At 36.2% G+C, this 144089-nt stretch overlaps 3 protein-coding genes across 3 annotated transcripts; 2 read left to right on the top strand and 1 right to left on the bottom strand.

Moving 5' to 3' along the window:
• Nucleotides 1–292: 292 nt before the first annotated feature.
• On the bottom strand, nucleotides 293–111567 carry LOC112050168 (beta-1,4-glucuronyltransferase 1). Its single transcript, XM_052891427.1, has 7 exons — nucleotides 111323–111567; nucleotides 61086–61861; nucleotides 9624–9783; nucleotides 8381–8689; nucleotides 7646–7778; nucleotides 5885–6018; nucleotides 293–5148 (listed from the first exon to the last, which is right to left on the bottom strand). The coding sequence occupies exons 2-7, from the start codon at nucleotides 61679–61681 to the stop codon at nucleotides 4951–4953; spliced, it is 1530 nt and encodes a 509-aa protein (XP_052747387.1). The 5' UTR covers nucleotides 61682–61861; nucleotides 111323–111567; the 3' UTR covers nucleotides 293–4950.
• A 26149-nt stretch (nucleotides 111568–137716) lies between these two features.
• LOC112055310 (carbohydrate sulfotransferase 4-like) lies at nucleotides 137717–141238 on the top strand. Its single transcript, XM_024095368.2, has 4 exons — nucleotides 137717–138568; nucleotides 139061–139240; nucleotides 139960–140176; nucleotides 140763–141238. The coding sequence occupies exons 1-4, from the start codon at nucleotides 137850–137852 to the stop codon at nucleotides 140895–140897; spliced, it is 1251 nt and encodes a 416-aa protein (XP_023951136.2). The 5' UTR covers nucleotides 137717–137849; the 3' UTR covers nucleotides 140898–141238.
• Nucleotides 141239–141500: 262 nt separating this feature from the next.
• Nucleotides 141501–143673, top strand: LOC112055311 (translation initiation factor IF-2-like). The gene is made up of 2 exons (XM_024095369.2): nucleotides 141501–142274; nucleotides 143039–143673. Exons 1-2 carry the CDS (start codon nucleotides 142235–142237, stop codon nucleotides 143560–143562), a joined length of 564 nt encoding a protein of 187 aa, XP_023951137.2. The 5' UTR covers nucleotides 141501–142234; the 3' UTR covers nucleotides 143563–143673.
• Nucleotides 143674–144089: the final 416 nt, after the last annotated feature.

Below are 144089 nucleotides of genomic sequence, written 5' to 3' on the forward strand. Positions count from 1 at the left end.
TTCGAACTTTGTGCCCCGACTATTGCCACTTCAGCTTCGCGACTCGTTGAGCTATGTCGGTGAATTTGGTACTTCTGCGGATCTCCTCATTTCTGATTCGATCACGCAGAAATACTCCTAACATAGCTCGTTCCATCGCCCGCTGTGTAACTCTGAGCGTTCTTATGAGGCTCATAGTTAGCCACCAAGTCTTGGAACCATAGGTCATCAGTGGCAACACGCACGGTTCGAAGACTTTTGTCTTCAGGCACTGAGAAACAATTATTTGTCATAGAATAAAAAAAAAAGAAGAAAAATTTTAATTTTTTTTATTTCCAATTACATGTAGACTTTTATGAAAGTTTTCACATCAAGGTAAAATTCTTAATTTAGCAGACTACTTAAAAAACTAGTACATGTCGATAAATACATTTTTATAAATGATCACATTCAAAGACTGTTTACAGGTTTTAATTATATATTTATTGCACTTAAACCTATTAGGCACTTTTGCCTTTTAAGTGAAAACCCACCACATGCGTATACCAGAACCAATACCCCAAATATAATGTAACTTAACTAGATAGTAGACTACGCACTTAAAGATTTAGACAGAGAAATTCTTAAGGATTAAAGTAAAATAAATACATGTAACTACATTAAGTAAAGATACAAGAAGCCTAAGTTATTTTAATTTTTTTATATTATGAAAATAATAAGTTTGGTAGTTGTGCTATTCAAAGAACGATTTTATAAACTTTTGTTTTAATAAACTTTAACAACAGAGGCTTTCAAAAAAACAAGGTTTATGCCTGTCAATCGTCAATTAGGTACAAATTTTGCTAATAATATAAATTAGAACAAATAACTTAGGTCTTAGGAATATGAATAAAAAAATATGCTAAATTATAATAAAGCAGGAAACTAACACTATAGGTATAGAAGATACTGAGAATAACATTAAACTACAGCTAAAACTTAAATAATCCCGAACGTGGTGAGTTTTATCACTAAGCATTAAATAATCATCACCAGTAACCGTAAGGCTCATCGAATTAATACTAAAAACTATTTCAGGCAGGCAGGTATATAAACTTTGAACATCCATATCAAAGTTGGCTGCACATTACATTAGGTATATGTACTCGTATATAGGGGTAATTTACATGGTACTTATCTTACTGTATATTTATAAATTATTTTTAATTGGCACCTCAACACATAGGTACCGACATTGTGCTTGTGTATTGCAGCGTAGACAGAAAAGTATATAGAATAGACATGTGAAAAGATCAACCGTAAAAAAATTAAACCAGAAAAAATATAAAAATAATAGAACGAGACAAGAAGATCCAATTTGGTGACGGGGTCCATGCATAACAACCATTGACCACATAGCCAAAGGTATTTGAAACTACATTCTCACCATATTGCAAATTATAGGTACCTTATAATATTATTCTGGTTAAAAATGTTTTAGTTTAGTGTTTTGGAATGTCAAATCGTAGGTACCTATTGTGACATGTAACGGCACATCAAACAATTGTCTATTGACTTCTTTATCTACGCTTTTCAGTAACACATCCCATCATAGACATATGGACACATGCAGTGTGTGTTTTATGTGTTAGGTAAAAACAATTTACATATACACAAACGTTACGTTGACTTAGGTTGCGTCTAGACTGACACATATCGGAACTAATTACACTTTTTCGACTTGATTCATTTGCTTACACAAAAATCAGGTTTTCTGTATAGTTTTTATATTTATTCAGTCGTCTCGAATTTCGATATTTAGGGTTTTATATCCTATGCTTGCATTTTTTTAATTAATCCAAATATGAATTAAACGGACCTTATTTCAATAAGTGTTCTTTAAACTCCTTACGAATAGATTTTGTAGTTATCTATATTAAACCATAGAGAGACTCTACGAGCATTGTCTATAACTGTGTGTATTAGCTCTTGTCAGTCCGGACCAACACATTTTTACATTTCCATAGCCAACTTATCCGAATTATATGGTACGCTAAATATAGTTTTACGTTTATACATACTAATAACTAGTTCACACTGTTTAACATTAACTAAATTAAAATGCATATCAGGAATCGTTTATATTTTAAAAATATATAAAAATAGGCTACATTTATATCAATTTCATGCTTCATCTATATGTCAGAGTAACTTTGGGAAAACAGGCGACGTATGAAGTAACCAGTCAAATGATGCATTTGTTTTAATTTAATGAAAAATGGCCTGTTTTGGTTTTCGTTGGCTGACACGTAGAAAAAGCATAAGATACACTTACAAATTAAAAGCGAAGTTAAACTTATATAAAATTGGGTCAAAAATAAAATGATATGAACAATTTGCACCATATCAACCAGATTACTTTAAGTAGAACATAAAGAACAGCAAGAAATATTAATCAGGGATCCGTAGAACATTTTTTACTATCACTTTTAAGTTAAGTTGTATAACTATTAATTAAGCAAAAGTAAAAAAAACATCTAGTGAGTAACAAGTTTTGGTAAACTACCCTCCTCCCAGCTTGTATCAATAACGAGGTTTTTAAAAGTTGATACCAACCAGCTCAGCTGTTTTTTTCACTGTTGCTTAATTATTAGTTATACAACTTATCAGCCACAATGTCCTAGAATTTGCGTAGTACGTTATCTCGTTCCGATTGTCAGAATTTTTTATTCCCTGATACCAGAATCAAGAATTTTCGTAAACAAAAAAAGTTGATCGTCTCCTCGAGATGAAGGTACTCATGAAAAATTAATTTGATAGTAATCAGTTGTAAAAAATGTTTTACGGATCCCAGACTATAATATCATATTATTTACATTTTAGATAAGAACTTATGATTAAAAAGAAAATCGATTAATTGTTAAAGTTAGGCCCCGTGTAGGAAGAACAGTGTAGGAAATTCGGTTTTACTATTTATGTATTAATTTTAGTTGGTGTTATGTTATATTGTGTTGAAAAATACAATTATCAATATTATCAACTTACAGGCACTGCGTTTCTAGCTTTACAAGTCTACCCGTTGATCTCCGGAAAATCCGATTAAAAATATCTTTAAAAGATTAGGTATGCCTTGGCAAATTCGTGACACTCCCGATGGTCCACGCGAACCGGGAGGGTAGCGATGCTCCGCGCGCACGACTTCACACCCGCGCAGTCCTTCCCCCCCGTCGCTCGCATATCATGGGAGTGTCATTAACGAAGTTGTCAAGCTATAGTGGGTAGGTAAACTTGAATTGGACATTTTATCATTTATTATTAACCAATTTTCTATTTGCTTGTATCTTGAAATGCCTTTGACATTTAGATTCCGATTTGCTTTGGTATCGACCAAAATTTATTTCATTAAACTGTAAAAGTTGTACTTTTAAAAAGCCGACAGATACTGACACGGATTCGATTAATCACTGAGTAATATCGTCTACGATAATTTTAAATACGAGTAAAATAGTTTATATAATTTGATATGTATCGTTCCGAATCGTCTAATCACCGTCGTGTGGCCCAAAAATCTTACCTTAAATCATATTTTCTATGTTAGGAAATCATTTTATTTCCTATTTCTGTAGAGTGCAAGCGGAAAAGTAATTCTTGACCTTTAATGTTACAGTAAAAGCTCATTATTGGCGGGGGATATGTTCTCTAAATGTGTCACGAATACAGAAACCGTGAATATGGAATGGTATTTTATATGGGATTATGAATGATACGTTCTTGGGTGACAAAATATAAAACAAATATATAAAGAAAAAATAATTAATTGAAGTTATTGATTAACTATTATCTTCAGCCTTAGTCAATGGTTTGAAGAATTTTGAAATTATATCTTGCTTGACATTTCTTAAAAGTGATTTTAAGCAGTGGCATTTTTAAACCATTCGCAATTTCGGCAATAGGTATTTGCAAGTTAAAGTTCAAGTTTGCAGATTTAACGTCAGTTTCGTCAGTCACTTCCGCGAATATAGGAATTGGGACGCATTTTTTTAATCCGCGAATAAAGGAAGCGTGAATAAGGAGCTTTTACTGTAATTTAAAAAGAAGACGTAAAATTTTTAGGCCAAACGTCGACAAAATGTAAAGGTCTATAAAAATCAGGCGGATGTACACACCCTGTTGATATTGTTGGCAACACTGTGTCTTCAAGAATTTAGCAAGTGCCACGAACTTTTTTGACCCAGTGGCCATAACTGGAACAATTTTGGAAAACATTATACTAAAAGCGCATTAATAGCGACACCCTCACAGGGCGTGATAAGATTGTGGCACTATAAATTATTTCTTCTCTAATGAACTACGAGTTACGAGACCAATAATCTATGGGTCTATTCCTGTTCGTTTGCTCTCATTTTATTAATTACTAATTGCTTTGCAAGGCACAGTGATGCCAACAACTCGCATTTATAAATATTAAAGACAGTCTTAAAATAACTGTGCGCTGTTTAAATTGGTACGATTTCTCAAACGTAAGATACATGACCATGTGAAATCTTACCTGGCCATAGTTTTAGTCTGACCAGAAAATATGAAATACTAGCCTTGTTACGGAAAAAAGGAACTACATTCTTACATTAGTAGATAGGATTATAAAACACACGATCGCGCAGGGTTCTTGGATTTGACATTACTGGACAGGACCCATAGCCAAAGTAAGACGTTACACACGAAAGAGGGTACGTAGATCAAATGTCGGGATAACAAATTTTCTTGTGCCCTACCCAGGGCAAGAAGGTTTCCTTAAGGTCCATACCCCCATCCGGTCTAACCGGGAAAAGATTTCCCATGATAAGCCAGCACATATAGCTGAAAAATACTTATGGCACCCTTAATTCAGGTTTTTCTTATTTCTGGTCAGGCTAGTAAAATTTAGGCACATGTTAATAGTATGTCTTGTCTGGAGCTATAAAAAGTAGCTGGTAGTTGGTTCAATATTTGTGCTTAAAGTGCACAACCGTTCCTTTTACCAAATAAGGTTTTAAGCTGGGGCATTATAATGTTCTTTATATACAATGACTGCCGACTAGCCAGTGTGTCTCTCTTAGTGTTCTTGACGTAGTGCTTGATGCCGGGCTTGTGAATGAGGAACGCGTTGTTCAGTATCATGAAGTCGTAGTCTTTCACGCAGAGGATGTATCCCTGAAACACGAACAATATCTATAAATCATCATAAGAAAGAAAAAAACATTTAATTGAAAAATTGTGCCACACTTAACACCTTACCACTATTTTAGTGCCTGATACCCAGACTATTTAGGTAAGTCGAAAACCAAAAGTAGTGTCAGCATCAGAACACCACTATGACATATTTGGCACAACTTTAAAAAAGGATCCAGGTAAGCATTGTGCTGCATCCAAGCAAATATCAGACATACAGCGATGAAGTTCAGCTGATTAACTTGAACCAGGTGACACCACGGAAATGCGAAGTCATATAACAATGAAATATTTTGTCTTTGAAGATTGATGACTTTAAAAAACTGCTATGATTTAGAGTGCAATTGTACACTGTAATTTCTGATAATGATAAAACAGGTGAATTTCATTGAACAAGTAAAATACAATTAGGAATGATTGAGAATGAAACCGCTATTTTTCTAAAAACACATATTAGTGAACATAATAAATCTGGAACAGGTACTCTTGTGACCGCATTTTAAACAATTTAGATTGGACCTCTGTTTTTAAGGACAGTATAAAATGATTTATAGTTTTTACCAAAGGACGAACGAACTGACAAAAGACTGTCTTTCAGTATGAGCAAGGGTAATACATAAAAATCTTGACTTGGTGCAATGGAACAGCTTGTTTGGTGCTCTTGACAGACTGAACAGGACACTAGAAATAAACGAGTCAGTTATAAAGTTCTTGTTACCTGCGTCATCTTATCCTGTTTGCCCTCCCAACTGAGTCGCTCGTCGTAGTAGGGGTCTTGATGGGTTCCAATGAAGATGGGCTCCCAATGCACGAACTTCCCACGTCGCTTGCCGACGTGAAACACGTCCATTTCTAGAAAAAGATACAAACAATGCAATAAACATCGTTTTCTTTACGAGATTCTCGGAATTTATATTGCACTCTAAAATAAATGAATTGCATTCTAAAACCAGAACCAAAAGCATCAGAAAAGATAAAACAACATTCATGAACTGTCAAAAATAACATAAAGCTACATTAACTATAATGAATTTTTTTTTAGGTTTTTAGTTTCCTTTTTTATGGGAAAACTCACAAATAAAGTAGCTTTCTATTGGTAAAAGAATTTTCAAAATCAGTTCAGAAAAAACTGAGATTACCCCCTACAACTCACAAACAGTCAAATTTTACTTCTTTATTATATGAAATAGTAGGGAATTGGGCCAGTTATTGTCCCTTGTGGATAAGCATAGTTGAGGTAGATAAGTAGGTAGCCCATATTTCAGATAATTATATATTCTCTGACATTTTCAACTCAATACACGAGTCAGTTTAAAAGGTCATCAATCGATTGCATCGTGTATTAGCTTACGTAACACGAAGCAGACGCGGCAGAAAGTTTGCATTTTTGCAAAACAACTCAAACAGAATACGAGTACAAGCGTGGCGGGGTCAATGAACCATAATACACAATTAGTATGTCCCATACGTGATACGCCCCACGCAGCGCTTATACGGCATAAATATCTCACGACCGATGGCAGGATTAATTGCCAATGCATCGTAATTAGACACGTGAATTTTGTATCGCCCTCCATCGCCAAATTGTATTTTTGCATTTATTGGTATGCGATGAATGTCGTTTGTGAAAGGATTTATGTAGGAGGTGAGTATTTAATGTTGGCTTGATTAAGGACATGAAAAAAATCAAGCGCGAGTAAGAGTAGCGGCATTGTGGATTTCGTATTGTTAGCCCTGGATCTACTAAAGAAACATGATATCGTAGCACCTTTTTATCGTTAATCTATAACGATGATGGATTTAAGTAAAATAAAATGTAGTACCGATGAGAGCATTGAAGAGTATAAACAGAATATCACAGAATGAGAGTGCGAGAAATAAAATTAGAAAACTTTGTGGTATAAAAGAAGGTGTAGTTACTAAAATCTAGAAAGGTATGTTTAGATAGTTGTAGCACGTAGAAATTACTAATTCTCAAGACTAACAAAAAGTAAACGAGGGAATGTTAGAATAGACAAAACGAACATTGCAGGACCAAATCCAGATATTCTTATCAAAAGCGAGGTACACTTGATACTTTAAGGCGACGATTGTATAAAAGGATTGGTAAGAAAGAAAGGCAAGCAAGATATGCAAGGGTCATTTAATTACAAAGGCATACTTTGAGATTTTTTCTTGTGTTTGTGGTCTATAACGATGTTACTTGCCAAATATAGTTCTGTTAAGATTCCCTTAAGAGTGTCAATATATGCGTTTTTTTATGTAAACATAGACATTTGATTTTTTCAAAACTTGAGTATATGGTTTAAATATCAACTTGATAACTCCTGCATACGCATTCCGGTAATAACAACGGTAACGGTCTTGACAAGAAGACGGACATAAAAGTGATCTTATAAGGGTTCCATTTTTTCCTTTTTGAAACCCTAAAAAAATCCGTATTATTAAAAGTATACTAGTAGTAGTTAAAGTAACTCACGGCTAGTTTCCGAGGAGTTGATCCACTGCTGTCCCTGAGGTATGTTGTGGCAGTTGGGGCACACGAACTTGTGGAACGGTATCGCAGTTTTGTTCTTCAGCATCGCTTGCAGCTCCGTCTTCGTTGATGGCACCTGAAAATGAAGTCCACAAAATAAGTTTCAACAAAGAATCGTTATTTGATTAGATATGTAAGTGCATGATCAACTGAAAATTACTAAAAAAATTAGTCGAAGATAATTTATGTGTGAACAGAATGTCCAAAAACTTGAGATTGGTAAAAGCAATTTAAGAAGAGTAGCAGAACACAAAAACCTTATAAAATATAAGGTTTTTGTGTTCTGTTACTTGAATTGGTTTCTGCAATTTTGACAGGGAGATCAAACTAGCTTAGAGTAGACTATGGGCTTTTTGTCAATAAGTTTCAAATGAATTAAATGATTGTTGATGGTTGATGATGTATCCAAGGTGTTGGATTGGCGACCCAGCACTAGAAAGCGCAGTGTTGTTCGACCTTCCACCAGGTGGACTGACGCATCAAACGTGTCGCATAGATTCGCTGGATGTAATGCTCAGGGTCGTAATGTTTGGAAGTCCCTACAAAAGGCCTGCAGTGGACGTCCATCGTCTGATATGGTGATGAACTCCAATGAAGAAGTAGTGGACACCTAATATGTTATTACATAAAATAATCATAAAATTAAAAAAAAAGACTTTGCGATATCTAAATACTTACTTGTACTTTGGCACCGACTTCAAATATGCTTATTGGGAAGACTCTGGGCTTAGAAGAGGTGCTCAACGGTTTAGCGTTCCTGGCAATCATGTTTAGGAATCTGGGCACTAAATTAGGACTAGGATATAGCTCGATATCTGACGGCAGTATGAAGTGTGTGACGGCTGCTTCTCTGGCTACGTTCCTGGCAACATTCACTGGGTAGAGGAGGCTCTTCGCTTTCATGTATGTCGAGTTGGCGTTGACGTCGTATGGTGGTTTTACCGTGCAGTTGTATGGTGTTTGGAGGAATGTATCCGGATTTGGTATCTGAAAAGGTAAAATTATTTTAATTTATTAAGTAATTAATTTATTCATTCATTCATTCAGTCATTTACTTTAATGTGTCAAATACCATATGCCTACTCGTAGCTTTTTACACGATATTAAATCAAACATACTTTTTGTCTATCTGTTTGTTTTTATCTGTCTTTCTGTTCGTCCAGGCTGATCTTTGGCATGGCTGAACCTATTAGATAGGTTTCACTGAATCATAAGGGACATAGGCAAATTTGTGCCTGAAAAATCCAGGGTTTCCATAAGGTTTGCTGGCGTCCGCTAGTCAGATAATAAAATAAGAGATAATATAAAAACGCTTGTTTTGATGAATGATTAGTAATAAATACAATTATAACCTTTTAAAAGATAAAACCGAGTTTATACATTTATTTAAGATAAAAACATACAAAAGATGTAATCGCAACAAATTCAATCGTACTTATCTCATTAATCAACGTTTAATTATAACATTTAGTTATCTGTTGGAAATCTGAACACGAGTCGCAAATGGACAATTAGGTATTATTTAGCAATAGGGTAGTATTTAACATTTGTATAGAAAATTAGGTATATATCTTGAACATAGCCATTTTGTTTTTCGTTATGTTGTTTAATTTACTTGCAATTAGGCAAAAATGGTTTTGGCGCTCACGTCATAAAATTTGCGTCGCGCGTCAATCGTTCCGTGCTTTTCACTCACCTGAAAGTCATAATTCGGCGTCTCGTTTGCGCTTCGAATTTTATCCATATCGAACCGACGCGCTGCGCGCTCTTAATACAGAAGGTACCTTAATTATTTGACTGACTAAAGTAATCGCCTTGTTATTGCATGGATCTCACAACTATTTACGGTACAAGAACTGAGTTGCGAGAATTGGTATATTTTCACAAACTTTGTTTTTGATAGCACAATACATTTACTTACACTGCTGGGTACGTGTTTGTGTGAGAAGAACACGTGGAAAGTGACGAATTGCTTGATGAGGTCGTTCCCCAAGCAGTCGCGCAGGTATCTGATGCTGTTCACTGTGGGAGCCATGTCCGCTCCGGGCGCGTGAATAGCCAGACTCACTGGGGCCATCCATCTGTGGAAAAAGCAGACATTTAGTAAAACTATAAGCCTCAATAACTTCACCTTTAAAAACTTCGACAGCCTCCGAGGTATGCGCGGTGGATTTACAAGACGGAGACACAAGCCACAGGTCTGGCTGGTGGGAGGCTTGGGCCGTGGCTAGTTACCATCACCCTAAGCGATTTAGTGTTCCGGTATGATGTCGTGTAAAAAGGAGTATGGATTTTCATCCTACTCCTAACAAGTAAGCCCACTTCCATCTTATATTATCATCATCACTTACCGTCAGGTGAGATTTTAGTCAAGGGCTAAATTGTAAAGAATAAAAAAAAAACTCAAGTATATTATATAAAAATGAATCCATATAACCCTTGGTCACGCCATCACGCGTGATTTCACTATTTTTTTTTGTTTTTGTTTGTTATTTTCAGGAGAAGGTAGGGTAGGAGTACGGTAGGGTAGGGGTAGGGTACGGGTTGTGAGTTTCACGCGCGAGTCGCGGGCGTCCGCTAGTTTGAAATAATAATGACTAACATTATTCTCAAAAAAAAACGTTAACCTTCATAATCCATATAATATTACAAATGCGAAATTAACCCTGTCTGTCTGAATTCAAAAGAAATGCTTGTTGTACATAGTACACACGAAAATACGAACACGCGAGTGATATTACGACGGTTCCGTATAGTACGTACGTACGTACATTCATAACCCTAAACACATTTAACCAAGGAGTAAGCAATTAAATTAATTAAAATTTAATCAAATTAAAATTTAGGTCTAACCCACTGACCAAACATGCCACAGAAACGTGCCAGTAAAAGAATCAATTTTATTTTAATCAATAACGTTGTTCCGGCCGAACGCTTGCGTGTCTGACTGCATTTACGCCTGCTTGACGTCGCTCGGACGTCGCTAACTACAAATCTATCTCATTAGTTAGTCAAGCTTCGCCAACCTTGCTATAAACACAGAACAGAGAATGTTACAGAATGAGTCCTTACAAGTCGCGCCGTAAGGCCGGTGAAATCCATAAAAACGAACGTCACGCGTCTCCTTGACATCCGCATATATTAACTTTTTTCATGATTTGTGTTTCAAGATTTAACACTAACAACAATTACGTAAATTAATATCACAATATAATAATAATAAACAATTATTAATAAACTATTAATTATTATTATTATGAGCTGTGGTAGCCCAGTGGATATGACCTCTGCCTCCGATTCTGGAGGGTATGGGTTCGAATCCGGTCTGGAGCATGCACCTCCAACTTTTCAGTTGTGTGCATTTTAAGAAATTAAATATCACGTGTCTCAAACGGTGAAAGAAAACATCGTAAGGCATACGATTCTGCATACCAGAGAATTTTCCTAATTCTCTGCATGTGTGAAGTCTGCCAATCCGCATTGGACCAGCGTGGTGGTGGCCTAACCTGACATTCTGAGAGGAGACACGACCTCAGCAGTGAGCCGAATATGGGTTGACAACGAACGAACGAAACAATTACCTATAAAAATACTTCATCTTATTTCTTTAGTTTTTGTAAACAGTTTTTAAATTATTTAAAAACATAAGACGCCATTTTTCTTAAATAATATCGAAAATTACAGATGCGACGCTTCGTGTTGTAATGACTCGAGAATGTATTCGTTTTGTATTTGGAATAGCTTCATCACTTCCGTGTCATGTGCGCTCTATCTGCGTACTATTTTTTAATCTGTGGCTATAAATAAATAAAATGTTGCCTGTCACAATATATTTTACGCTTGCAACGTTCTATAAACACAAGGTCTTTTTACTGAAGAAATATTATTTTTCTTAGGTTATATTAGAAGAATGCTGATTTCAGACTCTGTGAGACGAATATGGGTATGATGATGATTTTCTGACGAATTCAAGTTGAACTTTTTTAAATTTGTCGTTATTTATCTATTTAAAATTTTGGTGTATATCTTCAAAATTTGTTGTACCTAATTAATATATTTTAGCATTATGAAAAAGCTCAGAAGACATTATATTAAATTCTATTAGAAATTATTTAATTAAAAATGATGTCACTATAAGAAAAAACCAAGGGCCCCGTGGGTTCGAAACTAGTCGGGCATACTCCGACGACGAAATCTAGCTGTAGAAAAGTTAATTGAACTTTCTTCTGTAGCTAGTAGCCTTTTCGGAAAAAGCAGCCAAGTGGCAACCCAAACATAAAAGGGAGCAGTTTTAGTGACACAGGTTCCCAACCTTTATTTTTGATGTCTATTCGAATATGTGTATTCGATTGTGTCATAGATAGTACAAGATCCGGAATAAGAAATAATATAAGTATATATCATCATCATCATCATCTTATCAACCCATATTCGGCTCACTGCTGAGCTCGAGTCTCCTCCCAGAATGAAAGGGGTTAGGCCAATAGTCCACCACGCTGGCCCAATGCGGATTGGCAGACTTCACACACGCAGAGAATTAAGAAAATTCTCTGGTATGCAGGTTTCCTCACGATGTTTTCCTTCACCGATTGAGACACGTGATATTTAATTTCTTAAAATGCACACAACTGAAAAGTTGGAGGTGCATGCCCGGACCGGATTTGAACCCACACCCTCCGGAACCGGAGTATATATTATAGTGTTTTATTTATTTGGAATAAGACATAAATGATGGAAAATATTCACATTGACACATTGTAACTATGTTGCCTAGTTAAATAAGATGCCAGATCTTAATTCGGCATTTGAAATGCCGTATATCTTCAATCTTAGGGCAAGAATTAATGCTCTTTCACCAAAAATACCACAAAAGTCCAATTTAATAAATAGTTCATGTGTTTATTAATTCTCCTGTAAGCAAATTATATCAAACGACATTATTTAAAATTTCAACAAAGTTTATTGATATTTTTGTTTACTGATTTGCACTATATTTTCACTATAATTTCAAAATGAAATGAATATCAAAAAGTGGAATTCAGTTTTTCACCAATTCCGCGAGAACCATTGATTTTTCCGGAATGAAAAATGTGTGTATATAGACACATTGCCTATGTGTTAATATAGACTAAAATATATTTCCATTCCAAATTTCAGCCATATCGCTTCAGTAGCCGCAGCGTAAAGGAGGAACGTGTGTGTATGTTTACACACACCCACTTACACACAAACTTTCGCCTTTATAATATTAGTGTGATGTGATGTGCCAGTGTGATGATAGTGTGATGTGATTATGAATGAAGTATGTAAATAGATGATTGGTTCTTTACGTGTCTTTTTCACGTCATTTATGTGAATTGGTACTGTATCTCGATCGGTTGAGAAACACTGAACAACAATAACATGTCTCGTTTTCAGGTCACGAACTTCACAAAAGGCACGAAACGCTGTCAAAGTTTCACTCCTAGACTTATTGTCGAGACAATTTCTTTCGCTTTTGTTTGTGTAACAATTGAGCTGTATTTTTTTTCTTTGAAAGTGAAACCTATTTATTAAACTTTTGAATTATTTTCAAGGTTTCTGAATTTGTCTATATCATAAAGCTTCCATTTCTGCAATGCAATTTATATTTCATTTAAAAATAATTTAATTGTGGTAATGATAGTCGAAAACTTAAAATTAAAGTTACGAGGGTTCCAAACGCGCCTTGGTTTGAGAAGAGCCCACAACAAACTCAGCCAAGGTTTATTTTTTTTGTTTACCACCATTTTACAAATTTATTTTAAACTAAGCACACAGTCGCATAATACAGTTTAATACCAAGCTTTTTATCATTTATATAACCATTAGCACTATAATAAGATTTTCCTAAAAGCTTGCGTTTAATAAACACTTTGAACTTCTTGAAAGACATTCCATGTACATAGTACTTTATAACGTATCTATACTAATACAAGCAGACGCCCGCGACTTCGTCCGCGTAAAACTCTATGTAAACTTTCAACTACCTTTACCCTACCCCTTTTTGCTTTTGCTATAAACCTCACGGAACCCGAGACCTTTCCAACGAATGCAAAACCGTGGAAATCGGTTCGTGCATTCTGGAATTATAGCGTCAGGAAGGAAAACCCGACTTATTTTTATATAGTAGATTATAAAGCTGAAGAGTTTGTTTGTTTGATTGAACCAGCTAATCTCAGGAACAACTGGTCCGATTTGAAAAATTCTTTCAGTGTTAAATAGCCCATTTATCGAAAAAGGCTATAGGTTATATTTTATCCCCGTATTCCTACGGGAACGGGAACCATGCGGGTGAAACCGCGCGACGTCAGCTAGTAGTCAGATAAATTTTACTTCTACCTATATTAACTGCAATTTGTTCTTCATATTAAAAGTGAGCAGTGATAGCCCAGTGGATATGACCTCTGCCTCCGATTCCGGAGGGTGTGGGTTCGAATCCAGTCCGGGGCATGCACCTCCAACTTTTCAGTTGTGTGCATTTTAAGAAATTAAATATCACGTGTCTCAATCGGTGAAGGAAAACATCGTGAGGAAACCTGCATACCAGAGAATTATCTTCATTGTCTGCGTGTGTGAAGTCTGCCAATCCGCATTGGGCCAGCGTGGTGGGCTATTGGCCTAACCCCTCTCATTCTAAGAGGAGACTCGAGCTCAGCAGTGAGCCGAATATGGGTTGATGACGATTAAAAGTCCGCACACAGTTCAAACGTTATCAACGTTTATAATGTATTGTATAGTATTACCTAGTATTTATACTATACATAAGATTTTCCTGTTTAGGTATACAGTTACAGTTAACTCATTGCATTTTATGTATGCGCTTTTAGAAATACAACGACCTACATTATTTTCCTTACTATGCTACTTACTGTATCTTTCAGTTTATTATGCTTCTTAGTGTATAATAACAGCCTTGTTGGCTCAGTGGTTAGCCTATGTGGATTCGGATCAGCAGGGTTATTATGTATCTCGGTATCTCGGTATTTTTTTTTTCTTTACAAGTTAGCCCTTGACTACAATCTCACCTGATGGTAAGTGATGATGCAGTCTAAGATGGAAGCGGGCTAACTTGTTAGGAGGAGGATGAAAATCCACACCCCTTTCGGTTTCTACACGGCATCGTACCGGAACGCTAAATCGCTTGCCGGTACGTCTTTCCCGGTATTATCAAATAATAACGATTTTCATCATATTTTTGTTTATGCAAACATTTATGCAAACTGAAAGGAGACTCGAGCTCAGCAGTGAGTCGAATATGGATTGATAATGATGACAATAAGACAATATTCTTTTGAAAAAAGTTTTCTTGAAAAAAATTAAATTTTGAAATCCATATTACTTAACAGTTTTTATTATAAGGTTTATTTCATCATCATTATTCAGCATAAAATCTACCAATTAGAAAAAAAAAATCTTACAAATCATAGAAATGGGAAATTCAGTAACGAGATACTTGTCTAGTCTTTTCATTTAACATTTCCCTTCCCCTAACTTAGCTATCTTTTAAAAGAAAACTCTGAATGAAACTGTACAGTTATTACATTCAATGAAAAATATCATGAACAGAATTGTGTATGTACTCGTAACTATGTATACCTAAATTATTTTTAATTGGCATCTCAACACGTACTTATTTACATACTAGCGGACGCTCGCGACTTCGTCCGCGTGGAATTCAGTTTTTCACATATCCCACGGGAAGCATGGTTTTTTCCGGGATAAAAAGGAGCCTATAATCCAGAATAAAATCTATCTCCATTCCAAATTACAGCCAAATCGCTTCAGCAGCCGCAGCGCAAAGGAGGAACACACATTCACACTGATACACACCCACACACACACACACACAAACTTTTTCATTTATAATATTAGTGTGATGTACTCTTATCTATGTGTATCTAAATTATTTTTAAGTGGCATCTCAACACATACTTATTTACTTATTAGATTTTATTTAGTAGGCAGTAGTGCGTTTTAACAAAGCTCTTTCGCGGAAGTACTACCGCTTGTACTTACTTAAATAGGGCTACTATCTAGTATATGTAGTTATCAAGTAGTGAGGTCCCTTTTTTATTTGGGCCAGGATCCTTGGTTACTTAGCTACGTCACTGATGTTAAACCTCTTAAATCATATCGTTATAACACCGGCAAACACGCCCTTCAGGCTGAAACAGCCATGCTGCTTGGGGAAAATAAGCATGATGGTATCTAGGGTTGCCTCTGAAGGTAGCATTCGGTTTCTAGCGACCGCGACCCGCGACCTAAACGATACAAATCCCAAGTCTGCGTCGCGCGACCGAGATTTGTTTAGTGCTCTATATAAATTCATACTAAGCAGTGAGTTGCGGTCGCGGTTCACGGTCGCCAAGAACCGAGTGCTACCTTAAGAGATTACTTCCAGCAATAAGGCCGCCTTTACATACATTATTGATCTATATCTTACTAGCAGATGCCCGCGATTTCGTCCGCGTGTTAATCCAGAGTAAAATCTATTTCCATTCCAAATTTTAGCCAAATAGGTTTTAAATTGACAAAGTTTCATACAAACTTTCATCCCCTATTTTATACTTTTGGGGGTAGAATTGATCAATATCCTTTCTTAGCGGATGTCTACGTCATAACATCTACCTGCATGCTAAATTTCAGCCCGATCCGTCCAGTGGTTTGGGCTGTGCGATGATAGATCACTATGTCAGTCAGTCACTTTTGAGTTTTATATATTTAAATTTGGTGTGTATTAATATATAAAGTATTTCTTCTACTTCTCCGAACAGCTCTGTTACGAAAAATTCTACTACGATGGGTATAATATATGAACGTTGTCTATATTGATCTACTAGCTGATGCCGCGCGGTTTTACCCGCGTGGTTCCCGTTCTCATGGGAATACCGGGATAATATATAGCCTATAGCCTTCCTCGATAAATGGGCTATCTAACACTGAAAGAATTTTTCAAATCGGACCAGTAGTTCCTGAGATTAGCGTGTTCAATCAAACAAACAAACAAACAAACAAACAAACTCTTCAGCTTTATTATATTAGTATAGATTAGTTTAATGTTGCATAATAACACAGTTCACAGAACAGGAATTTATGATAATTTCATCAAAGTTATTAGAGTATTTTAATATTCATGAAGATACTCTAGTGCGCAATATGACTATGTAAATAGTTGATACTTTACGTCAACATGAGAATAAATTTACAAAGCAATTATTTGGACGGCCTGTTAGGAAAAGTTATGACATCATCTGATGTCAACGGTTTTCACTTGAGCACATTTTCTAATGACATTCACAACTGGTTAGACGTCTGATGTTAGCCTATTTGCATAACTTTCGGCCTCGACTCACCCGATTTTTTCATTTTACTTTATTTATATTGCCAGAAATGTGCAATAAAATAGAAAAAATTAAAAATGAGTAAGAAAGCACTTTTATCCATTAGACATTTTTACTACTGTACTTTATAATAGCTGGCTGATTTACTAACTTTGACGTACAAATATGTTCGTTGATTTGATGTTTATTTTAATATCTTATATTATATTCTCTTATAGACCAAATTGTGAATAGGCCAACAGGAAGGACTACTTACTAGAACTTATACATTCCCAATGTGGGCGATATCTATCGATCTATATCGTCTACTAGGGGTCAATATAGAACTTTATGGGATCGGTTGAAGCCATAGAACGTGGAAAACGCTAAAGCTGATGGTTTACACAAATAAAAACAGGAGACGATGAAGTTCAAAATTTGACCTCTATACGCCATGGAGATTTCTCGTAGGTACCATACGAGTACCTACGAGATATATAAATATAAATATCCATCATCTTTCAAGGTCTGGAGTAAGCAATAGACGTATATGTCAATTGATTGTGACTCTTTCTGTTTATTCCTCTGGGAAACAGGCGTGAAAACAAAAAAACCAAACATACAATACAAATATTCCCGTTTATACTCGTAATATGCGCGACTTCGTCCACATGAAATTGAGTTAGTTTTCACAAATGCCGCATAGACTTTTTCGGAAAAGTTATGTAATTTCAGACGTTGAGTAGTTTTGTGAAAGAGTATTATCCTTATAATCTTTCGCGTTTATTGTGTTATTAGGATGCGGTTATTTAAAAGTAAGTCTACGAGAATTTAAAGGACAATTCCGAATCAAAATTGTTTAAAAGTAATGTGCTCACTAATTCTAAGTACTAAGTCACTAGTAATAGTCCAATTCATATAGGTAATTTACCATTATTTATATTTACCCAAGTCTACTTACAAAGTCATAGTCAAGTTGTAATAGTAAACAGCTATGAGGGAGGCGTTGTATACACCTATACCATAATGCGGGTACTTGTGTGGGGTCTGGCTGTTAGATCAATAATCCGCACCTTGTTAATTTCTTACCTACCATCGTTATATTTCCATTAGGGCTACCAGTTACCATAGGATACCAGTAACCTATATTACTGCAAGGGAGTAAATACTCCAGCAGGGTTATTATGTAACTCGGTGTACCATTCAAGTAATCAGTGACTACGTACGTTTTTCATCGTATTTTCGTTTTTGCAATTATTTATCATTGTATTTTCAACGAAATTACACAATAACCGTCAATAAACGTAAAATAACATTAGTATAGTAGTGGTAGTAGCAAGTATTAACGATATTTTATCAAAAAAGTGGTATATACGTAATTTTGTTGAAATATTCATGTTAGATGATTGTTAAAACAAAACATAATACACGATACTGAAACCAAAAGTATTTTTATTCGATTTTTTGTTTGTCTGTCTGCCTATGATTTTATTGACCGGGCATCACGCTGAAACTACTAAATGAATTCCAATGGAACTTATCACGGTTAAGACCATAATACGGAAAAGGTTATAGGATTCTTTTTATTGCGAAAATAAAATAAGTAGGGGGGTAGTTGAAATTTTGTATGGATAGTTCTTCATTTTTAGAGTTACAGTTTTAAAAATTAGTTCATAAATCATAAAAAAATACAATATATAATGTGATTCAAAAGTTATTAAACGTGGACGAAGTCGCGGGCGTCCGCTAGTTTTAAATAGAATAATACTTAGGTATAATACTGTATAAATAAATAATACTGTATAATAATTGATTATGCAAATGGACGTTGAAAATAGCAAAACTATTGTATGAAAAACAAAACAGGCAAATAAAAAATACCTTCACTGGCATTTAGAAGCCCCTGTTTTGTTGCCCTGACTTTTCTAATACGGGTATTGGTATAATTTTTCTGTCACGTTTACGTCAAAAGCCTTCGTTATAAGCTGCTTCGATTGGTTAATTGGCCGAACGGAAATAGTCTTCGATCTGTCTGCATAATTTATAAAATAAAAACAAGCTCAATAGGCTATAGGAGGCACCGTAATTATGACAGCCCTAGACGGGTATTGATTACCCACGGACTAATTGCTATAATGAAATTAGTCTGGGACCTCTTTGTATAGATCTAACAATAGGAGCTAGGTATAATGATAGTTTAATATAAGTACCTACTTACTTATTATCATTCATCATCATTATCAACCCATAATCAGCTCACTGCTGAGCTCGAGTCTCCTTTGAGAGGGGTTAGGCCACTAGTCCATCACGCTGGTCCAATGTGGATTGGCAGACTTCACACACGCAGATACTTCTCTGAAAATTTCTCAGAAAATTCTCTGGTATGCAGGTTTCCTCACGATGTTTTCCTTCACCGTTTAAGACACGTGAATTTCTTAAAATGCACATAATTGAAAAGTTGGAGGTACATGCCCCGGACCGGACTCGAGCACACACCCTCCGGAATCGGAGGCAGAGGTCATATCCACTGGGCTATCACGGCTCCTTACTTATTATAAATGTTTTATAAATAATATATAATGTCATTAAAATGACTGAACATAAATTCAAATTCAATTCAAAATTCATTTATTTCAATTAGGCTTATTCTACAAGCACTTTTGAAACGTCAAGTTACGTCATGATTTAATGGTGGTAAGTAAAGTCGAAAACTTAAAATTAAAGCACATTTTGCTGATTCATAACACTGACTAACTGGCATTTTATACTAATCCATTATAGTAACGCGGCAAAGTGCTATATTTGTATCACCATGTGAAGCAGCAATGTAAAACGTACTGACGTCGAGTGCTAGCAATGCACTAACAAGACCTATTACACTTACCTAACCATATTAGCGCGGCTTATGAGAATTACACTACAGACAAAAAGCCCGCCTAAGAATTCGATCGATGACATAAAACCGCAGTTTATTGTTAAAAGGCAGTGGACTGAGCGCCTGTTGGGCCAGACCTTCTTCGTTTTAAAAAAGGTTAAAAAAGTATACTGTGGTTAAAGTTTGTTAGCACATGCTACAACTTGCAGCACATGTTTTATTTAACACGTTCGCTGCGGTACGAGGTCAATTAACCTCGTTCCGCAGCAGCAGAAAAGGATTTTAGCGTTCAAGAGTTAAGAGGTCGATAAACCTCCTTCTGCACCACACAAAGTATTAGTACGAGGTCAAAAAACCTCGTACCGCACCAGGGGAAAGTACAGTGTTTGTTTGTTTGTTTGTTTGTTTGATTGAACGCGCTAATCTCTGGAACTACTAGTCCGATTTGAAAAATTCTTTCAGTGTTAGATAGCCCATTTATCGAGGAAGGCTATAGGCTACATATTATTCCTGTATTCCTACGGAAACGGGAACCACGCGGGTGAAACCACGCGGCACCAGCTAGTCAAATATAATGCTCAATTATAAAACGTAATTCCCTACAGGATATCCTGAGAAATTATGTCCTAAATCACATGACACATGGCTTCATGGCAAGAGACTTAAAGTTTGATATTTAAGCGTTTTTCGAGAGGCACAGATCTATTACAACTGACTAGCCGACGTCCCGTGATATCATCCGCATAGTTCCTGTTCCTGTTCCCGTGAGATTACGAGAATAAATTATAGCCACATATAACATGGTTTTCTGTCAGTAAAAGAATTTTCAAAATCGGTCCAGTAGATCCGGACATTTCCCCCTACAACCCCACAAACTTTACCTCTTTATAACATGACATTTACAAATAACGTGGCTTTCTGCTTGTAAAATAATTTTCAAAATACGTTCAGTAGATCCAGAGATTCCCTATACTACATCACAAAATTTACCTCTTTATAATATTAGATAATAATCTCTTTATAATATAGATTTGCAACTGGGGACATGATATCTCATATTTTGGCAAGAAAATGTAATATAATATTACGCTTTATACTAATACAGTAAACGGTTGAGAGTTTTCTTATGGTTGGCGCATAGGTTTCAGCTTTTATAAAAAAGAAGGTCTGGCTTCCACAGGACCTCGTTGTACTGTATAAATGTAACCAGTTCCATTATAAGTTCACACGGCCCGTGGTTAACACTTCGCCGTGAGACCGTGAAAAGTCAACAAGGCCATGTTTGTGAAGATATTCAAGTATTGTTTTGAAAATAGCTTTATGAGTATGACATCTTATTGTGTGGAAGATATCTTGTATCTGTTATGGAGTTACGTACTTAGATATTCGATGAACAACTTAGCAAAAATAATACAAACGTAGGTATATACATCACAAGTTTTGTAGTAGTTGTCGATTTTATAAAATAGGTCAATGATAATTTTATACTATAGATAGGTTTCTTATTCGTACACTCTTGGCAGAGTGGTCGTGGTTGCAGCGATGGGCGACGCCTTCTGTGCAATGCTCCTCCACTTTTGGCGATTGGTGGCATTTTGAGTACATTCCGCCAAAGATGATTGTGTAGCAGCCTTAACTAAATCCTTCCAGCGGGTTGGAGATCGGCCTCTGAATCTTTTGCCTTGAACTTGCCCTTGCACTCTATTGAATTATGATTTCTAGAGATGTGGCCAAAGAACTTTAAGACCCGTAAAAGCACAGTCGACGACAGTCTTTCTACTAGTTAAAACGTCCCTACAAAATCAACGCTAAACGCTGAGCGACCGCATGCACAATTTTGTCTTTAATTCCATGTAGTAGGCCGGTCGATTAACTACGTAAAAAACCAAACTTGTTGGTCCCTTGAGAGTAGTTAATACCCAAGTTTGCAACCCTGAAAACCATGTGCTATATATAGTTTTTACACTTTACACTAGTTAGGTATTATTTGTTTCAATAACGTTCGTTGTTTTATAAGCGACTAGGTACATGAAATTAAGTCAATTTCCTCATTTATCCGCCTCAGTTTTGATGCGCTAGTGCCTCATCTCAAGTATAAAATATCATTGAAATCAATTAATTAAATTAATTAGGTATTTATGATTAAAATGAAGACGGCTAATTGAAATTTTATTGTTCCAGAAACTTTAATTCTAAAGACCCATTTACGGTTGTTAAAAAATCTACTATTACATTTATGCTAATTATTGATATTAGGTAGGTTTCGTATACATAATTTTGTTTCACTTTTAATCAGATCGAATCGATTTATGCGAAAAATAAACACAATTAATTACATGGTGATATTTAATAGGCTATAAATAATTTAATTTCTTAGGAATAGCTAACTTATTTTCAATTTTACTAAGTATTCAGAGCGATGCGCATATAAATTTAATAACGCCAATAAAAGGCCATTGTACAGGGCATTGTCAATGCAATCACGTAACGCGGTAATGGTAATGCAGGCCCCTCTGCGGACGGCGCCTAACCTAAACGGTATGAACCTACTTTTACTCGAGACAAGGTGAGATTATTTTTACATCTCTTTTGTAACAGATCGTATTTTAAATGCTTTTATTTGACTTTTTACAATGTATGGGCCAAATCTTGGAAAGGAGAAAATCAGTCTCCATACAAACTCGGGCCCCAATTATAAGAATGATACAGAGCTGAAAATTGGCCATAAATTAGGACAATTAAGAAGAACTCATGACACCAACTTTCAAAGAAATCTATATTGGCCTAATCAGTTAAACTATTAAAGTAAAACTTTTGGCTCAATTTTTTTCCATCTATTCTCTAAATAAATCTCCTTTCATGTTTGTCTGTGGGTTTGATTATCCATGCTGGCGTGTAGCTTTTTGGTATTAAAATATATAAATAGTTCGTATTATTTTTTACCTCACCTTTACAAAAAGGGTTTTTTGCCAATCACCAGTTAACCAGGTAACTACGACATTCAAATTTTGATAATGTCAATGCCGTGATGTTTTCGAGATAACCAGTTTTAGTCCTTCGCAGTTAATTAAGTTGCTACCAAAATTTAATTCGTACATACAAGTTCTTGCTTACTACTTATTTTAGTCATCACTTCCGCATACGTGATTCAATAAATCTTCAAACTAAGTTTACGGATAAATAAACATTTTAATGGCCTGATGACAATTTACGAATGTAATATATGCAAATATTACTTACTTAATCAATGATAATTTTATACTATAGATAGGTTACGTCCCAACAAAATCACCGCAAAAAATGATCCGAATTTAGCTGCAACACTGAGCGCATACTTGCACAATTTTGTCCTTTAACTCCATTATATATTTATGTACCTAGTGTGTGTGTGTGTGTGTTCAGGAAGTGTAAAAACTATACAGTTTTTACACTTCCTAAACACACAACTCGACATTGTAGACAATATTTAGGTATTGTTTGTTTAAAGAAAGAAAGAAAGAAAAATGCCTTTATTTCAAAATTATGCCACACATCACAATATCTCCAGTACACCATGACATCCAGGACAATACCCTGCGATGTGTGGCATAACCCAGAAAATGGCCCCAGCTCAGCATAATGCTACGTGACCATTTGAGTTTGGACACATAACACATTTGTTTAAATAACGTTTGTTGTTTAATAAGCGACTAAATGAAATTAAGTAAATTTTCCACATTTGTCCGAATCAGTTTTGATGCCCCATCTCTAGTACGAAATATCATTGTACTTAATGACGTACAATGATTATTAAATGTATAGTACTTACTTATTTAAATGTATATGCTGCTAAATTTATTTATGTCTTACAAAATTTTGGACCAAATAATCTAGGAGATACTGCTAATATTTTTAAAGAGATAAAGTTTGTGGTATTGTAGGGGTAATCGCTGGATCTACTGTACCGATTTTGAAAATTCTTTTACCACTAGAAACCCATGTTATTTGCGAGTATCAGGGGCTATATTTTATCTCCGTATTATCACGGGAACGGGAACTACGCGGGTGAAACCGCAGGGCGTCGGCTAATCAATCAATGGCGTATAGTCGGTAAAGAAGCATAATAAAAACGCTAAAGATTCAGCTCTCCCTGATATTAATAAAGTAATAAGACGAAGTAATTTATACGGTACCTTTTGTTATGAAAAATCTTACTATAGTAACAGATGGGGACCATAAATCGATAGTAAAAACGAATTACTGAAGAGAGCAAGTGATGGATGGGGTCGCACCCTCCTGAATTGTTAGTAGCTACAGCATCTATACCATAAGTTAACATTTGTATTTACCAACATTTACTTTTTTTACCAATGTAGTAATACCTATATGATGAAGAGAAAGATTTAAAAAGGTGACACGTGATAGCATAATGGATATGAGCAAGCACCTCCAACCTTTCAGTTAGGTGCATTTTCAGAAATTAAATATCAAGTATTTAAAACAGTAAATTAAAATCATTGTGAGGAAACCTGCATACCTGAGTAGGTATTATCTTAATTCTCTGTGTGTGTTAAGTCCGCCAGCGTGGTGGACTATTCGCCTAACCCCTGTCAATCTCAGAGGGGTCTCGAGCTCAGTGAATATAGGTTGATAATGAATACCAAAATATGATTATTGTTTCATTTGCCGATGTTGATGGCTTAATGAACTTCAAAATTGCTTCATCATCAATATTATTATCAGCCTATTTTTTATGGTCCTCTACCGTACGGGGTTTCACATAACATTATAAACGCGAATGTGTATGAGTTACTTTTTATACCGAAAAATCCATGGTTTTTGGGAGATTTGCGGATTTACACGCGGACGAAGTCACGGGCGTCCGCTGGTATGTCATAAATAACAAGAAAATTCCGACAGTATGATTGATCCCTATACGAGTAAGTAGATATTTTATTAAAATCAAGAATACATAAGCACGCCTTCTCTCCAATTAATCCAAAAGCCTGCGCTAAGATCGGGTAGGATTATTCAATCGGGCGAGAATCGAACCAAGGACCTTTCAGATGAGCCCCTTAACCGCGGAGCTACTAATGTGTTTTATATGTGTTCAAGGTGGATTGCGGTAACTTGAACGACCTCGTTCATTTTACCGCAGTCTATTGATAACTTTTAAATTAGCATTGTTTCGGATACCATAAATTCTAGTGGGTAGAGGTGAATAATGTATTGAAATAAGGCTTAAATTAACTATATCTAAATCTAGTCTAATGTACACACAATTATAAAACAAAGGGGGTACTTCGCTGCATCTGTTTGTTCGTTCGCGATAAACTTGCGTTTTCACCAATAGAGTGAATCACAAGGAAGGTTCAGCTATAAATTATTTTTGTATTTACTCTATGGCTGCGTTCAAACTGAAAGCAGTGTGATGATTTTCAGCAAAACAACCGGATAAGTGTGAGTCGGACTCACTGGCCGCGGGTTCCGTCCGTAGGTTAAATAGTTCAGGAATTGAATTACGCAGTTTTTGCCGAGCTTTTCCTAAAATTCAGCTTCAAACACTTACTTACTTGTTTTTAAGATTACAATTGTATAGTTTTGAGATTTTTTCTTCTTACGTTACTTGCCTTTAGTTGTAGATCAACGAGAAATACTCTATGAATTTTTATTTCTTTGAGAGTGTCGAGTTTTTTTATTTAAACTTAGAAATTTGATTTTCACAACTCTATGGGACCGTATAGACCTCTAATACGGTTTAAATTTCCTCCTCGCATTCTCGAAAAATATAAAGAGTCTTGACATACAGACAGACGGACAAGAAAGTGATCTTTTAAAGGTTCCGTCTTTCCTTTTAAGTTACAGAACCCTAAAAAACGTAAAAACAAATCACATCGGTACCCAAATCCGAATTTATGAAATCGATAAAAATTATACGCAAAAGAAAACAAGAAAGCGCAATTACATATTCAGTAATTGAACTCTATCAAGTACTAACTACCGAACGCCGAATTATCTTTTAAGTGCCCTAATAACAAAGCATGCGATGTTACAAAACGCTGCAATTAAGCGTGGAATTCTCACAAACTATAAATTTAATTTCACGTCCAAGTGCCCGACCTACATGCGCGGCAGTCGCTATGCGGATAACTGTACAGACATACTGAGATGTTGATTCCGTAATGGAAGCCTGCACTTGGCGACTCATCTGGGTTGACCGCAAGGCCTTTTGCCCTCCTCACTAGTCGCTACACCTGTTCTTGTGCGTGTACCGCCGCTGAATATTTATTGGACGACGTTTGTACACGTGATTTTTTACTCGACTGGACTATGTTTTTCGCGCGTATCTTGTATGCAGTAGCGTGCATAAGGTTGTCGATGGGTATGCACTAGTAATAAAATTAAGCAAACTGCAAAACACTGTATTTACAACAAGAAGACAACTCTTAGGGTATGCAGTAGTTTAATGCATGTATGAAGTGCACGCCAATGCTTGTATGTATGTATGTATGTTTGTAAGTTCTTTATTACCTCATATCTTCCATAGTGTTCTTAATATATAGGTGATGTTAAAAAAAACCAACACGCCGACTGTGAGACGCTATAGACTCGAGGTGATTTTTTTCTTTTTGAAATATTACAATATGGGTATCAAAGCTCATCAAGAGAATTTCAAAATGGAAAATCTGACCATATTAAAAAAAACCTACAATTAGAAAACATGTTATTTACGAATCGCTACACAAAAAACGCGAGGCGGATGACTAGGTGCGAGCAGGTTAGGCAGTCGGGATTTTTTTTTAATTATTATTGCAGATATAGAATTACAAGCGGATACTCCACAGTTGTGTTAAATTATAGCCTATGTTACACGTTGATAATGTAGCTTTCGATTGGTGAAATCAACTTGAAAATCGGTGCAATAGTGTAGGCGTGAAAGCGCATATACTAGTAATATTAGTTAATGTAATTTGGAAAGGATTCAGGAGAATTGGTAGAAGTAATGGTAAAACAGGCTAGCACGAATGCATTTCTTTACGAGTATTTAAATTATTTTGATTATAATATCTGTTTGTGTTTCCAAGCCAGTGAAAGTGGAAATCGGATCATAACTCAATCGAAAGTGGGTCTGTTTTTTTCTTAAATATTTTATTATGATTTTATTTTATTTTAATAATTTAAGTTACAAGCTTGTGATATTCAACAATCAGATATTCAGTGCCATTGTTGTCTTATTTCGGTCGAGTTACCTAAGGAAAATAAACTCGATGGATGAAGTAATATAGTTTGAGTTATAACTTAATATATGTTTGAAATTCCGATTTTACTATGAAAAAATCATCCAATAGGAAACCTATTATTTACCGAACAAACACGAAATAACAAAATATTTAAACGTTTAAATTTAATAGTATTATTTAAGCCGGTTGCCATAATTAACCGTTTTACCGTACTCAAAAATTACGGTTATTACATCAAGGAAGTAATTCCATTTTACATCAAGGAGTTAATTTGCAATATATCTTTTATTATCCTAAACGTTTTAATGTTCTCGTAAAAACAAGTTAATCAGTCTTAAGTATTATGAATGTACATCATTACGTACGCACTACGTATGTTATGGCTCGTATTATTTACGGCCACAATCTATATAACAGTACACCGTACTTTCGCCTGATGCACAAATCTTATAGAGTAAGCCTTCATTCGCACGAGAGTTTTTTTAACGGACGTTAAAAAAGCGTTCAAAAATAGTATCAAGTTGAATTAAGGTCTATTTCCAACGCCCGAAATTGAAAATGCAACACTGCTCGAAAAAAATGTTGTGTTTTAAAAACGCTACGTGTGAATATACACTTGGAAATGCATTTGTTGTATTTAAAAGCTTTTTTAAGGGACGTAAAAAAAAGCGTTCAAATATAGTATGAAGTTAAATGAACGTTTATTTCCAACACCCAAAATTGATAATGCAGCACTGCTCGAAAAAAACTGTCGTGTTTGAAAAACGCTGTCTTGTGAACATATACTTAGGAATGCATTTGTTTTATTTTAACGTTTTTTTAACGTCCGTCAAAAAATCTCTCGTGCGAATGAGGGCTTAGGCGCTATCAGTGCATGGGCCTATAGTAATTGCTTCCTGTATTGTAAAATCAATCAAATGTGTTCTCAGCTTTGTGGCATTATAATCAGTTATAGTGCAGTGGCCAGTTCTCTACATTTATCATTATTAGCCTAATTGAATGGCTACTTCCTTAAACAAATTAATAAGGTAAAGGAGAAAGAGGAAAAGATGAGGAAGGAAATGTAAGGAATAGACGGAAGTGTTACGTAACGGCGGAGGCGGGCACACAGGCTTTTTAACAGGTTTTTTAACTGGTGAGAATTCAGCACGCCCACGAGAGGTGACCATGTGTGGATTTCACCTCCTAAAGGTTTAGTACATACATAATATGTTTTTATTACGCCAAACCTCCCTTTGTTGGTGCATCTACAAAGAACCCTAAGTACACTAACACTAGTAAGCGCAATGTTGGTCGACCGACCAGGTGGACTGACGACATCAAGCGAGTCGCAAGGATTCGCTGGATGCAGGTGGCTCAGTATCGTGATGTTTGGAAGTCCCTACAAAAGGCCTTTGTCCTTCAGTGGACGTCCATCGGCTGATATGATGAAGCCCTTTAGGAGATGGGACGAACATAAATTCAGAAAGGTGCTCCATTACAGGATGGCGGGTATAGGTTTATAATGACTGTTTAGGTGTTGCTGACAACGCTTCTTAGCCTGACCTAGAATTCGTATCCATAGCAACATGATCTGAAGCCGAAGAAGAAAGGACAATATAATAAATAATTAGATAAGTTGGGTAGGTTCTAGGATTTTTTAAATGACCATCGCTGCGTCTTGGACTAAACTGTTGGTCATTGTGATCATTAAATAAAACACACTTCAAAGCTTCGATTTCGTGCCATCTCGAGGCGTCTCATTACTCAAAGTCGTGGCACCGGCGCGGCGATCACGCGAACCGCTCCTTACACTTCGCATTGCGATTACTCGCCTATTCGTCTGCTTCTTTAGCGCTGCTCCAATTTCATTTTTCACGCTTGTTCTACTTTTATTGTATATTTTGCTTTGATATCGATTTCGTCCAAGTGATGTATGTCCACGTACGTTTAACTGCCGTTAGCAGTTTTTGTTTTTCTTTCTTTATAAGGCATCAAAAGTGCTTCAACTGTACTTGTAGAGGCTTTACATAAATTAAGCTACTGTTACACATGCTCATTTCAAGCATGAAATCATGCTACTATTGAGCAGTTGCTACTTATTAGTATGTGTATCGCAACATTATTAATAATGAGCATGCTTATCACCATCATCGATATATGCATCAGTCGAGAGTCTGTATTCTCTTCACCTTCATCTCTCCCTGTCTAACACGATACTATAGACACATAGCGATAGATACAAATTAGCATGTGTAATTGGAATGTTTGCTTTCAGCATGCTTATTCAGGAGCATGCTTAAAAATAGAATGCTTATTGCTAGCAAATATATATAATAGCACGTTTTTAGCATGCTATTTTAGAGCATGTGTAACAGTACCTTAAGTCAAGTTAAGTTCTTATTTGACGTGTTGCGATTACTCGGCTTTATTCGTTTGATTCTTTAGCATTGCCCCGATTTCATTTTTCACGCTTGTTCTACTTTTATTGTATATTTTGCTATGATATTGATTTCGCCATCTATTATGTACGTTTAGAAATTGTCGCTAGCAGTTTTAGCTTCCTAATATGGGTATGGCATCAAAAATTCTTAAACTGTTGTTGAGGTTTTACTCAGTCAAGTTTAAGACTCTTTAAATTTTTTCATTACAAAATTACGGTTACTCTATTCATCTTTAATATTATTGCGGCTCTATAAATCTGATTCTTTAGCGCGGCTCCAATTTCATTTTTCACGCTTGTTCCATTTATATTGTACACATTTTTCTTTGATATTGATTTCGTCCGAGTAATGTATGTTCACGCAGTTTTTGTTTTTCTTTCTTTATGAGGCATCAAAAGTGCTTCAACTGCAGCTGAGGCTTTACAGAAATTAGTCAAGTTAAGGCTCCTTATTTGACGTGTTGCGATTACTCGGCTCTATTCGTTTGATTCTTTAACGCTGCTCCAATTTCATTTTTCACGCTTGTTCTACTTTTATTGTATGTTTTGCTATAATATCGATTTCGTCCAAGTGATGTATGTCCACGTACGTTTAACTGCCGTTAGCAGTTTTTGTTTTTCTTTCTTTATAAGGCATCAAAAGAGCTTCAACTGTACTTGTAGAAGCTTTACATAAATTAAGCTACTGATACACATGCTCATTTCAAGCATGAAATCATGCTACTATTGAGCAGTTGCTGCTTATTAGTATGTTGATCAAGAATCAACAGTCGTGGGATTTATGAGCATGCTACTTGATGCGCGGGTGGATGGGGGCGTGCTTTTAGCGCGTCTGAACAGGTTTGCTTATTGAGTATGCTAGTCGATCAGCATTGTTATCTGTATTCTCTTCACCATCATCTCTCCCTGTCTAACACGATACTATAGACAGAGAGCGATAGATACAAATTCGCATGTGTAATTGGAATGTTTGCTTTGAGCATGCTTATTCATGCATACTTAAAAATAGAATGCTTGTTGCTAGCAAATGTTAACTGATGATAAGCATGCTCGTATGGAGCATACTTAATAGCACGTTTTTAGCATGCTATTTTAGAGCATGTCTAACAGTACCTTAAGTCAAGTTAAGTTCTTATTTGACGTGTTGCGATTACTCAGCTCTATTCGTTTAATTCTTTAGCGCTGCTCCAATTTCATTTTTCACGCTTGTTCCACTTTTATTGTATATTTTGCTTTGATATTAATTTCGCCTTCTATTATGTACGTTTTGAAATTGACGCTAGCAGTTTTAGCTGCCTAATATGGGTATGGCATCAAAAATTCTTAAACTGTAGTTGAGGTTTTACTCAGACAAGTTTAAGACTTTTTAAACTTCTTCAATACAAAATTGCGGTTACTCTATTCATCTTTAATATTATTGCGGCTCTATAAATCTGGTTCTTTAGCGAGGCTCCAATTTCATTTTTCACGCTTGTTCCATTTATCTTGTATATATTTTTCTTTGATATTGATTTCGTCCGAGTAATGTATGTTCACGCAGTTTTTGTTTTTCTTTCTTTATGAGGCATCAAGAGTGCTTCAACTGTAGCTGATGCTTTACTTATATTAGTCAAGTTAAGGCTATTAATTGACGTTTTACGATTACTCGGCTCTATTCGTTTGATTCTTTCGCGCTGCTCCGATTTAATTTTTCGCGCTTGTTCCACTTTTATTGTATGTTTTGCTTTGATATTGATTTTGCCTACTTTATAGAGATTTTCTTTACTTCTTAAGCGGTTAAAATTTTTGTTTGTCGCTGATAGTTTATTGTTTGCTTGCGTCACTTTACTAGTCAAAGGGGTGAAGTTGCCTCGCGTAGGGTTGCGAGGTGAAACTTGACCGGGTCCATTAGTTTTTATTATAAGGTTTCAAATTGTCAACTGTAGTTGAGGTTATACTTAGTTATTTAGTTAAGGCTCCTACATATCGCATTTTGATTCATTATCATTATATCGGCGGATGGACGTCCACTGCAGTACATAGGCCTTTTGTAGCGACTTCCAAACATAAGCCTGAGCCGCCTGCTTCTAGCGAATCCCAGCGACTCTCTTGATGTCGACACTCCACCTTGTCGGTTAGTTGACCACGTTACGTTTTCTAATGCGGGGTCGCCATTCCAGCACCTTGGAACCCCAACGTCCATCGGCTCTTCGAACTATGTGCCCCGCTTAATGCCACTTCAGCTTCGCGACTCGTTGACCTATGTCGGTGACTTTGGTTCTTCTGCGGATTTTCTGATTCACGCTAACGCAAATAACGCAATACTGCAGCTAGCCTATTCACAATTTTGGTTTTTATTATCAACCTATTAAAACATCAAATCAATTGAGAAATGTCATCTATCACCAGTAAGCACCGGATGACATTTGTTACATATAGAATCGCAATTTTGTCTATGTCAACTAGCATACGTCAAAGATAGTGAATTAGCCTGCAGTACGGATTGAAGTTATAATGTTTACTGTATAATTACCCTATCATTAAAATCATTTTTTTTTCGATTTCGTTACCACAAAATACGCAAGTACTAGAAGACCACATAATGTTCGATGTAAATAAAGCAAACATTTATTCTATCGTGCAAGCCGCTATCGAGTAGCCGAGAGTATTTCAATGGCAAACTAGTTTATTTTAGTTGGCGTAATGGTATAAAGTAACCGCGTCTAAAAAAGAACGTCATTTCTTTGCGCACTCGGATTCCCAGTGAAGATAACCAGTGTGAATTTTATCTGACGGCGCTGGGACCATTTGGGCGTGCTATTCAATCGTGATTGTAGGCTGGGGCTATGTTAGGCCGCGGTTTGACATGCGAGTCAGACATTTTTAAGTAACAATTGACGTATCAAGACTGTAGGTAAGTACCATACACTTGATGGTATGTGCATGGAAACCAATCTCACGAAATCTCGATAACCGCTTGACGTATAAAAGTGAAATTTGGCAGGGAGGTAGTCTTTATCGCTCCGATATAAGATTGTATCATCACTTACCATTAGGTGAGTCTGTAGTCAAGGGCTAACTTGTAATGAATAAAAAAGAATTAGCAATGGCGAAGGGTAGAATTTTGACGTAGGTAAGCCGTCCCAAATAAAAGGAAATTCATACTGCTTGTTACAAACTCCGGTTGCTCATACATATTGATTACAATAATGAATATGTATGTATAGATTTAAAAAGGTAGCCCAGCGAGAATCGGCCTATATTTACTCTTTGCCACTGATAGTTAGTATGTGTCTACTAAGAATGGATTTTGCGATAGGGCCGGATTAAAGAGGTGTAAAGGTCTAAGCAAGTTTGTATGAAAGTCCTTCATTTTTTAAACAACAAACTTAAAATTTGGCAAAGAAGTGGTTTAAGTGGTCCGCTAGTTTTATATATAAGGACGCCCGCGACTTCGTTCGCGTGAAACCCGATGTAAACTTTGAACTACCCCTACCCTACCCCACCCCTACCCTACCAATATCCCGTTTTTAATTATTATTAATATGAACTTTATACAATAACAATAAAGCTCAAATTGACTACGTTTTAGTTAGAAAACATTTGCATGGGAAATAAAGAAGGCCTATTTTTATGATTTTTCCGGCAATTATTCGAATTTTTAAAAACTATCCAAGAACTTCAACGAACATTTAAAAAAAATAATTAGCCAAATTAGTCCAGGCGTTGTTGAGTTATGCGCTTACCAACGTTAGTCGCAAGTCACATCGCAGCCTTACACTCGGTCTAAGAAAGCATAATAACACACTTCAGTGTTGCATTATTACATACATTTGCAATATCAGTTTACTCGCACACCGTTCTTTCTCAGGGACTGTGGAAATGCGTTTTGAACGCTCCGTCAATGAATAAGCCCTACTTATCATTCGCAGTAAGAGCCGATAAAGCAAAAGTACTCTGTAAATATCATATTTTCCTAAGTGGTTTAGTCATAAAGAGCGCATTGATTGTAGCGTTATTGATTGTTCATGTACCCACATAATTTAAATTTGTTACGCGCGAAACGGAGTTGTGTAAAAACCAAGCATGCGTATTATCTTTTTTATTTACATTACTAGCGGACGCATGCGACTTCGTCACAAAACACAATTATACATATATTCGATACTGAAACTAAAAAAAAACATTTTTAGTTTCAGTATCGAATATACAGGAAGAAAATTTTTTTAGTGCGGATATTTTTATATTTTGTACATAAACAAAATTTAATGATCACGTATTTTTTCTTTTTTTTTTTAACTCAAAAATAACAAAATTATCGTTAGCTAAAGTTATTTACTTTTGAACAGAATTTTAAGGTCACCCTATTGTGCGTTTATTTTATTTTCGTTTGATACCTAAAGGACGTCACCAGATCACTTTTAAGCTGAATATATCTTGTTTAGTAATAATATGTACATTATTTTGTTATTTAAGAGACATAAATTAAAAAAAAAAATTACATAAAATGTATCGAACTGTTTGTAGATTTATATTCTATTAATGATACAGAACCACGAAAAAAAATATCCGCACTAAAGACCGAATCACCCTGTATGTATAATGTCACCCAACAAAAATTTTCAAAATATCTTCAATGTATAGAATTTATTATAAGTTGTAGATGGCGCTAGTACTACGTTATGCCACGGTAACGTTTGGTGTTACAAATGGTATAAGTAAAATAAAAGTATAGATATATATATATATATATATATATATATATATATATATATATATATATAAAGTTTCTTCTTCGTTACAGTTATATACACATAAACAGCTTATAAGTAAAGATCAGGCTCACAGATTTAAAAAAATAGATTTAGCGTTTTCTATATTCTGTGGTTGTAATTGCGATGAGCTCGGAGCTTTAAATTTTGTTTGTTGCATCTGTTTCATTCATTTCATTAATATACATTTATAAGTCTATATATTTTCTTTATTATTATAAGTAGTTGAAACTGACGAACTTCTGTATTTTCATAAAAGATCTTTGAGCTAGTATTTTTTGCAACCTTCGACGTAGAATGAAGCCTTTATCTAGAAGTATATTCGTCATACTTCACGCTTCAGATACTAATACAATAAATAATACAAGAGCATGAATAATGTTAAAATCATACAAATTCATATTATAATCGCATAATTCTTCTATAATATGAGTACAAAATTCATTTATTATTTAATAGGCTGCGAAAATCGCGACATGAAAATGTTGATAAAGAATTGTTTAAAATTTAAATCACGAAAAACAAGTAGATTTACCGTATTTACCGGTTGTCGTTGTTTGAAAAAAGAACTTGGTTGTTATTATTTTTTTTTAATTGTGTATGAATTCCGCTTACTATGTGGTCCTATGAGTTAGCTCTCGTGGTTAGCTGATTCAGATACGGCTAATGAGGTCCAGGCCAACAAAAAAATTACGATACTGGGATTTTTGGAGTTTACTCCTTAATTAATAAGATAAGATAAGATAAATATACTTTATTTGCACACCACAAAGACAAAAACAAGTGAAATAAAAAACAAATTAGGAAGATATCAGCATACAAAAGGCGGCCTTATCGCTAAGTAGCGATTTCTTCCAGGCAACCTTCGGTTTAGGAAAACTTAAGGACATCAGCAGGTGGCGTAAAACAAAAATAACCATAGTATTAGTAATACACATACATACAAATAATTTACATCCTAATACATAAACAATATTACACAAATACCTACAGGAATGAATAAAATACAGATCAAAATATACTAATAAATACCTTATATTGAAAAGAAATAATATATACAGATCGTCTTTACTGCACCAGATAATGAGTCTTTACGGCATTTTTAAAAATGTCCAGTGTCTTTGATTGCCGTATGTTTAAAGGTAGAGCATTCCATAACTTAATGGCTTGCACAACGAAAGAATGTTTATAAAATTTCGTCTTATGCACGGGTAAACATAGAGTTAATAATCGACACTAATCGATTTTTCATAATATTATAGCCCCCGGTATGATAAAAATATGGGCAGTAATATTCGATTAACGAACGTTTTTAGTGCACAACCTATTCTGCGCACCTTTCACTTTTCAGGCATAAGTATTGAGACGTACATATAGTGTATGCTGCGGGGCAACTTAGCATACACTATGTACGTCTTAATACACCTATTTAGACAGTCGATCTGAAAGAGTAAAGCAAGTAAAGCAGCCTGGAGTTTGCGGTGTTAGTACACCCCCGTGCCTCGGAGAGTACGTAAAGCCATCGGTCCTGCGTCTACGGACTATGAGAGTGAGGGAATAGAGAGAGCACCTGGGCTTGCACACACTGATATCTCCTGCGTACATGGTTAATCTCAACATTGGATTGGTGGCCGTGAAAGAAAAAATAATTTGGTCGGAAACATATTATGAGGTTTTAGTCAATTCACTTCTCTGCCATTTGTTATCGCCGCGTTGCAACGACTTGTGGTACGGACTGCTTCAATGTGCTCGTGGCGTTCGAGCCGTCCACATCTCTTGTTGTGTAATTCTTTATGGGATACTTGGGATAGGCGGGGAGAGTGACTTGAGTGGAAAAGGGGAGTGTTAGATATCTGTCAAAGGATACTTTAACCGTACACACATCTTTCTCAAGTGCGTGACTCTACCCAAGGTCATTCTTTGCCATTCTAGGGTCTTATTTTGGTTACACTTTGATTTGTTAATTAAGTTGTCCTGACAAGTGTTGTGAATCATAACCTTTGTTCGACATTCGTTTTCTTATTTTTGTAAACAACTTTGAGTTCGCTAAAACATTATAAACGGATTCCACTGTATATCGGTCGTAAACAAAAAAAAAGTGTATGTCAGCTCCGACGCACGAATGGAGTTTACTCTTAGATCGACTGTCTAAATAGGTGTATGGTGCCCCGCAACATACCCTATGTACGTCTCAATACCCATGCCTGTAAAGTGAAAGGTGCGCAAGCGAGGAGCAGCAGGCCAGGCGTTCCCGCCAACAGTTTGCACATGCGTGCGGGCAGTCCAAAAAGATAGATACATACATAGGTACAGCCGAATACAGAACCTCCTTTTTGGAAGTCGGTTAAAAATTGCATCCACGCTATTGCGCGTCGAACCTTTCTGCACAATACCCGACATAGTTAGGGAAGCGTTTATAACTCACTCAAGCGCTATTACACTGATTGGACGTAACAATTGGAACGTGGACAAATAACCTGCGCACGTGGCCGCGCCATGATCCGAACAGGTTTGACTTGTCTATTGCTGCGAGAGCTGCGATGGCCGGACATACTTCATTTTGTAGAAGCTGTATGTTTATCAGCTCATGTTAGCATCATAGATAAGCGTGGCTTTGGTAGGTTTCAAAGTCCAGATGGCTTAATCACTAACTTCTGTTAACGACTTATAAAAATTAACATAAAAACATAAAACGTACATGACATCATCACAATGACAACTGGGTAATAATAATAATCAATAAGCTTTGTGATGACGTAGTTTTCAACGACAATGGGATTTAGGGAATACGCAAAATGCGGTTATTGACTTGATGTTAATATAGACAAAGTTAGTGAATACGCCAGCAGATCCTCAATAGTCCAAGCAACAAACGTAATTTTTAGATTTTTCTACGGGTTACCAAACTATCAGTTGCCAGATATGTAGCTTCATGGCAACCCTTGCACTTTAACGGCGTTTTTCGAAATGTTGCCGCTAATCTAAGTGACTGGTTATAGGAGAAATTATTTCTCTTATCATGACTAGGAAAATATTAAAAAAAATATGCTAAATACTTCGACGGTTGGTAGTCTGGGCGCTTAAAACCTGCTATCTTCTAAAACCACCACAGTGAAAACTTCATAATTGCCTACCATACGCATCAAAACTGAGGCGGACAATGTGCATAATAGTCTTAATTTCATTTAGTCGCTAATTAAACAACGATAGTTATTTAAACACATAATATTATTATGTAAATATTGTCTACAATGTCGAGCTGTGTGATTAGGAAGTGTAAAAACTACATACACATAAATATATAATGTAAGTAAACACAAAATTGCTGAGTTGAGTTGCTAAATTCGGATCACTTTTTGCGATGATTTTGTAGGCACGTAAAATATCTATTGTATAAAATCATTGACCTTACCTTACCTGTGGTAAGAGGATAAGCTGACAAACTTACAGCCTTCATAAAAGAAGCAAGTCTGGCTATCGCCGGCCATAACTTGTCTATTAAAACACATGTTAAACGCCACGAAATGAAAATCGGCCGGATCACGACTTTATTACACGGAAATACGAGTACATACCGATTCCGATAGCGGTAAATGAAGCCGATTCTTCGTTACACTGTATGTATGTACGATGTTTCACAATGTGAGAATCGATTTCACTTTAAGCCAAGCCTTATTATGAGCTTGTTTAAGTATTCTTGGAATTTAATTATTTATTTTCGACTTAATTATACCTACATGTCTTTTGGTATTGTAAAACTTGTATATGCTCGGATGTTACTAATTCTTTAAATTCAAATTGAAATTTTTAGTAGTTTATTATAAAAACGTATGCAATTGCCCTTAAAAGAACTACTATGTTTTTCTAATCTAGTGTGGTGTGCAACAATTTTATTTTTATTTTTGACAATAATATTATGACAATCACACCTTCTTTTAAAATTGCCAATGTTTTTATGTACATATACTAAATTCTCATATGTATATTGACTACGCACAGTCATTACTTTAATTTCTTTAAATTTTTCTCTTAACGTCTCTGCATACATATTATTTTTTTTATTATTCTTTACAAGTTAGCCCTTGACTACAGTCTCACCTGATGGTAAATGATGATGCAGTCTAAGATGGAAGCGGGCTAACTTGTTAGGAGGAGAATGAAAATCCACACTCCTTTCGGCATCGTACCGGAACGCTAAATCGCTTGGCGGTACGTCTTTGTCGGTAGGGTGGTAACTAACCACACCCATTATGATTCTAATAATTAGGTAGTAATAGTGAAAATTATAGTTGTAATATAAAAAAGTACAATTTTCTTTTTACTTTTGTATTGCAGTGTCTTGGATATTTTAACTAGCTATAATGTACATACAGAATTTTTTAAAATTCAAAAGAGCACGCCACTTTGGAATTACAAATACAAATAAGGTTTATGGTAGGTACATATACCTGAATTATGGTGGTGTTAAAATTCGTTAACTAAAACAAAATAAATGATAATAGATGTGAATAGGAAAATAAGTCCATTTAAATAAACTTAACCACTCTATAATATAAGTATTTAAATTTAAAAAGTTAAAAACAATTAACATATTATTTTCTTGATGCCCTAGTATAATTGTCTATAGTAAACTTTATTTAGAGCCGTGAGGTAGTGGGTTCGAATCCGGTCTGGGGCATGCATCTCCAACTTTTCAGTTGTTTGCATTTTAAGAAATTAAATATTACGTGTCTCAAACTGTGAAGGAAAACATCGTGAGGAAACCTGCATACCAGAGAATTTACTTAATTCTCTGCGTGTGTTAAGTCTGCCAAACCGCATTGGGCCAGCGTGGTGGACTATTGGAATAACCCCTCTCATTCTGAGAGGAGACTCGAGCTCAGCAGTGAGCTGAATATGGGTTGATATTGAATATATTGAAACTTTATTTAAAGATAAACTAGTTATTATAATACTATCGATCCCAACATGTTGCATACAATACAATTTAGCAAGGAAAAGTGAAAATGCCCGCATCGCTGTTTAGACTATCGACGCAAATAGAACAAATAACGGCCTGAACTCACTCTCCGTTTTATCTGGACGTTTCACTGCGGCTGTGACGAAGCGAAATTATGATAAGTACTTATTGCATTAAAAAAAACGTTTTATAGTTCGTTTCATGTAGGATGGTGCGGGTGACAGTTCGTTTCACACTTGAAAGTTTGACGCTATTCACGGTAATTAACGTATTATGAACGTCATACAGCCGACTGTCACCGTACCCATGCTGTCTGAAAAACACTTTACTTTTTTTTAAAATATTATTAGCCTATTTATACAGCTGCTGCTGGCAGGTGGACTGACGACATCAAGCGAGTCGCAGGGATTCGCTGGATGCAGGTGGCTCAGTATCGTGATGTTTGGAAGTCCCTACAAAAGGCCTATGTCCTGCAGTGGACGTCCATCGGCTGATATGATGATGATGATGATGATTTATACAACCCAATAAGTAAATTCAATATTTTTTAACCGACTTCCAAAAAGGAGGAGGTTCTACGTTCGGCTGTATGTATGTTTTTTTTTGAAATGTACGTTCCTAATAAAAGAAATGAATAAAAACCTGCTTTTTAACATTTAAGAATGTTTGGTTTATGTCTTTTAATTTATACAAAAAACACTCATAAAGTAATTGACCAATTTCCATGCTGTTTGGTCAAAGAGCATGGATATCTATCATTAATAGCTAGAGTTAGCTAGTAATTTGGTGCACGGATACTATAATTACTAGGGATTTGAGTTGACAAGCTAATCAAGCTATTATGACTTCCTGACGCAGTTGTTGTATTTTCAACAGAGATATTGTCTGAAGATGGATTCCCGTAATGATCAAGTCAACTTAGGATTTTATATTTTCTAAATTGGCCTAGGTCTGGCCGACTGTGGCTAGTGATCTAGCATTCGACAAAGACGTACAAGTACGTTTAAGCAATTTAATGTTCCGGTATGATGCAGCGAAGAAACCGTCAGTTCAGAGGTATGGGTGGCTGAATAAACTCCTAGGAAGTTCGCTTCCATCTCAACTGCATCTTTGCTTAACATCAGGTGAGATCGAACTTGTCACAGACTAAAATAACAATGGTTTAAAGGTTACAGACAGCTAGGCTAGGCTAGGGACAGATATTTAAATTCATTATTTGTTATTTGCATGTCACTAGCAAAGATTATAACACTAATATTATAAAGGCGAAAGTTTGTGTGTAAGTGTGTGTGTGTGTGTGTGTTTAAGTTTGTAACTTTATTCCTTTGCGCTGCAGCTACTGAAGCGATTTAGCTGAAATTTGGAATGGAAATAGATTTCACTCTGGATTAACACTACTTTTCCCGGAAAATCCATGGTTCCCGCGGTATTTGTGAAAAACTGAATTCCACGAGGACGAAGTCCGCTAGCAAAGCTATAATATTTTATGAACCAAGGCTTGAAATATATAATATAGGATTATTGAAGGTAACGTATTATCAGAAGTTGTATTGATCTATAGATGCAGCGAAAGTACTGGATGCAATGATGGTAGCTAGCATTTATATTGTTACATCACACGCATTTCAATGATGCCTCCGATTATGAAATACGGTAGGCTACGAAGTCACCAGTTCAAACCGACATATCTATTAGCTATTAGCAGTGCTTCCGTGCCATCATGATGATTTTGAAGAGATTAATGGATGACACAGTTAGTTTACATTATACAGTGCTAATCGGTTTTGCAATTTATTTAAGTGGTGAAATCAGTACCGCCGTATAAGCCGCATAAACGATGACGCCGCGTGGTTTCACCCGCGTGGTTCTCGTCCCTGTAGGAGTACGGGGATAATATACAGCCTATAGCCTTCCTCGTTAAATGGGCTATCTAACACTGAAAGAATTTTTCAAATCAGACTAGTAGTTCCTGATATTAGCGCTTTCAATCAATCAAACAAACAAACTTTTCAGATTTATATATTAGTATAGAATATAGATATAGATACGGGGCCCCCGGATTACAGGGGTTCCTTACGTATGAAAGCATATGGTAAAATGTAATCCACAATGTCACTGCTGATGCTTTCCGAAAAAAATATAAAAAACTGCTTAAAGAGTTTCACTTCAGTAATGACAATAGTGAAAAAAGCAATCCTTTTTTCCACGGGTTAAGCATGCAGCCAAAAAATGGAAACATCCTTACTTAACCTATAGTTGCGAGCAAGGTTTCTCAAAGTGGGGTACGCGAACCCCTAGGGATTCGCCATTCGACTTCCGGAGGTTCGCGACAAGATTCCAAGTCAAAATTACTCCTAACATTGAATCCATTTGCGACACGAAACAAGCACGCACATTAATATTACAAAGACATTTCTTTTGGTACTTTAGGTGCTATCTTTTAATCAAATAAGAACCTCATTTTCTCTCACATGGAAATTTTAACAGGGGTTCGTGGAACTGAAACTTTGAGAGACCCTGGTTGTGAGTATTCTTCACCCCGCCCCTCTCCCCAACTAATTTTGATACAGGGTCCAGGATACCTTTCGTTGTTTAAAGTGAAATTAAGATAATTTACCCGCTATTGTTCGCCTCAGTTTCAACGCGTTAGTGACATAATTAACCGACTTCAAAAAGGAGGAGGTTCTCAATTCGGTCGGTATTTTTTTTTTTTTTTTTATGTATGTACACCGATTACTCAAAGACGCCTGGACCGATTTCAAAAATTCTTTTTTTGTTTGAAACTGTATAGTCCCCATTTGGTCCCATTGCCATCATGACAAGATCTGATGATGGAATCCTGGAGAAATTGAGAGGAACTTTCGAAAATTATATGGGTGTCTAGTGTGTTCGTGAACTTTTCCATTTAGTGCCTTTAAGTAATACAAAATTATGAAGGTTTAAAATCGATCTGATGATGGAGTCATAAAACAGACGAGGGAACTCCTTGGCGATTTACAGCAGTTACCTTGTGTTTGGGCTTGATTAATTTGTCTTAATGAGAACTTTCCACATAGATAGGTTGTGACTGTCATTTAGGGGTTTGGTGATGAAGACCAAGGACAATTAAGGGAACTCCTTAACAGTTAACAGTAACTACCTTGTGTTTGGCCTTGATTAATTCGTATTGCTGAGAACTTTCTACCTAGATGAGTTGTGTCTGTTATTAGGGGTCTGATGATGAAGACCAAGTTCAATTGTCAATTAAGGGAACCCCTTAACGGTTTACGGTAGCTACCTTGTGCTTGGGCTTGATTAAATTGTATAGCTGAGAATTTTGTACCAAGATGGGTTGTGACTGTCATTAGGGGTCTGATGTATTCGTTTGAGATGAAATTTTACACTAAAAATTGAAAAATAATAAAAATTTTAATAAAAAAAATACAACCGACTTCAAAACCTAAAAACGTACCCACTAAACTAAAAAGCGAAAAATAACATCATAATATGTTCTACCTGCTGATCAGTATGAAGTCAGTGCTTAGCCGGTGTTGTCTTAATTTAAGCCATTTCTGACAGGACCACATGAAACAACATTGTCTGCAAAATCTAAATCTATAAGATATGCTCACATGGCTTGAATTAATACATCACCGGCTTAGCACCGCCTTCATACTGATCAGCAGGTAGAACATATTATGATGTTATTTTTCGCTTTTTAGTTTAGTGGGTACGTTTTTAGGTTTTGAAGTCGGTTGTATTTTTTTTATTAAAATTTTTATAGTATAAAATCGTTGAGTATATAATAATAATAATAATAATAATAATAAGCAAGCACAGGTGCACTCTCTTTTCCCTCACTCTCGAAATCCGATGGGATGGCAGACCAACACGACCGGTGAGAGATCAGACGCAGGACCGACGGCTTTACGTGCGACAACTTTCCAACTCCAGGCTGCTACTAAGCTTTTCCTTGTAAGAAATTTTTTTTTTTTCGTTGAGAACCAATTTTTTTTCGTTGGCCAGACCTGACCAATGAGACAGTTGTTGTTGCAATCGTTAAGCATGCCAGTATCAGAACAAAAACGTCGGTTAATTCGTTAAATATAGTGCAAGATATGAAGTTTCTTCAATATGCAGACGTTACAATATATAGTCCGATTCATATGGGAGCGTAGTCATGCGTGATTCCGCAGTACGGCGCCGCGGCGCGCTGTGCTCAATGCAGCATTGAAAGGGGAACGTTGCGTGCACACGCATTTCATATGTGCCCGTATGCTAGAACAGACGCCTTGAACAAATTTTTATACTGTTACTAGCGGACGCCCGCGACTTCGTCCGCATGGAATTTAGTTTTTCACAATGAAATGAAATTAAATTTATTGCTCTTTACATCGGTGCTGAGGAACCTTATTTAAGTTTGAAAAAACCTCAGGATCCTCGCTCTTCCTACTTATTAAAATTTTCTGGTATTTTATTTAGAAATCAATACAGGAGTAATAAAAATTAAAACTAACATGTATATAGAATAATTATGTGTGTGTATGTGTTCGTGTGTGCGTGCGTGCATGTGTGCGTGCATGTGTGTGTACATCAGCGTGATGTATGTATTGTAATAATTTTGTATTGTTTCACAAATTCCTCGGGAACCATGAATTTTTCCGGGATAAAAAGTAGCCTATGTGTTAATCCATGCTGTAATATATCTCATTACCAAATTTCAGCTAATTCGGTTCAGTAGTCGAGACGTGAAAGAGTGACAAACATTAATCTCATCAAAATTATCAGTTTCCGCAAATCTGGCACAATGCGAAATGGCAAACTTCACATACGCAGAGAATTAAGAAAAATCTCTGGTATGCAGTTTTCCTCACCAGGTTTTGTTTTTCCTTTACCGTTTGAGACACGTGATATTCAACTTCTTAAAATGCACACGTCTGAAAAGTTGGAGGTGCATACTCCGGACTGGATTCGAACCCACACTCTCCGGAATCGGAGGCAGAGGTCATATCCACTGGGCTATCACGGCAGGTACACAGATTGGAATGTTTGTTTCGATAGTGACTAACGCTGCACTATTTAATGTGGGACTAATTAAATTAATTATTCCATGAAGGCATGCGGTCACGATTATAATGGTTGGCAAATGGCTGATGATAAGTAGGTACCTACTTAAGTTGTTATGCCAATATATGGAGTGGCTAACCGCATTAGCCCTCATTCGCACGAGAGTTTTTTTAACGGACGTTAAAAAGGCGTTCAAATAAAGTATGAAGCTAAATGAAGGTCTATTTATTTAAAAACGCTGTCGTGTGAACATATACTTGGGAATGCATTTGTTGTATTTGAACGCTTTTTTGACGACCTCCGTGGCGCAATGGTATGCGCGGTGGATTTACAAAACGGAGGTCCTGGGTTCGATCCCCGGCTGGGCAGATTGAGATTTTCTTAATTGGTCCAGGTCTGGCTGGTGGAAGGTTTCGGCCGTGGCTAGTTACCACCCTACCGCCAAAAAGGTACAGCCAAGCGATTTAGCGTTCCGGTACGATGCCGTGTAGAAACTGAAAGGGGTGTGGATTTTTGTCCTCCTTCTTACAAGTTAGCCCGCTTCCATCTAAGATTACATCATCACTGGTGAGATTGTAGTCAAGGGCTAACTTGTAAACACTTGGCTGGGCTTATACTCGTATTGAGGTTTGAGGCTGGACTTGAAATTGTTTACATACCAACAATTTTCCAATGATGAATCTTTGAGAAAAAATCTAAAAAATAACAAAATAGTAAAATCATCATCATCATATCAGCTGATGGACGTCCACTGCATGACATGGGTCTTTTGTCGGGACTTCTAAACATCTTAAGCTGCCTGTATCCAGCGAATTTCTGCGAATCGCTTGATGTCGTCAGCCCACCTGGGTCGACCAACACTGCGCTTTCTAGTGCGGAATCGCCATTCCAGCAACTTTTTTTTTACTATTTTTTTTAAAAAAAAGGATATTTGCCGTATTTTTTTAAATTTGACCAATATTCCCATTTCCCTCCAACTAGTCGGGAAAGACTGTATTAGGAGTGGGTACGACAATAGACCAATGGTCCGGGGATCGAACCACCACCCCTCTGTGTTAAGTTCGACCGTTCTTACCGTTGAGCAGCTATATTTGCCTTTGGACTTTTTTATAAAATTATGCACTCTGTGTGCAGTTTGTTTCAATTAAAACCATTTTTTTTATTTAAAAAAAATGGTACTTTTGTACATAATATAATATGAATTTTGATTAAAATATTTTTGTATATATTTGACAAAACATGCAGTGAATACATATAAAGTTCCGCCCAAAATACCCAAATGTATAAAGTGTATAAAAAAAATGTGTAAAAAATGTATAAAGTGCCTAGTTATGAAAAATTCATCAAAATAAATCAGATTGTCACTTATACTGTTAATACAAACGATAGTGCGTGGGGCGATGTAATCAGTGCCGACGTTATTGCTGGCACAATGTAATTGGGCCCTTTACTTTATCTAATTAAACTGGACGACAATCATAACTGTCACCGTTTAGTAATTGTACAGTTAGGAAATACAAAATATTACGCCGTCTAAGTAAATATAAGTTCGATAAGGTAGATATATCCGTAAAATCAAACCTCTAACCTCGACGACAACGAGACCTCTAACGAAAACCACAACATTTCAAATTGCGATCTATTCACTATTTTGGTCTTTATTATCAACCTATTAAAATAAACATTAAATCAATTGACAAAATGCCATTTACCTACTGTGTATATACTGGTGATATCCACCATTTAGCACCGGGTGACATTTTTACATAGAATCACATTTTCGTATTTGTCAACTAGCATACGTCAAAGATAGCGAATTAGCCTGCAGGTCGTCAAATAGGTAGATAAGTAGATACGAGTATAATTATTATGTAAGAGTGTCAAAGTATCAAATTAAAATGTCTATCACAGTTTCAACTCCAATGTTTATTCATAAAATCTTACGAATGGTACCTACAGAGTAAAGTTTAATCACCAGATAATAAAGTTAACGGAGTTGACAACGTCTCGGCGGCCGACAACTTTTACATTTGCAAGTCAACTAAGTAACTACATTGCAGTTTCCGCTGTACTTAAATTCTGTCGGGTCATTTAAGTAATATTAAATCTAAAGATGTTTTGTAACTAACTAATGTTATAAACTAGCTGAAGCCGCGCGGTTTCATCCGCGTGGTTCCCGTTTCCGTACGAATACGGGGATAATATATAGCCCATAGCCTTCCTCGATAAATGGGCTATCTAACACTGAAAGAATTTTTCAAATTGGATCAGTAGTTCCTGAGATTAGCGCGTTCAATGAAACAAACAAACAAACTCTTCAGCTTTATAGTATTAATATAGATGCGAATGTTTGTTTGTTTGTTAACTTTTTCCTGCTTAACTTCTAAACAGATCTTGACGAAATTTGGCATATAGATAGATATATTGCATTCCGGATTGCATCCCTTATGCCTTTAACGCTTTTCGTAACGTGACGATTTCTACCACCGAAACGGAGCGAGGCAGCGAAGCCAAGAAACGGACAAATATTAACCAATAGGATTTCACAAAATCTAATGTCCTCTTAAGTGGACAGGGGACTTGCAAGCTAGTTTAAAAATTTATATAAAATCGGTAAGCGGAGCGGAGGAAACGGAGCGGGATTAAATAAATTAAATTTAGCATTTATTTATTTAACATAGTCTGCAACTCCGCTCCGCACCCTCGTTCCGCGCTGGTGGACAAGCAGCCTAACTCTACTGTAAACCTATTGTACTGTAAGTGCACAAAGCTTGTGTTATAAACGAGTATAACAATTGACCGAACCAAAAGTATAAACCAAAAAACTCGATGTCCTAAAGTAAGTATACTAAATCTAGATGTAATATGATTGAAATAAATGACAAATGATTCTAGTTTCGTAATAATTCATTAAACTGTCTCCTTCGCAAAGGACATCGTCTTCGAGGCTGACATGTACTTCGTCAGTACAAAGTCATTTTCCTTCCTCTTAGCAATTTATCTCGGACATTTTCCGGAAAATGAAATGTAAGGTTTGCAAGTAATTGACATCTTTACGCCTACAACCAAAACATCTGCTGGTGATCTTATGATAAACATTTGTTGGGCTATAATCTCAAGCAAGTATAGATTTTTGTTTTCTTTATTGACTTTTAACGCATGACTTGGTCTCACTTGATATTAAGTAACGATGCAGTCGATAGTATCGCGGTAACTTAAAAGTGTCTACGGCTGACATTTTACACGACGTCTCGACAATATATGTGCCTATAACGTCAGCCACTGACGATCATGCACACATGCCTGCAGCGCTAACGGCATGAGATCCGATAAAACTGATCGTGTGTTAGTTGGCATGTTGTCATGCACATCGCGATCAATACACGATTAGTTTTATCGACTTTTAAATTTATTGAGAAACTATTATTCTGCATAATTCGTTATACCTAAGTATTCTTGTATATCCTAAAAACTTATTACGTTTACCTTACTAATTTACGTTACGTTACACATAACGTTTAACGTAACGTAAATTATCACTTGTGTTGTATATTATGAATGAAAAATCTTTTAAGGTTTTACGCTTAGTTGGAGGGTAAAGGAAAAGTGTTCCTATTTAAAAAGGCGTAACTACCTACCTATTATATTTTTTAATTAAAACTATATACACCTGCCACCTCGCACACAATCCAAGATCTAACTCCAGTACTTATGTGTGTCACCATAAAAATCTGTATCATTTGAAAGGTCTATTAAATTATTGTGACCTTTCTCCGAGGTCATAATAATTGTTAACGTGTTCAGAATGTTTAGCGCTGTCAATTGCAATGCAGCTGTAATCCGAGAGCATTGCGCAAACATGACACGAGCCCATGTTTTAATAGCCACGCGGTTTTACTCGCACTTTTGTTTGAGCTAATTAATTAATTGTTGTAACATGATGTTATCATTATACTAATATAAAAAAGGCGTGATAGCCCAGTGGATATGATTTCTGCCTCTGATTCCGGAGGGTGTGGGTTCTAATCCGGTCCATGCTCCAACTTTTCAGTTAAATATCACGTGTCTCAAACAGTGAAGGAAAACATCGTGAGGAAACCTGCATACCACAGAATTTTCTTAATCCTCTGCGTGTGTGAAGTCTGCCAATCTGCATTGGGCCAGTAGTGGACTATTGGCTTAACCCCTCTCATTCTGAGAGGAGAGTCGAGCTCAGAAGTGAGTCGAAGGGTTGATAACGACGATAACGACAAATATTATAGAGGTAAAGTTTGTGGTATTATAATAATTATAATACTTGACCGATTATTAAAATTGTTTTACTACTAGAAATCCACGTTATTTGTGAGTGTCATAGGCTATGTTTTATCCCCGTATTCTCACGGAAACAGGAACTACGCGGGCGGAACCGCGGGGCCTAGGTTAGTAAGTACTTTAGAAGGAGAATGAAAGATAAAATTTTTATTTTTACAATAACTCACTTGCAATGCTAACTTAGCTATATTTTAGAGTCTAAAGAGTCTTAGTAAATAATTGAGCAAGTCTAGACTAAACCCCAAATATCACTACCATCGGTGTGAAAATAATGGAATCAGCTCATTTTCCCTGTTGTCGAATATTATTTCGGCTAAGATTCCAATTGAGTAATCTGGTAAAATATACAAGATTTTTAATACATTTTGTATCGTTCTGAAAAGTGAGCCCAATTTCAGACATCCCCTTTCTTAGAAGATAGAAAAGCTCACAATTCAGAACCCTAACCAGGATTCGAAGGCAACTCATTATCCGAAGCCATAAAGATTAACCCTACTTTTTTGGATAGTGTAGTGCCTATTAGCTAAGGTCACAAACAAAGCAATGCTTTGAATCTACAGTTATCGGTTCGCTTGGACATTTGTAACTATCGACTTCCTGGCAGATAAAACAACATTTGTGTGTTACTGGTTATTCTCCGAAATGGTTCACCACATCGTTTTATTGTAATGATTCTATAACACAGACCCGTTGTGTTATGCCCTTGTGTTTTTATTATTTCTGTCGTCGAGGAAACCGCTTTGAATTTCTGGATGACGAAAATACGATAGTAATAAAAGCTTCGACCAACACCTTAAGCTTACAGTTGGAGTCGGATACAGAAGGCAGTGATTCTTCAGACGGCGCGTTTTGTGAGGAGGTTCCTCACTCTGGAGCCCTGACCACCGGCTGCTTGGGCAGTCAAATGTCCCGCAGCGGGAGGGTTGATTTTTTTCATAAATTTTTAATAGTGTTATTATATATATAATTTGTATTTTTTTATATTTATATTAACATTGTTAATTTTTTTTAAAAAGAGAACTAATAAATAAATTAGAGTAAAAAAGTAGATTTAAATAATATACCTCTTAAATCCAGCCCTCTCGCAAAATCTGTTCTTAGCGGAGATCTACTACCTCCCTGCCAAATTTCATTTTTGTACACCAAGCGGTTTTTTGATATTTTAATATTTTGTGACCTTTCGCTCTTATTCTGTAACTAGCGGCTGTTTCTGCAGCCCAAGCGGCAGCGAAGACGTTTCATAGGTCAAGCCGTCATGCACGCAATGACCAATACACGATCAGTTATAATCGTGGGTGCTGCAGAAACGTGAGAATAATTGATCGTCAATGGCGTGCATTAGAAGATTATTATTTTAGCTAAGATTCCTTCATACAGTATCACCATATACTTCGAATCCAGAACCAATGAGGCATCCTTATTATTTAGAAATGTTTTGAACTATATAATGTAGCGTTAGCTATCAATTAATGTACAGACTTACCAACCGAACTGTCGAGTGCGCTAGTAAAAAATGAGGCCAAGTTCAATAAAAGGCGACGTTAACCGTTCTAAAACTTTTTACAACTTGTCTTACTTTTCCTTTTTTATACCATGATTGATTTGAGACTTATCTTTTTTTTTTTTTTTTTTTTTTTATTCTTTACAAGTTAGCCCTTGACTACAATCTCACCTGATGGTAAGTGATGATGCAGTCTAAGATGGAAGCGGGCTAACTTGTTAGGAGGAGGATGAAAATCCACACCCCTTTCGGTTTCTACACGGCATCGTACCGGAACGCTAAATCGCTTGGCGGTACGTCTTTGCCGGTAGGGTGGTAACTAGCCACGGCCAAAGCCTCCCACCAGCCAGACCTGGACAAATTAAGAAAATCTCAGTCTGCCCAGCCGGGGATCGAACCCAGGACCTCCGTCTTGTAAATCCACCGCGCATACCACTGCGCCACGGAGGTCGTCAAATCTGTAAGTACTACTGATTTAGTACTTCCGAACGTAATCTTTCATTTCGTATCGATGCATTCATTAATTTCTGTTTGAAAATCTATCATTCAGTCAGTTATTCCATGGCAATACGTTTATCACTTTATGTACAAAGATTAACTACTATTAGATGTGTCACTATATGTTAAAACTGAGGCGTACAAATATGGCTAATTGTCTAAATTTCATTAAGTCGCATAGTAAGTAATTAAAGTAATTTAAACAAATAAAGTAAAAGTCACTGACATAGCTCAGCGAGTCGCGAAGCTAAAGTGGCAATGGGCAGGCCACGTAGTTCGAAGAGCCGATGGACGTTCGGGTCCCAAGGTGCTAGAATGGCGACCCCGCACCGGAAAGCGCTGTGTTAGTCGCCCCCCACTAGGTGGACTGAGGATATCAAGCGGGTTGCAGGGAGCCGCTGGATGCTGGCGGCTCGAGATCGTTCGTCAGACCAAACAGACGAAAATTTCAATTTATTTTTAAATAACAGCATCTTATATACTTTCATATGTTTCACATGCATTTACAGAGACCTCAATTTTATTAACTTGTAAAAGATTTAGGCATAATTTAGAGCAAAAAAAATAATAGGCCCTTATAAAGTCAAAATTCACAAAATTGTATACTATTAAAAATTAATTTTACCCCTTCACAAAATTTGCATATTCGTAAGTTTTTTATCAATGGATCTCAAATTCTGAAGAGAGGGGACGCCAATATCAGGTTTCTCCCCTAGTTCGAAAAACTCGTAGTTCCGGGCTCATGGAAGCCGACGAGCGATGACTCATGAGTCGTTACGACAGACAGCATTTTGTGTCTTGACAGTTGGTATTGCTATTCCGCATTGGCCCCTATCCAAGTCCATTCGTCTTGGGATGTTCTGTCTGTCGTAGCGTTACATTTAATATACTATTTTTAAGTAGCAGCATATATAACGGTGTACGTTCTTGGAATAATTGCTTACTTAAAGGTGAAAGAGTTTTTAAAATGGGTACTTTGTAATAAAACCCCAGGAAGAAGGAAGGAATAAGGAAGGCAGGAATAGGCATCTTCTAGGCAAGCGCAATTCATCTTAGACCTCATCATTGCTATCCAGGCTTGAGTGTGATCAAGCGTAAGCCTTTCATCATGATTATCATCATATCAGCCGATGGACGTCTACTGCAGGACATAGGCTTTTTGTAGGGACTTCCAAACATCATGATACTGAGCCACCTGCATCCAGCGAATCCCTGGGACTCTCTTTATGTCGTCAGTCCACCTGGTGGGGGGTCGACCAACACTGCGCTTACTAGTAAGGGATTGCCATTCCAGCACTTTCTAACCTCTTCAAACTATGTGTCTCGCCCATTGCCACTTCAGCTTCGCAACTCGTTGAGCTATGTCGGTGACTTTGGTTCTTCTTCGGATCTGCTCATTTATGATTCGATCACGCAGAGATACTCCTAACATAGCTCGTTCAATTTACATAAAAAAGACTACTTTTAATGCCGGATTTCCAAACATTTTTCCATAAAGTACACCAAATTCGTGAACTAGTAACAAAATAGAAAAAAAAATAGATTTTAAAGTCTCACCAACACAATATCCGTAATCATTTGATTAGTGTTTTTCTAATGTGAAAAGCCGGATCAGGTCAATCCGTGACAGGCAGAACATAATTTTACTTCAACGGTTCAGTCGGACACCCAACAATTCTCGTCGGGCCATTGATGTATTTTGATTTCTAGGACATCCCGGAGCTTTCAAAGAGGTCAATCTACTTTAAGCTGGGTAATAATTCTCGTGTGATTCTGTAGCCGTATCTGGGTAAGTGGAACACTTATTTTATACTAGATGTATCAGCGTATTTGCGTAAATCCTGGGGTAGTATCTAGATAAAGTAGTTATATGATATTTTGACTATATATACGACAAAAAAGCTGGGAAATGAAACGTTTTACATGACTGACTTACTGTTAAATGGTGATAAACTAAAAAAAAATAAACTTGGCTGAGTTTGTTGTGGGCTCTTCACGGACCAAGGCGCTTTTGAAGCCCTCGTAAATTTAATTTTAAAGTTTTAAATTAATTATTATCACCATTATCTTACTATACCTGACATTTCGAAAGTACTTGTGTACTAAGGCTTGAAATAAATGAATTTTGACTATTGACTATATTGTTCCAGTATCTACGAGCGTCACTGCCCTCTCTGCTGAACCGTTTAACATTATTCATCCATCTGAACTTTAGCATTTTTGTAATATTAATTAGTATTTTGGCCACTATTCCTTAATTGTTCAGAAGCGGTAAACTGGAACACGGAGACAGTGTCTTTAGACAAAATTATCCAAAAACATTAATAAAATTTTCTTTTCACTCTGGAGCAATATTCTGAAGACGTTTAGAATCGACAACGTCAGCTTCAAATTCGTCTCTACCTTTCTCTATAGAATCGAGTTAGAGAGAACCGAATTCGAAACTAATAATTTCGATTTAAATAAACTTCGTTACAGAATTGCTATATGCATGTTACGATTTAGGTGTTTACATTTAAATTAAGATAAAATTAGAATTGTTTAATTAACAATTGATTGATTATTATTGTTAATTAATATGTTAGTTTTAATTATTGTTTGATATTTGTAAAATGGAATTTCCCGCTTTTCAGATTAACCTAGTTATTTATTTCTACAACGAAAGGAAAAGTCAACGAGAAAACGAGAGAAGTAATTTGCTCTGTAGTCTGCGCCTTGCACAAAATTATATACTTTCACAATGACTTTACATTCTTGGGTATAAAACAATAATTTTCCTCATTATGGTCGTTTACAAAACCGTATTGACATCAAAGATATGGTGTACTATTAATTTATACTGTATTAATATGCCCAAATAAAGAAGTTGGTAATTTATGTACAAGACTTACATGGGATCTTTAAACATTAAGCTTTAGGTAAAAGCTTTGATAAAAAATATGGAATGTTGTATCGTCAAGACAACCTTGTTCCTTTGATGGATTTTTTAAAGACGATACAAGGTCTTCCAGTTTGATGAATAAACCTACCGTGTCATCTGTCACTGTGAGAAATTCTGTTAACTTTGAAAACATAAATAAATATTATGATCTGTACAGACTTTTTGTACAAGTTTTTGCTTGGAAAGGAAAGGATACGTCAAAACATTATTTGTTAAAATGGTGCAGAAAACGTAAAACGTATGTTTGTTACTCAATCAATTAATTACTACTAAACGGATTTGAATGATATTTGGGCACAGAGACAAATACTATAATACTAAAGAATATAGAATTTTTGGTTCGTTATTCCCGTAGAAATAGTATTTAAGCGGATGAAAAACCACATAGAACAGTTATTATATGAATAAAAATTGTAGATACCATAAGAAGTTGACAACCATAACGTCATATGTGGCGCTGTGGTAGGTATGCGCGGTTGATTTGCTAAGTTAGTTTCCTAAGTTCGATCCCCGGCTTTGCCGATTGAGGTTTCCATAATTGGTTCAGGTCTGGATGGTGGGGAGGCTCCGGCTGTGGCTAGTTACCACCCTACCGGCTAAGACCGCCAAGCGTTCCAGTACGATGTCGTGTAGAAACCGAAAGGGGTGTGAATTTTTATCCTCCTAACAAGTTAGCTCGCAACTTAGATTGCATCATCACTTACTATCTGGTGATATTATCATCAAGGTCTTATTTGTAAAGAATAAAAAAAAATCGGCTGTCTGTAAAGTCGGTTTACTGGCGATTTGCGACGAACGTGACAACGTCATAAGAAAATACAATAAAACTAATATAATGGTTGCATTTTTCAAAAGATATTTTCGTTTTGCTAAAATACTGTTTAATAATCTTCATAGACCAGAATATACTTTATTTCTTGTTAAAAAAGTTGGCAACCCTAGAGCGAGGGAACGACGCATGACGTCATCTTCTTTCGAGTGTGCAGCCGGCTCCATCGAATTATAAGACACTAGCCGACGCCCGCGACTTCGTCCGCGTGAAACTCGATGTTAACTTTCAGCTACCCCTATCCTACCCCTACTCCTATCTACGCCTACCCTACTTTTCTGGTTGATTTTTTACACCTTGTGTCCGAAAAACCTAAATATCTTACGGAACCCTATTTTTTTCTAAAATAAAATTTAGCCTATGTTACTTGTGGATAATGTAGCTTTCGAATGGTAAAAGAATTTTTAAAATCGGTCCAGTAGTTTTTGAGCCTATTCATTACAATCAATCAAATAAACAAACATACAAACAAAGTTTTCCTCTTTATAATATTAGTATAGATACAAAATCACCGCAAAATGTGATCCGATATTTAGCTACTACACTGAGCGCACATGTACAATTTTGTGTTTACATTATATATTTATGTAGGTGTATATAGATTTTACACTTCTCGAACACACAACTCGATATTGTGGACAATATTTAAGTATTTCGTCTATTTGAAATTTAGTTTTTCACAAATCCCTCGGGAAGTATGGATTTTTCCGGGATTAAAAGTAGTCTAAATGCGTTAATTGAGAGTAAAATTCTATTTCAAATTTCAGCCAAATCGGTTCAGTAGTTGCGGCGTTAAATAGTAACAAACATCCAAACAAACATCCGTACAAACTTTCGCGTTTATAATATTAGTAAGATTTTTTGTTTAAATAACTTTCGTTGTTTACTATGCGACTAAATGAAATTAAGACGATTAGCCACTTTTATTCGCCTCAGTTTCGACGCGTTAGTCATATATCTATACTAGCGGACGCCCGCGACTTCGTCCGCGTAAATTTCGTTGTCAACTTTACTACTACCCCTACCCTACCCCTACCCTACCACTACCCCAACCCTACCCTACCTCTACCCTATCCTACCCCTACCCCCACCCTACCCCTACCCTACCCCAAACCTACCCCTACCTTACCTACACCCTACCCTATCCTACCCCTACCCTTCCCGTACCTTATCCCTTTCCTACCCCTATCCCACCCGTACCCCTATCTCACGCCTATTCTACCCCTACCCTACCACTTCCCTATCCTACCCGTACCTCTACCCTACAACTACCCTACCTCTACCCCTACCCTACCACTATCCTAAACCCGGCCCTACCCCTACACTACCCCTACGCTTCCCTACCCGTACCCTACCCTACCTTGTAACTTCTCTATCTTACTCCTACCCTTAGCAAAATCGGTCCAGTCCTTCGAGAGTGGTGGTATGACCAAGAGAAATAGAGACTTCTATGCTAATAATATAAAGAGGTAATCTCTGGATCTACTGGACCGATTTGGAAAATTGTTTTACCAATAGAAAGCTACGTTATTTGCGAGTGTCATAGGATATGTTTGATCCCCATATTCACACGGGAACGGGAACTACGTAAATGAAAGCGCCGGGCGTCATATAGCGGAATTTCTGTGTCTTTTAGAAATTTTGTATTATCTCCGAAACTATTTAAGTAATTAACATACTGTAAAGGGCAAATCTTATCTCCATAATATCCTTCTGATTATTAAATAATTTATTTTAATAAGGATTAAAGTTTAGTTGTATAAATAATGACGTAAACCTAAGTATATAATATTAATAATTTTTAAAACACAAAAGGTACTATATCCGCTAATATATAGAAGATAGATATATAGTGTCGCGGACTTTTTTGTAAAACTTTTAAAGATACATAAAGCCTCCATACATTAATTTCAATTTTACACAATAGTTAAGGCAGCGCATGCGAATAAGTCTGTTTAAGAGGATTTTCAGTCCGACCTGTATGACAAAAACTGAGATAACTCCGCTAATATATATGATACCAATATAAAATATAGCCTATAGCACTCCCCGATAATGTACAATTCTACTGGTGAAAGAATTTTTAAAATCGGACCAGTAGTTCTGAAGATTACCCCATTTAAAAAATGTGACAAACTTACAAACTTACAAACTTTACCTCTTTATAATATTAGTATAGATTGACACGTCAAAAAGTTGTAAACTAGACATTTAGAGTAATAAACCCAACGGATAGACTGACGCCAGAGCCACAGTATAAGTCAAGAGCCCTCGAGAAGCTTTTGTCTTGAGTTTATGACTTCAAAACTTGATGGAAAATGTTCGTTGTTTTTTTAGCATGCGCTTTACGTCAGAGTGAAATATTGTTAATGAGTAAACCGTGTTCATTATTGCAACAACACTCGAGTTATCTTTGAAGAGCTGTGTGGCTGAGTATCTCATTTCTGTTTATTACTTAGAATGTATTACTTGACTAGTGAGTAGACAGAGAAACATCTTATACAGGGGACTCGGGAGTACTTCCCATAACTTCAAGATGTTGTCCACTTACCTATAGTAGCCGAATTGCATAAATAATATTTTTGTGAACTCGGATAGTTACCACCCTAACGACAAAGACGTACCGCCAAGCGATTTAGCGTTCCAGTACGATGCCGTGTAGAAACCGAAAGGGGTGTGGATTTTCATCCTCCTCCTAACAAGTTAGCCCACTTCCATCTTAAATTGCATCATCACTTACAATCAGGTGAGATTGTAGTCAAGGGCTAACTTGTTGAAAAAAAAAACTAAAAAAAAAACATTTTTTGTTTTCATACAAAGGAATTCAAATAATTCCGACTATCCATGTAACACACAACAAAGTATGGCTACGTCATAATTATAAGGATGCGTATATGGGACACATTTCAAGATCTATTTACAAAAGAAATATTACTTCGAAAATATTCATTTTAGAACACATACTCTTTGAACATTTTTAATTTATTTTCGGTTAAAAATATAAACCCATATGTTATGACAAATACTGCCGAGCACCCTGTATATCTAAGTGTCTGGAGTATCCGACATGTCCGTCCATAGCTCTTAAATAAAGCTATTGTATCATGAGTGCGTAAAGAAAGCGCTAAAAGTTTCATAATTAAGAGATAGACGTTAATAATTGTTCTATTGTCTTTAAAAGATTCATTACGATTGACACTTTTACTACTAGTAGATGCCGCGTGGTTTCACCCGTGTGGTTCCCGTTCACGTGAGAATACGGGGATAAAATATAGCTTATAACCTTCCTCAATAAATGGGCTATCTAACAATGAGAGAATTTTTTAAATCGGACCAGTAGTTCCTGAGATTACCGCGTTCAAACAAACTTGTTTTTTTTATTGTTTACAAGTTAGCCCTTGACTACAATCTCACCTGATGGTAAGTGATGAAGCAATCTAAGATGGAAGCGGGCTAACTTGTTAGGAGGAGGAAGAAAACCCACCTCTTTTGGTTTCTACACGACATCGTACCAGAACGCTAAATAGCTTGGCGATACTAACTATGTGGCCTCCCCAGTGCCACTTCAGCTTCGCGACTCGCCGAGAGTCAGTGACTTTGGTTCGTCTGCGGATCTCCTCATTTCTGATTCGATCACTCAGAGAGGAACCTCAAGCATAGCTCGCTCCATCGCCCGCTGAGTAACATTGAACCTTCTAATAAGGCCCTATTCCCGGCTCTGGCGTCGAGGTTGCCATACACTACTAGTGGTGTCTCTAAATTGTTTTTATTTTACCGGTTATTTGAACTGTTCCTTTCATGCCACCTCTCCCCTAGTTACAGATCGCGAAACCCATACTGACAAAGAAATTAGGAGTTGAATGTTTAATCACGTCGTTTTTACATGTCAGATAACTTACGTGCGTATTTATACAGCTGCCTTATAATACACTCATGCTCGTTTTGTACATCGAGAGGCACTAACATATGCAATACCCTGCAATCATTATGCCGCGTAACTGGTCTCGGGTTACGTGGTAAGTTTACGCTTGACCGCCGTGTTGTATCTACTACATATATTATCTAGATTTACGAGCAGACAATAAATTGTTACTTGTAAACTTGGCTGACTATTTTACTCAGCAAAGACTTTTTTTTTTAATTAAAAATTATCATGTTGTGATCATTGTGTGGCGCGATAGCCCAGTGGATCTCTGCCTCCGATTCCGAAAGGTGTTGGTTCAAATCCGGTCCGGGGCATGCACCTCCAACTTTTCAGTTGTGTGCATTAAGAAATTAAATATCAGGTGTCTCAAATGGTGAAAGAAACATATCGTGAGGAAACCTGCATACCAGAGAATTTTCTTAATTATCTGCGTATGTGATGTCTGCCAATCCGCATTGGATCAGCGAGGTGGACTATTGGCCTAACCCCTCTCATTCTAAGAAGAGACTCGAGCTCAGCAGTGAGACGAATATGGCTTGATAATGATGATGATGATGAATTCAATAATAATTACAATGATAATATAGTAAGGGTCTTCAGCAAAGGGTAAAACAAGCTAAGCTAAGCTAAGTCAACTCGGAAATAACGATTTAGATAGTAGTTGGTTGTTGGTTGATTCATAAATCAGAAACGTTTATTAGATTAAATATTAATTATCCAGGGATTTTATAATATTACATAAAATATTGTAGAATGTTTTTTTTCAATACTACATTCTCCATTAAAAATGTAAAGACAATCGACGATACGACGCTGCTGTTTTTGCAGCATCGCCCGTTTATTTTAAATCATCAATGATATAAAATAAACATCAGTTTTTTACTCAGTGCATTTAACTTGGAATTTATCTGGATACTAGTTCAGACATGAACTCGGTATGCGCACGGTGAATGAAGCCATGGAAACCGGTCCAGACTTGTGTGTGAAAATAAGTATGGTAAGACTAGATTTAATTAAAAAATTGTCTCGACCGCGCAAAGCTAACGTGGAAGTGAAAACGTTAGCCGACGTGTGTGAATTAGCGGTGGATCGACGAGGTGAAGCAAGAAAGTTGGCTATTTGTTAACATTTCTAGTGAAATTATGATTTTATTAGAGAAAAAGTAGTGTTGGAGATGAAATGTAAAACTGTCAAACAATTCTGATGAGTTAAAGTAAAAATATATGTTAATACTTGAAGAAGAACATAGGCTATTGTTTCTCGCAAAAGTAAAAGTTGAAGAGAGTGGAATTACAGATAGTGAAGTTTTAAATGAAAATTCTAAAAGGAGAAACCCAGTATCCGTACAAACTCGGGTCAAATTATACAAATGGTACAGAGCTGAAAATTGGCCATAAATTAGGACAATTAAGGAGAACTTATGAGGCCAATTTTCAAAGAAATAGATTTCTTTGATTTGCTTAATTATTTAAATTACTTGTTACAGATGGGCAATAATTCGTACCCCTTTGACACAAAATTCTTTGGCATTATCTGTGTCTAACTGACAGGCGGCAGTTTTAATAATTGGACTAACCTGACACATCTAATAAAATTATGATAATGATGTCATTTGACAATGACATCTCATTTATTGATTGACTGTCGCAATGATAGCCCACGTTTGCTAAGACAATTAGTGACAAATGCACTAGAGAGGATTTAAATTTATGATCGATTTGAAAGTAATGAATCAGTTTATTATCCCTGGTGAATATTATTGCAGCTAAGATTCTAATGGAGTAATGTACTAAAATATGCAAGATTTTAACACATTTTTCATTTCTATATATCGTTCTGTAAAGTGTCTTAAAGTCTTAATTAACAATAGAAATTAATATGAAACAGTATGCCTTATATTTACGAAAAGAGGGTTTACATCCGTTAACACGTTTTTCTACTTTAAATATTAACATATTACTTACAAAATCGAGTTGCCAACTCTGTGGTAAAAATCACCATACATATCAAGAATTACGACATGACGGAAACGGACGCATGACCCATTTAATAGCACCCTAGCTGTGATAAACTACGTCACAGATTCTATATTACTAGTCAATAATTATAAACAAAACTTCTAGGCACTAATATAGAACAAGACAGGTACGCAAATTCTCATCGATGCCTACTCTAGCAAGAGTGCATGATTAAGAAGAGAAAATAATGGTAATTTAACGATTGCACAAATACCTACTACAAGTAGTAAAAAAACTAATAACAAAAACTTCCGTTGAAACGGAACTGCGAGCTGAATCATTTCAAAGTGTCACTGCACAACATAAAACTTCTATTTTCAAGGTGAACAAGTTACAAACTAAAGAACGGTCATACAACTTAGTGATAGTGGTTACAAGTTTTAATTACTTTTAAAACTTAATGTTTCACTTTCATGATTAATCATATAATGAATTAATCACTAACAGAAAAAGTAATTGTAAGTTAAGAACATAATGACCTATTGGCGAAAGATTAAGTTATTAGAGTATAGTCGTAGGTTTATATAATGGCATCATCATCATCATTATCATCAACATGTCAGCAGATGGACGTCCACTGCAGGACATAGACCTTTACTAGGGACTTCCAAACATCACAATATATAATACAATATGTAATGTAGTACGTAAGTAATAGTCAGTTAAGTTAGAGAGGTATTTTAATGAAGATCTACACTTTACTGTTTATGTAACTAAATTATAAAAAAATATTAATTCTTACCTTTCAACAAGAGGCTGCACGTTGTCAAGAAACTCGAAACCAGCATGAGTGGTATAAGTTATAGATTCGTGACACTGTATAAAACCATGGTCCGCGCGCACGAAATTTTTAAGCACCCAATATTCACCGCGTTGTAACGTTTGCGCTGGCATATCCTTGTCGTTGCACTGTAATAACGTCCTAAGGTACGCCAGAGTCATCGGATTTAAAGCATCCTCATCATCTATTTCAAGCACAGTCACATTCGACGTTTCAGCATCGGCTAGTCCAGTTAACTTCTTCTCTAAATCCGGCAACGAAGCCGTGCTCGAAGCGGTTTTGTTCGTCGTTGGCATTGTGGACGGTGTCTTCTGTGAGGTAGACTCTTCCAATATCCGGACGCTAGAATCTGGAGGTCTCGTGTCTGTATAATTACGCATTTCTTCTCTATTTAAATAGCGAAATTCGGCGCTCCTCTCCGACCCATCCACAGTCATCGGCACCCAATCCACGCCAGTCGTGCTATTGCTGGACAGATGCATCGCAGCGTACAATAGTACGGCGATGTTGATCACAATACTCACTCTAAACACAAAGTTGCGACGGTTGTTCAACATTATTATAGCGATTTAGGCACTTGTTATTAGAAAAAATATGCTTTAACTACAACGTCCTTCGTCGTCCTCTAGGACGCGTTTTTCTGTAGGGCCCTGTGCGTGTCAGCATCACAATTTATTGCGTCATCAGCAGGCGTGTGGAGGTTGGCTGCGAGCCAGCGCCACGAACACTTCTCGCTCCTGCAATAAAAGAAAATCAGTTTAGTCCTCATTTGTTTCAGCAATTAAGACTTACGAGGTAGGTAACTGTTGTTTAACGTGAGATTAATTTTGAAGGACGTAAATAACTAAAGGCATCAATTTTATTATGACGCATATGTAAATGCGATACGTACGTAATTACGAGTAGGTAATGTAACCCGAATGAAAGTATGGAAAGTTATTAACATTTTAATGGGTTCTGAGTGGCTATTACCTATTCTCTCGTAATGTTAATATAATAGTTATGTAGAAGATTTTATTCCATGCTGGGATGAACGCATGTGTAGAATCAACTGAAATGATTATAATCTTTATATCATAGCATGTTATAAAACAAGTTGGCTTAATTAAGGCGGACTTGCAAAAAACCTTTACTAATGATATTTAGCAACCACATTATAATTAGATAAGGATCTGCCTTCGACTTTACTTTTCTGTCAAAGTACCAATCAAGATCTACGATCTAATGCGATTGTAAAAACTGTCTCCATAGAATCGATGTTTCATAACCGTGTTTGTCGGTTAAAGAGCTTTGTAAAAATGTGTAGCTATTTTAATGGTGTAAAAATGGGCAAATTCTTCTACTTTAGTATAAGATATATACATGCTAAATCTAAACTCGTTTTTCTCCGAAAATGACTGATAAAATTGTCTGTCACTACTATGTACTTATGTACTTAATTAGTCTGACTTAGCAACTAACTGGTGATCGGATAACTTATCAGTCTTCGATACATTCCCGATGATTTATCTGACAACGAAGTGAATCTGCTTACCATCGTAATAAATTCCAAGATGCAGTTTGTCGATATCTCAAACGCATCTCAATAATGAAACTTGCTTAACAACAATTTATTTACGTATTCTAAACGCGAAGTCAGTCTCTGCTATATTTGCATCCTACTGGAATTCTTTTTTTAGCTCAATGCATTTGTAAGGCTTATAGAAAGATTTAATAGTATGTTTAGCTAGAAGAATAAATAAATAAATAAATATACTTAAACAATACACATTACTATCTAGCCCCAAAGTAAGCATACAGAATAGCTTGTGTTATAGGTACTAAGATAGTTGTAGTTTGAAGTAATAAGATAAATAAAGATAAATATACTTTATTTGCACACCACAAAGACAAAAACAAGTGAAATAAAAAACAAATTAGGAAGAGATCAGCATACAAAAGGCGGCCTTATCGCTAAGTAGCGATTTCTTCCAGGCAACCTTCTAAATATAATATCAGGCAGGTAATATAATATATAATATACTTAATAAACACAGAACTATTAAAAGAATTATACAGAAGTTTAAACTACCTATAATAAGTATAAGTTATCCTTTTTCACGCTTAAATCATTGAAAAAATTTACTGTTTGTGAAATAACGTTTTCTTTATTAAGAATTTCAGCATATTATGTAAAGATTGTTTGAAATTATTGGAATACTAGAACACGCGCGTGGTTTCCGTTCCCGTAAGAATACGGGGATAAAATAATTATAGCCTAAAGCACTTGGGGATAGTGTAGTTTCCTAACAGTGAAAGAATTTTTCAAATCGGTTCAGTAGTTCCAGAGCCTATTCAAAACATACAAACAAACAATTATATGTTTCCTTTTTTTAATATTAGTATAGATTTTTTTTTATTTTTTACAAGTTAGCCCTTGACTACAATCTCACCTGATGGTAAGTGATGATGTAGTCTAAGATGGAAGCGGACTAATTTGTTAGGAGGAGGATGAAAATCTACACCCCTTTCGGTTTCTACACGGCATCGTACCGGAACGCTAAATCACTTAGCGGTACGTCTTTGCCGGTAGGGTGGTAACTAGCCACGGCCGAAGCCTCCCACCATCCAGACATGGACAAATTAAGAAAATCTCAATCTGTCCAGCCGGGGATCGAACCCAGGACCTCCGTCTTGTAAATCCATCGCGAATACCACTGCGCCACGGAGGCCGTCAAAATGATTTCACGGTTATTAGTAAAAGCAGAAATTTTCAGCATGGCTAAATTGCTTGGTTAATTAGTTAATTACAGTAATAGTGGTTTAAAATAATTATGTTGTCAGATCATAAAAACATGATATAGCTTCTGTACACTATCTGTCACTACATTTTATCCGGAGTCCAAGTCGCCACGCCTTTTCCTGGACTCTTAGTATAATTTTACCGCAAAAGGTATATACATATCTAACGGGCACATTATTCGTCTGATTAGATGAGCAGACCTGAGTTAGATTTTAAATCAAACGTTATTAACGCCGTTTATAATTGCTTAGATTACAATTTATATCTGGGTTTTGACGGCCTCCGTGGCGCAGTGGTATGCGCGGTGGATTTATAAGACGGAGGTCCTGGGTTCGATCCCCGGCTGGGCAGATTGAGATTTTCTTAATTTGTCCAGGTCTGGCTGGTGGGAGGCTTCGGCCGTGGCTAGTTACCACCCAACCGGCAAAGACTACCGCCAAGCGATTTAGCGTTCCGGTACGATGCCGTGTAGAAACCGAAAGGGGTGTGGATTTTCATCCTAAACAAGTTAACCCGCTTCCATCTTAGACTGCATCATCACTTACCATCAGGTGAGATTGTAGTCAAGGGCTAACTTAAAAAAAAAAGAATCAAATTATAGCAATTAATTTCAAGTAGGTATAGTTTTGTTATCTGTAGTCTGAATAGTTAAAAAAAAAGAAAATTAGCAAGAATTATATTTTTTTTTTCTATGACTGTGTAACCATTGATTGCTATTGGAATATAAAACCCGGTACGAAAAGTAGCCAATCTGTTGTTTATTTGCCAAATTTCAAGTTGACGTTATAAATTAAACTAATCCAGCGTTTTTTTATATTTAACAATACAACAAAGCTATATATAATAAATAAATGTTTAATGGTCTTAATTTTTCTGGAATATATACGTTTGATAACGATTTTGACCAAATAAGTGAAATTTTACAAAATTAGCTAAAATTGTAAACTATGAATATTATTTAACCGGGTACATACCACGAAAAAACGACGAGAGTTTTAATGTAGATATACCTCGCGCTTTTGGCTGTTGCGAGATGGTTGAAAAAAGAAAAATAACAAGAAAGAGGGTAGATCGATTCTGCCCCTAACAGCTGATGTCAACTTCGCAACTCGCAACTTCAGTCGCGTCGTGACCACGATCCATGCAACTGGGTCGAAATATCGTCATTAAAAATCTCGTCTTCTATCGTGATATGTACCCGTTTAAATAATATTCATAATGAACAACCACGAAATAAGTTTACAATAATTAAAATTGTAAACATTTGTAGCCTACGTCTCAAAGAATATTTAAGTTTGCCTACCTAAAAACACTAAAATTTTAATAAATTATGAATAATTATATAAAAAAGGAGAAAAAATTAAAACTACTACTTCGAGATAAAACTTCAGCAAACTGCAGCGGTTTCGGTAAGAGAAAGAGTGTTACGATGTACAGAAACTACAATTTGTCACAAATTTTCGCTACGCCCAATCCGAAAGTACATGACAATGTCTCGTTAAGCCGACGTAACTATTCAAGGGAAATGGATACACATATTGAGCACACAGCCTTGACCAGTGGCAATGGCACGGACCGTGAAGATGCCGAGAACAATATGATACTATTAAACGACCACAGACAAACAGATGCACTCAATTAATTGACTGTATTGCATGTGGTTTTGATATGTTTGTTGTTACTTGATACTGTTCATAGCCCAACTAATATCAATACAAAAAAAAGTAGTATAGTAAGAATTCTATGTATATTTTTAACGGACTTCAAAAAACAGGAGGAGGTTCTCAATTCGCGTATGTTTTTTTTTTTCAAGTTATGTTATCTCATAACTTTTTTTGTTTGAAAGAAATTGGTATATATATGTTTGTTGTTACTTGATACTGTTCATATCCTAAGTAATATCAATACAAAAAATAAATAAAATTGAAATCTTCATCATCGTCATTATCAACCAATATTCGGCTCACTGTTGAGCTCGAGTCTCCTCTCAGAATCAGAGAGGGTTAGGCCAATAGTCCACCCAATGCGTATTGGCAGACTTTACACACGCAGAGAATTAAGAAAATTCTCTGGTATGCAGGTTTCCTCACGATGTTTTCCATCACCGTTTGAGACACGTGATATTTATTTTTAACCGACTTCCAAAAAGGAGGAGGTTCTACGTTCGGCTGTATGTATGTTTTTTTTTTTTTTTTTTTATGTATGTCCAGCGATAATTCCGTCATTTGTGGACCGATTTTAAAAATTCTTTTTTTGTAGTAAAGGGTTTGATTCCAGGGTGGTCCCATTTTTTTCATGTCAGGATCTGATGATGGCATCCTGGAGAAATCGAGGGGAACTTTTGAAAATCGTAGAGACGGCTAGTGCGTTTGTTAGTGTTTCCATAAGGTATTTTAAACCACTACAATTTTATGAAGGTCTGGAGTTGGTCTGATGATGGAGCCGATACACAGACGATGGAACTCGTCAACGATTTACAGCAGGTACCTTTTGTTTGGGCTTAATTTATTTGTATTGATGAGAACTTTCCACCTAGATGGGTTGTGACTGTATTAAGGGTCTGATAATGAAGACGAAGGACAGTGAAGAGAACTCCTCGACGGTTCACAGTAGCTACCTTGTGTTTGGACTTGATAAATTTGTATTGATGAGAACTTTCCACCTACATGGGTTGTGACTGTATTAGGGGTCTGGTGAAGAAAACGAAGGATAGTTAAGGGAACTCCTCGACGGTTCACAGTAGCTACCTTGTGTTTTGACTTGATAATTTTGTATTGATGAGAACTTTCCACCTGGATAGGTTATGACTGTATTAGAGGTCTGGTGATGAAGATGAAGGAGAGTTAAGGGAACTCCTCGACGGTTCACAGTACCTACCTTGTGTTTGGACTTGATAAATTTTATATTGATGAGAACTTTCCACCCATATGGATTGTGACTGCATAGGGGGTCTGGTGATGAAGACGGAGGACAGTCAGTTCACACTCAGTAGGTGTGCTAACACTAAAAATTAAAAAATAAAAATTTTAATAAAAAAAATTCAACCGACTTCCAACTCAAAAATTAACCTAAACTAAAAAGCAAAAAATAACATCTTACCTATGTGCTACCTTCTGATCAGTTTGAAGGCGGTGCCAATCCAGTGTCATGTTTTAATTAAAGCTGTTTCTGAAAGAACCACAGAAATTGTGTCATTTAAACGGCTTGAATTAAAAAATCACTAGCTTGGCACCGCCTTCAAACTGATCAGAAGGTAGCACATAGGTAAGATGTTATTTTTTGCTTTTTAGTTTAGGTTAATTTTTGAGTTGGAAGTCGGTTGAATTTTTTTTATTATCTTAAAATGCACACAACTGCAAAGTTGGAGGTGCATGCCCCGGATTCGAACCCACACCCTCCGGAATCGGAGGCAGAGGTCTTATCCACTGGGCTATCACGGCTTATAAAAAAAACTACGTTATTTGTGAGTGTTAAAGGCTATATTTTTTCCCCGTGGAAATGGAAGTCTTCACCGTTAGCATAGATAAAAGATTTTTATGAAGACTGCTGATTTTCAAAATTGGTCAACAAATAACGAAGTTATGAGGTAACAAATATTAAAAAGAAAAGAAAAAAAAAACATACGCGTCGTATTGAGAACCTCCTCTTTTTTTTAAGTCGGTTAAAAAAAGTAAATCTTCTTAATATTCCGCTATATCGTACTTCATGGTGTCAAATTATCCGTAAAAAAAAGTAATTGTTTAATTTTTTGTTGCCAAGTAACTCTGTTATCTTTAGTAGGATGTACTGATTTCAATTTGCTTCCTGATGCCATTGCCGTGGGAAAAACATTGATTGCTTTTCTTTTTTATTACTTGAATTAAGGTTAAATTGTTTCCAGCCAGCGACTTGTATCAAGAAACTTTCTGGTAAGAAAACGTAGGCAAAGGTATGGACACAGTTTTTACCCAATTTCAGCAAAGCAGGTCTTGTGATCCGAAGCCATTTTAGGCTGGAGGCAGATAGAGGATATTATCATGAAAATCATCATCATCATTTCCCATTTTCATCATAGCCCCTCTCATTCTGAGAGGATACTCATACTCAATAGTGAGCCCGAATATGTGTTGATAATGATGATGATGAAATCTATACTAATATTATAAAGCTGAAGAGTTTTTTTGTTTGGTTGAACGTGCTAATCTCAGGAACTGGTCCGATGTGAAAAATTATTTCAGTGTTAGATAGCCCATTTATAGAGGAAGGCTATATATTATCACCATATTCACGGGAACAGGAACCACGCGGCCTCATCTAAAACTGATTACAGCTTCAGAATATTGCATTTGCTAGTACTTCCTTTACTTACACACACTAACTATACTTTATTCAAATAAGGAAATAAGATCTGATTTATCGTCTGGCAAGAGCGCCGGCGAGACGCTATTTATCCTGATTCTTTATATTGGCTTGTTATTTAAAGTGTTATTCATACAGCGGACGACGCAACACACGCCCAGTAAGGGGGTCTTTTCTTTTATTACTTAAAACAATAGGTAGCGGTTATATTTAGTAATGCGTCATTCTATTGTTTGATAAAATAATTTTAGGTGTCGTTAAAAACTTTGTTTTATACCGTTAAATTTATATATCTGCATACTAAGTCCGAAGGAGGTGGTATTAGCTTAGAACAGTAAATTGAGGTTGCTTAAAACTCAAAACGTCTCATCATCATCATATCAGCCGATGGGCGTCCACTGCAGGACAGTAGGCATTTTGTAGGGACTTTTAAACATCATGATCCTTAGCCGTCTTCATCCAGCGAATACGACTCGCTTGATGTCGTCAGTCTACCTGGTGGGTGGTCGACCAACACTGGGCTTTCTGGTGCGGGGTCGCCATTCCAGCACCTTGAGACCCCAACGTCCATCAGCTTTTCGAACTATGTGCCTCGCACATTGCCACTTCAGCTTCTCGACACGTTGAGCTATGTCGGTAAATTTGGTTCTTCTGTGGATCTCCTCATTTCTGATTCGATCACGCAGAGATACTCCTAGCATGAGCTATCCATCGCCCGCTGTGTAACTCTGAGCCTTCTTATGAGGGCCATAGTTAGCGACCAAGTCTCGGAACCATATATATCTTTATATATCTTTTAATCGCTTGGCTTAGTTCAAAGCTTTAGAAATAATTTTGAATAAAATATAAGGAATATACCAGCGCTAAAACTAGACTAATAAGTAAATCAATAGGTGTTACTCTTGAACCAAATATTTCTAGTAGGTAGATAATATCTTGGTCGTTCTACTAATAAACGTTCTTTGAATAACTTAAACTGATGTCAGGTGATATTGGATAAGGTTTTATGGATCTAGGTGTATGCTAATACTTATGGTTTCTTTTACTTCTTTATTTAACAGTGAAAGATTAGTATTTGACTGCGATCTTGTTGTAATTGACGATTCAGTAGATATTAACTGACGATTCAGTCGATATTAAATAACGATTCAGTCGATATTAACTGACGTTTCAGTCGATATTAACTGACGATTCAGTCGATATTAAATGACGATTCAGTCGATATTAACTGACGATTCAGTCGATATTAACTGACGATTCAGTCGATATTAAATGACGATTCAGTCGATATTAAATAACGATTCAATCGATATTAACTGACGTTTCAGTCAATATTAACTGACGATTCAGTCGATATTAAATGACGATTCAGTCGATATTAACTGACGATTCAGTCGATATTAACTGACGATTCAGTCGATATTAAATGAAGATTCAGACGATATTAAATGACGATTCAGTCGATATTAACTGACGATTCAGTCGATATTAACTGACGATTCAGTCGATATTAAATAACGTTTCAGTCGATATTAACTGACGATTCAGTCGATATTAACTGACGATTCAGTCGATATTAAATAACGTTTCAGTCGATATTAACTGACGTTTCAGTCGATATTAACTGACGATTCAGTCGATATTAAATGACGATTCAGTCGATATTAACTGACGATTCAGTCGATATTAACTGACGATTCAGTCGATATTAAATGACGATTCAGTCGATATTAACTGATGATTCAGTCGATATTAACTGACGATTCGGCCGATATTAAATGACGATTCAGTCGATATTAACTGACGATTCAGTCGATATTAACTGACGATTCAGTCGATATTAACTGACGATTCAGTCGATATTAACTAATGATTCAGTCGATATTAACTGACGATGCAGTTTAAAAGAGAAACAGGCTTACATGGAAAAGGTACAAGTATCTAGAGTTTTTAAACGGCATAATAATGGAACGTAAAAACTCTTGGTGATGTCTTTCGCAGGGTGGTAACTACAGTCATTGCTGATGCCTATGCTGGGGAACTACGCAGGTAAAACCGCGGGCCGTGAGCTAGTTCTTAATAAATTGACCTGAGCCTCTCCATTTCCGAGCCATCAAAGTCAGTACCTCTCTATCGAAAACCAAATACCAACTACGTCAAAGAGGTCATCAGAAATGGCCAACAGTTGGCAAGCAATGATATTTTATACTAGAGATGCACTAGCGCATTATAACTGAGGCGGACTAATGTGAAAAATTGTCTTAATTTCATTTAGTCGCTTATTAAACAATAATACCTACCTAAATATGGTCTGCAATGTCAACTTGTTGTTCAGTGTAAAAACTATATATTCATAAATATGTAATGGAATTAAAGACAAAGGAGATGGTCCAAAATTGTATGGAGCCCAGGATCAGTCATTGTACCCTAGCGGAAATAAAAGAAGAATTTTTTTAACTATTTTTGATATTTGTATAATCAAAAATAGTTAATTTACGAATTTACTTTAATTCTTTCGAAATAATATTCACTATCTCCTAAGAAATGCAACAATATTAGGGGTAATAATGGCGGATAGATGACGTTTACAATGCAACAATCGGTTTGACGTTTGTTTGTTTGTCATAGTTGCTCTATGGGCGCCATCTTGATATAACTCAAAAACTTGGGTTTTAATTTTATATATTTCTTTTTATTTAGTTAGATTTATTCACTTTTATAAATTTTAATAAAATCCTTGTATTTTTATAATTTTAATGATACGGTACAAGAGTGGACCTGAAATGGACCATCTCCTTTGTGTATGTGTAAATTCGGATCACTTTTTGCGGTGATTTTGTAGGGACGTATAACCTATCTATAGTATAAAATTATCATTGTTGGCAAGGCAATATTTCTTGGCATATTTTGGTCACTGTATTCTAAATTCCCGTAAAATCGATGGTCGGCGCGCCTACCCCACGACATTGTCGCCACAATAGCTCGTAACACGCAGTGTTGCCAGGAATTCGTTTGCAGTGAATTTAACTATTCTGTTTCCACGGGAATGGTGCTTGCGGTCTGACGTCTCACCTGTTCAAATTATTTGAAACACGTTTCAACACTGTTTCAACAATGTATTCGTGCTTACGAGTATTGATTTTATTGCCTTGGTCCTGAGTTTCAATTCAGTCATAACTTTTATGCATACTAGTCCGTCTGTACATGGAATGGATTATTTAATTTCACTCGCAACAATTTAGTCATCATTATAGGCTGCGGAGTCAGGCGTACTGTTAGTCTCGGCCTCTCGGTGTTTATAAAAAAACACTTTAATAACGGAAACTAAGTTTTTATTTAAATATCAATAATTCTTCACTACGTCAATAAACTCCCTATTACTTAGGACCACTTCATGACTCGCGAGGACCTGCAAAGAGTCTTTAGGCGGCGATTATTCTCAGGGTTTTAGTTTTATTACTAGTCCAGACCGGCGGGCATAAACCAGGTCCGTAGCTGGACAGCAATTCGGCTAATTACCAGAATTGCTGGCTGTTGGAGGCAGAGCTATGATTTATATAGCAAATATATTGCTGACTGAACATTTACATCTGTGTCACAGCACAGCTCTGCAGTATGAATATGGAAATTAGGGATGTAACAGTACTATCAGGTGAGATGTGAGCCTTAACGTGGTCCTCGACGCACTGCCAGTCTATCCAACTCCGGGTTTATATGTTATACTAAATTTTTTTAGAAGAAAGAATCAGCATGATTTCATAAAAGGACGCTGTATTCGAAACCACATGATGATCCGAACCATCGTAATCATCATCATCATATCAGTCGATGGACGTCCACTGCAGGACTTTTGTAGAGACTTCCAAACATCACGATACTAAGCCACCTGCATCCAGCGAATCCCTGCGACTCGCTTGATATCATCAGTCCACCTGTTGGTGGGTCGACCAACACTGCGCTTACTAGTGCGGGGTTGCCATTCCAGCACTTTGGGTCCATCGGCTATGTGCCCCGCCCATGGCCACTACAGCTTCGCAACTCGTATAGCTATGTCGGTGACTTTAGTTCGTCTGCGGATCTCCTCATTTCTGATTCGATCACGCAGAAATACTAACATAGCTCGTTCCATCGCCCGCTGTGTGACTCTGAGCTTTCTTATGAGGCCCATAATTAGCGACCAAGACTGAACCAACTACCATTAAATTACATTGTACTACGTAGTACATAGTGATTCAAAGCCAACAACTTGTAATATGATTAGGTATAGGTTTGGGCACGTAGAGAGTGTGAATGAAAGGAGACTATAACAAAGGGGAGAAATATAGGGTGAATGTAAATTTTGGGGGAAGTCGATGTATGTAAATACCAGAGTGAGAGTACCAAAGGTATTTAATACTTTGAAGTAGTTCTGCAGGTTATTAGAGGTGGTCAGCCTAGTTACTCAATACTTGCAATAACAAGTTTGTGTATAATTTGTGTACTTAGTATATTACTAATTAATCAAAATGTAATAAATCAATCTCCATAATTGTAACGGAACTTTGAAAAACTAGTTAATGCCATGCAAAATGTGGCCATGACTTTAAAAATATTCTTTGAATCTTTGATCGATGATTGTCGACTTCGAACTTCGTCAATGTAAATTTTTACTATCCTGTAAGAGCTCTTTAGTTTATCGGGTTAAAAAGCCTATCTGCTTCAGCTTAATCGGTTCAGTAGAAAAAATGCGTTTTTCTCAATTTTTGTTCGTTAATAATGGATTAGCACATAGTTAATATAGGTAAATAGGTAATATATATCTCCATTGACGAAGTAACAAACATACACACACCAATTAGACTCCCTTACACACAAATTTTCGTCTTTAAAATGAGTTAAGATTTGATTCCTTTTTGTTACGTTGTTTTGTTATTAATAACTCAAAAACTAACTAAGTAATTTTAAAAATTGTCCATCGTTAAAAAGCTACATCTTCACCGAGTAATATAGACAATATTTTACACCCGTATTCCCACGGGAACGGGAACTAAACGGGTGTAACCGCATCTACTAGCTTTATTATCTATCTAGTTAGTTTGTTATCATCAATGTTTCGTTTTATTAAAAACATTATTTATTCTGATGTAAAAATTATAAGTTTCAATATTTTAGTAAGACTGTATGTATAGTACAGTTTACTCATCTCATTATGACAGTAAAGCCTGCACACACTACTTAAGTGGCCGCGCACGCAGGCAGTATTCAAGGCACAACGACGACCTTCAGTAGCGAAAGTGTTTTACTTAGATCACATTACGGTCATTATGCTACCGTTACACTGTTCCCAAGATGCATTTTAAGCAACGACGTTGCCAAACCCATTGTCCATTGTGCTTAGCTTTCTTGGATGTAATATCAAATTACGAGCAAGTGATGGGGAACGATTATGTTGAATGAGGTGGTATTAAGATTTTGTCACTTCATTAGGTAGCTATGTGAGATGCGGCTGGCCTATTCACTATTTTAGTCTTTGTTAACAACCTATTAAAATAAAAATGAAATCAATTTACAAAATATCATATCCACCAGTGAGCATCAGTGATACGTGATACGTGATAGCCCAGTGGATATGACCTCTGCCTCTGTTCGAATCCGGTACGGGGCGTGCACCTCTAACTGTTCAGTTGTGTGCATTTTAAGAAAATTAAATATGACGTGTTTCAAACGGTGAAGGAAAACATCGTGAGGAAACCTGCATACCAGAGCATTTACTTAGTTCTCTCCGTGTCTGCCAATCCGCATTGGGCCAGCGTGGCGGACTATTTTCCTAACCCCTCTCATTCTGAGAGGAGACTCGAGCTCAGCAGTGAGCCGAATATGGGTTGATAACGACTATACGTCAAAGAAAGCTTACTGAGAAAATTTTCCTTTTGTTTGCAACTTTTAACTCGATTTAGGTACGCATTTAGGTACTATATCACAGGCCGTCAGCTTAAATATTTAATTAAACTTGAACAGTGTAGAGATATTTAATTTTGCACTTACTTACACTTTACATATTTACTAAACCAAGGCGGAATATATATTTTTGTAAAAGCTATGTGACAAACATACAACCTTTATCAGAAAATGTCGCATTTATCTCTAATCTATACTAATATTACAAAGAGATAAGTTTTTTTAGGTATTGTAGGTAATCTTTGGATCTACTGAACCGATTTTGAAAATTATTTTACCACTAGAAAGCCACGTTATATGTAAGTGTCACAGGCTATATATTACCACCGTATTCCCACGGAAACGCCAACTATGCCGGTGAAACCGCGTGGCATTTCTAGTCACTAATATTAGAAGGTTGTAAACTATATAACGGCGAATTCGCAAGGCGACTATAAAAACCAACCTAATTGACGTAACACAATACGTTTACCTCCAGTATGTCAAGGTTGACATACAAAACGTACGAAGGGTGCGGTGAAGTACTGGAGTATGAGAGGGTAGCCGAGACCTTGCTGTCCCTACCGAGTGACGTTCGAAATTACAAATTATTGCAATCTTCTATATATATATATGTATATAAATGAATTGCTGTTCGTTAGTCTCGCTAAAACTCGAGAACGGCTGAACAGATTTATCTTATCTTGGTCTTGAAATGTTCGTGGAGGTATAGAGAAGGTGTAAAAGGTGAGAAAAATCAGAATAATTGCCGGAAAAACCATAGAAACAACCGTTTTCTATTTCCCATACAAACGTTTAAGAGTCAAGGGGTAGGGGTAGAGTAGAGATAGGGAAGAAGTGCACATAAGTCAAAGCGAAGCTTGACCGGGTCCACTAGTTTAATATAATATTTATGCATACTTGTACGTATTCTACAAGAACAATTTTTTTCCGTGGAGACCCTTGGGCCATGGAGTCGCAGTGCCAAAAAATTTCACCGCCTCGACTGGTGATAGAAGGGCTGGCTCATTTTTTGCACAAAGGATCAGCCTGGCTGTCCAGCGCGGAAATGCAGCCAATATTCTTGCCACCATTCCACGTGGGCATGATTTGTATAGTTATTAGGATAAGGTAGCTTAAGTTCCTATTGTATTCTTTCTCAGTAAAAAAATAGAACAAATTAAATAAAATATCAAACGGTGAAGGAAAACATTGTGGGGAAACCGGCATCAACCAATCTGAGAATTTCCTTAACTTTTTTCTCCACGTGTGTAAAGTCTGCAAATCCGCATTAGGCCAGCGTGGTTGTCAGGCTAATCTATCTCATTCTGAGTGGAGACTCGTGCTCAACAGCGAGCCGAATATGGGTTGTAATGATGAAGCCAGCCCCATTTGGAACCCTTATTCTAAGTTACAATAATTGCAGAATAATATTATCACATGGCAATATAAACAAACCGTTATTTTAGGCCTATTCGATTATCGCGAATCGAGTTTAACAAATTGCTAAAATGTTCTCACGTTTTTGCAAAACTATCTGTTAAATGGCGATTTTTATTTAAATTGAGCAAAATCAAGTATAGATTAACAAATAATAGTATTAATTAATCGTCACTCTATAATTTTTGTGCGTGTCAAGGTGTTGATGATATTAAAATATATTAAATACCCACTTTTTGAAACCACATTTTAAGCTATGACCTCTTACAAAATAGAACTTAATCGATGCATTATTCACTTGATCTACATTTTATTCTGATGTTTACAAAGATTTATGGAAATAGATCTTTGGGTCGAGTCAAATTAATTTTTAAAACTAATTTTATTGGAAAATATGCTCGTCATTGATTTTAATAAAGGTCGAAACTATATTAAAATTTATAATGTAATATTGTAATCATTATTAAAATCAGTGAGTTGAAGGAATTTTGAATAAAATTTCATACATCTACAAATTTATACTACAGTGTTTATTTAAATTTATCTTTATAGATATATTAGTAGACGCCGCGCGGTTGCACCCGCGTGGTTCCCGTTCCCGTAAGAATACGGAGATAAAATATAGCTTATAACCTTCCTCGATAAATGGGCTATCTAACACTAAAAGAAATTTTTAAATCGGACCAACAATTCCTGGGATTAGCGCGTTCAAACAAACCAACTCTTCAGCTTTATATATTAAGTAAGAAGTAAGATAAGATAAGATACCGTTTTATTGTTCTTTCGAATCGTTAAAAAGGGTTAATTTTTGATATTAAAAGTGATGAGTTAATCAAATTGCAAAATCAATCAAACTTTACTTTTAAAAAAATATTACTTTCCAAAGCAATTTATAAGACGACAGAGTTCCAATACTCTCGAAATATCATCAAAAAGTTTACATTCAGGGGAACTTTTTTAATTTGAGTTGGATCGGAGTTGGGATACTGAGCGATCTTCAATATGAAAATAATGCCACAATTTATCAGTGAAAATATTTACGAATCAACGCAATCAATCAGTATATTCTACCTATCAAAGATACAAGATACAAGTACAAGATCCGGCATAAGAAATATATACCCTCATCTGTTATTTAATTGGGTTATGAAATAAATGATAGAAAATATTCACATTGATACATTGCATATAAATTCCCTAGTTAAATTGCGGCCGAACAGTACTAAACGATTATTTTTTTTATTTATTTTATCTCGTCATTGGTTAATTAAAAAAATCGTACACAAATTAATAGAATATACCCAAAAGTGTTGTAAAAGTAACGATTGCCTTAGTAATTTAGACGTCTAATATGTCAAATTGAAGCTTATTTTATGCTTAACTTCCCACTAGGGAAGTCTGCCTTTAGATGTACTTAGAAAAACGTTGACGTAACTTTCCTAGCACACACAAATGCCTTTGTGTGAGTACCACCTATAAAGTTATAGTGAGTAATTCTTTGAATAATTTAACAACGCGTTTCTGCAATGCTGACGCCTCCAGTTTCAGCCAAATGCCTGTTTGAACAGCTTACAATCACAAGTCAAACACTATTCCAAAAATAGAAGAGTTTTAGAATATCACTGCCAGAAAACCGCAGTTTCACCAGCGTACTTCCGGTACCCGTGTGATACGGGCCTAAAATATAGCCTGATAATATAATTTTTCATTGGTGAAAAAATTCAATTCAAATAAACAATCAAACCAAACCTCTTTACAATATTAGTTTAGATCTGCGGGTATTTCATTTCATACATTTGATTGATGAGCAAATAAACCAGACATGCCTACGGTACTCCGTCCATCGCCATCAGGCGGCTGAGGATCAATATTTTATACCAAAGTTGGATGGCCATGCTTAACGAGCTTCACGCGTCTCTCTATATGGGACAGTTATTAGTTATACTCGTTTTATGGCGAGATAGGCGTCAATAAATCCATGACATTCAGTTAGTTACTGCTTATCAATCAACATTCTCGTATGGAAACTTCAACTAACGGCGGCAATTCATTTATTTCTATGGCTTAACATCTTCGGAAATTTACGATCTTATATGGTTATTCGGTATTGGTGGGAGAGCCTATGGCACTAAATGTTGATTTACTCGAGCATCGTGAAGCTATTATATATAGATTTGATAAATTAAATTGTAGTAAGAATAAACGGATAAATGTATACTAATATCGCTTTCGATTAGCGATAGGGAAGTAAGCTATAGAACATAAAAAATGGATGAAAAATAGTTTTCCCTCAAAATTAAAATAACTGTGTTTATTGTTGAACAGAAATACAACGGTTTCATTTTACAATCCAGTCCCTTAGGTTACGCTCGAATCGACAGATTTTCGAAATGCACACTTTTTAGCATTTAACAAACCCATTTCACCTTAATCTGTCGTGCTGGATGAATATTTCTTAAGTTGTTAGGGTTGTCTTAAGCATACCCACCAATATTAAGGACTCAAACTGTGTATGGAGGTACTCAACAACATGCAAAGTATATTGCCTTATATACCTGCCAAGCTTAAGTAAATCCAAAAATGTCCTCTTCGGCTCCTCTACTATATTAGTATTTTAGAGAATAACTTTACCTCACTTATGATTAACACGTACTGCAGTTCTTCAATGTATGATCATCATTTTTTAATCAATCGTAAGTCAATGACACGAACAAGGATATTCTAGATGGGTACACTACACATAATATCGTACTGAAATTATTTCAAGGCACAAAAACAAAATTGGACGTGCACAAAATTGCCTTGTGGGTTAGTTTTATTGTTGCCTTAATATCTTTATGAAATGTACTCTATTATGTGAGCACGAATTCCATGTCGCAAAAACATGCCTTACTGTTATGAACCTATCTCATAATAATAAGTGAATAGACCAAAATTGACAAAGAACTTTAAGCAAGTACATCTTTTTAGTAAGGTTAGCTTTATCTTCTTATTAGAAGTTTTTATTAGTTTGTTTTTTGCTACAACTAATTAGTCACTTTATTCAAAGACAACATATACATTTGTGTAGATATTAACTGATTTTGTTTGTATAAATAATATGTCATTGCTGGAACAACCAATCGAATTTGGCTTTATTTAAATAATTAATCTATTTTCCTAGCTAAACAAACTAAAAACGCACGCATGCGATATTATGTGCATCGTTATATTATATGTCATAAGCAATTATGAGTAATTATGTGTAATTATATTCAATTATGTGTAATTATATCCTTAATAGAAGGTTATTATAACCGCTAAAAAATGCTTTCCATTACGCTCATTGGTCAAATCAAATAACGCGTGCTTATTTTCATATCTCAGCTCTTGCGTTCCTTTTTACGAAGTAACTGCTACAAAGATGAAATCCTCAGACCAATTATAGAAGGACCTGTATCGCACTCGTAGTCACGAACAAAATTGTCTGTCATTTTCTGAGGAAAACGAGCTTAGATTTGGTATATATCTTATACTAAATTAGAAGTTTTTGCCCCTTTTTTAACACCATTCTATTACACAGAAAGGTATTTTTACGGAGCTCTTTAACCGACGAACACGATTACAACTATTTAACATCGATTATATAGAGACAGTTTTTATAATCGCATTAGATCGTTGATCATATACTTTGACAGAAAAGTAACGTCTAGCGAGGCAGGTCCTATACAATAATTGGTTTGAGATAAAATCGAAAGGAAATACGTTACACATCAAAAACATATTACTTCGTCTTCTTCTTTGTCGCTGCGCTCTTGACATGGTCGTGGTCTTTAGGACGTGTTGGAGGCAGAGATACGCCTCACGAGCATTCGCCACTTCTCCCTGTGTGTAGTGAGTCGTGTATATGCAAGGGACCGCCTACAGCAGATTTAATCTGGTCGGTCCATCGCATGGGTGACCTTCCGCGTGGCCTAGTACTACTACTTATATTATTTATTAGATGTAAGAAGTTATAATGTTAGCACTTTTGCGGTGAGTGCTACGTTTGGTATAGTTCGGCGACTAGACGGGCGGCCGCGCCATTAACAGGAAGTTTTGTACGTGCTGCGCATACGCAGTCGAGCCGCGCGTCTGTTTCCATTGACGCACGATTGTTTTATAGAAAATCTTGTTATAGATGTACACATCCATGGATGGAGAGGGGGTATATAGTTTAAGCCCATTAAGCATTATCACCCATCCGCCATCACGAGGATTGGCGGGTTTTCAACGAAGGCAGGCCTCTTTTAATACAAAACGGTCTCGGAAGACCATTTTGTTTGAAAGTCCATCATCCAGTCATGCACGAGGTCTATGTCTAGCAGTGGACGTCCATCGGCTGTTAATGATGATAATGATAAGGCCTCTTTTCTTATAGGATGTAATGAATGTGACAGTATGGGGCTTAGACCCGCCAATGCTGCGGCAAGGTTGTCAGGCATAGGATAAATTAATAATGTCAAACTCTAAAGCGATCACTATCGCAGGTACTGGAGGTATGAGGATAGTGTAATATGTAACACCACTAAATTTCCATCTCTTTTAAGGTAAGATTTTTTAAAATTTAGCTTAATAATGAAAAGTTAGATATTCCACCGTCCGAGTAAATAGGCCACCCAGTGGACCAACGAGGCAGTTAACGTTAATGTTAACTACATATTAGTATGTACGGATTAAACCTAGAAACAGAATTAGAACAACTTTCTGACGTTCAATTACCCCACAATTCGGTATACACTCGATAGAAAACAGTTGCCAAGCTGGTCTTCTTTGGCAAATCATTCAGATGAAATGATTTTTTGGTTTAAATAAATAATTAATTAATTAGTGTTCTCTTCACTCGGCATACTTAATCGGTATGTAAATGGATAAACGGAATTATTTTTCCAGACGAACCACAGAATTGACAGAACGAAGCATGGTAGCAAAGTCTGTTGGGGCAACTTTTTAGTGTGGTAGTAATCTTCGGAGCTACTGAACTGAAAATTCTATTCTATTTGTTATAGACTTTTTTATCCACATATTCTCAGGGGAACGGGAATTACGCGATGAAACCGCAGAGGCTAGTTCTAATATAAATCGGCAATAAGTTGGTGCAATGCGAACAGGCAATCTCAGTCTATGTGGAAGCCACGAGTCACGACTACAGACGACCTAGCGTCGTACATCGCTTGAAGGTAAAAGGTAATGTGACGACTCGCCGTTTACTTGGCTTTACGTCACACCAGACAAGCGACGGATTGACATTTACGAGGCACCAGCAATGATTGGATTATCTCCATGAAGATGAATAGGTACAGTTAGAGTAGCTCTTTGAATTCCTTATTAAGGGTAAATATTTCTTAACCTTAATAATAGGCCCTTAGATATTAGCTATGAGATTAATTTACGTTTACGTAAGTGCAATTTATGATGAATAATGTCAAAAGGAAAATTATGGGGGAGATAGTGATAGATAGAGAGATAGTTTTTGGAATGTTCTAATGAACATGGCCAAAACGAAAGTTTATTTTAAAGTGTAATATTATATTCACCTAATGTAATATGTGCGCTTATTGCACAGGATTGGGACATAAATGGACATATTGCTGATGACCAAATCAATCACGTAGTCGAGATCTATCAATCACTACGAAACATTCCATTACGTGTTACAACTTCCTAGTATTCCATTATGATAATCATAATCGAGTGTGTATCTCCAAAGATACAGTTACAAGTTAGTGTCACATTATGCAAGATAATTGATAGAGATTTTTAGATACATGATTCGTTCAAATGATCTAGTTCGTGATTATCATTTAATGTGTTTTATAATAGAAACGTAGTTATCAGTTTCAAGGGAATTATGTTACATATACCTACATAGTTTTAAATCTAAATAGATTTTGATTAGGTTATATTTGTGATATAATAAATAGAACTATTTTTAGACCATAACATAAGCTCTCACCATTTTGAGTTTGAGCATCATGAATGAAGTACAAACTTGAAAAAGTCATACCGTTAAACAAAATTGGATTATAAAATTTGAATAATCAAAGGTCACGACGTCAATCTTTCATCGAAAATATTGTAATTAGGATTTAGAACTATTTAGCCATATGTTGTAATATGTTTTAGTTTTTTCATTGGTGCATTTTTCTCGAAATTTGCTCAAATTTTAAACTGGTTATTAAAAGCTGTGTTTTGCATTGTACAACGCAAGTAAAATCTTACTTGTAATTTAAACTAAACCTTGGTAGCATTGTGTGTAATTAAGAAATTAAAAATAATTGTTTCAAGTAGACTGAGTATTATTTTAACTTAATGTAAGGTAGGAATGAACTGTGTCATTTACTTTGCGAAACAGCTGGCAATTTCGTAAATCTAATTCTCCGCTAAGCTGCGATGAATAAATCTATACCAGGTATTGTAAAGCTGAAGAGTTTGTTCATTTGTTTGAACGCGCTAATCTCTGGAACTATTTGTCCGATTTGAAAAATTCTTTCAGTGTTAGATAGCCCATTTATCGAGGGAGGCTATATTATCCGTATTCCTAAGGGAACGGGAACCACGCGGGTGAAACCGCGCAGCGTCAGCTAGTTCTACAAAAAAATAACATGAATGCTTGAAGTTATAATTTTACATAGGTACGCCTTGTTTTACTTTTCACAGGTCGGATTTTTTTTATTGTCTGTATTTCTTTTTATTTAATTTTTCTTTTTCTTCTCCTCCTTCTTAAAAAAAACTATTATTCTCTCTTTAAGATACCGAATCACTTAATTCGTGAATCCAATGGTTAGCTTAAGAGGCTTCAAATCATGATGTCCAGGATCGAACATTTCATTCTTCCAAAAAAATCCCATTAAAATATTATATTTCCTTTTATTATGCTTATCTAATTTCCATATTAAGCAAGTTACATAAAATATATTTATACAATATTTTAATTATTCAAATGTCAACGAAAATTACAAATGTTGTGTCCACATCTGTATCAAACGAAAGTGGTTTGAAAGGCTCAGTCTGAATTTTATTTAAATAAATTAAAAAGTGATTTAACGGCCAATTATGTCACATAGTTTATTAATTAACTTTTAAACGCGTGCGACTTCACCCGCGAGGAAAACTTCGACATTTTTAAGTAATAAAATCATATTTTTTTCATCAATCAATTTAAATAAAACCTTGACAAATTATATACACAATTCTTCCTCATCGCTCTATCTATTGGTGAAAACCGCGTGAAAATCTGTTCAGTAGATTCGATTTTAATGCGAACAGACAGTTAGATAGACAGATTCGTGAGGCGACTTTGTTTGACGGCTATGTAAAGAATAGTTAATATATTAATAGAATTTATTGTAATAATGTCACGATTTCATCACTTGTCGATCTATACATAAGTATGTTGACGCTTCGAGTGGTAGGAAACTATCTAACCGCAAACCGAGACGATGTCAAGAACATAAATTGTTGGTACCTAGGACCATATAGCAATCAAACAGTTTGGAAACAATCGTCCTTGTACAGATTTACTAAGAAAATATTTGAAGAAATGCTACACAAGGTCGCGTCAGTTTTGGGTGCCTAGTGGGAGGTTTCAATCTTTTCATACTGTTACTATCGCGTTAACGTAAACGCGAATTTATATGGAATTGAAACAGTTGTGCAGTAGTGCCACTAGATGACGCTGTTTAAATTTTTTAGAAATTCGCGTGTACGTTAACGTGATTGTCATAGTATCAAACTACCACTAGGCCCTCTGTAAGCTCATCATCGCTTCGATAGTTCTAGCACTATTGAACTGCACCTAAACTTCATATGCTCATCATATATCGAAAGTTTTATTTATTTATTTACGTAAACTATACCCGGGAAGACATTGCAGTTGCCCAATTTTTCTTCCCAAGTTACAAATATCCATTATAATAGTTAATACTACATACAAAATTGTGAAAAATTCGAGAGAAATATAAAATTACAAACTACAACAAAAATAACACAACAAAAAGTTAAAACAAATCCAATTTAAATACAAAACATTAACCAATAATAATAATATACTTACTAAACAATTAACCAAAATAGGTAAATGAAGCCATCAAAAAACATTAATAGCTACTCCATCCTACTAATATTATAAACGTGAAAGTCTGTATGAATGTTTGTTTGTATGTTTGTTACTCTTTAACGCCGCTACTACTGAAGCGATTTGGAATGGAAATTTACTTATCATCCCCGAAAAATCCATGGTTTCCGCGGGATTTGTGAAAAACTGAAATCCACGCTGACGAAGTCGCGGGCGTCCGCTAGTTAATAATAATTCAATGAATTTTTACTAGCATCGGCGGCGGAGAGTGAATGAGAACATTACGATGTACTGTATAATTGTCAAACCGTGTTGAGATGCCACAATGCCTTCAAAGCAGAGAGCGTGCCAGTTAACAAAGGTCGCAGGTTGTAATCTCTGTCGCCTACGCAATTTGTGGTTTAACCATTTCTTTCAATGACGTCGTAAGATTAGTTCTGCCTGCAGTAGAATAACCATGTTTTACGACAAATTAAAAATTGTCGGATTGGATATCAGCTTTATTATCAGACAAGGATATAATTTGAAGGCATCTTTTTCCTCGAAAAAAAAACAAGCTACAAGGACCTTTTCACGTTGGAGATTCTCATGATTTTTTGTTATCTAAACAATGACAGTTAATTTTATGCTAATTTTTATATAAATACGGAATATAGCTTTTTATAGAATAATATAATGTATACTTGAGAGACATCATTATGGCATGACCACTGTAATTAGTCAGTGATGTTGGTACGTCTTTTGTATCTTAATGTGGCACGGCAAATTGGTGCTGCATCAGCACCAATTTGCCGTGGTAGAATTGAAAATTGGAGGAGTAGGAAAAAGGAGGAAGCTACGAAACATACATTAAAAATTCTTGCCCAGAGTTGGGAATTTGGTGGTTACACCCCCGTGCCTCGGAGAGTAAGTTAAGTCGCCAGTTCCCGTCATTATGATGATGTTCTGATAATATTAAACCCACATTTACGACAAGCGACGTTTACGAGTCGCGCAACATGTCGCGAGTCGATGCTTGAACGAGTGATATGTCGCGGGACATAGTCCCACAACATTTGCAGGAACAACTACGTGAATGTCTAACCGATAAGTATCTGCGACACATCGACCAATGTCGACCAATTATTGTATAGGACCTGCCTCGCTAGAAGTTACTTTTCTGTCAAAGTATATGATCAGCGATCTTATGCGATTATAAAAACTGTTTATCGATGTTTCATATTGTAATCGTGTTCGTCGATCAAAGAGTTCTGTAAAACACCTTTCTGCGTAGTTGAATAATGTAAAAAACGGGCAAAAACTTCTAATTTATTAAAAAGATATAGGTACACCAAATCTATGGTCGTTTTTCTCAGAATATGATCGTGAATTTGGGTGCTATCCTGGTCCTTCTATAATTGGTCTGAGGACAGAGGCCATTGTAATTAGTTCGTGATGTTGGCACAGCGTTTTTTGTGTCTTATTGTGGTAGTCGGCACTTCCTGTGAGCAGCACCAATTTGCCGCGGTATCACAGCGGACGCCGGCCGTCGACCTTCGTCTCACTGACTCATCTGAACGGTGGTTAACTTTTGACTTCTCAGAACCCTCAATCACGGTGTAACCTTAATTTATGGCAAACTTGCAATTTGAAAAGAAATGCATTTCCGAACAAATGATCTGAGCACTTTAAAAATTTTATGGAACTGTTTAATTTTTTTGTTGGGTTTTATTTACAAACTGTGCTTCTCGGTTTTACTAATTTACTAAACCTAAAAATATTTGTATATTAGATGAATAAGATACAATCCATGCCCTGCATGCATTTTTTAATTCACTACCTTTGACTATGTTATCTAGGAGGAGATGACCTGCCTGCCTGTATGTTATTTGACAACTATACAAAATTAAGATTCTATGTAAGAAATGTTATCCAGGGCCTACTGGTGGATATCATACAGTAGGTAGATTACATTTCTCAGTCGATTTCATATGTATATTCATAGGTTGTTAATAAAGACCAAATTAATGGATGGTAGGCAGTTGCAGGCCAGTAGTAGGCCATAGTTATCCATTTACCATTAGGCCGGTCGTCTTGTTTCGTCAATCATTTAGTGTACAAAAACAAATATATGTGTATGTGCTATGAATAGAATGTGGGCTAGAGTTATTATGAATGAAAGCACAAATGCGAGCTTTGGCACAGGACCAAGAACCGCTATCTAAGAACTGGAGTAAGTTCTGAATGTAATCTTTATGAATATTATTGATGCATTAGGAACTGTATCTGTATCTACATCGGGCATTTTGTTTAGAGCAATAACATTATTATAAATGTATACATATATTATAAATGTATACATTTATTATTATGTACCTATCTGTGTAACTTTGTGTTGAGTTGAATCTATTCGATACGATTTTCTTATATAAATGGTGCAGGTTGATATTGTGGAGGATGAGAAAAGTATGAATTACAGGACAACGCCCGGTTTCTCGCGTAGTTTCTGTTCCCGTGAGAATACGGGGATAAAATATAGCCTATGACGAGAGTTTTGTAGATCTAGAGATTATCTACTATACCACAAACTGTTTAGAAAAAAACTTTCTGAGAAGTTAACCAAGTCAACCATAAAATTGCTTGCTGCTAGCAAATGCATACTGCCTATCTCTGCTCCTCTTGGCGAAAACGACGCCATAGCACATAATTTTCAATTTATTCAGTACGATGGTGGAAAAAATCAGACAGACAGACGATGACGCAAAGGAGCGTACAAAATGGCGCCACATGATTGGGAAAGCCGACCCCGTATAAACGGGAAAAGGCGAGGCTGAAGAAGAAGATGGTGGAAAAAATCATTTACCGAAATACTGAATTCACAGGCAACAAATTATGATTATAAGGATAAAAATTTGTTTGTTTGTTTGTTTGCACTTAATAGGTTCTGAAACTACTAAACCGATTTGAAAAATTCTTCCTCTGTTTCTATCTCCGAGTAATATAGCCTAGAAAGCCTATAATATAATGAGAGATATAGTATCCCCTTATCCCTACGGGAACAAATACTACGCGGGTGAAACCGCGTTGTTCTGCTAGTAAATAATATTTATGTTAATAAACTAACATTGTATTACAAATGTTCACATCAAATGTATGTATTAACGAGTGTAGCCTTAGCATGGTTCCTGATAAACAGCAATCAGTCAAGTGATACCTACTTGTTGTATCAACATTGACACAAAGTGCACCTACACTCTGCCTGTTGCAAAATAATGTGACTGTAATTGTGTCAATTGAAAGACATTTGCTGCAAAATCCATGCAAATATAGCCAAGGACAGTCGAAGCAAAAATACATTTAAATATGTTAAACAGAGAGATGTTATGTCCTCTAGTATGTCCTCTAGATTAAAGCATTAAACATTAGAAAAACTCACTTGAACAATGAACAATACTATCTACACTTATATGCTAATATTAAAAAGAGGTAAAGTTTGTGAGGTTGTAGGGGGTACCTAATCTCTGGATCTACAGAACCGATTAAAAAAATTCTTTTACCACGTTTACCACGAAAATTTTAAAAGCAACGTTGTTTGTGAGTGGTTTTAACCCGGGAAAGGAGCGGAGCGTCTGTTAATAATATATGTAAATATAAACATGAAATATTGTTGTATTACAGTTCTGTTTCAGATATAAACGCTGTATCACAGAAATAGTCAAAGACAAAAACATTTATTCAATGAAATCCGTAAAATATCATTTTGTATTGTCAAACATTATAATCAATAATAATTATTTATACACATATTTAATTTTTGTATTATACTTATATTAAATAAGCATGTACTTGTATATTGTTTACTTAGTAATAAGGCTATTGTTTCATTTTTTATGTGTATTTTTCTTAAATAAAGATTATCATGATTATTATTATTATACAACGTTTTTATATTTGTGTAGTAGAAAGAACATACATAATAGTAGAGAAAAAATAAAATATAATTATTTTTATCCACATGGACAATTTTCATTGCAATCTAATGAGTGATTTAGAGACTGAAGATAACACATAAAAAACATATTTATTATGTATAAGAAAGAATAGACAACTTTTATGTATATAAATAACGTTTAAAAGATACCTACATCGACTTAATAATCTTACTACTTACGTATCAAGGTTATTAACTCCTTATTGAATGACTTACTTGGAGTCGTCTGTTTTTGCAGGAAGGAAAGAAACTCTAGACTTAATATAATCTCAATGCCTTGAACGTTAAATGGCTACTCAACTGTTCAGCTTACAAATGAATTGGTAACACTGCAATTGATTATACGGGCCAAGATTGTCTGTCGCAAAATTGTTTATGAGTTCTGTGACCCCGAATTTAAATTGTGACTGATTTTTTATGTCTTGTTACAATAATAACCTTAAATTAAGAAACAACTAGTGAAGCCTAGTGGAATGTGATACGTTATACGTAGACCATCACCACAATAAAAATAAAACTAGAAATAATTTTGCCTACCAATAAAGGACATTTCATCATCAACTGACGACAAATGACGATGCTGATTCATTTATAAACTCAGATTTGTTTATTCCTTATAGATTAACTAAACAGCACTTTTGAACAACTAATGTGTCAGTTAAATAGTGATAAGTAGTGCCCTTTCACCAGAAAACAATTTACAACTTAACAGCATATTAACCCGCTACAGAAAGAAAACCTGTAATAAGCCTTTTGCTTATTGTCCGTTGCCCATAGAACCTGAAATGAATGAATGAAATGAAATGCTGTCAAGTTAGAAATGTATCAAGTCATAAGTAGTATGTCGGTGATACTATCCTATCTAGTATCCAAAGATGTCTTGCATTCGCAAATATGTGTTGTTTAAATATACTAAAACTGCATGAGCTGTTGTTTTTAGCAAATCAATGCTCACCATTAGAAATTTCATCGAACACTCCAAAGTCTAAACACTTCAACAGTCGACAAAGCCTAATTGACAAATCAGCATCTCCAAGTCGAGAGACAAACAAACTATTACGGCTGTTAAGTTTGAAGAAGTCACTTGCACTTTAGTAAAAGCTTAACAGGTATCCGTGGATGGTAGTAAATATTTATGGCATTTGCTGAACGGTAAAATCCTCTCGACGGATATCGACAAATAAAGACGTCCCGTTCTCATACGCAATTCAATAGGTCGAGCTGATGTAAAAGCTAATTCCGGCGTTATACTCACAGCAATTTGAAAACCATCCGCTACATCGCAAGTCTATTCTGTAAACAAATGCTGGATGGAAGCCAAGTAGGTATCGTTAGCATCACCTATACTGTGTATCTTTTTCCTTATTCCAAAGAATATTTACTGTTATTGTTAAAAATCTACCGTTTCTCAAAGATTGCCTGAACAAAACGGCGATGATAGAATTGGGCACGAAGATAGTGTAATGGACGAGGAGTGAACTCAGAACAACAGAACCTGTCGACTTTGAGTCCAGTACAGACAGTGGTGGTGATTTTTAAATTTTATATTTAGACTTACCAACAAGAACGTAAAAAAGTAAGACTTAAAATGACAATAAGTGTGTTAGAATCTTTAGTAAAAGCATCACTACCACCCATTAAATACTAAGTAAGATTCCTTTACTATCTTAAGTTCTTAAAGCTATGCCGACACACTCGAAAGGGCTTAGGCTCTCGATGCGCTTTAAAATTCAATTACTATCGTCGGTATAAAGCGGACATTTCCTTCGCATCTCAATGGTGTAGTAAAAACCATTGCTGTCAACGTTCTTTCGATGAAGTACCACGGAGCGAGCAATTTTATGAAATTATCTTGTCGGCAATAAGTGCTAAGACAACAAGACCGTAATGCGATAAAGGTAGGTAATGTATTAAATAAATAATGAACCTTGTTTACTGAAGCAATGGGGCTTTAAAATGAGTCCACAGGATAGGGCTACCACATGATTAACTAAAACCCCGCGTCAAATGCCAGGACATTATAAGTATCTAAAATTCGATCTCCGAACAGGAATAAAGATTTGGAACTTAGACCCACAACTCTGCTCGTCTGCAGATTGGCGGGTTTAATGGTAATATTTGATTTTGTAAGCATCGTCATCAAATTTAATGATAGTAGTAGGAGTAACACCTATAACTTTCTAACTCAACTCTGGACTACAGATTTCTAGCAAGATTCAGGACAATACAGCCACGATACGTAGCCACACAAGCTAACCGCCTTGCCCAATTAGGAAGCAATGACACGAAAAATTTATGACACCAAAATTGGAATCTTTCTTAGCTAAATATGCCGGCTAATAGATCAAAGAAGCAATAGATAGATAATCAGTAATAAGATAGCGTTGAGTTTGATTAATAGATAATTTTGTGGAAGTTAATTAATGAAAATACCGTAAACGATAAAGAGACAACTCCGGATGCTAGATATAATCAAACATGAGTTCTTAATGTTAGATAACAAATCATTAGTTGTTAAATATCTTTGTTTATTTTAGTACCAAGCTGTAAATGGTATTCAAACAAGTATTAAAGAAGAAGTAAATTATCAAAAAACACGAGAATAGTGAACAAATTCCGATGTTTGATTAAACTTTTTGTACAACGGTGATCTCTTGGACGGTCGGTTACCATATTAAATTTCGTCGCTTATTTTATTTTACGAGGATTTAGCTTTAATCAGATACATTAAAGTAAAGTTTTAAATATCTCAGGCGGAGTAGTAACGTAATTTTTTTATATATAAAGAGATTGTATAATACCTGGTGACCCTACTCACATCTGAACGCCCTTGAAGATGCCTCATCATATTGAACATAGTCTATTGAATTTAAATTGTGAAGCAATTCGAAATGTTAATGTTTCAATCGTCACGCAGTTACTTTTATTAGAGTTATGAATGCATTATTATTCTCATACACGTCTAATGAAAAGTTATTTATTTTGATAATAATAGTGATATCAATACGTTCTCTTTAATTTTGGGGCTTCAACTGTCAAATCACCGTCTATAATATAAATGAAATGAGTGTCAGCTTTGATTATTTGATAATAATAATCAAACCTGCCGCTCATGTCATTAGGTACGCAAGATGAAGTCGAAGAGTTCTACGTACGATCGTACGTAGAACTCTTCGACTAAGTACTTAGTCGTGGCCTTCATATACAGTAGGCGCTAATAAAGATGTTAATAACCTATTGATTTGCTGATGGCGTATCTAAAACTAATATATTTCCACATCACGACTATCCTCTATAGCATACTCTATAGTAGGAAATAACTCGGAGGCTACAACGCAGTTTTGCTATAAGTGAATTTAAATAAAAAGTTTTATTTTACGGAAGTTAATTTTGAACAAATTACTACTCAATATTGTCATTGACCTTCATAGAGTCATCTTCTGAGGATACCCCAGCTTCAAATCGAAACTTTTTATGTTTGCAACTAGATGGCGTTTCTACTCCAATAGATCGGTATTTTCATAAAATAAAAATAAATAAATTAATAAATTATACATTAAGTTCATGTTATTAACTTCTCTCTTCACTTCAGCTCCATTTACAATATCGTAATTACTACTTACTACTTCTGAATATTCCTAGTCCATATTGCGTACCTATTAATTAATAGGTTGAAGACGTTTAAAATTGTAAATATGCACCTAGAAATTTATTGTTTGAGTTTGGCATCTATTGCTCTTTCCATTACATTTTCTTCATTAATAGTCACTTCTCGCTCAACATTACTAGTCTATATTACGTATTTAACATGTTCTGCTGAAGACATTTAAAATGGTAAACACCTAAAGGCATTCAGTAATACTAGCATGTTACCACGTTCGCTGTGAATCTAGATGCATTCTCTTAATGCCATCACGAGCTATTCTCAGCCTAATATAAATGGCCTTATTAGCTACCTATCGGTTACCAAGCAGTTACGTTTAGAATTATGTATTTTTGGTTCACACAATTAGTACTTGCTTCGCTGAAGGTCAGATATAAAGCATTTCATGGCCGAATATTTTGTGTGATCTCAAAGGATGAACCAGCCCAAACCAAGCCCGGGCTATTTTAACCTCTATTTTAAATCAACAAATCTATTGGTTGCTATTTCGGTAAAAACTCTAGAAGATATTTGTTTTCGTTTGATATCGTTAGGTAGCCACAAAATAAACGTAAGCGTTAGGTATTAATTAATGTTAATTGCTTAATAAATATTGCTTGTAATAAAAAATACTTATGTACGTATCAACTCGCATTTTGTGTTTGGTATTGAGTAGCCATTGATAAATCCTTGTTTGCGTGTAATCCAGCAGTTAGGTAAGGCATTTTTAATACCATAGATTTTTCTGGGGAAGTACCCAAAATACATTCAGTAATTTTTCCGTGAAAGAGTAAAAAACATCCAAATAAATGCCGCGTTTATAATATTGGTGAAATGTGTATTGTGGGATAAAAGATCACAGGACCCTTTCCAAGGGAGTCGCTGCGGTGTTGACTAGTCGGTAGGTATTATTATACTACCTGCGCACAATGCGTCCATGACGCATGCTCTAAGCTGAGCTTATAATGGTATGTATGAATCACGCTTTTTCCTTTTTAAACAGCCCTGGGAATTCCCACGGCTATACAGGAGTCGATATCAAGTTCGATGCTAAACTTATTTTAATGACCGTTTGTTTTTATGCGAATTTGTGTTACTTTTTTATTTTGCGGTAAGAAATGACTGATGGATGATGAAATCTGTCAGAATGTAATGGAAAGAAGCATAAAACGTGTTAAAAGAATGGATAGAGACAATTTTGAAAAACATGAAAAGCAAAACCAATTTTAAAAGTACATACAAGCAACTAAAATGGAAAAGATTGTACGTACGTGGATAAAACTAAAAACAGAATGGTAACCAAGAGACTGCAAAAGAAATAGAGGTAGATAGACGAAAAATGGGAGAATGATATTAGAAATGTAGAAGGACCAATATGAATTAAAAAGCAAAGTATCCTTGTCAGAAGACAAGCTACAAACTAACGTCTGGGTATTTAATAGCCATTTCCAATATCATGCAAACACTTTTTCAAGATCTAATTAATATTGTAAATTACATATTATTATTAATTATTTAAATATTTAAGTTTATATTAAATATATTTTTAATGAATTAAATAGAAGTTACAGTAATGTGTTGTGTGTACTCCACGATGTGCAATTCTAATGACATTTGCAAGAAAAACAATATTATTAATTTTACAAAGTAGCCGATGCTTAGTTGTACTTTTATATTTCTTTAAGCACTAACCGCGTTCTTCGATAATACGGAATACCGGTTAGTTCTCGCCATTTTGTTCAGTGCTTACACGATTAAATTCTTGGTTAGTTTTATCCTGCTTATAGAGGTAACAAAAGGTAGGAATCTACTAAGATCTACCAATTATCGTGCGACGTTCGCTTTCTTCGCAAATCAAGATATTATCAAGCTAGACTGTTGTTTTCCAACTTCCTATTTTAGGTGATAGTTTTGAGTTGTAATTACGGACTTATTACGTTACTCCATTGAAACTTCGCACCTTGTAAATAATTACTTGTGGCTCCTATCACATTATATTATCAGCATATCTGAAGTATTAACATATAAATGCATCGTTATACTGAATAGCTATTTCTTTATATGTATATTAAATGTAAATCACTGGTAAATAAATGTGCGATTTAAGCTTACTGTAGGTAAATCTAAAAACAAAAACCGACAGTTGAATATTATTTTTTGTAATACCTTCCGTATTTAGTCCTTTTAGGACATCGTCACCTGGATCATATTTAGCAACTATTCGCAATAATCCAATACATGGACTTTTAAAATCATAAATTTTTCTTTTGGTTTTGGCGTAGGCTTTCTAGCTTCTCTACTTTTTTGTATTTTCATGATTGACTTTATTAACATAAATGAGATCCACTACGGTGTATGCAAGTATCATTAAGAAGTGATTTAATATTGGCTCATACTCGATGTTATCCTTATTTTTTAGTATGACGCTGATTATAATGAGGTCTGAGTCATGCAATGTCATGGGTTTCTAGAATATCTCAAAAAATCCATAGTACTTTTGAAAATGACTTGATCGCATACCAGTAGAGTTTACCACGCCACTACCAGGGATTTACATAAATTAATACTATCTTATTGGAATTTACCTAAGATTTTTTAAATTCTCTAGGTGTCTGAAGTCTAACAATCCGCATTGGGTCAGCATCTGACTTTATAGTCTATCACGCTGACACAAGCCTTACCTAACAAGCTGAAGCCTAACCCCTCTCTGAGAGAAGACTCGTGCTAATGCAATGATGATATTGGAATTTACACAACAACATTTACAATGAATTCGTAAACTATATTATTAACGGCAACATTATTATGCAGATAAGTAAATATATGAATAAATATAGAGATTGGTCCTGGTAGTGGTTCTGGTAGTGTGGGTGTTGATAAAACCTTGTGCAAATTTACGCTACGACTACACGATCCACTGAGATACGGCTTAAATAAATTTAAATGTACACCGTTTAAATAAATCTAAACTGATGTTTTATCAAGCTGATAAAGTCGAAATGAAATAGAGTTACTCATACATAAATAGCTATTTGGAAAACGATTGTTATCGAATAAATTAAATATGATTCATTTAATTGTAATAATATTAGGTAACTACTTAGTTAGGTACAAATTAACTCATGTACAACATATTATGACTGGTAATTGAAGTAATTTGCGTCTGTCTAGTGATCTATAATTTAATGATCAGCTTGATGCTAAGCTTTTCATATTTGTGTTCCTGTCTTTTGAAATCTGTATTGTTTTGGAATAGAATACTTCAGGAAGTTCGAGTTCAACTCAATTTGCCATTTTTAATCCAAAAACCTGTTCTGGATGATGGTTATCTTCATCATCATTATTACGTCAACTGATTGATTTCTACAACAGGAGTTTTATAGCAACTCCCTGAAATCTTTTCGAGAAACTTATCAAGTATCAACTTGGACATCTTGCAAATAGTAATTCACATTTTTGGTAGGTATATTTATTCTGAAATCATAGACAAGACACTCCACCAATTCGATGTATATTTGATAATATACCAGCCTAATATTTTTTTTTAATTGAGACTAATTAATATTTTCATCATACTCCTCTTAATAAATGTTTTAAACAGTACGGGAGTATTTTACATTTTACATGTTTCATTGAGTGTTTATGTTGAGTAAACCCTATTAAGCCTACTAAGTATGGTTCCCACAGCACGAGACAAATTTAAACATTGGAACTAACTTAATTAATACTGATTAAGGAAGCAACCACATTAGCACTCCTCAACGTCCAGGAAGCGAACGGGACTTCATTTAAATGCCTATGTTGGCTCGCAACCAAGTGCCCACGTCTTGCCACTTGAAACGTTTCAGATCTGAAAATGGGAATGCTTGAGAATTTTACTAGCAGATGCAAGACTCGTCATAGAATTCGGTTTTGAAGACGTTAGTCCAATCTTCATGAAATTTTGACCGCAGAAAACAGAGGTGTTATTAGTTATCTATGTGTATTTGTCTTTGAACTACTCATATCATTCAGCTAATAAAATATTTGTCGATAGTGATACATTGTTTTTTAAAAGTCGATGTGATTCCATTGTAATACGTAATTGAATATAACATGTATTCCTTTTTCTGTACAAAAATATCTACAATTGAATACAAAATCTTACACAGAACTTGTGAATCTTAATAAAACCTTGACTAATCTTGAATTATGAAATATAGATAGCAATAACTTTTTTATTCAAATGTCTCTTACGAAATGATTACCTACTGTTAATAGAATAATTCTTATAACTCCAAGTATTATCGTCGTTATTCAATAGAGCTGGAAATGAATGTCAATATTAATAACATTTAGCAGTTTTCTCAGCATTGGTTCATTCATAGGGGCATGATTGTATTATAGCCTTTATGTCTTGATATTAACAAGTAATTTCGTAATGGTCTAAGATCCCACATACCTTAGTATACCCTCATCTGTTAGGTATTCATTAGTGCTATGAAATAAATAAATAAATGATAGTAGATAGAATGATATTCACAGTGACACATAGCAAATAGGTTGCTTAGTTAAATTGCAGTCTAACACATTTTTCATACAAAATCTAGGAAACCATGAACTAGACCAAAGGCAACCTAATACAGTTAGATTAAGCATAAAATCAACTTTTGTTTGACATACTAGATGACAGATATCGGTATAATATAACTAACATTACTTAAATGTTTATTTATATCTGGCAACCCTACAATTGCAGTGTGAAAGCAAGAACAGTAAACCTTTACTTTTTCAATTCTTTTGGGTATATTCTATTAATTAGAGTACGATTTTTTTAAATTGACCAATGAGGGAAAAATATTAAATAAATTAAAAATAATAATAATAATAATTAATAAATAATTTAATACTGTTCGGCCGCAGTTTAACTAGGCAACCTATGTGCATTGTGTCCATGTAAATATTTTCTATCATTTATTTCATAACCCGATTAAATAACAGATGAGGGTATATATTTCTTATGCCGGATCTCATACTATAAGGACGAGTAGATAGTACCTCGCCCTCGGCATTGCAATTCACTTGTTACTATTGTCTTCAATCGGATATAGCAGTTCCATGAAATGACTACTTGGAATCCAAGCTGTCAGTTCCCCTTATCCATAATTATCACTTCGGAAATGGAATATAAAAGGATCTTTTAGTCCCTTCTATATTAATACTAGCGGACCCGGCGCTTCGCTTGGACTTATGTGCACTTCTTCCCTAACCCTACCCTACCCTACCCTACCCTACTCCTACAATTTGTCTACGTGGTGGAGAACAAAAAGACAAGACATCATTATCAGCCTATTTTGTAGGCCCACAACAGAGACCCCTCCCTCCTTAAAGAAGAGGGGATTTAGAGCTTTGACCCACCACGCTGTCCTAATGCGGGTTGGCGGGATTATGGTGATAATGTTAAATTAAAGGTCACTATCGGATGTTAATGATAATATCCAACACCGACGGCTTAACGTGTGCACGTTAAGCCGTTGGTGCTGGTGCCGGTTAATCCCGCCAACCCGCATTAGGGCAGCGTGGTGGGTCAAAGCTCTCTCCCTTATTCTATAAGAAGGCACGGGGGTGTAACCATCAAATTCCCGACTCTGGGCAAGAAGTTTTACTGTAAACTTCTTAGAACAAAGAATAGCTCAGTATTTATTCCATGACCTGACCCAGGATCCAAACCCAGGACCTTGTGATCCGAAACCATGTAGACTAACTACTGGACAAATGAGGTAGTTATGTCATTAAATAATGCCTGTTTAAATTCAATTATAATTTACTTAGTAATTACAACAGAAAAGAAAACATTTTAAGAATAATTACGCAACTAAAATGCCCACTAGCAATTAGTTTCATACATACTTATTTAAGTAAGGGTCATTCACACCTTCAACATAAACATAATTATTATGCCCATCAGAAGACAGAGCGGAAATGTTGAGCATTAAGTAATTAAGTATCTTTGCTTCTATCGCTTTCTGCTAACAATACCAAGATTCAAGTTAATGTGACAAACAGACAAAATATCGTGCAATGGCGTCGGAGTTGTCCCTATCCCATCTCTTTCGTTCCAACGCAATGAAAGAGATAGCGATATTTCCGATCGCACCGCCATTGGTTGTTTGCATCGATCGCCTATTAAAAAGTGGATGCACAATCAGCGACGAAAAAACGCCCCCACTCAATGAGTGCCAAACACAACTTCTTGGCACTCAATTCAAGTAGTCGCATTTGGAAAATCAACCTTAAACTCAATCCTTAAGGTTGAATTTGCTCTGAATTTGGGATTTTATTGAATATTGGACTATATTTAAAGGCCTTTAGGTATAATTTTCTTTACTAATAGTTGTAAAACTGCCAAATCAAAATTGGCCAGTTTTTAAGTGACGTTTTCTACATGATTGTGTCCTTTTAACATACGATATGGTTGTTTGTCTATTTCTCTTCACGTGAGTACCTCGTAAAAGCCAAGAACACACTCAACGAATCGGTACCGTATCAACTCGAGCCGTCTAGTATTATTTGTATGAAACTAATAATTGCAACGCACACTAATCGGCATTGTAACGTAAGCCCTCATTCACAAGACAGTTTTTTTAACGTTAATAAAGCGTTCAAATATAGTATGAAGTTCAATGAAGGTCGAATGACGGCGAGGTCTAGGCCCGATCAAGCCAAGATTAGGGGAGGCAAGCGGGTCATTTGTCCATAGCGGCAAAAATGAGGGGCGGTTTTTTTTTTTTTTTATTCTGTACAAGTTAACCCTTGACAACAATCTCACCTGATGGTAAGTGATGATGCAATCTAAGATGGAAGCGGGCTAACTTGTTAGGAGTAGAATGACAATCCACACCCCTTTCGGTTTCTACACGACATCGCACCGGACCGTTAATCGCTTGGCAGTACGTCTTTGTCGGTAGGATGGTAACTAGCCACGGCCGAAGCCTCCCACCAGCCAGACCTGGACAAATTAAGAACACCTCAAGCCCAGCCGGGGATCGAACCCAGGACCCCCGTCTTGTAAGTCCACTGCTCATACCACTGCGCCACGAAGGCCGTCACAAAAAAAAATGCGGTAAAAATTAAGTGCGATAAAATTTACTTATCAGACTTTATTTTATTTCTTTCATCTAGTTTAGTATTTATATGTATAACAGCCCCCCTAGCCATGTGGCACGTCGTTTCTCTTTCTACGATCGCTAACGCTTCGAAAACTTGAAATGAATGAATAGACCGGTCACGTGATCATGATCTGTCATTCTCATACATTTTTCTAGTTTTCGAAGCGTTAGCGTTCGTAGAAAGAGAATCGACATGCCACTTGGCTAGAGGGGCAGACTAGGCTCAGAAAGCTATTAGCTTCTAGCAAAGTATTGGTTTAAGTAAAGGGCGACAAAATTCATCTTTGCCCGGACCGACAAAATTGCTGGCCCCTGGGCCGAGGCCCTATGGTTACGAATCTTTTTCCCAGTTGATATATGTGCTATGATCCTTAACGCATAGGACCACAGCGTAGGCGAGAGCGCGTCTATGTCATATGTAAGAGATGTGAAATACTTGAGCACCTTATTAAGCTACTTGGCTACAGTCCTGTTATAAGAACAGGATCTTAATTTAGAAAATACACTTACGGTAAAGCAAACACATGGACTCTCTTAGTATTTTTAATAACCGTAATCTTTGACTTGATTTATGTAGTTTAAGATATTTTTAAACCTCCAACTTTTCAGTTGTGTGCATTTTAAGAAATTAAATATCACGTGTCTCAAACGGTGAACGAAAACATCGTGAGGAAACCTGCATACCAGAGAACTTTCTTAATTCACTGCGTGTGTGAAGGAGACTCAAGCTGCAGTAAGCCGAATATGGATTGATACCGAAGGTATTTCTAGAACGAAGTTCTTTTGTGCGGCTTACAGTAGAGTGACCATCTGACCTATTCATTAATTTGGTCTTTATTTAATTAACCTATTGAAATAAATATCTTATCAACTGGGAAATGTCTTCTTCTACTTACTTTATGAATCCACGAAGGGTTGTGAGTAGGCACCGAATGGCATATATTACATAGAATCTCAATTTCACACAAGTAAACTAACATACGTCAAAGTTAGTGAATTAGCCTACTGGCAGAAATTGCCACGTGACGAAAAAGCGTTTAACACTTTGTGTTTAACATGCAAATATCACTAACTTGTTTCATTTATTGATTTGGTATTGTTATCAAATTATTATCACTTTAAATTAAACGGGACTTATTTACATGACCCATCTTAAAATGGATTATTTTATATTTCAGTACCTACCCTAAGTTTTAGTCTAATATTTAAGTCTCTACAAAATCATTGCAAAAAGTGATCCGAATAATATGCTACAACACTGAGCCCACACATGCACAATTTTGTCTTTAATCCATTATACATATTTTATGTATTATAGTTTCCACACTTCCTGAACACTTCGACAGTGTAACGATATTTACGTATTATTTGTTTAAATAACGTTCGTTGTTGACCACAACTAACATTGAATTGACTATAAATTTCCTCTTTTGATCGCCTCATCTTTCACGCGCTAGTAACACGCGCGCATCTAACAGTATTTAATATCATTGAGTTTTGTGTAACTTCATTCCTGACGGGGTCCCATGACCGCACATGTGTTAGTATCGTAGGTATGACGTAGACTTGACATTATTATGTTCAAGATTTAGAAAGGAACTCTGTATAAAGTCAAGTGGAAACTTTAGTAGGTTTACGTCATCAAAGTTTTAACTGTTATATCGATCATTCATCATCATCATTACATTATCAGCCGATGGACGTCCACTGCTGGACATAGGCCTCTTGCATCCACTTCCAGCCAGCGGAAGCCAGCATCCAGCGGTTCCCTGCAACCTGCTGCAATTTGGCTGGTGGGAGGCTTTGGCCGTGGCTAGTTACCACCCTACCGACAAAAACGTACCGCCAAGCGATTTAGCGTTCTGGTACGATAACGTGCAGAGACCGAAAAGGGGTGTGGATTTTCATCCTCCTCCTAACAAGTTGGCCCGCTTCCATCTTAGACTGCATCATCACTTACCATCAGGTGAGATTGTAGTCAAGGGCTTGTAAAGAATAAAAAAAAAACCTTAATGTCCTCAGTCCACCTAGAGGGGGGGTCAACCAACACTGCGTTTTCCGATGCGATTATTTTATATCGACACGATTTGCTTATTAGAGAGCGTAATAAGCAAATCTTCATTACTGAGACGTTGGCAATTACTCAAACCACCTATACAGGCGATTTGCTTAATATATTACTTATTGCGAAAAACATTATTAAAGTCTACTCGAAAATACGGGTATGCAATGTCAGCAGTTAATAATATCTTCGCTGCGAGCTCGGATCTTTAACCTAGACTCCGCGCCACGTTAGTCCCGCAGCTAAAACCTAAACTAAAATTATCAGCGCCTTACACAAATGACAATATGACCGCCGCGTCTACGGGACTTGTTTAGTGGCGCGGAGTATACACGCCAGTTTCAAGAACTGACAGGCGAAATGTCAAGAGACGCCGATGGCGGTTTTCAACAACTACTCAAGGGTCCACTGTAATGTTTAAACAGATTATAAAAAATAAGTCGACAGAATATAAATTACCAATATCTGCATGAGTAGTAGGTTTTGACAGTTTTGACGGCCTCCGTGGCGCAGTGGTATGCGCGGTGGATTTACAAGACGGAGGTCCTGGGTTCGATCCCCGGCTGGGCAGATTGAGATTTTCTTAATTTGTCCAGGTCTGGCTGGTGGGAGGCCTCGGCCGTGGCTAGTTACCACCCTACCGGCAAAGACGTACCGCCAAGCGATTTAGCGTTCCGGTGCGATGCCGTGTAGAAACCGAAAGGGGTGTGGATTTTCATCCTCCTCCTAACAAGTTAGCCCGCTTCCATCTTAGACTGCATCATCACTTACCATCAGGTGAGATTGTAGTCAAGGGCTAACTTGTAAAAGAATAATAAAAAAAAAAAAAAAAAGGTACTTGTACTTAGTTATACCAAAACTACTATACTAATTCGAATCGGTCGAATGCTTTTAACTTTTTTCTACCTGTGTTTGGTAAACAGCAGTGAATCCAAATTTAAATAAGATTTTACTGGACATCTGCATTTGACGATATTTTAAAACTGGAGATACGAGTTCTACAATTGAGTCGCAACTGAAATCAATATTTCATTGAACAGAGAAACCTGAACGATCACAAATTTTCGCTAGCGAAATAAGGTAAATACTGGGGAAATAATAATATTACTACCTATATACCTAACTAATTGGGGGATGGAAGGGGTGCCTCCAGTCTGGCGGCATTTGCTACCCCCTCCAATCGAAGCGGAACACTGAACAGCGTTTCCTTCCTTCCCTTCGCAATTTTCAACTCTATATTGCTTGTGGCAATAAAAATCGTTAACGTTGCGTTTATGTTTTGCACCTTCTTAATCCCCTGTAATAAAAAGAGGGGTTAACATAATTGTGGTGTCTGATTTTAGATTTCATTAAATTTTAGTACTTTATGCACCTTCCAACTTTTTAGGAGTGCATTTTAAGCAATAGGGATGATGACAGTTTTTTAAATTGTATATAAATTAAGAGTATGCTAATAGTAAAGCAATTTTGTTAAAGTAACAAGGTATCTGCGATCATTACTTTCGGAGCTACAGGGATTTAAAGGGTCAGATTTGCGGCGCTGCCGCGGATCCCTGAAAAACGCTCCATACAAAATGGCACGAGTTAGTGACGTCGTTGGCTCGCTGATCGTTAGATTTGTATGGGCGTTCAAACAAAATTACTAATATCTTTGTTATTTGTGCGTTTATGTTAATAGTTCATTTATTGAAAAATGTCACATTTAATGTAAGGCAGCTAAAACTGTATGAATTTTTATCTAATTACGATAAAAGATTTTCATTAGATTTTGAAATTTTATAATCTTATTTATATTGCAAATATCCAGTCAATCTTTGCTTTTTATGTATAAATTAGTTAACATTGACCTTATTTATCCGAATTTATTGTAAAAATCAATATATTCCAACCTAGTCATCATCCCCATTAAAATCTCGTGTCTCCAAAGGAAAAACATCGTAAGGAAATCTTGAATCTTTCTTCATTCTGCCTATCCGCATTGGGCCAGCGTGGTGGTCAATTTGCCTAACCAATCTTATTTTGAGATTAAGAGAGCCGAATAAGAATGGGTTGTTAATGAAGGATCTGCAATCCATATCCGCTCTCCTATAAGGAAGGAAACCAGGTCCTGTGTGCTGTTAAAAAAGGCTGATAATAATAAATTTTATTTCCAAGGTATTCCGATGCCGTGTGGAAACCTGTTAGTAGTATACGGTAAATAAACTGTACTTCTTCCAAGTTAGCGCGATACTATCTTAGACGTCACTTAACATCTGATGGCATCTCAGTCAAGAAAAAAAATTACATTTAGTGTATTTATTTTCACTGCTTTGCGACCAAGCAGAAATACAAAACTCTATACAGGATGCTCGGGAGTACTTTTCATAACATCAAGTCCACTTAGCCGAACTGCATAACTAATTTTTTTTTAACTAAACAAACAACAAAGTAATGTAATTCGAATAATTCCGACTATCCATGTAACACCGCCTTAAATCCTTGCATTTTAAAATACGTAATCGTAGTGGTAAGACTCTCGATATCGACGAGATTGCAACTGGCATTCCACAGTTCACTCGTAAGCTACTTCATGATATTTATCAATGAATAAGTTTGGCTAGATATATAATATATGGATGTGATACAAGGAACACAATATAAAATACATAGACTTATGGGGAATACTCCCGAGCACCCTGTATAACTGATCATGCGACGCAAACTGGGCTGGGCTATACTCATTAACCTGGTTTCATGCACAACAAAATTAAACGTGACACAATGAAGTAGATCGATGATACTATCAACTATTGTGTTGGCTACTTATTTCTATTAAGCTAGACACCGCTCTATCAAAAATAGAATTCAATTGAGCGGTTAGTAGTGCAGGCCAGTCGAAGACAAAAGATCCAGAGGCCGATATCCAACCCACTGTACGGATTTAGTCAAGGCAACACAATCATCCATGGTGGAGTCATCCCATAATCCCATAATGCAGCCGCGAAAGCGTCGCTATTCGCTGCAACCACGACCACTCTGCCAAGGAAGGACATATCCCATGCCGTGCATCCAACCCCTTAAACACCATGATCCTTAGAACCCAAGATCTGATCCTCATATACGACACATCTCATCACTTTCGTTATTCTAGCCTAGTAATATAGATAATAATGTAATGATTTAAAAAATAAAAACCCGAGTGCCTAACCTGCTCGCACCTAGTCATCCGCCTCGCGTATTTTGTATAGCGATTACCTAAGTGTAGGTTATTTTTAATATGGCCATGATATACCATTTTGAAATCTCTTGATGAGCCCTTGAATTTGAAAAAATATTTTTTTTTCACCTCGAGTCTATACTACCATCATTGTGCTTTCCGGTGCGAGGTCACCCATCACGTTGGGACCTCAACGTCCATCAGCTCTTCGAGCTATGTGGCCTGCCCATTGGCACTTCAGCTTCGCGACTCGCTGAACTGTTTCGTCTGCGGATCTCCTAATTTCTGATTCGATCACAAAAGTAATATCTAACAACAAATCCACCCACGTTCATCGTTACGCACAATTTCAGGAACCAGATTTAAAAACCAGCTCCACAGTTGCTTTACCACTATGTTACGATTAGAAAGTGCCAATTGCTAGCATGGTGAGTCGACAAAAGAAGATAGATATGATTCAAATGACCAACATGAAACTAAATACAAACGAATGTCGATTGTCGTGAGTTAGAAAAAGATCGTTAAAGCATTGTTGAGCACAACACAACGTGGGTGAATAGTGAATTATGTAAAAAATGTAATAATTTATGATAATTCGCTCTATATGTATACTTGCATGTGCAATAAACTGAAACGGTTAACAATATTCAGTAAATCAACAATAATAGTTTTGACCTTGTAGTTGCTTTGTTGTCTATTTCGAACGTCTATTCGTCTGTCACTGTAGACATGCTTGAAAAATCATTGATTTAAGCGACATCAACGAATTTTAATTTAGCTAAACTACTTGTTACCCGATTGCAAGAAGGGTTATGTTTTTCGCGCGTATCTTGTAATGTATGTATGTAAGTCGTCGTTATCAACCCATATTCGGCTCACTGCTGAGCTCGAGTCTCCTCTCAGAGTGAGAGGGGTTAGGCCAATAGTCCACCACGCTGGCCCAATGCGGATTGGCAGTCTTCACAAACGCAGAAAAATAAGAAAATTCTCTGGTTTCTTCACGATGTTTTCTTTCACGTGTTGATGTTGTTTGTATGGGGGCCAGCGTGGTGGACTATTGGCCTGAGCTCGAGTCCCCTCTCATTCTGAGAGGAGACTCGAGCTCAACAGTGAGCCGAATATGGGTTGATAATGATGATGATGATGAAGTTAAACAAAACCAACACGACGACTGTAAAACCATTTTCAAAGTTAGTGAATTAACGTGCTGGATGTGTAGTGGTGCAGTAAAAATGAACTGATGATGAAAGATATTTCAGCAAAGGAAGTTATACGCACAGCTGGCTATCATTGCGTCAGCGCAGACGCACATGTGTGTGCACAAGTTTTAAAATAAGTTATGGCTAATCCCCGTCTGTACTGGGTGCCGTGGAATGTAGTCGGTGCATTGTTCAGTTATCTAAACACCATAAACCGGCGAACAGTACTATAGAACGAAAGCCTGCGGTTATCAGACCTACCGCATTTTATGAAGGATGATTTAGCAGTCAATTCATTAGATTTATCAATCAATTAAAATCACGCGAGTCCCTTCGTCAAAAGTTTAAAGAAATAGGTATACTAACAGTAGCCTGTCAATTTATATATAACAGTATAGTATATGTAAGACAAAATATTAATTTGTACAAACGAAAAGGAGATTTAAACCCACGTCTTACTAGACACGGGCATAAGTTAGTTATTTCTGCATATCGTCTCCAAAAAGTAAAAAAATCTTTTGTAGGTTTGGGTGTACTCTTCTATAATAAGATCCCCAAGACTGTAATGGACCTGCCAATGCATAGCTTTAAGCAATGTGTTAAAAAACATTTACTTAGTCGAGGGTACTACAACATTGATGAGTTCCTTAATGATAAAGATGCTTGGAGCCCGTTGGATCAGCTTCCACCTTCACACAGGAAGTAAAACTATAAGAAATGTAAACAGTAATTGTTATCAAGTGTAAATTATAATACTGTATGACTTTTTCAAAAGAGCAACTGTTGAGTTTCTTGCCGGTATCTTCTCAGCAGAACCTGCCTTCGAAACCGGTGGTAGAATCTTTACAAATAGTCAACTGACGTGTCAAAAGTGCTTGTAAACTGAGCCTACTTGAAATAAATGATTTTTGATTTTGATTTTTGAGTTCATGCTCCTATCGCCGTACATGTTAGTCTGTAAATATAAGAATAAAACGATGTATTGATATATTTATTACACTGATTAAATTGTATCAGTATATAAAAAAATACTAAAAAATAGATTGTTAGCTTTATGAGGACTTCATTGAGAACATGATTTCTCATAAGTACTATGCCAAGCAAAATATTAAAAAAAAAATGCTTCCATACCTACTTGTCTATGGTAAGAGCAGCCTTGCAAAGTTTTAACCTTCGTATAATATTTTTTACATAAAAATGGAACCTACTTCAAATCCGTATTTAATTTACACACAAACAAAATTATATACAAACACAAAATTAATAAACCAATCATATCAAACAAAATAGACTTTCAAAATTGGTTAATAAATGATGACGTTAAATAAGGTGACAAACAAAACATACGAATCGAATTGAGAACCTCCTTCTTTTTTGAAGTCGGTTAAAAATGAGGCATGTCTAGCTACTGCAGGCCCTTAGTCAACTATATAAGAAACTATTGACCTGCCGGTAATGCCTTTACGATAAACGTCGAGCTTTACAACTTAACCATACCGCATTCTTTTGAAATTATCTAATTATGCGCGCGACTGTACGTCCACAGCTTTTAACAGTATAATAGTATACTTGGTGCTGGAGATAGGCTTTGAGGAACTATTATTAATATGTCAGAGGTACCTCTCATTGCAAATTGATACAATCTATAAATATCAATTAAATTGTAGTAGTTGGTTGAGACAATTATCATTACTTGTTCTATAACAACAGCCATTTCTATACCTAGCAACATAATAATTTTAAATAGTTTAGAAAACTAAAAAAACACACCTTTAACACGCACTAAAAATTACAAATATTGGATTTAAGTCACTATTTTTTTTTATATTCCTGACAGCAAATCCTTTCATTTAATATCTATATCATGGAGTTGGATTTCAAACAGCCAGTCTGCCATCTTATGGAGGCCGCCATATTGGATTTGTAATGACGTTTCTTAGGCAGTCATGTATTCAGAACTCAGAGCGTGTGCAAAATTTCATCCTACACGAAGACCGGGAAGTGGGACAAATTAGGATTCCAAGATTTGTCTTGTCTACATAGTTAAAGTGATTGGGGAGGCCGTCATATTGGATTTGTATTGATGTTTCTTAGCTAGTCATGTATTGTCATCAGAACTCCGACGTGTGCAAATTTTTTTATAATCGAAAACCAGGAAGTGGGTCAAATTAAGATTCCAAGATTTTCTTATATAAATAGTTACAAGTAAAGCTAATATAAAGCGTGTAAAAACCTTCATTAATAAAGTTAAAATTTTTCCTGCACATTATCTATAAAACTAGGTACCTTAAAATTATCTAAAAATAATTATAAAATTGTCATGTTCATTCGATACAATCATTAGTTTTACTGGTTAGTTTAATTTGTGAAAATCTTTAAACTATTCTCTAAAAATCTCTTAGCACTAAACTATTTTTTTCTAGTGTTTACATAAATCCGATGCATAAAGTACTTAAATGCAGACCCAAAACTATTTGTAAACATAAAAGTACACAAAACGTTACATACTCGTAAATCAATAATAGTATTGAAATAAAATAATTATCATTTATTTTTATTCGTATTCGTAAACATCCAAATCAAGGAACCTAATGATGAAGAAACCTGGTACAACTTTCAAAAGGCTCAAGAGACGAGCACCACAATTATTATATTTTATACAATTACTAGCGGACGCCCGCGACTTCGTCCGCGTAAAAATTGATGTAAACTTCTCTACCTCTACCTTACCCTGCTCGTAAACCTACCCAACCCTACCCTACCCTACCCTACCCCTACCTTACTCCTACCCTACCGCTAACGCTAACCCTTCCCTCCCCCCACCTTACCCTACCCTAACCCTACCCGTAACCTACCCATACCCTATCCTACCCTACACCTACCTTATCCCTACCCTAACCCTACCCTACCCGTACCCTACCCCTACCCTACCCTACCCCTATCCTACTCCTCCCCTACCCTATACGTTCCATATCCTTCCCCTACCTCTACCTTGCCCCTACCCTACACTACTCCTACCTTATCCGTACCCTACCCTACCCTACCCTACACTTTCCCTAAATTACCCCTACCCTACCTCTATCCTACCCCTTCCCTACCTCTATCCTATCCCTACCCTCAACAAAATTGGTCCAGCCTTTTGTGCGTGGTGCAATGACCAAAAGACTATAATTTCCCAAGCGACTTCTATGCTAATACTATAAAGAGGTATAGTTTGTGTGGTTGTCGGGGGTAATCTCTGGATCTACTGGACCGATTTGGAAAATTCTTTTACCAATAGAAAGCTACATTATTTGCGAGTGTCATAGGCTATGTTTGGTCCTCATATTCATACGGGAACGGGAACCACGTAATTGAAACCGCGGGGCGTCATATAGCGGCATTTCTGCGACTTTCAGAAATTTTGTATTATCTCCGAAACTATATAACTAATTAACATACTGTAAAGGGCAAATCTTATCTCTATAATATCCTTGTGATTATTAAATAATTTATTTTGATAAGGATTTAAGTTTAGTTGTGTAAATAATGACGTAAACCTTAGTTTAAAATTTAAATAATTTATTAAAGTACTAAAGGTACTATATCTGCTAAAATATAAAAGATAGATATATGGTGTCGCGGACTTTTTTGTAGAACTTTTAAAGGTTCAAAAAGCCTCCATACATTTATTTCAGTTATACGCAATGGTTGAGGCAGCGCATGCGAATAAGTAAGTTTTTCGGTCTGACCTGTAAGAGAAAACCCGCGATATCTCAGTAGTTATATATGATAGAAATATAAAATATAGCCTATAGCACTCCCCGATAACGTAGCATTCTACTGGTGAAAGAATTTTTAAAACCGGTCCAGTAGTTCCGAAGATTACCCAATTTCAAAAAATTGTTACAAACTTACAAACTTTACCTCTTTATAATATTAGTATAGATTATATTTGGGCAAATCACTGAATTTTACTTAGTACAAATACTTAAAATCCAGCTAAATGTCTTACTACAGATTGCAGGAATAAGGAAAGACTAAAAAAAAATATTTTTATCACATTTTCGATAAACTTAATAAAGTACTCGTAAATATTGCGATCACTATTTTTATAGAATTCCAGAGAGCTGAGATCTGTTAAAAAATCCTTGAGAAAAAACGAACAAGATTTCTAATGAGCTTAGTGTCGTTCGATGTTAATCCTGGCTTGAGTTTCTTCATCGATTTATAAATCAAGTGGCCATTTGAGAAGTTACTCTAAGCCGGATCCATTAGACGCGGGTTAAGCTCTTAAAAAAGGCTTTTATCACGAGGACTACAAACAATTTATATTTATAAAAAAAAAAACATATTTAAAAATCCCGATAAACAAGAGAGAAGTTTTGGAGCTTAGAAAGAAAGAAAGTCTATTTAAGATACAATGTCATAGAAAAGAATAAAGTAGACATAACAATAAAACCAAATTGAACAACTAGTGTGATGTGATCCTAAAAGGGTCTCCATTCGTCAATATGCTGTGTCTTACAAACAAAATGCTGAGTGGAGACACCGCCCTGTTATTCCGGGGAGCCTATTGGTGCCGTTTGGACGGTATATTAAAACCTCTTTTAAGGAGAGAGGCCTTTAGTGGGTTATTGAAGTTGGTGATAATGATTTTAAAATCAATTGTTGTTCGTTAGTCTCGATAGCTATAACAAATATAAATATTGTATAGATGGTAGATCCTCCTCTTTGAAAGTCGGTTATAAATGGTTTGACCAAATAGTTCCAAAAGAATTGTTTTAGTTTGTTTTGAACGGATTGTTTGTATAATAAATTGTTTGCCTTTGTCTGGAAGAAGGGGTTCATCGACCAGTTTAATATGAACTTTTATATAATACCTAACTATTATATTACCTATCTACAATTTGTTCAAATTTATGTAAGGTAGTTCTAAATTCTTTACTTAAATTGAAAATTTATGTACACTTTAAGGGAGACATTTTCATTTTTATTGTAAAACCATTTTGTGAAAATGAAAAATTTAGTGTAAGTAGATTTAAGGGCAAAAATCAATAATTACAAATTTCAATACTTGTTAACCAGGTGCTTCATCATTCATATGTAGGTTATCCAATTGCCGAATTTAGTGTACCTATTCAATGATTGTTCGAAGCAAACAATTGGAAACTTTCCAGCTATTAGTTACCCTGTTTGAAGTTGGCAGTACATAACTATATGTACCTTAGTTACACAATTCCCATTTAGAGTCCGTCTGGTCGGTGGTGCGTATGTACCTACCGGTCTATTGATTTGAAACAGCGACAGAGGGGGCGTGATTCGTCCGTAGCGATATAACTACGAGCTGCTATGTCGTGTCGAAACGACATCTCGTTAAAATTCATAACACCATTTTTTACGTAAACCCCAGCTGCTAATGTCTCGTCAAACGCTACTGGCTGTAAACATTCAAATTTTATAGACAAAACGCAAACAGTTTTCACTTTTCATCTCCGCAAAAGAACGTTTGTGTTTCGAATTGAGCAATTCTTTCAACCATAAAAGACGAGAATGCAATACGTCGAGGACGTTACTGTAAAATATAAGTTAAAAGTTCGTAAATCCAGATGATATGTCAACATTTCGCAAGCATTGTGGAGCGAACGTGTCGGGTCAACCATTATGGATGGGTCTTTTAGATGCCTCGAGAAGATTGCGTTGTTTCATCAATCTCAAACAACATCTGGATAACGAAATGTTGCACCTCGCATTTTAGAGCAGTCACATTTTTGTGAACATAATTTGGCTGTTTATTAGACATCTTTATTACCGGCATCATTATATCCATCATACGTATAAGTATATAATGTTTTTGTTGTACTACAGTTTTTTGCATTCCAACGTACTCAAGCTTGAAGTAAGCAGCTACGTCAGACCAGATTTTAAATTCAATGTGTTCAGAATAGACTATTATTATCCAACGACTTGTACGTAACTCAGTCAAATCCAGCACAATAACCTTTAGCTTAAGATCATGAATATCTACTACATCAAAATATTTAGAAAATATCGTAAATTTAGACGAAGGATGTACCTATCTATATAAGTACGTACTTCTAACATTAACTTCTTGTTTTAGATGTACCGTACACAGAATGTTTAAATCAACTAAGTGCCTTTTTACAGTTTTAAGAAGTTTTACCAAAAATCACCTTATATTATAAAAAGCTCCATAGTATATTGTCTTCGAGAGTACGAAATCCGGCAAAGTATTCACAATTTTCGCTTTCGCTTGGATTGTTAGCGTGTTTCCAGTACCTATTATCGGTGCTCATTAGCATAACACGTTGAAAAATTGCATTACTCCTCTCGTAACGGCACCGAGATGTGTTTAAAATCAAAAATGATAGCCATAATGACTGATAATACCATCAAACGTATAACTTACCGAAGTGCTATGTTTATTCCTCGTTCCACGGATGATCCGAGATAACATTGGCGAGAAGGACGAGCCAGGATGCACACTGTCGGGTTGCACGTTAAAAATAGTGGCACTCTCCTAAAATATCGTTATAACAGCGATGTTATGCATTTGTATGGCGATAATGCAAGTGTCTATAAAACGCGGCACAAAAGTCGGTACACAGGCGCCCCGAGTGGCGGTACGCGACGAACTGTTGGCTGAGTCTGTGTACTCGTGTGTTCGGGTAGGAAACACAACGCTCCGGGACGAGGGACCGTGAAAGGGCCACAACCCGACGCCGGCGTTTTTTGTGCCCATCTAATATTAGCAACAAACACCCGTCTGGCTTACTTCTTCGAAAGGAGTGAATTACACTTTGTTGCTTGTATGCCAAAGTCGAATATGTGCTGGGACGCCGATGAAAGTAAAACCGATAATTGCTAATGCACTAGACGATTTATTCGTCGATGGGTAAAAGTTTAAAGCTCTGTGTTATTGGTTAGATTATTCTACCACAATTCTAAATAATACTTGTACCAATAAGATTGAAGATAAAGGGATTTTCACGAAAAAGAAAGAGTTTCTAAATTTTCAGACTATATCTACAATATTCATTTCAATTTTTAGATAGGTAATCGAGGAAAGAATATGCCTTCACGAAAAGGATATACTCTTTAAATATTTCCTTGGTTACTGGATGAAACTGAATTTGTAGAACATGGCTGGCCCCTTAGATGATATAATATACGTAGACTTCGTTGCACAATCTGATACAGTCATGATACTTTGAGTTTTGAAAACTTTACTGACTTTCTTAGCCACGAAGATACGTTAATAAAAATAATCTAAATTTCACTGGTCTAATTTCTTTCCAAAAAAAACCACTTTCTGTAATCACTCCTTACAATAGCAGTTTAGCGATAGAACGAAAAAGTTAGAAGAATTATAAAATACGGCTTTCTGTTGAAAACATTTTCTCAATTATATTAGATTTGATTTAGACTAATTACTTTCAGTTTTTTATACAGCGTGTTGTCAGCTGATGCTTCAATATCGGCAACTCAGCTTTTCGTCTACTGATGGTAGAAAAAAAAACATACATACATCCGAACATAGAACCTTTTTGGAAGCCCACAATTATTGGTATATTATGATAGTGGAATTGTTGAGAGTACTTAACGATTGGCATATAAAATGTCATTAGATGAACTTTAATTTTATTGCCATGCCTACTATGAACTTTGCCTAATACAATATATTGTACACTATTATTTTGTGGCTAGTTATTCATACTGTGCGAGTACATAGGCCAGATACCAGATTTCCGGGAGCCTGGTCCGCACGAGGAAGCGACGTAATGTGTGTAATAGAAGACGAATTACACAATTTCCTGGCCAGACTATACGAGCACCTATCCTGGTTTAATCTTTGATTGCTTTATTTAGCCTACGATTACGTCCAGTTTAACCATTTATATGTTTATAGTTTAACAGACGTTTTTAGTTACCTATCTATCTGAATAAATTATAGTACATTGCTATTGAAAATATAAGGTCTTCAGTGTTTTGCTTGCTTCTGCTTAGAGGCATGCTTATACAGCGGACGGGGCTCGAACCCATAACCCTTCGGTATTTAGTCCGCTCCTTTAACCGTGGAGCTATCTATAATTTAATATATTATGATAATATTATGTTTTTGTGACATTATAATTATTCTAGTTTAACTATTTTGGTAATCCGTCCGTCAAACATTGCTTCCGTTTTACAGCGTTTTGTTGATAAGAATATTTGAATCATTTCTAGCTAATTGTTGCTCCCGACTTCGTTTGCAAGATATTCCAGACAACTCTGCTGTTAGAAATCAAAATCAAAATTATTTTATTATTTGGTTGGGCTTAGTTTACAAGCACTTTTGTAACGTCAAATTATGTCATGATTTAACGTGCCTTGCTCCGAAATGAGAAAAAGAAATGGTCCTAGTATAGATCCTTGAGGAATCCCCATTTTACAACAAATTGGCTGATCGGAAGACAGTACCTACTCGGCCAAATGCAAACTTCTTAAAAATTTACAGTTCTCCCTAAAAAAATTCTCATTTCACTTATGAAACTTTTTTTGCGACAACACGTATCTCATAAACGTGGGACGTGAACTGACGGACGTTGGGGTCCCAAGGTGCTGGAATCGCGACCCTGCACCGGAAAGCGCAGTGTTGCACGACCCACTAGGTGGACAGAGGACATCAAGCGGGTTGCAGGGAGCCGCTGGATGCTAGCGGCTCCAGACCGTTGTCTTTGGAAGTCCATGGATGATGATGATGATGACGATGATGATGATGATGATGATGAACTTATGTGTCAAGGTCCATTCATCGTTGGATGTAGTTTTGTATTTAATAAATTTAATTCATCAAAATTGATTCTTCTTGTTAAGGCGCGAAAATTTTTCAAACAAACAGACAGATAGAGATATAATTATACTTGCAATTGTAATTTATGTATTAGTATGTGTAGCACCATTCATAATGTTTTAATTATTTTATTTTATTTTTGATAACAATATACGTTTAATATATAATGTCCGATATTATCGTGACGGAGTGATGATAGGAGGTAAGTATTAGAGTAGGTTATTGCCTCTTTATTCATTAAAAGTTATTTAGTATACATTTTAATTGGAATTTCTTACGCCCTTTAAGTTTCATGCATATTAGATAACAGTCGAAGGATTAAGATTAAACGAATTTTTATACTTGGATCATTAACACTATAATATAACTGTTAGTGTTATCAGTAAAGCGAACCTACCATTCACTACCTACTTATCTCGCTTCTTAGTGACCTTGGTCAATATAAACAGTAGTAGATACTACGTACCAGCGACGAAGAGTCCTTAAAAAGAGTCCATAACTCCCGCCGAGTTGGTTTTTAAAAATCATCAAAATTCCATCCTTCACCACTGCTAGGTACGTGAGATTTTGAATGTCGATATGAGAAACGGTCGAGAGGCATGGCCATTGTGCTTGATTCAAAACTAAATGTCACAACCCTTTCACACTCGCGTATACGCAACGTGGACGTACTTCGAACTTTATTTACATTTTGTATTAGTTAAAAAAATAGATGAAAAGCTATCACCTAAAACATACAAGCGCTATAAACCTAGCATTCTACAAAGCGTTGATTCCGATGAACATCAGGCACAGGTGTTAAGCTTTATGTAATTTCACCGCAACGATGATGAATAAAAGATAATTTACTTACTTTTAATAAGATTAAAATGAGAAACTTAAGCTTACCTATCCTAATAGTTAGACAAATGCTAGCAAGATTATAGTAGCAATAGAAAATGGCAGAATTTTCGCGTTGGTCAGCCTTTGCATATTTTTTTTTATTCTTTACAATTTAGCCCTTGACTACAATCTCACCTGATGGTAAGTGATGACGCAATCTAAGATGGAAGCGGCCTAACTTGTTAGGAGTAAGATGAAAATCCACACCCCTTTCGGTTTCTACACGACATCATACCGGAACGCTAAATCGCTTGGCGGTACGTCTTATATAGAAGGAACCAGTCATTCTGTCACAAGCCGACGCAATTAGTTGAGGTGAAATAGTCGTAATTTGGAAAATAAAAATGCAGCTTTTTTTCTGCGATTCCCGGTCTCGTTTCTGTCACCCTGATATGACACGAAGTCAATTTATCAATGCAAGCAGGTCCCACATTAAGGTCCGCCCCATTTACCAGGGACCCAGCGTCAATCCATCAGGTCTTGCCTTAACTAGCGCAGGGACATTTATAGCGGCAACTCGGCAAGAGCTCTTTTTATTATCGTATCATTAAGAGAACAATGCTAAAATAGCAGAAACTTCGTGAATCCCAAATTTAGTTAAAATTATTTATTTGTACTTACTTAAAATTGTAGTAGCACTCACAACTTTTGCCTATTATGAAGCATCTCTTCTAAATTACCCTCGACCTCTCCAAGCATTTGCGGAACGGCATACCAGCACATCACTAGTAGAGTCAAATATCAAATAATGTGTTGTGAAATATGACTGAAATTAAATTGCTCTGTTTTTAAATACAGGCGCAATGCATTCTAGGTAACATTAATAAGTAGTGTTGTGCTTATAAACAGAATAATTTGCGTATGGTCCCAGTATAAAGCGAGCTTCACAAAGCTGGTTATTGGATGAAAAGTTGTTTATATCAATTTATAAATTTATTGCAAATGGGTTGGCTAAAATATTGAGTCCAGAATTATGATTATATCAATTAACTTTTTTTACAATGTAGCTTTCAATTAGAGAACAAAAATAAAATCGTTTTAGGCGTAAAAGCGAAAAAACAAACAAACCCCCGATCGCATTTATAATACATGTACGATTAAGTATAATAGATTAGTATTATGTATTTCTGTAATTTGATAACTGGCATTATTAAATAAATGTTAGGTACCGAATGAGGATCTTGAATTAATGACTTTTTGTAACAGTTAAAAATATTTAATAATGGGTACCTCTATTAGTTTTTAATTGTACACAAAATAAATACTTACTTAATTACAATATCGTGAGCAATATCTTAAATAAAAATCCGCTTCTCTAAATAACAATTAATACCTACGTATTTAATGAAATTAAAATAAAATTCATAAAATATTTTTTTGAATAGTTGCAATATAATAATCTAAAGAACTTAACTGAAAATCAGTGCTGCATACTTTTTTTGTAGAGGAAGTAGGTAAGTGGCAAAATGCTGAATTGGGGCCTTTTTCTAGGTTATGCCATATATTGCAGGGCATTCTTTTATTGCTTCACTGTTAGAGTGGACAGTTAAGTCATAATATAATGTAGAATCCAATAATATGGTATTACATAAGATTGATGATATTATCAAAAATAACTGTTTTTCTCAAGTGATACTAGTTAGATACATGATACGTAGACACAAACAAGCTTTTCATATATTTTTGTCCGTCTGTCGATTTATTCGGACTAATCTGTAGAACAGCTGAACGGACAATGCACACTGCCCGTGGGATTTGTGACAAACTTGAATGCAACGCGGACGAAGTCGCGGGCGTCCGCTATTTAATTCATAAAATAGCCCAGGAATCGAGAGATAGGTACCTGTATGAGCTCTTAAAACCTCAAAAAATCTCGTTTTCGTTACCTTCTGATAGCTTTTTTTTTAGCTGCAATTAAAATTTTGACAAAAACGTTACTTAATGATCTATTTGACTGCAGACTGCAGTTCTTATTCCGATTGTGTAAGTGCCGTAGGCTCCTTAATCCGGACCTCAACTACACGGGGGTTTTGGATGAGCGCAAATCGCCTGATGGGGTCAAAAGGCTGAAGCAGAAGATGTAAGCGAACTTTGACCTCGGCTTAGAGGACTGTTCGGAAAGGATATTTTGGCCTGAGTCTATCAGCCCAGGCACCCCAGAGATCGTGAGTTAAAAAAACCATGTTCAGGTGACGTCAGATATCGGGGACTCGTCTTCGCTGGCGAAAAGACTGTAGCGTGCTGTAGTACCCAAATTGGTAAACAATTTTCAGCAGTTTGGCTGTTAAACAAACAGAAAAACAGAGTTACTACAGCATATTACCATACCATTATCCTACGAGTAGATATACAGGACGGCCTCCGTGGCGCAGTGGTATGCGCGGTGGACTTACAAGACGGAGGTCCTGGGTTCAATCCCCGGCTGGGCAGATTGAGATTTTCTTAATTTGTCCAGGTCTGGCTGGTGGAAGGCTTCGGCCGTAGCTAGTTACTACCCTACCGGCAAAGACGTACCGCCAAGTGATTTAGCGTTCCGGTACGATGCCGTGTAGAAACCGAAAGGGGTGTGGTTTTTCATCTTCCTCCCAACAAGTTAGCCCGCTTCCATCTTAGACTGCATCATCACTTACCATCATGTGAGATTGTAGTCAAGGGCTAACTTGTTAAGAATAAAAAAAAAAGGATTGCAGCGCGCAGTTTACCGACTAACTGGGTAGTATAATATCATGTATTTTATTTTATGACAAAATTACGCAGCAGTCTATCCCAGTCGTTACAAGATCAGCATAATAGGGATCCTTCCCATCGTTAGAACTTTATGAGCTATCGTTAATCTACGCTGTTAGTTTATCATATCAACTGCCTCATTATTCCTGTGGCTTCGGATTGCTTGGTCGTGGGTTCGAGTCCCTGACCGGACTTTGATAATATTGAGCTTTTTATCTTTCCAAAAATTCTCAGTTCGTTTTTGGGAGGTGATTGTTGTTACAGTCCCTCGTCTCGAAGAGCGATTCAAGCCGTCGGTTCCGGTGATTATCATCATCTGGTGACGACTGTTAGCGATCGTTACCAACCCTATTTTTTTTGGAAAAGGAAAGGAAAAGGCGGAACGCGCATGCCTATAAGATTTTCATGTCGCAGGTGGTGGGGAAAACGGATGTTGAAAGAGCAATCCACATCTTTGGAGTGCGTATGAAGAAAGAGGAACCTAACCGGTTAGTCATCGCAGATCTCTGTGAATGCTTGCTATAAGAAGGGCGAAGGTGAATGGAAATGTTGAAATAGGAACGCCAAGGTGAACGTTCGTGAAACAAATCCAGGAAATTTTCAATAAAGTCCAGGTCAAGAGTACCTTACATAAGCTGACGATCATTTATCAAAAGATTGATGAGAATGGAAGAAACAAGGGAGATAATTAAGTAGGTACCTACGAGTACCTACCTACCTACGTAAGGATACTAGCAAGTGGTCATTTTTAGTTTTGGTCTTAGTCCACCACGCTCGCCCAATGCGGTTTGGCAGAGTTCACACACGCAGAGAATTAAGAAAATTCTCAGGTATGCAGGTTTCCTGTTTTTCCTTCACCGCCTGAGACACGTGATATTTCATTTCTTAAAATGCACATAACTGAAAAGTTGGAGGTGCATGCCCCGGACCGGATTCGAACCTAACCCTCCGGAATCGGAGGGAGAGATCATATCCACTGGACTATCACGGCTCACGGCTCGTATAAGTACTAGGAATAAAATGCCTTATTTTATGTCATAAAAGAAGCATATAGCAGAACTAAATCAACCAACTCTTTATGATAGAAAATAACAGTGCTCATCTTGGGGTTTTAAACTTGTTTGACTTTACAGTGCTATTTTAATTATAACGCAAATAAACTTATACCGTTTTAATTAAGAAGCTCTACCATATAATTTGAGGATGTCAATATTTAACGCTTATATTTTAAAGACTCTGAGAGTTTATTTAACGGTAGGTATTAGTAGGAACTAATCAAATTAATCTATTTCATGATTTATCATTATTAAACTATTTTAGCAGCACACCAGCCTGCCAGTCCTTATAGGAGAGGGGACATGGCTTAAACTCACCAAGCGTTCATTGGCATAGGGTCATAATGTTAACTCTAAAGTACCATATAACGATCATTATTATCAGAAAATCAAAATGGTAATGATCGGGATATTCCGAGACACGAGGGTGTATAACCATCAACTTTCTGGGAATTTGCAGCTTATACCCACCACGCTGCTTTAATGCGGGGGGCTTAGATTTATAATGACTTCAATCAAATTACTGAAGGCTGATAATGGCTAATTCACTAACTTTGACGTATGTTAGTTGACATAAGGTTGTCATATACGAAACTGAGATTCAACCCTTCGTGAATATCATATAGTAGGTAGCAGCGACGAAGAGTTCATGCAAGCCGATTCCCGCCGGGTTACCTTTAAAATCCATGCATATTCATTGTTGTACTGTATCTAGATATATGAGAAAACGGAGTTTGTATCACGCTATATGAATTTCATTTTCTTTGTGACGGCTTACCTTCATCTAAATTCCATTCTTCGCCACTGGTAGGTTTTTTATTAATTGATTTGATGTTTATTTTAAAAGGTTGTAATAAAGACTAAATTAGTGAATAGGCCAGCATCCTACTAATGTTATAAATACGAAAATTTATATGTTTGTTACTCTTTAACGCCGCAACTACTGAACCGATTTGGCTGAAATTTGGAATGGAAATACATTTTACTCTGCATTAACTTACAGGCTGCTTTTTGTCTTTTTCTCTCTCTTTGAAAAATCTGTGGTCCCGAGATTTGCAAAAATATGAATGTTTGTTTCTCACGCCGCGAGTACTGAACCTAATCACCTGAAATTTGAAGTAGAGATAGATTAAAGTCTGGATTAACACAGACTACTTTTTATCCCGAAAAAATTCATGGTTCCCGAGGGATTTGTAAAAAAACTAAATTCCACGCGGACGAAGTCGCGGGCGTCCGCTAGTGTGAGATAAAAGTCAAATGCTAAATTGTTATTAAATAAAAAAATATATTATTCAAGTTAATATTCAAGTTAAGACTGGCGCCTTTCGTAGATGTGTATTGTAATCATCTATTAGTCTAGTACAGGGGTTCTCAAACTTTTTTAGTGACGGAACCCTTTTGCAAGACGAAATAAGTACTTGACTGAACCCTACAATAAAACAATCGTTTTATAAATGTATTCTTTATTAATTAATACTATAGGTAAAATTTAACAGTAACTACTTATTACATTCGACCTGAGAGAAGTGTTTTGTTTATTTTTTTTTCTAAACTCTCGCGGAACCCCAGGGTTCCACGGAACACACTTTGAGTATGGCTGGTCTAGTAAGTTAGTTGAAGCTATTAAGAGTCACCTAACACGGCAGAACATATCAGTTTACAGGATAAGCTCATTTAGTTAAGTGTCTTTTGGCATTAAAGGTTACGACAACCATTACTCTGTTTGTCTTTTTTATTTATTTTTATAAACAACTATGAAGTCACCTATTCACGTTCCGATTATTACTTAAGATTTCTTCGTAATATTGTATTTTGTTGTCGTTTATTTTTAGATCCGAAGTAAAGGTCGTGTCGCCGTAACTTTTAAACGGGTGAACCGTTTTAAGTGTGATTTATTTTATTTGATAGGTGATTTTCTATCATTGGATGTAAGACATTTTAAATTGATCAACTTTGTCATGCATCAAAACAGTGTTACACTTCTGATTGTTGTAAGCACAACATCTCCTAAGGATGTTCCTCATATTTTTGACGGCCTCCGTGACGCAGTGGTATGTGCGGTGGATTTACAAGACGGAGGTCCTGGGTTCGATCCTCGGCTGGGCACATTGAGGTTTTCTTATTTGGTCTGACTGGTGGGAGGCTTCAGCCGTGGCTCGCTACCACCCTACTGACACAGACGTACCGCAATGCGATTTAGCGTTCCGGTACGATGTCGTGTAGAAACCGAAAGGAATGTGGATTTCATCCTACTCCTAACAAACTAGCCCGCTTCCTTCTTAGATTGCATCATCACTTACCATCAGGTGAGATTGTAGTGTAAATCAAGGTTAGCCCTGGATTTGTAGAAAAAAAAATCATCTGAATGTTGTAAAAACAACATCTTCTGAATATGTTCTATGTGTAAATGTCGTAAAGTCAACAACTGATGAGGAAGTTCCTCATCTGAATATTGTAAAGACAATGTTGTTAAACTCCCTGAGATGCTGAGAATGCTGAATTTGTCATTTTTGATTTGATACGGATAATATTTAAATAAATGGTGATAGTAGGTACATGGTGAAGTTTTTACCTAATTCCCCCTAACCAGTCGTGTATTTTTTGAAAAAAATATTTCACAAATTACGAACGAGTCGGAAATATCTCATTCGCTCTACAAAATCTTCTGAGTTAAGATCTACAGATTAAGTTGAAATACAAGGTGTTTAAATTAGATTGTTGCAGGTTCTCTCAATATTATTGTGTAACATAGTCAGTGGCACGATACATAAAAGTAAGCGGTGTTCAATAAAAAGAAATAAGTACCATAGCTTGAGTAAGAAGTAAGAGGTTTTATTATAATATGCAATTACATTTGCTTATGAACGCTGATAAATTCTTGTAAGCATCTTAATGCATGGTCAGTTGGGAACATTCATTATGTAGGTGACATAATAGTAAAGTTAACCCCTTGACATCAGCATTACAGGTTCAAACCAAGGTAACATTTTAGTCACTGATGCCAGTTTCAGGCTTCCTCCTTAAATTGTAAATCGATTGGGAGAGAGCATACGTCCAGACGTAATGTCTAAAACGCGATAGTCACGCACAAAAGCAACTTAGGATACGACCGGTCGTATCTTAGTAAATTGAATGGAGATAGATTTATGATGATGATTAACTATAATCTCATTTGATGGTAAATGATGATGCAATCGAGCTGGTAGCGAGCTGACTTGTTAGCAGTAGAATGAACATCCACACCCCTTTCAGTTTCTACACGACATCGTACCCGAACGCTAAATCTAAATAGAGCGGTAACTAGCCACTGCCTTCCACCAGCCAGACCTGGGCCAATTAAGAAAACATCGATCAGCCCAGCCGGGGACCGAAACCAGGAACTCAGTCTTGTAAATCCACCGTACATACCACTGCCCCACGGAGGCCGTTAAAAAACGTCAATACACTGGGCTGGCGTACATTTTTCCAGAAAAAAAAGAAAAACTCGACATCTCAAAGCAAGACTCAACTCAAGACTCGAACCTCGGATCCAGTGCTTCGAACTGTGAACGAAGTTCACAGGGCACAACTAGTCCCACTAATATTATAAAGGCAAAATTTTGCGTGTAAGTGTTTGCGCTGCGGTTACTTAAGCTTAAATTTGAAATGAAAATAGATTTTACTCTGGATTAACACAGGCTACTTTTCATCCCAGGAAAATCCATGGTTCCCGCGGGATTTGTGAAAAACTGCAATCCACGTGGACGAAGTTGCGTGTTTTTAATAAAAATGCGTATTATAAATTAAACATTTTCACATACCTGGTCACTGACATCACCCTAGCCACCTTATCCGCTGTTTGCTAGTATAAAGTGATTATGCTAAAGACCGTGATGAGGCTATTATTGTGGATTGCAATGACCGTCTTAGTCATCAAACCATGGACGGGTTATCTGATAAAAACCTCTACACACAAAAATACTTACAGTGGAAGATTTCAATTAGATACGAACTTTATCCATATGTTTAACGGATGAAATTTGTTTTATATATCAAAATAGCTGACGTCACGTGGTTTCACCCGCGTAGTTGCTGTTCCCGTGAGAATAAGAGGATAAAATGTAGTCTATGACACTCATAAATAACAGTTCAGTAGATAGTTAACGACCAAGTTGCGGAACCATAGGTCATCACTGGATACACGCACTGTGCGAAGACTTTAGTTTTCAGGCACTGAGGAATTTTGGACAAAAAGAAATCGCGCAGTTTCCCGAATGCCGCCCAGCCGAGTTGGATGCGACGGTTAACCTCTTTTTCGAAATTGGACCTACTTAACTGATATGTCTTAGTTATATGTATTCTAACAAGCTACGATGCCACGTATCACATATATACACACAAATACCAAGACACACAGAAAGACACGTGATAATTAAATCACGGTTTTAACATTGGAGATTAAAATAACTTGGAGGTTTAAAAAAACTGTGAAGACGCAATTAGCACCTACTAGGTTTATTTGCCTATTACGAAGAACAACACTATTATTACATAGCAGGATTGATAATTTAATATTTTATGAGATATTAGTGCAAGTCCCTGATTTCGTCCATGAAAAAAATTATATTAACTTACAATGTTTATGTGAACTTTTATTAAATGATAAAATGCACAGGTAAATGATAGATACTAGTCTTGGACTTTTTTGGATATATGGTAAAAATTAACATTCTAGTATAGGTGTATGTTTTTTGTTATACTTACATCGCATGCAGCGATTTCTATGAAAGCTCTCATGAATCTTGACATTTCTGTTATTCCAACAATTATACTTTTATCTTGCTAAACCTTCCTTGTAAATTATTCTAAAAGATCTGTGATAGCCCAGTGGATATGACTCGAGAGACTCGAGCTCAGCAGTGAGCAGAATATGGGTTGTATAATAATAAATAATAATTCATGCTATCTATTGGTGAAAATCGCATGAAAATCCGAAATCTTTGAGTTCTAGTTCGTATCGCGAACAGGCAGACATCCAGACGCGGTGGATGATTTTTTTTAATAATATGTATATTCTTTCCCATTCCATCCCATTATTCTTTCCCTGAATACTGAGTGTGTTACTCTGATAATCTGGCTTTTCACTGGTGAAATGACTTTTCAAATCAGTTTCCGAGCCTATTTGTAACAAACAAACAAACAAAAGTCAAATCTTACCTCTTTATATCTAATATTAGTTTGATTGTGTATCTCATATCACGATATGAATCAGCTAGTCTTAGAACAAGAAACCTGTGGCACCAGTTTTTTCACGGAACGAACCGACATCCGACCAACGGACGTGTGCAGTATAACAATAAATGAATGGGTTAGGGACCTAAGCCATACCTTCGTATATTACGTCGGCAAAGTCTTTACAAGCTGTCGTAAAACGTACCGTGAGGTTCAATGTTCGACGTCCAATGAGATTTAATTGGTACAAAATCTCTACATGGATCCACGGATATAAGATCAAAATTTTGGCTGATGGGAGGCTTCGGCTGTGGCTAGTTACCACCCTACTGTACTATACATTAACAAATAAATATACATCACATTATGAATTCATATATAAATTGCTGCTTTATTTAATTCATTTGGATTTGTTTATATTTTTTATTATATTAGCTGTGACGTCACACGGGTCTCAGCTGAAAATCAGCGCCGAGTATTATACTTGTACGTAGTGCACGTCATAATATGCTGAGATGTACACCCTTTCTTTTTAAGGGTTACAGGCAGACATGCTGTCTTTAGGGTAAGGTACTGTCTGTAACTTTTAAATCTGAATAAATTTTCTTTCTTTCTTTTTTCTTTCGTTCTACCGACAAAGACGTACCGGCAAGCGATTTAGCGTTCCGGTATGATGTCGTGTAGACCCAAAAGGGGTGTGGATCTATCTAATCCTTCTCCTAACAAGTTAGCCCGCTTCCATCTTAGATTGCAACATCACTTACCATCAGGTGAAAAAAAAACCCAAAAAAAAAAACCTAGTGCTATGTGCATGTGCATCACACTAATAAAACCATAAGTTCGTGTGTAACTGTTCATGTTTGTTAGTCTTTAATTTCTAATTTCTTCCTAGACGCCGCAAATACTGAAACGAGAAAAGAGATCATGAAGATCGGTAGAGGGGACACTTGACTCTAATAAAACTTTGCTATTTTATAAACGGAAAATATTGGTAGAAGACCCCTCATATCTTTCAAAGACCTATCTAATGATACGCTGATAAAGTCTTTTTCATGAAAGAAATCCCCCAGACGCGGTGCTAAATATGTCTTAATGGCGCGGTCTTATTTTTTTTTTATTTTATTATTCTTTACAAGTTAGCCCTTGACTACAATCTCACCTGATGGTAAGTGATGATGCAGTCTAAGATGGAAGCGGGCTAACTTGTTAGGAGGAGGATGAAAATCCACACCCCTTTCGGTTTCTACACGGCATCGTACCGGAACGCTAAATCGCTTGGCGGTACGTTTGCCGGTAGGGTGGTAACTAGCCATGGCCGTAGCCTCCCACCAGCCAGACCTGGACAAATTAAGAAAATCTCAATCTGCCCAGCCGGGGATCGAACCCAGGACCTCCGTCTTGTAGATCCACCGCGCATACCACTGCGCCACGGAGGCCGTCTTGTTGTCATTATTTTGTGTAAGGCACTGTCAATTTTAGTTTTAGTCGCGGCACTTCTTTCATCAAAATGACTCTATCTGCTAATTATTAACAACGTTCTTTTCAAACAAACCAGATATATTGTTGATAAATCATTTGCCCGACCTAGACCCGGTCTTACACACATAATTTTGCGGAAAAAATACACATACGTAAGAAGCGTGAGATCATCCATGATCCACGTATTATCTGTTTGTTAGCACGTCTCGCGTGGCGGCGGCTAGGCCTTCCATGTCACGACTGACTCCGTACGTTGTAGGATGTTGAGATAATCTTGACAAAAAATTATGATTCAACCGATGTTGTAAGCATCATCATTATCAGCCTGTATTAAGGGCCCTCTAAACCTTCCGCTTTATCATCATCTGGTGGGGAAGCTGGTGAAACCCATAAAAACCCCAAACGTCGTGCGTCTCCTTGACATCTAAACTTTTTTCATATATTTTATTTCAATATTTAACACTAACATCAATTATTATTAATATTCGTAAATTAATTTAATAATTAAAAAAATACTCAATCTTATTTCTTTAGTTTTTGTGAACAGTTTTTAAAATATTTAAAAACATAAGACGCCATTTTTCTTGAACAATATTGAAAATTACTAAATTAACTCGAGGATGTATTCGTTTTTGAATTTTGTATTTGGAACGGCTATGACACCGTCGTGTTCTGTGCATATCTGCCTATTATTCTTTAACCTATGATAGTGGACAAGAATATTCGTTATGATTAGTATTCTTTTTGATATTTGATATTTCGAAACGTATAAAAACAACACATCATCAAATTAATTCAATGACTTTGCCTTTTTCTTATTAATAAAACAAATAATAGACATTAACAATGAATCTCGAGTGGTTTTCCCTGATGACACACATAATTGCAGCTTGAATTCACAGCCAGGTGAATGCACTACGGACACTTGGCATGGTTAATTACATACGTGAGTGCTGGTGAGGTTTTCATTGAGGTTAGTTATTTTAAAAAATAATTCTTTACTTATTTTTTTTAAACTCCGCCATTACCACCAGTATAAAATATTCAGCTTTACTTCTAAATTAGGGGAAGAAGCATTTGACGGCCTCCGTGGAGCAGTGGTAAGCGCGGCGGATTTACAATACGGAGGTCCCTGGGTTCAAACCCCGGCTGGGCCGTTTGAGGTTTTCTTAATTGGTCCAGATCTGGACCATACCGATGACATCGCCAAGCGATGTAGCGTTCCGGTACGATGACGAAACTGAAAGGGGTGTTGATTTTCATTCTGCTTGGCGACAGCGTAGCGGTAGTTTTACCCACGACGAGTTCTTTTGCTGATAGAACTACTACTGAAATTATAAATTAAAAGTTTACATTGATATGCACGCGGACGAAGTCGCGGGCGTCCGCTAGTACTAATATATAGAGCTGAAGAGTTTGTTTGTATGTTTGATTGAACGCGTTAATCTCAGGAACTACTGGTCCGATTTGAAAAAAAATTTCAGTGTTCGATAGCCATATCGAGGAAGGTTATAGTCTATATTTATTATCCCCATACTCCCACGTAAACGGGAACCACGGGTGAAACCGCGTGGCGTCAGTTAGTACTGTGATAAAAGCTTTATAGCACACGGGTATAGTGCAGCTTCCCAACAGTAAAATAATTTTTCGAATCGATTCGATAGTTCCAGAGCCTATTCAATGCAAACAAACAAACAAATCTTTCCTCTTACAATATTAAGTATAGATTACTACATCACCTCTATCTGGTCTATACCTACCACGCGGCTGTAGATTTTAAGATTCACTTTCTAGAAAAGCTCCTCACTACTGAAGCGCGTCATATTTAATTTCTATAAACACATAACGTCAGAGGTAGGTTCTTCCGGAGTCTCCTATTAAGTTTCTCATAATATTATGATATTTATATGAATCAACAAAGAATGTGTGCTTATGAAATACGATCTGAGATGCTCGTGCCGTCTCAGGTAGGCAGGTAGTAGTTACGCGTGGTTCCAAGGCGTTATTTGATCAGCCAAGGTGTTATCGAAGGCCCTTAGTGACTTCCTCGCTATAAAATCAGAGGCGATTAATTGATAAGGCCACACTAGAATGTATGCTTCACCACAATATGCAGTAATCTTATATAAATAAAAAAACCGGCTAAGTACGTGTCGAGCCACGCGCAGTGAAGGATTCCGTAGATTATGTTAGCACTTTAATCCCATAAATACGAGTACTAGCTGACGCTGCGCGGTTTCACCCGCGTAGTTCTCGTTCACGTAGGAGTACGGGGATAATATATATCCTATAGCCTCGTTGATATACGGGCTATCTAACATTGAAATATTTTTTCAAATCGGACCAGTAGTTCCTGAGATTAACTCGTTCAAGCAAACAAACAAACTCTTCAGCTTTATAATATTAGTATAGATTGATAACAAATTATTTGTCGATTATAACATCAACGGAATCAGTAGCGTAGCGTGCTTTGGAGGGGCCCAGTATCAAAATTAGTTGAGGGCCCAAATGAAGGGTAAAGACTTCTACACAAAAGAAACAAAAACGCTTGTTTAGAATAAATATGACAGTTACTTATCCTATGTACGTGCACGCTTGACCCAAAAATAATCTTTTTTACATAAAAAAAATGGAACCGACTTCAAAGACGTATTTCAATTATTTTGATTTTAACACAAAATTACTAAACTCATTTTCATGAAAATTAAATGGGGCTAAAGTATACTGTCCCAGACAAAGAAAAATATTTAAACAAACATTAACAAAAAGTACTTAATAAAAAACATACGCGTCGAATTAGGAAATTTCCTCGTTTTTTTAAATCGGTTAAAAATCAGATTCTTTTTTTGACTTTTGTCTTTTGTCTTTCTGAAGTGAGAACTCTATAAGCATTTATTTTATAAATGCTTTTTTTCGGGGAGCATTAGAGTGACGTTGTGGGTTAGGTATATTTTACTATTTTTTTTTCACACCCTATAATCCGGGGGCCTCGTATCATTGATACGGCTGATACGGTGGTAGCTAAGCCCCAGGACGGAAAAGTCCTTGGGTCTGAAATATATTTTTTTTTTTTTTGTTTTATTTATTTTATTCTTTACAAGTTAGCCCTTGACTACAATCTCACCTGATGGTAAGTGATGATGCAGTCTAAGATGGAAACGGGCTAACTTGTTAGGAGGAGGATGAAAATCCGTTCCCCTTTCGGTTTCTACACAGCATCGTACCGGAACGCTAAGTCGCTTGGCGGTACGTCTTTGCCGGTAGGGTGGTAACTAGCCACGCCCGAAGCCTCCCACCAGCCAGACCTGGACTAATTAAGAAAATCTCATTCTACCCAGCCGGGGATCGAACCCAGGACCTCCGTTTTGTAAATCCACCGCGCATACCACTGCGTCACGGAGGCCGTCAAAACTTTATGTATGACCTGCGCTTAGCGACGTCTGCAGCTTATTTCCGATATATTTGTGGACATAGACAGCCAGTACAAGCCTAACTAGACTGACATGAATGTGGAACAGTTTATATAATTACCTGCATAGATAAGTACGCGTATACCTAATCGCTTTATTTCCTTCCAAAATGTAGTTCCGTCTCGTACAATTGCAGCTCTTATACATAAGAAATAAACAAATACGAGTAAAACAGTTTGATGTCCTATTAGAGTCCGAAACTAATCTTGTATTACAGCAAAAAATGTCGTTAACATCGCTCACACTTGGAACTGATGCGGAAAAAATTTGTAGCGCCGCACCCGCTAGCTGATGCGGTATAGTGATGTTACTCGTCAAGTTCTAGTAATCGAAATCGAGAAAGTAGATAGTCCAAAATAGTATGGAGCCCAGGATCAGTCATTGTACCCTAGCGGATAATAAAATATGATATTTTTTTAACTATTTTTTGATTATAGAAATCTGCGAATTTACTTTAATTCTTTCGAATCATTATCTCCCAAGAAATGCAACATTATTAAGGGTAATAGTGGCGGATATATGACGTATTCAATGCAGTAATCGATTTGATGTTTGCTGTCAATTGTCATGTCATAGTTGCTCTAAAGGCCCCATCTTGTTATAGCTCAAAAACTTGGGTTTGTATTTTATTTACTTCTTTTTATTTAGTAAGATTTATTCACTTTCTTCTTCTTAAGGTGCCTCTCCGACTAGCGAAGGTTGGCAGTCAGTTTCTTGAACTCGTCTCAATCCTACGCGAGGCGAAATAATTGTGCGGCGCTCGCGATCCCGGTCCGGTTATTCACTTTAATAAATTTTAATAAAATCCTTGTATTTTTTAAATTTTAATGATACGGGATACAAGAGTGGACCGGAAATGGATGGTGTCATTGCAATTTCTTTCATAAAAACCGAAGGATCTGTCATCCGACTAGTGGCAAATATCTAGTATTAAAAGTTATGCTTTAAAATCATGGAGTGGCTTTCAGTTTAAAATCAGATTGTCTTTATTTTCTTTAAGTAACGCTTTCTTGAATATGGAAATGCTACCTACGAGTATACTCCGTTGTTTCATAATATGCATACGGGTATTCTCTCCTGAATTCTGTTTCCCGATTCTTACAAGGCACAATTTATGAGAAGGGTCAATAGATAAACCATAAACCTTGTGTCACAGTCAAGAGTGAGACTATTTTTAAGACATGAAAAAAGAAACTCATGCGTCTATCACAGATCAAGCGAGTAAAGCATAAAAATTTCGATTATCGACTAGCTTCAAATCGAAACTATATAGATAACATTCTTAGCACTCGACTACCTATCGAGGTCTTCACGGTGAGCAAAAAACTGTCCAGTTAGACGCCGGAGGCAACGAACTACTAAACGGGGACAGACCACGAAAAAATTGGGAGACGTATAATGTGACCACGTAGAACTTAATAAATTGTTACAGTACTGACTACACATGTAATTGGAGCACCCAATGAGTGAAACGGTAAAAGTATATTATCTTATTAAAATAACTGTTACAGGTTTTCAATTAATTGAAAACTACTCCTCGTTTTTTAACTACCTGTTTACCTTTTATTACATTCTTATTCCACTTTATTACCTATAGGTGAAATATATAAATGCAAAATGACTTGGTGTCAGTCAATTTGAAGCTTTAAACATTTAAGAACCATATCTACCTGAGACATCAATTAATTGAGAGGTTTTGAAAGAAAATCTTACTATATCAGCAGCGTTAGGTTTGTTTCTCAAAAGTCCCATGGTATTTGTGGACTATATTTATTAGATGTCTATATAGTTACTTGATTTCCACATTACTTATTATATAAGAATAATACAGATACAGATATAAGAATCTAGATTTATGCCAATTATTTGCATTGAAAACAGAGTACCAGGGGGCGTGGCCTTACAAACACATTTATAGTGTAATAATATTTATAACACTGATAAACTCTTCACGTAATTGGCTGTTAATATTAAGTGAAAAAATATAAAAAATATGTTACTCTTATTTTAGAGTTGAAAATTATTTATTAGAATGAGGTTATAAGTTGATAGTTAAAATGATGAAAAAAAATAAATATTTTCTTCTTTTTAGAGCGTTTAAATAAAATCTTTTTTTTTTAAGATTTTTTAATTATTTATTGTATTCCAAAACGGCACAATACAGCATTTTTGTAATAGTTTTTAATTATTTTCATTACCGAATTTGACAACCGCAGGACGTAACGTGTCAGTCAACGAAACAAGACTGCTAGTACATGCTCGGATACGCTTGCGAAGTTCCGCACACCCGGTTATAAGCGGGCCTCGCCCCTATGCACTACTTCTATTGCCAAAAGCGTTAGCTGTTCTGTGATAGTTACAATGTTGTCATAATCAGTTCAATATCCATATTGTATGGATCAATCTAATTTCCCGTCGTTTAGTCATAAAACTAGAAGTAAATGTCCATCACTAAGAAAAATTTCTACGGCTTGACATTTAATCATCATTATCAACAGGGCCGAACCGTCCATATGGCGAACGGAGCGGTCGCTCCAGGCGCCAAATCCTAGGGGGCGCCGAAATGGTAAAGACAAGATCGAAAAGAAATTTATTTCTTTTCGATCGTCTATATTTAAAGCAAAGAGATGAACGCGACGTGCGCGATATTACTTCTAATAGAGTCGTCTTTCTTTACCTATGGTGCAGGGAGTGCGTTGATTTTAACCCGGGTATATACAGGTGGTAATAGAGGGCGCCGATTGCACCCGGGCGCTACGTGAGCTAGAGAGTCTTTACCTATAGTGCAGGGGGTGCGTTACACCCGGATGTCGCGATCTCAGGGGCGCCCAAGCGCCACTCGCCGCGCGGGTTCTATAGGTACTAGGGGGCGCTAGGGTGATGATTGCACCCGGGCGCTACGTGAGCTAAAGTCTTTACCTGTAGTGCATGGGGTGCGTTACACCCGTGTGCCGCGATCTCAGGGGCGCCCAAGCGCCACTGGCCGCGCGGGTTCTATAGGTACTAGGGGGCGCTAGGGTGATGATTGCACCCGGGCACTACGCGATCGAGAGACGGTATTGTGCCTGATTTTCAATTGGTCTGGTGGTATGGTCAAAATCTTTGCGTTCCATAAGTTCGCAGCCTAAGTAAACCAGGAAACTACTAAGCTATAATTTTTTACTTAATTTATTTTTCAACTTTATTTAGAGCTCAATACACTTATTTTGTTGGCCTGGAAACATTTCTATACCAGCTATTTTTTTTTTTCTTTAAACTCTTAGAAAATGCATAGACCTCTTTCATAAAAATTTAAAAACTCGATAAGTGTTTTTTCTAGCTTCGGAAATAGATAAAAGTCTGATGGAGGCGAGACTAGATCATATGAATATGGTGGTAAGGTAAGAATTCTAAATTATACTGATGAATTTCTGTTATGCTTTTAACAAACGTGTGAACTCGCAAATTATCCTGATTAAACAAAACTTTTCTTCTCAATGACCATGGCCATTTTTCTTTAATTTGTCCTCTGAAACATCGTTTTAGTTTATATTTACGCCTTTTTTTAGTAATCCACCGTAATTACATCCCGCGAATCTCAAAAAACTGAGGCCATTACTTTTCCAACACGTAAAACCGCTTCTGCCTTTTTGGAACATTGGTTCCTGGTCGTGTCCACTTTACTGCACTTTTGTTTCTGGAGTAAAGTAATATACTCAGGTTTTAACCATGGTCACAAAACATACAAAAAAGTATATGCCTCAAACAACTCCAGGCAGTTGCGAAAATTCGTCAGTCGATCGCGTATTTGTTAACCGACTTCAAAAAAAAGGAGGAGGTTTCTCAATTCGACCGTAAATAATTTTTTTATGTGTGTTCGCGCACAACTTCGTCATTTATAGACCAATTTGGAAAATTCTTTTTTGGTTGGAAAGCAAATGTTCCGGGGGTAGTACCATGATAAGGAAACCAGGATCTGATGATGAAATCCTGAAGAAATTGAGAGGAACTATTGAAAATTGTAGGGGCGGCCAATGCGTTGCCTTATTTTTTCATTAAGTATTTTAATGCACTACAACTTACTGAAGGTCTGGAGTCGATCTGATGATGGAGCCGAATCACTGACAAGGGAACACGTCAACGGTTTACAGTAGTTACCTTGTGTTTGGGTTTGATTAATTTGTATTGATGAGAATTTTACATCAAGATGGGTCGTGACTGTCATTAGGGGTCTGGTGATGCAGATAAAACACTTAAGGGAACTCCTCAACGGTTTACAGCAGCAACCTTGTGATTGGACTTGATAAATTTATATTGATGAGAACTTTCCACCTAGATAGGTTGTGAGTTATTCAGGGTCTGATGATGAAAACTAAGGACAGTTAAGGAAACTCCTCAACGGTGGTTTTGGCTGGTCCTTTTATCCAAGTAAATATAACACGCGACCAAAAAACGCGTCAAGTAAATATAATACGCGAAGAAAAACGCGCGGCCTTCGGCCGCGCTTTACCATTAACCGGCCTTCGGCCGGAGATCTGATATAGAGCCTCTGGCCATGGCTTCGGTTGGTCATTTTACCCAAGTAAATATATTGATTTTCATATTTCGTATGTCAACGTCGACCTCTGACGAAAAAATTCAAAAAAATTGTGACATGGTCATGTCTTATCGAAGATTGACTATTAGGAAGATAGCTGACACTATTGGCATCTCAACAGAAGGCAAACATCACATAATCGCCTTAACTTCTTTGAGTTGAAAAATTTGAATAAAAAAAAAACAACCGACCTCAAAATCATAAAAAGGTTTCCTTTAAATTAAAAGCGAAACATAACATCGTATGTGCTACCTTCTGATCAGTTTGAAGGCGGTACCAAGTTAGTGCTGTGTTAATTAAAGCTGTATCTGAAAGAAGTGTCTGAAAATCCAGTTAAAATCTTTATGATTTAAACGGCTTGAATCGAATCGAAATCGAACGGTCGAATTGAGAAACCTCCTCCTTTTTTTGAAGTCGGTTAAAAATGTATGACATTCCGATATACGTTAGGCTACGAACTTTTCAAACGTCCCTAGTATATAATGTTAAGAGCAAACAGGAAAGGCGCCATAATTGGATCTCGCTCCATTCGAAAATTTACCTCGGTCCGGCGCTGATTATCAACCGATATTCGGCTCACTGCTGAGCTGGAGTTTCCTCTAAGAATGAGAGGGGTTAGGCCAATAGTCCACAACGCTGGCCCAATGCGGATTGGCAGACTTCACACAGAGAGAATTAAGAAAATTCTCTGGTGTGCAGGTTTCCTCACGATGTTTTTCTTCACCGTTTGAGACACGTGATATTTAATTTCATGAATTTTTTTATGAAATGTTTGACTTTTATTAATTGATATCGATATATGTACATATTTCGGACCTTTATTCCATGACATATAATAGATTCTGAGATTACCCCAATATTATTTATATCAATAAACAAACTACGATATAGTTTGGTATTTTTGTAAAAAGTACGAATTGCGAATATGAGAAAGGAGACCGGCAAAATTTTGATCCCCATGAGAGATTTACAGAAAACATGCGGAAGGTTATGCAGGCGTCCGCTAGTATTAAATAGGTGTGGAGATAGAGAATCTATATCCTCATACAGTTGATTTTTTTTATTACATGGTCCAATGGTCCCCGTACAAACTTAGTTGTATGCCTTGACAATGGATGGCAGCACCAGTAGCTTTCCTCGCGCTACAGTTTGTTGCATTGGAAGTGGTAAATAGTAGTTAAAGTTATATGTTTAATGCGTAGTAATGGGCGTCCGCGTCCAACTGTGAGCATAAAATATAAAATGAAAACTAATTTTGGAAGTGGGTAACATGGTCATGTACCATGTGTTACCTACAAATACTACGGATAGGGAAGGGGATGATGGATATGTATGGATATATATTGGATATTAGAAAAACATCGATGTCATAACAAAATCGAATACTCAACATCGATGTTGTATATTGATAACATACATTTTGGGTAACAGTGATATAATTAACACTGGTAAATGGTAATAAACTAATAATTAAAGTAACATCACGATAAAATATAATGAAATCACAAAAAAATTAAATGTTAAAAATCTTAATAAAAAAAATTCAACCGACTTCCAACTCAAAAATTAACTTAAACTAAAAAGCAAAAAATAACATCTTACCTATGTGCTACCTTCTGATCAGTTTGAACCAATATGGACAGTATAATAAATTACCAAATCGGTTCCGGCGTCTTCGAGTAATTAGTTACCTACACTAAATAAACTTAAGAATCTCCTCCTTTTTGAAGTCGGTTAAAAATATAACTCAACTTACTTACTATGACAGACATGACAATAATCTACAAGACAGTAAGAGTAGATAATTAGGTATAGGTAAAACAAAATAACCTATAATTTCAATAACTTTCCTTGGCGTGCCGATAATGAAATTGACGAGGAAAGAGCTAAATCAGAATCACCAGTGTAACAAATGCAACAAAATTATGAACCCATTGTTCAGTTAAAGAAATTATATTTAATAATACACTTGTAGCGAGCTCGAAGACGCTATGTTATGAAATAGTGAACGGTAGTGCATTGTCGTGATTCGTTGATATTTGATTCTAATCGCCGCAATTATCTACTAGGCCAAGTTGAATTGTTACCTATTTGTGTGCTATTAACTTTATTTGGCTTGTTAGAAACCGTAGAGTTGAACCTTGTTTTTTTTACGTACCTATGCCGCATAGTTGTGTTGCTTTTCAAACAACTAAGTCACATTAAAGCTAAGCCACAACTAAGCTCCAGTCTCCTCTCATTCTGAGAGGAGACTGGAGCTCAGCAGTGAGCCGAATATGGGTTGATAATGATAAAATGAGAGATATGTAAATATTACAAGTCTGAAACGAAAGGTCTGCTAGAGTTGGGCTTAAAGGCTAAAAGAAAGTGGACGATTAGAATATTTTATGAGTGTCTTATAAGAATTTTCAAAACAATCAAAAGACTAATCTTATCCAGATATCTGCTTTGCTTAATTCACATCCTGTCTTTTAACTGTCTCATTGCTTAGCTAAAAGAAAATGTTAAAAGTTAATTGCTGGCACGATGATATTTTAAACTAAAGAGTATACTGAAGGATATAGAAGATACCTAATTACTCGTGCAACGTAAGTGCTCCTGCATATTTTTTTTTCATAATAATATCGATGCTAAGTCAAAGAATATCCTCCGACAGATTTTTACACATTCTTACGTAATTTACTAATTCTAACCTCTAACCGGACAAGACACGATAGCCAGCAATATCGGATTCACCTTCGTTCAATATCCCATTGTTTGTTTTACACTTTGTATTGTTTCATTCACACTTGTGCACTAAACTTTTTGAACCTTTGGAATGACATTAAACGTGCTAATTATTTGGAAAGAACATGATGCCTCAATAGCAGCATCAAATGAACAAATCTCGTAACATATTAGTCGTTAATATCAAAAGGAGAATCATTTGAAATCTACAAGGATCCTTTTATTATCACATTGTTGTTATGCATACGTTATTATTGGAAACATGGGTTCTAGAAAAATACCTATAGCTATTTAAATCCACGGTAACCAAACCTTACATTATTAGGTACTAGGTATAAACGAGTAGGTATCTAGCGGGGTCGCCATTCCAGCACCTTAGGACCCCAACGTACATCGGCTCTTCGAACTATGAGGCCTGCCATTGCCACTTCAGTTTCGCGACTCGCTGAGCTATGTCAGCTAACTATGAGCCTTATTAGAAGGCTCAAAGTCACTTAGCGGGCGATAAAGCAAGCTATGCTTGGGGTTTCTCTGCGTGATCGAATCAGAAATGAGAAGATCCGCAGACGAACCAAAAACTCCCTTAAACATAAGTAACTTCTAAACAAATAAATCCCAACTTAGCCACGTTATACCTATAACTACCAAATGAGATCATCCAGTCCAGAGATGGTACAACCTATAACATGTATAAAACCATAGACACAAATAGATTTCATACAAATGATTCATGTTGTAACAGCAAAACCAATTTGCGACACTTAGCTGTACCTACTTAGCAGATGGTGAAGCGAAAGTGCCTCAAATTGGAGGCACGAGTCGAGTCTGTGACTTAACAATTAGAGGTTGTGACATTACGTCTTCCTTACTAAGCAATCTCTGTTCTCAAACAGGTAGAGTAAATTATAGCATCAAACTATAATTTCCTTAACTCTACAATTGTAAGCACGCTGATTTGTCTATGATTTGCAACTGCCTTATTATGTAGACCATAAGGTGAGGTAAGTATGTCCTTTACAATCCAGACGATGACATAATAGCAGATCATCCCTTTGGTATCATAAATAAGTTTACTTTGCACAATGTTTTCGTCAGCGTCTAGTCTGTAAGTCCCTTTTGAGTACGTCAGTCAGTCACGGGGTCATCTGGGTTTGATCTATCTGTCGGTCTATCATCCCATTTGACTCTATCTTGAAGGACTCTCGGAGCTTTCGGACCTAGGCTTAGAGACATTTTTCGTCTCTCCCCAATCTACGAGCCCGATTTGTTAATTATTTTGCTTCTATATACCAAAGATTCCGGTGACTTTGCCAAGACTCCAATGACTGAATTAAAAGTCTTATCATCAGTCAAACATCCATCGGCTGACGATGATACCATGAAGTATAGGGAGTTGCGGGCATTTAAGTGGTACTTAAATGTTATAGGTTTAAAAAGGAAATACTCGACTAGGTATAATATTAAGGGTGAAGTTAACGGCAACGGTACTTACTGAATTGAGGGTATTCATAACAACTCATTCAAATCTTGAATTATTTTTTAATTTATCACTACTAAGTAAGGAATTTTAATCATAATAATTATTGAGTTCTAAATTATTAATTACGAGTTTAAGAGCTTTATGAAAATCAATTAGGCCAATTATACATAACAAAGAACACTTCTTAACTATACGCAAGTGTATTTGAGTGACCTACCAAGACAGATAACCCTCAAATTAGGGGTTATCTGTTCCTACCAATCATGCGTTCATAATCCAGCCTCCGTAGCGCCTCGTGGGTTATCGTCGAATAGACCCAAAATTAGTGTCAATTCAAGCGCATTGAAAGTCAAGAAACTCAAGAAGTTTGCCGATATTTTAATAACGCTATACTGTGATGTGTTTGTTTTAAATTAATTATATTGCGTTTTTTGTGATCAGCCACAGATTAATGATACAGCATCCACGTAGTCAGCAGTGATCACTGTTAGTCGTAATGTTGCGGCGAAGTAATTTTTGTTCAATATGCATTGCGTTCAATCTCAGTGTTCTTTTAACACTTGCTGGAAGTCAAAATACAGACAACACTAATCACCTACCATCGGGAAGTCGAAGCCGGGATCCAAAAAACATCAAACCAATTGAAGACGTCGACGACAGTTTGCTGCAATTGCCCACTAATCCAGATGGTACCCCTAATATCGACAAAATATTAGACAGAACGCGATTAAAAATCAAAAATGAATTAAGTAACTACAATTTCGCACAGTCCAGAGATCAAAATTTAGATGGTTTGCTCATGGAGTCAGGGGGCCAACCTTTTAGGAGTTTGATCACATCCACATGGAGATCTGGAACAACTTTTCTCGGAGAAGTTCTTAACGCATTGCCAGGGAATTTTTATCATTTTGAGCCTTTAATAAACTTTGGGATAGTCCAGATAAAAAATACATCAGAGGTTGATAAAGCTTTGGAAACTATAACAAAGATGTTTCATTGTAATTTTGATGCCATGGAAGATTATTTTGAATACGGAAGAAATCATTCGTATCAATTTAGCCCTAACAGAAGATTGTGGGACCATTGTAAATATAAGAAAGAATTGTGTATTGACGCAGATTTTACTTCCAGGTTTTGTAAATTGTTTCCTTTTCAAACTATGAAAGTAGTACGTGTAAGGTTACACCATATAAGGCAATTGTTAGAAGATACCGAGTGAGTATTAATACAATTTTATAGTAATATTTGTCCGTCATTATGTTACAGCATTAGTTAATTTAATGGATGCAATGGAATAGTCATTTACAGAAATTAAAAACCAAACCCAAGTTGTGATTTTCTTTAAGTAAGTAAAATTCAGTCATGATAAAAATTTTATTAGGAAAGTTAGTTTTAAGCACATAATAAATAATATTTTCTCCAATACATATTGCTGCATCTAGCTAGAGCTTAACATAATACCAAAGTTAGTTCAAGAAATATCGTTACAAATAACAAAAGATCACGATGATTTAAAAAGAACCATGAAGTTGATTTTTATAAAAAAAACCCTTTTCAACCAAAACGAAAAGCTTGTCTTGCCTAATGAGCAAATTTTGAATGAATCGAAGATTTAGCAGATTTACGACCGCCTGGTCTTATTTTCCAGTCAACAGTGAAATGAAAAAAGAACATTATATTAATATTAAAAACTATACATTTTTTCAGGCTTAATTTAAAAGTGATCTTCTTAATAAGAGACCCTCGGGGTGTGATGCAATCAAGGCAGCATTGTGGTTTCTGCCTGCGAACACCAGATTGTTTGAAACCTGAACTTCTCTGTGCTGATATGATTAGCGACTATGTAGCGGCTACAAGTCTAAAACAGGAGTACCCACACCGTTTTATGTATGTAACATTTTTTTTTAAATGCCCTCTGCCATGTATCTCTTCGCAATAAACTAATTGTTGGAAGTGTCGCAAAAATCAAATCCATTTTATCGGAAATGCTGCATAATCCCTGTACGTTTATTAAATTAAATTTTTAATATTGTCATGTATTGTTTTATTGTACCATAGGTACAATAAATATTAAAAATTTCCGCAATGGTATTTAATTATTTATATATCTTACTTAGTATACGTATGTAAGTCGTCCCAAAAACGTCCTTTACGATCCAGACGATGAAATGACAGCCGACAATGCTTCCCAGGCAACACAAACACAAGCTACACAGCGTCTTCACCGGCGAAGACGATGTCACCCGGACGTGGGTTTTCTAATTCACGAGCTTGGGGACGTCCGGACTGATTTACTCAGGCCAAGGTTATCCCTACATGGACGGCCCTCTAAGCTAAGGCCCGAGTCTCGCTTCTACGCTCGCCCAAACCCACCGGTGTCGCCATAGTGGTCCCGTAGGGAGCCATAGGCACTAACTCAGACATAAAAAAAAAGTCATAGGGTCAAATACATTGAGAGTTTTTTAGGTTATCTACCTGCCCTGCATGTAAAATTAGAGAAGATTATTTTATTCTCTAAGCCGCATTATATCCGTTGCATAAAAAAGATCTGTGTACGGTGGTCTGTGGGAAGTGACTTTGTCTTATATACTGCATTACTCTTTTAGGATTGTGCGTTTTGAAGAGATGGCACTAAATCCAAATAGCACTACCCAAGCAGTGCTCAAGTTCCTTGGTCTGGATAGAACGCCATCGATTGATGAGTTTCTTCAGTCACACACCAACTTCTCGAAGGGTGGTATCAGCTCTACGTTCAGGGTTTCTCGCGATGTGCCTTTCAAATGGAAAAATGTTCTAGATTTTAATTACGTAAACGAGATACAGGTGAGTTCATTCAATACGTATGTATCTATAGGTACTACAGCCTGCATTATGTGTACCGTTTACCTACAAACAATTAGAAATGTAGGTAGAAACGCATGTCTTTCATAAGTTATTTCTTTTAAATTTGGTATTGTTTTTTTTTATTAATTGCTATTCAAAATATATTAAATATATTGTTCTAAGCTTATTAATCGCACAATGCTTCAACCCAATGCTGCAACTGGTAATTGTTTGGGAACAAGTTAAAACACTTTTTAGCACTTAACAAAATAGTGACGAGTGAATAAAAAGGTCCGTGTTAATAACCCACCTATCTGATGACATATATTAGGTATATTGCTGATCAATAGGTGTGGACATGGGAATTTCCCTGGGATCAATGGAATGGGAATGGGAAATGTAAATCCTGTAATCTTACACTTACTTATTTTGTAGATGTTTGTTATTCAATCAAAGCTGAACTGATCTGGGTGAAATTAATACAGAGATAGATTATAGCCTGTCTCCTGTCCCGTATGCAGTGTGACATGACATGACCCAAAAGTAGTAAAAATAATTTAATGAATGTCATCACTTTAATTTCCAGATGAAATGCAAGGAGGCTATGTCTCTATGGGGCTACCGCAACGCACACAACGCCACACACATGACCAGTAAAGATTACAACCCGCTCGACCAGAACCACTGTGTTGACCAGTTTCTGATCCCTCCGGATAATTAACCAGTTTGGGGCTCATCAGGGTAACTGGCAGAGCGAGGGGATCCATCCCAGTTCTAAAGTACCTTCAATCCTACAATGAAGGAGTCTAGTCCTTTCATCATAAACTTCTTCAATTAACTAATGGAGTTACTAGCCTATGTTATTCACTTAAAGTGTAGCTTTCCATTGTTTTGTTTTTTTTTATTGACGAAGTAGTTTTAAAGCCTATTCGTTAAAATCAAAATAAAAAAAACAAATCTCACCTCTTTATAATATAATATAGAATACTAGCAGATCCTCGCGGTTTCCCCCGCGTAGTTTCCGTTCCCAAAAGAATAAGAGGATAAAATATAGCCTATAGCACACGGAGATATTGCAGCTTCCAATCAATGAAAGATTTTTTCAAATCCCTTCAGTAGTTTCGGAGCATTTAATGCAAACAAACAAACAATCAAATATTTCCTCGTCCTACTTATAATAACATGCCTGCTAATATTTGCTAAGTTTTTGCAATGAATAATAGAATAAATATAAATCTAAAAGGTCAATACAATTTATGTATATTCGTACTATAATTATACAAACTATGTGATCAACAAATACTTATTAGTAAGAGGCTTAAAATTGAGGTCAATTTTTATTTGCACGTTCATTATGTGTAACCTAATATTTGTGCGATTTACGAAAAAGACCATTAATTCAAGAATTAAATCGCCCATTCATTTAATTAACATTTGCTTACTATTAAGAGGGAGATACTCGTAATTGGATTTTTATTAATAGCAAATTAAAACACCAAACTTTCGAGTGCTTCTGTGGTGCAATCGTATAAGTAGGTATACCAAAGTTACCTTTTAAGTCCTGGTTTCGATGTCCATTTCATTACACGATTCAGTTAGCAAAATGTTTCGATTAAGTTTCCATCTTGCCCCCAAAAGGAACTGCCATATTCAGATTTAGTTTATTTACGGTACGCACATAGGCGTGTATAGGTGTGGGGGGACTAAGAGGTGGAGGCGACAAAGTTTGTTTAAGCGGATGTCAAGGATACTCGTGACGTTTTTTTATGGGTTTCACCGTCTTCACCACGTTGCTTGTAAAAACTCAGTTTGGATCATTCTTTACTCTGTGTCTGCAGCAATAAAAATATTGGTCCTATTGGTCCTTCCAAAGAGGATACAATTTATAAAATCTTTCACTTATAAACGTCAAGAGTTAATTCCTTTTCTCTATGGATTTTATTATTGACTGTCAAAATCGAAGCACAAATATTGTCCCTATTTGTGTTTACTTTTAAAAATAAATTTGTGTGTAATAAATTTATTCGGAACTAATAATTAATAAGCAATAAATCAATAATGGCACGGATAGCAAGGATAGCTTTAGATTTAACATTAGGTATGTATATTTTTTTACATATTAGCTGTAAACTGAATTGTATTTTAAATAGATCCTCAATTCTGAAAATACTAGATGAATGTAAATTTTGCAACTAGAATTACAAAAGAAGGGAGGATGATCAAAGAAAATTGGGTTGAAGTGTATGAATGTGGAATGGAAGATGAATTTTCTTGTATTACAGTTGATTGGAAAAGGAAGAGATGTTTTGCTGACCCTCTTAGTGTGATTTAAAGACGACAAGATGATAAAGAGTTTCTCAAAGAAAGTGCAAAACAATAATTATATGAACTTAAAAAAATTGTAATACGCCCCTACATAATTAACCATTAACCAATGTTTATGATTTATGCACGTCTTTGTTTTGCAGTTTCTCTGAGTAAAGTTCGACCCGCTGTATCTCATTTATGGTATAGTGCAAAAACTGCAATAGGAAACACTCGAGTCAGAAGATTAGTATGTAATCCAGTTGTAGATAAAGCAGAAGTTGCCGTAGACAAACTCGCAGATGTAATGGTCTCTTTACTCACTAAACTACGTGATCAGCAACTTCCAAAAGAGCTGAAATATTTAGAACAGGAGATAAAGAAAATTAAATGTAGAATTGAACATAAAAAATAGCTTTTTAAAGTTCTATTTAATGTAATTTTGTTTTAACTTTTAATATTAAATACATCAAAAAATATTGATTACTTTTTGACTTGCACCCGTTTTAATCCATCGGCATTTCATTTTATTAAGGATCAAGAATTTTTATTTTTTAGAAACAAGCAAAATTTTGAAGCCAGCTGTAGGTACAGCATGGCAATATGCGAAATCCGAAATTGTTCCACCGATGACTATAAACTTTTGGTATGGACCTATGGGCAAAAAGATTGAAGATACAATTTCTAATGCAAGTAATACGTTTATTGCTCAAATACAAAGTCAAATAAAAGCAATAGATGAGGCAGAAGCAAGACAAATAAAACTAAAAGAAGCCGAAGCTAAAGCAGCAGCAGAAAAAATTTCCGCTGAAGCAAAGAAAAAAGCTGAGGAAGCTAAAAAGCAAAAAGAAAATAAACGATTAGCCGCAGAAGCTAAAGCTAGAGAAGAAGCTAAAAAGCAGAAAGAAAACAAACGATTAGCCGCAGAAGCTAAAGCTAAAGAGGAAGCTAAATCAAAGAAAAAAGATAAAAATAATGGAAAATCCCCACCAAAGACCGCCGCAGCACCTAAAGCTAAACAGGAAGCTAAACCACAGAAAAAAGATACAAGTAGTAAAAAACCCCCAGCTAAGACCGCCTAAAAAGTTAAAACTCCGCCAAAAGCTACAGTCAAAGCTGAAACTAAGCCACCAGTAAAAAAAGATGGCCCTAAAAATAAGAATCCCAAAAAAAAATAGATATGTTATTAGAAAAAATCCACCAACAATATAGAGCTGAGTAATTAAAAATATTTTATGTGATTATTATTAACATTATTAATTATAGTATGCTTTACTATTGTTTTATTTATACTAGAAAACGCATGCGACTTCTTCCACGTGTAGTTCTGTTTTTCACAAATATTGTGGAAACCATGGATTTCTTCGGGATAAGCAACCTATATAGTGCTCAATGACTTCCTCTTTCAGTGAAAATCCCATTCAAATCGGTCATGCCGTTCCAAAGACTGGACAGACTTCTCTTAGGGCTTAATTTCTTTTCCAAATTATCTAGGACCAACTTCTTCACCTTTACCAATAAACAAAAGGATTATCAAAATCAGGTACCGCTCAGTAAAAACACCTGTTCTTACATTTAAAAATATGCGTCGAATCGATAACCTTGTCTC

This window comes from Bicyclus anynana, chromosome 4 (genome assembly GCF_947172395.1).
Source record: "Bicyclus anynana chromosome 4, ilBicAnyn1.1, whole genome shotgun sequence".
NCBI classification, from domain to species: Eukaryota; Metazoa; Arthropoda; class Insecta; order Lepidoptera; family Nymphalidae; genus Bicyclus; species Bicyclus anynana.

Excerpts from the sequence above, each read along its gene's own strand:
- LOC112050168 (XM_052891427.1), bottom strand. The coding sequence starts at position 61,681 with ATGTTGAACAACCGTCGCAACTTTGTGTTTAGAGTGAGTATTGTGATC. Across the intron at positions 6,019-7,645 it reads CAACTCCTCGGAAACTAGCC|AAATGGACGTGTTTCACGTC; the intron begins GTGAGTTACTTT and ends ATCTTTTTCTAG. Across the intron at positions 5,149-5,884 it reads AACAGGATAAGATGACGCAG|GGATACATCCTCTGCGTGAA; the intron begins GTAACAAGAACT and ends TTCGTGTTTCAG.
- LOC112055310 (XM_024095368.2), top strand. The coding sequence starts at position 137,850 with ATGTTGCGGCGAAGTAATTTTTGTTCAATATGCATTGCGTTCAATCTC. Across the intron at positions 138,569-139,060 it reads CAATTGTTAGAAGATACCGA|GCTTAATTTAAAAGTGATCT; the intron begins GTGAGTATTAAT and ends ACATTTTTTCAG. Across the intron at positions 140,177-140,762 it reads ATTACGTAAACGAGATACAG|ATGAAATGCAAGGAGGCTAT; the intron begins GTGAGTTCATTC and ends TTTAATTTCCAG.
- LOC112055311 (XM_024095369.2), top strand. The coding sequence starts at position 142,235 with ATGGCACGGATAGCAAGGATAGCTTTAGATTTAACATTAG. Across the intron at positions 142,275-143,038 it reads AGCTTTAGATTTAACATTAG|AAACAAGCAAAATTTTGAAG; the intron begins GTATGTATATTT and ends TTTATTTTTTAG.